The following is a 144,179-nucleotide window of genomic DNA, read 5'->3' on the forward strand; positions in this document are numbered from 1 at the left end:
TGCCCTATTGATGAGGGGAATTGTAACTTTAGTCATACATTTTCTGGAGGAATAACAGCAGAATACATCCTAAGAAAAGATGCTCCATTATGGTCATTGTATTGGGAATGCAAATATTTCGTAAAACAGACAGGAGAGCCGACAACCCTTTTTATTATTTTATACGGTTTAAGTGCTTATAAAACGTCTATAAATGTTACAAACATTATTTGCGAGACATGATGAGATGTGCGAGTAGAGGCAAGAAGAGGGGGTTCTGGAAAAGGTAGACAATGGAATAGAAAACAGGGGCATAAACATACATCTTATAAGATAAAAAAAACAAGACTATGGCCTCAATATTTATCAACTATTTTTCAGACATATAAATAAAAAGATTACAAATAACCGCCTGATAAAAGCGGCAAAACAATTACGTTAGCGGACATTAAAAAAAAAAAGTGTATACAAAAGTGTCACTCGAAACAATACAAAATGGCAAGCCTCAAATGGACTATAAGAAAAAGCAGTAGAGATAGAGAAATGATAATTACAGTGTATGTTCACCTATAACCTTCACCTAACAGTTTATGTATAATAAAGCCCAAAAGTTGAGTAACTTCGTAAATACAGCGCATGACTTATCTTACTCCAGAGCTGAAATTACAATTCTGCAATTCAGCTTCTATGTTTAGATCTCAGAGTAATCCCTCCTAGTGTAGTGTTTGTATAGAGCTTGCTCTGATGGTTTTCATTCTAACAAGTCTAGCCTGTACAGTAATCTAATAAAAAAGGTACAAAAACCTTTTTTTTTTTTCTTTTTTCAAACCAAAAAGCAGAGCATTTAGACAAGCTAATAGGGGGCTGTTTGCGGACAACCGGTTTCAAAAGTAAAAAGCAGATTTTTGAATGCAGCTCTAGGCTATATTATAGTCTGTACCTCAGGACCAGGGCATGATAAGTAACCAAAATTATCTACAAAGCGATATGGCTCTTGGGGCCCATGCAAATGGCTCAAAAGACGACGTTGCCAGCTAAAGATACTAAATAAAAAACAAACAGGGATTTTATCATAGCATTACTGAAACTTGTCACCAGGGACAGAACCATACATCTAGCAGTTAATCCTAGGTAAAGAACTCCTAAGTCAGGATGACATAACTAGCAAAGTATCACTGCCACTGAAGCGTTAAATTTGCTCTCACTAGGGATTGGTTGTAAATTGCTAATAAAAGTTAAAAAAAAAGGGGAAAGGTCAACTCCGAATGAAAAAGGAACAAATGTAACAAAAAAAAAAAAGGAACTTTTTTTTATTTTGGTAATTCTTTCATTCTCATTTGCCTCAGCACTTCCTCTTATCTTGACTTATGGCTCTTGAAGTAATGAATGTTATGGAGTTGAACATATGACCAATACAAAATGTCTAAAAAAATAATTGCTCCATAACACACATCAATCCTTAGAGAAAATATGGAAAAACTATTATAATAAAGGAGCACCATTTCCTAACAAAAATATTTGAAATTGCATTATTTTGAAACTTTTAGAAGAACCTAAATTGGCTTTCCAAAATTCTACATTAATGTTACACCAAAGGCTATAGGTCCTTAATGTGCGATCAGTGGTGGCCCCACCCCCGGGACATTCAGATCAGTAGAAAGGAGGGACAGTGGCTTTACTGCAATACCTAGAACAGTGACGTCCATATGCATCTGGCTGTGTCTGGTACTGCAGCTCAGCCCTTTCAAGTGAAAAGTGATCAGCTGCAGTACCAGACACAGCGGAATAGACACCTGCACATACTACAGCCAAGGGAGTGAAGCTTCAGCTAGTGCCACAGCCCGGGGTCCTGGAGGAGGTTACGGAATTGGGACCCCACCGATCACACATTGATGGCCTATGTTAAGCAATGTTTACTCCTGGAAAACCCCTTTAAAGCCAGTTGCATACTACCGAGTGCCACTCAGGCCGTTTTTTCACGGCATCAGAGTGGCACCCTATAGTTTTTACGGACCATTCACTTTAGCGGGTGAATCGGGTCCGTTAAAACTAACCAGGCTCTCCGATCCGTGGAAAGATAGGACATGTAATATCTCTCCACGGATTGCGGACAGGACTCAAGGTGGCACATATGGTCGTGTGCATTAGGCGTAAGTCATAACAACATCACATATCATTAGGAATTTCACAGTATTAAAACATTTCACTTATTTTCTTGGATGGCATGCTGCTTAAACATTCTTAATATAGTTTTTCACAGTAGTAAGGGAGTTCTGTAACTCAATTGAGACATTTTTGCTATTCCCCTATAGCCTATTCTTCTTCTATAGCAATATTCACAACACTGCAAGGCTTAACTTTTAAACACTACCGTGTACTTTACAAATGTGACACAGTCATCTGGTAATTCAGCAACAATTTATCATCAACAGCTATAATACTAGCAGAGTCTGCCATTGTGCGGGATATCTAGCTCCATCATTTTATTATGTACTAACTAACCAAAGTATGCGCCTTATGGGAAATCTATCTAAAAAATACAAATCTGATCAGTGTGAGAGGAGTTCAGACTCTCTACAAAGTTCCTCAAACTACTTTCTTTGGTAACTAATGCCATCACCCGGCACGACTAAACCACACGTAAGACGATTTATTTCATCTAAATTTCTTAGCTATTCTATCGGGTCTCGAGAGCTCGAGTTTCTAGTGACATTTACAGGGTCAGACCAGAGGGAACATCTCAAGTAGGAGCCCCTTATGTCTCTAGTGTAAGGTGCCTGTCTTATTACTTTTCTCAGAGTAGTTGTTCGGTCATTGTATTTACAGCTAAACCGCCTGTCCACTTGTGAAAGTCATTTTGCATTTAACTTATAGAAATAATCTACATTAAAAGTAGAGTCATTTTGTAAGTACTTTGCATTACCTATTCTTGTACTGATTCGCAGTTACAGCCTGTCATATAATACAGGGCTGAACTCACAATTCTGCAGGCTGCAGAGCTGAAGTCTCCCAGTATTCTATGCTAGCACATCTATGCAGTGTTTGCTTTGGTAAATTGCATTCTGGGTAGAGTAGACTTAACCCTACACAATTTCCATAATATATATACTAAACAATGATCTGATTGCGAAAAAACGGACTCTCACCATTGCAGTGTGAGTGCTCAGCTAAGCTTTTAGGCCCCATTGATGTGTGTCCGATTTGACTCGGATTTCACACAGAAATCTGCATCAAATCCAACAACAATACGCATGCCATTCTTGTGAATAGAATTTCTGTAATCTCCTTCACAGGCTGCGAAAAATTTCTTACGTGGATTTCAATCATTGCTATGCGAAAAGGAGAATCTGCAACGAAATCTGCATATAACACGTGGATATTATTGCAGATTTTTAGGCCGGTTCCATGGTGTAAATTTTACACTGTGTGAGAACCTAGCCTTAGACAAGTTCAGAACTCAGAATCACTGCCAAACAAGTAACGTAATGTATTTATAATTGCTGCACTATTTGTGGAGATTATTTCTGAATAAACTGTAAAGTTGAACATACCCTTTAAGCAAGAGGTCATTCAATGCAGTCATCAAAAGTCGTTCCTGGCAGTGTGTTCTGCTTTAACAATTGGTAAAATGCAAGGGCACAGGGATAACAGATGGGTATATGGGAGGCAAGAGAACCGAGTCAATTTTCTGAGATAAATATAGAATTTGTTTTTATTATTATTTAGTCCGAGACAAAGATATAAGGACCTATGAAAATGAGGTCAGATTGTACTCCGTAATTTCCTTAAGAGTAACTATATCCTGCCTAAGTGCTTATACGTTTGCTCAAACAGCAATTCCCGAATACACTCTTATTACTGAAATGCTTTGTATATAGAAATTATCTGGACAAAACGTACAAATTGAGTTTTTCCAACACTCAAGGCACTCACCTCACCCCTTAAAGGGGTTTTCTCCCAAAACACATGTATTCCCTATCCACAGGATAGGCTATACATGTGTGATCGCTGGGGGTCCAACCGCTGGTATCCCCAGTGAGGAGAATGGGGGACCGAAGTCCTTCAAAGTTCTCCATGAGAATGTATCGCTAGTGCGCATGCTCGACCAGCATTCAATTCATTTCTATGGAGCTGTTGGAGACAGCAGGCCCGGAAGTCCCATAGAAATGAATTGAGCTCTGGTCGTGCATGCGCACTAGCGCTACATTCTTATGGAGCATTTCTAGGGACTTCGGTCCCCCGTTCTCCTCATCCCTGGGGATCCCAGCGGTCGGACCCTCAGCGGTCACACGTGTATAACCTATCCTGTGGATAGGGAATACAGGTGTTTGTGGGAAAACCCCTGCCCGGGATTATACCGTGGATCAGATTTTCTTTAAGGTCTGCCACTGGTGCTGCTGAAGGAGGAATGTGAATAGGCTGTCCTGCCCTGGATCTCCTGAACAGAGTCACCTTGGCAATTCATTCTTCAGGGGTGGGATGAATACCTTGAGTCCTGGCAAATGATTTTTCCCAGAACTATTCTTTAAAAAAAACAAAGAAGTAAAGTGGCACTTACTTCTCAGCTCACATGACTGTCCGTCGACTATAGACTTATCTACTGCAGTTTGTAGTAGCCCATTGATAAACTAGACTGTTGTAGAATGAAGTAGCTCCGGTGTGAGAATTTTAGAATTCTTGCGTACAGAGGATCATACAGCACAAGTTCTTGAATCGAGGGCTTCTGGGAATTGGTGTTTAAGCAAATTACATACAGTTAAAGTTGTCCCATGAAATCAATTATTCCTTATAGAAAAAAAAAAATCCTTTATCAATTTAAACAGTTTGAATTTTTTTTATAGATCCCGAGATACAGCAATTATTACCTTAGATTGGCACCCCCTGCGGTTTCTATCGTATGGCTCTTTGCACGTTCTTCCAGCGATGATTTTGCTGGAGGACAAGCACGCGACGATAGACTGAGTGTGCGGACGGATCTACTAGCAAGCAGCAGGGCATTGATCCACAAAGTACAGGGACTATTATCTATGTGGTATTGAACACAGTAGGGCCGAAGGATAAGGCATCGATGCCGCACCTGGGGAGAGTCAATAAAGGAGAGACACATGCAAGGCATTATGGGGCTTGTAGTAATCAGCCTTTAGTGCCATTATGTGTGCATGCCCTTAAACCCTTCCATTCTGTGCAACAAGGAGGGGCAAAAGAAAACTGGAAAGTAACAAAAAAGGTATATTTTATGCACGTTGTATACTTTAAACAGTTTTTATAAACATTTATACCTCTTTGGGAGCTTTTGGGATCAAAGGGTGTCGAGGGACAACCCCTTTAAGGGAAACAAAAGTGGATTTTTTTTTTAGAGCGGAGAAGGATAAAGGAAAACATATATAAAGAAGAGGGAATCCTGTGCATATGGTGCCAAATTGTCAACCCTTGGCTTGAGTCTACTACTCTGTTTTGTATAGCAGTAACGTACTATTTCCTCATTGGCAAGACAAATGCATACAAAAGAATAACAGGATAGCAGAAAATGCAAGCGTAGCCATCATGGATTCTAAATTGAAGTACCAATATGAACCTGAGATACCAGAATTTGGATATAGACATATAAGTACTCTCCATCCAGCTGTCCTCTCCGCTCTCTTGATGAGCGTGTTAGTCATTGGATTGTTTAGTTGTGTTATATGCCGAACACTAAAAGGCAACTTTGGTTCAGTCAGAAGATACCTCTTGCAGGAATAGCATATTAAATTTTTTTTTTTTGGACAAATCACAAATTGTCCAGGGTTGAAAATGGATTATCTGCTGGTGTCCTTCAGCATATATACGGCGGCAGAGACTATGGCAACTAAAACAGACAATAAAAATGTTATTAAGTGCTGGTACCAGATGCAGTGTCCAATCTGTTCTTCCAGTCTTCGGTTTGTTTCTAGTAGTTGATTTATCTGCAGGAAGAAGCAGAAAAATCCATTCATTATTGTGTACATGGTTCAAGGCCAAAAGATAACCAATACTCATATGGAGTCAAAATCATCAAAGATGTGGATTAAAAAAAATAAAAATAAAATAAAAAAAGAAGAATTCACAAAAGTATTTCACGGTTGTTTACCACCAATGGAAATTGGAAGTCTGAATATGGTTTAGAAAAAAAAAAGATAATATAAAACAAAAAAACTTTTTTTGTATTGATAAAAGCGATTGATTAATGGCAGTTCTGTTCTATTGCACCATAGGATCTGTCTGCTCTACGGACATGTCTGTTATATTAAATACTTGTATTTCCCATGAAATAACATTCACCTTGTAAGCCTTTTGTGACACCAATATGGAGACGATCTACTGTGAGCACTAAAAGTTTGGAACAGTTTAGGAGTGTCATTGACGTCATTAGCACTGGACACTCAGGGAATACAGTATTTACAACCAAGTCCGTTTTGGAGGCGTGGCCAGGGTAAGGGTGGGGCTTACAGCTCAATACATATTTATGTATGTGAACATGCGCTTCTCTAAAGGTTCCTGAATGGCAGATAGCCATTACTAGGGCTTCTAAAGTTAGCTGGCCACCTCTAATTTATGTAATTTCTATAAAAACCACAGAAAATTATATTTCGCTTTGTAGAAAGAGAATGATTATTATATGGTACGTAATCTCATTACACATACTATATTCACCTTAAAATGCAGCTCCTCATTGCTTAATAATGGCCTGTTCAATGTGCTTTCTTTTATTCCTAATGTGGCTGGCTTGTTGACTTCAACAACGTGGCATCTTAATCTATATAAAAAAAAAACAAAAAAAACAGGATTATATTCATAAAACAAAAGACAAAAAATATTTACTGGAACATATTTTTGAGTTCATGGCACTTAAAGGGTAACTAAATGTTCAACAAACTTCTGACATGTCCTAGTGACATGTCAGAAGTTGAAATTGGTGGACAAGCGGACAAACGTGAGTACAGCAGGGACCGCGCATGCACGTTCCTGGCTGTATAACAGAACAGCCCACACACGGCATGTCACTAGTGACGTGTCGTATACCAGGAAAATAAATGGAATAATTTCACCGCGTAACAGGTATACGGCTGATAAAGACAGGGGGCAGAGAGTGACGTCACCAGTCATGTGCCCCACGGCAGCATCGGGAAACTGGGCTAATTTTTAAAATGTAAGTAAATTACAAATGTAAGCACATTCCCAAGTTAAAAACACTAACACATAAAAGTTTTAACTCGGAAAACCCCTTTAAAGGGAACCGGTTACCAGCATTTCACCTCTTGAACGCTCCTCATCCCTTGCTGGCCACTGCTGCAAAAGTTCATTCCCGTTCTCCCGTCTCCTAAACTCCTCCTCCGACTGTAAATAACGGCCTGCAAATATTTTGCGCCTTTTATGGTAATAATCCAGCAGTTTCAGTCGTTCCTCTTCTCATGCCTGCCCACCGCGGAAAACTGGCCTGCCTGGAATGCTGAAGTCTCGTCTGAGATAGTAGCTAGTACGGTTGAAAAATAAAGACAACTGCACTAACCATTGTGCACGCGCACCAGAGCATCGGTGCGCAAGCGCGAGATTTTGTGTGTGCTGGGGGGAGGCGAGAAGCTGTCAATCAAAAGTAAGGAGGCAGAGTTAACTCGGAAAGGATTGAGGAATGAAGATATGACTCTTATACTCATTAGCATACGGCACCGGTACACTAAAAAAAAACGGAATACTAAAAAGGTACAGAGCCGACTTAGAAGATAATTATAGGTTACATAAAAATGATTTTTCACCCACTTCCACCAGGTATTGCTGGTTTAATAGGTGAAATGATGGTGACCGGTTCCCTTTAAGGATATATGACACTGAAAAACGACACTACAATATTTATTACCACTGAAAATAAAGCATATAATCATTACATTGTAATATGCCGTGATAAACTGTAGAACATTTGTTTCAATTTGTAACATTTCAATTATTAAGCCCAAAAGCACAATAGTGAAATACGGTATATACCAACATAATTTATTTTAATTATTTATATAGCGCAGTCAAGTTCCGTAGGGTGTTACATTGCACAATATCGGGCAAACAATTACAATAGAGTGATACAGACCAGATACATTGAGTCCTGCCTGTACAAGCCTACAATGTATGAGGAATGTCAGGTGGAGGCGGTGTTGGAATATTAGTTTGGGGACTCTTTAGGCCAGGTTATACCTGGAAGCGGTACGTTTTCAGTAAGTGTTTGGAAGTGTCGGTTTGAGGGTGGGGAGACATGAGAGAATCTTGTATGCAAGACTGTGAAGGAGGTCTTAAAGAGTGACTGCACTTTTGCATAACTTTTGATATGTCATAGAGACATATCAGATGTTTTCACCGGTGGAGGTCTTGGTGCTGAGATACCCACTGTCCCCGAAAAGAAGGTGCAGAAGAACTCAGCTGAGCGCCCTGCATCTTCGGCTGTGATCTGTGTTCCTGGTCAGGCTGAAGACAGGTTCACACTGAACGTCTATAACATACCAAAATTTTTTGTAAGTGTATTAACTCTTTAATGAATTTCCATAGTCTATAGCCAGATGACCAGTTAGAATATGTTCTGTACATTAAGAAAGCCTAGAAGTGCTACTGACCACAGATTCGTTTGTCAGCATTGCTGAGATGATTGATTTTACTTTTTCATCCATTTCATGTGTCTTCTGATGGGCTACATTTTGCCTTCTCTCCTCTCTTTTGTGCAGTGCTCGACTATCTCTGGCAGTCCCACAGAAATGAATGGAGCGACACCACGCATGCCCTACAGCTGCTCCATTCAAACGGAGACATCGGACCCCTATTTTCGTGATCGTTGGGAGTAACTGCGATCAGACACTTATCACCTATTCTGTGGATAGGTAATAAGTGTTGTTCGTGGGAAAACCCATTAAGGGCAAATGAAAGCTTTAATGTAGGACATAATGTAGAGGGGCAAACTTTTTTTCTCTAAAAACAAATCAATAAGACTGCAAGTGTGTGGTTATTTTAGAAAACTAACTTAACAATTCAATAAAATCATATTATGGTCACCCATAAAGTGCACATCTTGGCCTAAAGGAATTCTACGCCTTGGACAATCCGTACTTTTTAGAAGGGTCCCTAGATAATAAGCAGATCACAAAGTGTCCCCCTGCTGAGACCCCCAGCAATCAGCTGTGGGGAAACCTGGCAGTAAGTGTTCAATTTCTTTGCAGCGCCACCACAGGGGAAATTAACCCTTTCAGGACCAAGCTCATTTTGGCCTTCAGGACCAGCTCCATTTTTTCAAATCTGACATGTGTCAATTTATGTGGTAATAACTCTGGAATGCTTTTGCCTATCCAAGCGATTCTGAGAATGTAAAGAAAATTTGCAAAAATTATGATTTTTCTAATTTTAAATGCACCTGCTCATAAAACAGATAGTAATACCACACAAAATAGTTACTATTTCACATATTCCATAGGTCTACTTTATATTTGCATTGTTTTATTTTTCTAGGACGTTACAAGGCTTAGAACTTTAGCAGCAATTCCTCACATTTTCAAGAGAATTTCAAAAGGCTATTTTTTCCAAGGACCAGTTCAGTTCTGAAGTGGCTTTGAGGGCCTTACGTACAAGATACACCCCATAAATCACCCCATATTAAAATCTGCACCCCTCAAAGTATTCAAAAACAGCATTCAGAAAGTTTCTTAACCCTTTAGGCGTTTCACAGGAATTAAAGCAAAGTAGAGGGGAAATTTACTAATTTTATTTTTTTTGCTGAAATTCATTTGTAATACATTTTTTTTCTGTAACACAGAAGGTTTTACCAGAGAAACGCAACTCAAAATGTTATTGCCCAGATTCTGCAGTTTTTAGATATATCCCACATGTGGCTCTAGTGTGATAATGGACTGAAACAAAGGCCTCAGAAACAAAGGAGCACCTAGAGGATTTTGGGGCCTCCTTTTTTAGAATATATTTTAGGCACCATGTCAGGTTTGAAGAGGTCTTGTGGGGCCAAAACAGTGGAAATCCCCCAAAAGTTTTTGGAAACTACACACCTCAAGGAATTTATCTAGGGGTATAGTTAGCATCTTGACCCCAAAGGTCTTTTGCTATATTTATTGGAGTTTGTCTGTGAAAGTGAAAATCTACTTTTTTTCTGAAAAAATATTAAAAAAAATAATAATTGCAAGGAAGAATAAAAAGCACCCCAAAACTTTTAAAGCTACTACTCCCGATTACGGCAATACCCCATATGTGGTACTAAACTGCTGTTTGGACCCACAGCAGGGCTCAGAAGGGAAGGAAGGAGCGCCATTTGGATTTTGGAGCGCAGATTTTGCTGGAATCGTTTTCAGTGCCATGTCGTGTTTGCAACACCCTGGAGTGTAATACAGCCTAGAACGACGATTAAAAGATGATCTTTATTGATATTTGATAGTTTGGATTACTGCATTAGTGGCAAGGGTCTTCGAGTTATCATCTACTATAAGGTAGAACCAGTGATTTGAGGGTGTATGCATAGTGATCACCTGCTGGCTCTTCTCATGCTCTGACCGCTTGCTTGTGCCTATATTTAGACACTATGGGCTTATTAGCCAATTTTATTATAAAATATCAATAAAGATCATCTTTTAATCGTTCTTCTAGGCTGTATTACACTCCTGATACTATTGAACGTAACAGTTTCATCAAACCTGATAGTGAATAATTTCAACACCCTGGAGGGACAAAATCATTGGAAACCCCCCAAAAGTGACCCCATTTTGGACACTACACCCCTCAAGGAATCTTTCTAGGGGTATAGTTAGCCTTTTGACCCCACAGTTTTTTTTGCTGAATTTAGTGGAATTAGACTGTGAAAAAAAATAAACATTTCTAGGTTTTACAATAAATAAAAGGAGAAAAAGCACACAAAAATTTGTAAAGCAATTTGTCCTGATTACAGCAATACGCCATATGTGGTAATAAACTGCTGTTTGGACCCACGGCAGGACTCAGAACGGAAGGAACAATATTTGGCTTTTGGAGCTCAAATTTAGCTGGAATCGTTTTTGGGTGTCATGTTGCATTTGCAAAGACCCTGAGAGGCCAAAACAGTGGAAACACCCCAAAACTAACCCCATTTGAGAAACTACACCCCTTAAGGAATCTATCTAGGGGTATAGTGAGCATTTAGACCCCACAGGTCTTTTGCAGAAATTATTAGAATTAGGCTGTGAAAATGAATATCAACATTTTTTCCACAAAAATGTTGCATTTTTTCATTTTCACAAAGGATAAAGGAGAAAAAGCCGCCCAACATTTGTAAAGCAATTTCTCCCAAGTACGGCTGTACCCCACGTGTGGTCATAAATGCTTTTTCAGTAGAAATTAATTAACCCTTTCAGGATTGATCAGTTTTATGCTTTTACATTTTAGTTTTTCCCTCCCCACTTTCCAAGAGCCATAACTTTTTTTATTTTTCCGTCAATAGAGCGGTGTGAGGGCTTATTTTTTTGCGGGAGTTGTAGTTTCTAGTGACACCATTTAATGTACTGGGAAACGGAAAATAAAATTCTTTGCAGGCTGAAATTGGAAACAGCTGCAATTCCTCCATTGTTTTTTGGGTTTCGTTTTTACGGCTTTCACCGTGCGGTAAAAACAACAACTTACATTTTTTCTGAGACTTAATACGATTACGGTGTTACCAAATTGACACTGTTTTTTTTTTTTTATATTTTACTACTTTTACAAAACGTTTTGTTTCACCACATTCCGGGAGGCATCAGTTTTTTTATTTTTTGGTCAATTGAGCGGTGTGAGGGCTTATTTTTTGCGGGATGAGCTGTAGTTGTTTTTATTGGTACCATTTTTTTTTTTTTTACTTACAACGTTTTGATCATTTTATGATTTTTTTTAAGAGCGAAGGTGACCAAAAAACAGCGATTTTGGCGTTTTAAAGTCTTTATTTTTTACGGCGTTCCCAGTGCGATTTAAATAATGGTATATTGTAATAGTTCGGACTCTTACGGATGCAGCGATACCAATCTTGTTTATTTTTTAATTTCTTACATTACTTTAGAGGAAACATGGGAAAGGGGGATTTTTTGGACTTTGAATATATTATATATTTTTTTCACTTATAACAACTTTTTTTTGTTACACATTTTATTAATCCCTCCCAGGGGACTGGAACGAGCGATCATTAGATAGCTGGTACAATACACTGTAATACTAATGTATTGCAGTATAATGTCATTTTTACAAGCTCCTGTAACAGCGTGATCGCTGTTCCTGTCCGTTAGTCCCGGGTGTCAGCTGTAATACACAGCTGACACCTGCAGAATATGGAGCGGGCGCAGCGCATGAGCCCGCTCCATATATAACCCCCCGCACCACGACATTAAGTCATGGTGCGCGAAGGCGTTAATGCGCAGCGGATGGTGCAAAGTGAAAATTACAGTTTTCCACTGATATGCCATGTTAATGCACAAGATGTTGTGCCCAGTTTGTGCCACTGAAGAAAAATACCTCAAACAATGTTGAGTGGGTTCTCCTGGATATAAAATATCATATATGTGGACGTAAGCTGGTGTTTGGGCACGCTGTAGGGCTCAGAAGGGATGGAGCGCCATTTGGATCGTAGATTTTGCTTGGTAATAGTTCTGTTTGGAATTTTGCTGGTATTTCAGTTTATAACGTAGGGGCATATGTCAGCTGTGCGGAGAAGATCAGGGTATATGTAATCTGTGCGGAGTACATCAGGGCATAATAAGAGGGTATAATCATGCGGTAAATAAATAATAATTCATAAATATGTGGCTGGTGTCGCACTGATAAATGGTGCCCAATCTTATCCGCTTTTGGACACTGCACAATTTCTGTCGCTAACTTTTTTATTTTTTTTCCCACCGGAGCTGTGTGAGGGCTTATTTGTTGCGGAACAATCTGTAGTTTCCATTGGTACAATTTTAGGGTACATGTGATTATTCTTTATCACTTTTTTTTTTTTACAGTGTTCACCGTTATAAATGACATTTTACTTTATTCTGCGGGTCGATACGATTACGGCGATACCAGATGTATATAGTTTTTTTAATGTTTTGTGGCGTTTGCGCAATAAAATCAGTTTTCGATAAAATTATTTATTTTTTGTGTCACCATATTCTGAGAGCCGTAACTTTTTTATTTGTCAGTCAAAAAAGCTGTGTAAGGGCTTGTTTTTTGCGGGGTGGGTTGTAGTTTTTATTGTTACTATTTTGGGGTACACGCAACTTTTTGATCACTTTTTATTCTATATTTTGGGAGGGGTGATGACCAAACAAAATAGTGATTCTGACATGGTTTTTCAATTAATTTTTTTGCGGTGTTCACCGTGCGGGAAAAATATTATTATAGTTTTATAATTTGGGTCGTTACGAACGCGGTGATACCAAATATGGGTACTTTTTTTTTTTTTTTAACATTTTCATTTTTCTCTTATAATAAAAGACTTTTACAAAAACAAAAAATGCTTTTTTTTTCCTATCTTATAACTTGTTTTTACACTTTAATAAAAATGTTTTATAACTTTTTTTTTTTTTACTTTTTACTTGAAGACCTGCAGCACTGATATCTGCTAGAATACATTACACTACCTAGGTAGTGTAATGTATTATAAACTGTCAGTGACCGTTTATAATATGAGGACCGGCCTCCGGCTGGTTCTCATGGGCTGCCGTGCATGGCAGACCCGGAGGCTGTTGTATGGCCTCCGGTTTTGCCATGCAACCGACTGCAGCACCCGCAATCGGTCCCCGGGAAATTTTGTTGTAGCAACAAACTTTCCAGTTTGTTGCTACAACACACTTTCCTTGCGATCACATGATCGGGGCCTGAACCAATTAGGTCCCGATCAGGTTTCCGGGACCAGAGGCAGGGGTTAACAGCGCGATCCGGGTGTCAGCGCTACTCTGAGACACCCGGATCGCGCTTTTAACACCCACAGTGAATTCACGTTGGCACTGCACAGAGCCCAGCAAGTGCTGTCGTGAATTTACTGTGATCGGTCGGGAAGCGGTTAAACATTACACAGTGTCCATTCATATTAATGTGTTGCCTGTGTAATGCAGGACAGGTCCTCCAGAGCGAGAGACGCTCTATGTGACCGCTCTCTACTCTGGCCAAGAGATGAGGATTCTGAACAGAAAACCCCCTAATAACTCAGAATTCCCTAATAGGGTGTATGAAAAATGGGTTTTCTAAACTAGACAACCCCTTTAACAAACCTTTATGGCATAAAAGAAGATTTTATATGAAAATTCTATTGATTTTGCAGCTTTGTACAGAAAGAAAACCTCCTGACACTATACTTTCTTGCTGTTCTGATAATATCAGTACTACTACTCTCCAATATAATATTTACATCAGCACCAAAGGTGGAGTGGTTTCACCTTTTGGCAAGATAAGGGAAGCACAGAGATGAATGACTCCAACAAAGTGGAAGAAATTGTAGCTTAAAGTCCACCTCCACTTTAGGTCTCCAGTCCGACCTGACCTTGGGCATGAAGAGACTCTCCTGCATGCTGGGCGGTTCAGTTGCTGCAGGAACCGTTTGAGGCCCGGAGAGAGTATTGTACACAGGTATAATTCTTAATAAGAGTGTGACTGTGTCTAGTACTGCAGCTTAACTCCGTGCACCTAATAAGCCGAGCTGCAGTACCAGGCATAGCCACACATATATGGACGTCGCTGTGTCAGGTACTGCAGTTAAGGCTATGTTCACATCTGCGTCTGGGTCTCAGCTTGGAGCCTCCATTGCCTATTCCGACAAATGCCTCAGCAGACCCCATTGCGAGTCAAAAGGGTCCGCTGGGCACCGCTGGTAACTGTAGTGTGATGGATCCGTCACTGTGTAGTAGCTTCTATTATAATCGGAAGCCACAATGCAGTTGTGAACAGAACCGGAGCACAGCTGCCCCTTCAGTCTGCTGACTGGTAAAGGTATCAGGAGTGGGACCCCCACCGATTACACATTGATGGCATATGAAGTAGTATGTGCTATGTAAAATCCCCAAAAAGCCCTTTAACTAATGGTCAAACAACAGCCAGGAATGGATTCTGGATATGTGGACGAGGACAAGCGATTAGCATTCTTCATCCACAATACTTTTTGTGATTTTAATTAAAACAGAAAGGTGCTTTAGGCATTGCTGGCAATAAGAGGACGATGTAAATAGAATGCTATTCTTACAAAGACGAGTTTAGATTATGAACACAAATTCTACAGCTCAGAAATCCGCCTCATCCAGCCCCGGCAGACTGTGCGAGGACATCCCTGGAATAAGTTAGTGGCGGTCATTCACATGGGATCCCAAAATGTAAAATCCAGCATCTTTGCGGTTTCTTTGAAACTCTGCAGTGTAAAAAATCTCATTGTGCTACCTGGAAAAGCAGGATAGCTGCGGCTGCTGTATCATATAACTTTCATTATGTCTCTGTGTTTTATATTTCGGGTGCACGGTTCTAAATGGCTGTGTGTATGATCGGTTTAGTACACATTTTTATCCATATAACCTAGATTATTAAAGTGAATAGAGGTCATTACCCATAATGCAGGTATTCCTAGTAACGCTATTCAGCTGGTGTCAGGCTGGGTTCACACTGCGTTTTTTTACACTTAAACCACGCCGCAAAACTCTCCAAAAACCGGCCGAAAATGGCTCCCATTGATTTCACATGCCCTATCTTCGCGCGGTTACGCCTCTCACCTCCCATTGACATCAATGGGAGGCAGGGAAAGCGTACTTCGCGGCGTTTTATGCCCGCGGCGCTCAATGGCCGCGGGCGAAAAACGCCACAATAATAACGCGGCGTGAAGCAGAGGAAAATCTGCCTCAAACTTACAAACGGAATTTTGAGGCAGATTTTCCGCCTGCAAAAAACTCTGTGTGAACCCAGCCTTAGGGTTAAAGGCTTTGCCTGTAAGTGACACTCGGCCAAAAACTGCATAGAAAAAACCCAAAAAGTAACTAGTGTTAATTCCGCAGCCTTTTTTTTTTTTACCATGCGGCACTCTACCGAAAAGATTTTCCAGTTTTATGCACGTAAAGCCTCATTACTGTATAATAAAAAGTTCCGCAACTCTCTAACCTACTTTGTGTTTCAACTGTTTAATGTCTTGAAGATCTCGGTTTGCCATTAGTGGATGAAAACATTCACATCCAGAGAGGTGGATACAATTGCAGACAATCCTCTCAATCATCATCAGTAAGTCTGGATTTCAGGCTGGCAGTTTTGTAGCAAATGTCTAGCACAGGAGAGAGATTTGTGCTGCTGTTGATATATGCAGCTTACAGTGGGTTACATAGACTGGATACATTGGTATTTGCAAAGGTATTTGGTCTGTGCAGGTTTATAACATCCTAACGTCTTCATCCACAGACAGCATACAGATGTAGGCACCTGCGCCCCAAGAGACCTTCTTAAACAACTTGATACATGACGCCTTCTGTCTGAAACGTTGCTGCTATGGGTTTTAAGGACGTGCACCTACTTCTAACACAGTATTGGTGAGAATGGTGCTTTAATTTAGAATAGAATACAGATGAAGAAATTGGTGAGGGACTAAGGCCTCATTTACACGAGCGTGTGCGTTTTGCGTGCGCAAAAGGCACTTGACAGCTCCGTGTGTCATCAGTGTATGACATGTCATGAGGCTAGTCGACGTCAGTCACTGTCCAGGGTGCTGAAAGAGTTAACTGATCGGCAGTAACTCTTTCAGCACCCTCGACAGTGAATGCCGATCACCATATCGAGTAACCGGTTTAAAAAAAAAAAAAAAAAAAAAGAGGTTCGTACTTACCGAGAACTTCCCGGCCGTTGCCTTGGTGACGCGTCCTTGGTGACGTGTCTCTCGACATCTGGCCCCACCTCCCTGGATGACGCGGCAGTCCATGTGACCGCTGCAGCCTGTGCTTGGCTTGTGATTGGCTGCAGCTGTCACTTGGACTGAATTGTCATCCCGGGAGGTCAGACTGGAGGAAGAAGCCGGGAGTTATCGGTAAGTCAGAACTTTTTTTTTTTTTTTTTTACACGTTCATGTATATTGTGATCGGAAGTCACTGTCCAGGGTGCTGAACCAGTTTAACTCCTTAACGCCGAAGGACGGATATATCCGTCCTCGGCAGCTGCTAGTTCGCGCAGGAGGACGGATATATCCGTCCTGTGATGGCGCGGGTACTGAGACTGTACCCACGCGATCAGCGGCAGGAGCACGGCTGTTATACACAGCCTGGCTCCTGCTGCAACTGCCGGAATCGAAGCGCGTGCCGATTCCGGCAGTTTAACCCATTAAATGCCGCTGTCAATAGTGACAGCGGCATTTAATGTGTTTGACAGAGGGGGGAGCTCCCTCTGTCACCCGATCGGCGCCCCCGCAAACAAATCGCGGGTCGCCGTCGGTTTTCCATGACAGCCGGGGGTCTAACAAAGACCCCCAGGTCTGCCTTCAGCATCTGCCTGTTAGGTCATGCCTCCGGCATCGCCTAACAGGTTGCCTGTCAGTTTTACACTGACAGGCAATAATGCTTCGGTATACTAAGTATACCAAAGCATTATATATGCGATCAGCAGATCGCATAGTGAAGTCCCCTGGTGGGACTTTTAAAAAAAAATGTAAAACAGTTAAATAAAGTTTGTGAAAAAAATAAATAAATAATTACAGTCAAAGTCAAATAAAACTACTTTTTTGGCCCAAAAAGTGGTTTTATTTAGTAAAACTGTCAAAACAAATCACACATACACATATATGGTATCCCCGCGTTCGTAACAACTTGACCAATAAAATGAACATATTAATTAAACCGCCGGATGAACGGCGTCCAAAGAAAACGCAAAAAACAACGTCAAAATTCTCTCTTTTCTCCCATTCCCCCCATAAAAAATAAAATAAAAGTTAATCTATAAGTCCTATGTACCCCAAAATAGTACTAATAAAAACGACACATTGTCCCGCAAAAATCAAGCCCACGTACGGCCACATCGACGGAAAAATAAAAACGTTACGCCTCTTGGAACGCGGCGATGCAAAAACAAGTAATTTTTTTCTAAAAGGGTTTTTATTGTGCAAACGTAGAAAAAACATATAAAACCTTTACATATTTGGTATCCCCGTAATCGTGCCGACCCATAGAATAACGTTAACATGTTATTTACGCTGCATAGTAAACGGCGTAAATTTATAACGTGAAAATTAATGCTGGAATAGCTGCTTATTTTCAATTCTCTCCTAAAATAAAGTTAATAAAAGTTAAATCAATATATTGTAAGCATCTAAAAATGGTACAATTACAAAATACAACTCGTCCCGCAAAAAACAAGCCCTTATACGGCTATGTCGACGGAATAAAAAAAGAGTTACGACTCTTGGAATGCGATCGTGAAAAAACAAAAAATAATCCTTGGTCATTAACGTGCAAAATGGCCCGGTCATTAAGGGGTTAACTCTTTCAGCACCCTGGACAGTGACCGTCTCCTGACGTCGCGTACCGGAACATTTTTTGCCGGGTTCGGTCAAAACGAGTTCGGCCGAACCCGGTGAAGTTCGGTGCGCTCATCTCTAAATTCTGACACTCCGTTTGGATGTTTGTAAACAGAAAAGCACGTGGTGCTTTTCTGTTTACATTCAGTTTGACAGCTCTTGCGCGATTCACGCAGTTCGCAAGGAAGTGCTTCCGTGCGGCATGCGTGGTTTTCACGCACCCATTGACTTCAATGGGTGCATGATGCGCGAAAAACGCACGATTATAGAACATGTCGTGAGTTTTACGCAACGCACTCGCGCTGCGCAAAATTCACGCATTGTCTGCACTGCCCCATAGAGTAATATAGGTGCGTACGACACGCGTGAAAAGCACGCGCGTATATTACGCTCGTCTAAATGAGGCCTAAAAACAAAGTATTTGTGATGTTTAATAGCTATTACGCTTTATTTATAGAAGACGTAAAAACCCCTAAAAAGGTGATCATGAACCATTAAAAATGAACAGTGCACCAAGGTGCACTCAAAGCACTGAATAGGGACATATATAATTTATAGTAAGATGCCAACTGCAGCACTCTGCCTACTGATGGCTGCTGATGTACTGAAAAATAAGTTAACAAAAAAATAAAATATATAAGAGTAATAAAGATATATTACAAATCTGGCAGATTTGATGTTTGACGATTATATAGTCAATGTTAATCTAAAGATAGAGCAACAGATGTAAAAGTTCCCAGACTGGTGCACGATTACCGTTCCCATCACCACTGGTTAGATCAGTATGAGGACATCCTGGAGAGCAAATAAATGTAGGCATTTGGTAAATATGGAGAGAGGGGGTGACAAGAAGCTGATATAGTCAGTCAGTTCCTCCCATGAACAGATGCCTATTGCTTGCAGCATTGGCAGTGCTGATTTTCATTACGATTTGCCATATTGATCGAATTATTATCAATCATGATAATTGCCATAGTAGTTTGTAAGGACTAGTGGGGACTTAACAATAGCAGGGATTTATTTGACTATGATGTTCTCATCCACCAACATACAGATAATAAGTTTTCAGTATTCAAACATCCGTCTTATTGTGGGTAAAGTAAGAAATTTATATAGAAATATCACTCCACTTTTTCGGAGTGACTATATTCTTGTCCATAGCGGGCAGTATTATTCTAGTAGCAATTATCTTGTACATAGGTGGCAGTATTATAGTAGTTATATTCTTGTACATTTGGGGCAGTATTATAGTAGTTATATTCTTGTATATAGGGGGCAGTATTACAGTAGTTATATTCTTGTACATTTGGGGCAGTATTATAGTAGTTATATTCTTGTATATAGGGAGCAGTATTATAGCAGTTATATTCTTGTACATAGGGGGCAGTATTATAGTAGTTATATTCTTGTACATAGGGAGCAGTATTATAGTAGTTCTATTCTTGTACATAGGGAGCAGTATTATAGTAGTTATATTCTTGTATATAGGGGGCAGTATTATAGTAGTTATATTCTTGTATATAGGAGGCAGTATTATAGCAGTTATATTCTTGTACATAGGGGGCAGTATTATAGTAGTTATATTCTTGTACATAGGGAGCAGTATTATAGTAGTTCTATTCTTGTACATAGGGAGCAGTATTATAGTAGTTATATTCTTGTATATAGGGGGCAGTATTATCGTAGTTATATTCTTGTATATAGGAGGCAGTATTATAGTAGTTATATTCTTGTATATAGGGGGCAGTATTATAGTAGTTCTATTCTTGTACATAGGGAGCAGTATTATAGTAGTTCTATTCTTGTACATAGGGAGCAGTATTATAGTAGTTATATCCTTGTACATAGGGAGCAGTATTATAGTAGTTCTATTCTTGTACATAGGGAGCAGTATTATAGTAGTTCTATTCTTGTACATAGGGAGCAGTATTATAGTAGTTATATTCTTGTACATTTGGGGCAGTATTATAGTAGTTATATTCTTGTATATAGGAGGCAGTATTATAGTAGTTATATTCTTGTATATAGGGGGCAGTATTATAGTAGTTATATTCTTGTACATAGGGAGCAGTATTATAGTAGTTCTATTCTTGTACATAGGGAGCAGTATTATAGTAGTTCTATTCTTGTACATAGGGAGCAGTATTATAGTAGTTATATTCTTGTACATTTGGGGCAGTATTATAGTAGTTATATTCTTGTATATAGGAGGCAGTATTATAGTAGTTATATTCTTGTATATAGGGGGCAGTATTATAGTAGTTATATTCTTGTACATAGGGAGCAGTATTATAGTAGTTCTATTCTTGTACATAGGGAGCAGTATTATAGTAGTTATATTCTTGTACATTTGGGGCAGTATTATAGTAGTTATATTCTTGTATATAGGAGGCAGTATTATAGTAGTTATATTCTTGTATATAGGGGGCAGTATTATAGTAGTTATATTCTTGTACATAGGGAGCAGTATTATAGTAGTTCTATTCTTGTACATAGGGAGCAGTATTATAGTAGTTATATTCTTGTACATTGGAGGCAGTATTTTAGTAGTTATATTTTTGTACATAGGGGCAGTAATATAGTAGCAATTTTCTTGTACAAAAGGCGGAATTATAATAGTAGTTATATACTTGTACTTGGTGGGGCAATGCACACACTAAGTCTTTTTTTATTGTAACATTATATATATGTTTTTATTTTTGGCGACTCAAAAATGTATTTGGCCCCTACATTTTTCATTTTAAAAGCCAGAGGCCCCTAGATTATATATAATCAGCCTGTAGCACCGCATCTACTTCAAATTCTCAAGTGCAACCATTAACGCCTGACTGCATGTAATCAAAAGCGGCATCTTGAATAGCAACAAAAACAATAATACTTCAAACAGACTTTAGAACAATTATTAATTACCAGAAAACATTGGATTCCATGTAATAAACAACTACTCCATGTTACCACTCTAATCATTATAATAAAATAAGAACCAATTCTGAGCAAGAACTTAATTAACGACTATTCAGCTGCAAAGTCGGTGGTTCATTAACTTCTGAAGTCTCTCTGCTTTCTGTAGAGGAAACCTTTTGAACCTACAATATTCATAAGATTTAAATGCCAAAGTAATTACAGATAATAAGACTTGCTATATATTTTTTCTGTCAATAGATTTTTATGCTTTTTGTAGATTTGGTTACTAACGAATAGCCACTGCTTTTATAAAAGTAGTGAGACTTCTTTGCAAACATACAATATAAAAAGACTATTGACTATTTCCTGTGCATGAACCTGGTGATTAAAAGCTTATTATGGTGTATTTATAGAAGACTTTTAACGCATTTTCATGTTTTTCCTGCTGCTAAACCGCTACATTTTTGTAAAATTTGCTGTGGTTTTCCGTGATTACGAAAATTGTGGCAGAAACTGGGACAAAAATTACTCGATGAATCCAAACTGCTGTATAGCATTAGCAGAGATTCACGCTCGCCCACTTAGGTCAACATATTTGTATGTGTTTGAAAAACCGGCTCAGGGGCTTTAGGGTATGTTCACACGGCAATGCCAATTACGTCTGAAATTACGGAGCTGTCTTCAGGCGAAAACAGCTCCTGAATTGCAGACGTTTTAAGTGCACGCGTTTTTTGCTGCGTCTCTTACGGACGTAATTGGAACTTGTTTTCATTGGAGACAATGAAAAACGGCTCCAATTACGTCCCAAGAAGTGACATGCACTTCTTTGAGGCGGGCGTCTTTTTACGCACCGTCTTTGAAAAGAGGCGCGTAAAAAAAAAGCCCGTCTGCACAGAACATCGTATGACCCATTGAATTCAATGGGCAGATGTTTGCAGCAGTTTTTTCGGCCGTAATTCGAGGCGTAAAACGCCTGAATTACGTCCGTAAATAGGGCGTGTGAACATACCCTTATAACGATGGCGTTTGACCAGAACATATTGTACATATATGTAAATCAGGAAATCTGTTCTACAGAGCTCCAAATCCCCGGCTTACCTTCACACATTGACTGATTAAATTCGAAGTCCCTGCCGCCACCACAAGGGGGAGTTCAGTGCATATGGATTTATACGGTTACTATTTAGTGATATAGCCAGTGATCTTCCCTTAGTGGCGATGGCAGGAAGCCACAATGACTACGTGTCCGGAAGTAGAAGAAGCGGTTCAGTTCTTGGCTACCCTCTCAGTCAAGTGCTCTGCCTCTACAGAAGATGTGCTAGCATTTAGAAGGGTAAAAACATATTGGCTAACTATATGGGTATTTCCTGAGCAGCGCTGTAGTGAACAAATGCTAGCATTCTATAGCAGATTTATTGCAGAAAAACAGCAGAATGTGTTACCAGATCGTATCTGTTCTACTGTGACAACAAAAGTACAGGTGAATACATTGTGCATTAATACTGAGTCTATCTGTGCCAAAATCCTAATGGTGGCAGCCATTCATAAGCATACAAACTTATTATCAATCAGTAACAAGTTAGCTGAAGAAATACAAAAAATTGTGTGCGCTGGTGTTGAGAAAGCATATCACCAATCTTCAGTGGAACATTATTATTGTACTGCATAAAAATATGTGCCACTTTGGGTCGGGGTTTAATGGGGTTATCCCATGATTCAGGCGGTTAACAGCGATTTTAAAGTTCTTTCCAGTGTTTCTAGCATAAAAAGTAAAAATTTTTGCTTGCTTGTGCTGCTGCAAATCTGTGCTGCTTGGGGAAGGGATTCAAACAGATTCAGTCTCCTGCCCCCAGGGGCAGCTGACAATATAGTCCCGTTTTACTTACCTGCACATAGGTAACATGTGATAAACAGTAGTGAAGATGTATACGGTGTAACATCTACAGTTTAACACCCCCTTAAAAAAAAAAACTGTGAAAATATAATGAAATAAAACAATAATGCCTTAGTAGGCACGTACAGGGTTCATATCAGCTGTGAGGACGCAGAGCTCTACAATCCTAACAAGCTAAGAATAAACTATATTGCCATGCTACTGTAGAGGCTCTGCTCCTTCCCTGACAAGCAGGACAGAAATCTTTTTGTATTGGTTTCTCTGAAGTGAACAGAGGATCACTACTTGGAGAACTGGTTGTTGGGAGAGGGACTGAGCATGCATATTCACTTAGCTCATTAGGAGGAAGTACATGTTGCTATACACGTTGAACCCCAGGTGGCACCATACTATGTAAGTAAAATGTCATAACCCTTCAACGGATAATTTTTTTTACCTTTTTTTTTTTTTTAACAGCATGTAAATGGCAAACATTGTTCATTTTGTATGATCTATAACAATGAATATGATATTGCATGGTCGGACAACCCCTTTAAAATTAAGAAGTGAACACTACCTGTGTTCCATGACCTTATTCCTGGGAACTTCCTTCCAAAACTGAGCTAGTTCTTGTGCTCCTGTTCCCGGTGATTGCTCCATCTCTGCAGCCATCACTAAGAAGCGGTCTTGAAGTGATGCGGTGGATGCTTTGAAACATAAAAGAAATAAACATGAGAAAAAAAAAAAGGAAAAAAAGCAATTTAGGGAAAAGTTTAACATAAGGAGATTAAGAGGCAAATACATTTTCTAGTAGATATTGATGCCAATTCATTATGAATGTGGAGCATGTGTCTACCTGAAGAGAAGCTCTTTGTAGTGTAATCAATCACAGACTTGGCTTGTCATGACAAGGTCTTGAACTTTCCTTAGAATATCAAACTTATGAGATGAGAATCACACATCTAAAATTTCCTCTAATAGAAAATATCTTAAATGCAAAGGGTTTGTATGTAACATTGGAAATTGAAAATTCCTTATTTATACTGCTCTTGTAGAACAATGTTTTTCTAATATAACACATTCCTCTAAATGCAAACCCTCAAATTGTCTTCTAATAACAAGTTATGCTTTTGGTTACAAGGAGTTACCTGCATGAAGAGAGACCACAATGTCGACCGTAGAGCCGGGTTCACAACTGCTGTTGCTTGGTTTTACCCGAAATTTATCAGGGGCTGTTGTCCTCACCTAAGAACAGAATGTACAGTTAATAGGATCAAAAGTTTTATTACCTAGCCAAAGGAGTCCAATTGCAGAGACCTCTTTAGTTCACTAAAATGGGGGACCCCCTGTCCTCTAATCTGGTCAGGCTTTATATGAGCAGGGCCTGCTCCATTATATTCTAAAAAAAAGCTGTGATGGTCCTAATTTTTATTACATCAAAGACAATCCTGTTAGTCTAGTGTAATAAAGCACATCTAGAATAGGATGCAATAGTTTTATCCTATTACAACCAAAATAATCCAATGCATTTTAACCTTTCATTTTCGGCAAAAGTAAACTCAAAAGAAATATATAGAACCTACAAAACATGGGAGTCACAGAACATTCCAATAAAACAGCAATGCTTTATTATACATATTAAAAATGATCAAACACCACATAATTGACCGTGGAGGAATGATCCACAAAAACACTGAGCTACGTATGAGCACCCTGTGCAAACAATAGAACCCCAGTCCTCTGGCATGTAATATTATATCAGTCATAGTACATCACTCAAATTGATTTGTGCCAATGGGGCAGATAAAAACCATACAGTCTAAAAAAGTAAATGCAAAAGATATACCAGGTCTATTGGTACTCACTGTTTTTGAGGATCATTCCTCCACGGCGAATCGTGCATTTGTTGATTTTTAATACAAATAATGAAGAATTTGTATTTTATTCGAATGGTCCTTAACTTTATTTTTTTGTAGGTCCTATAGTTTTAGTCTATCAAAACCGAAGAGGGGGACATCTTGAAGGGTTTGTCTCAAAGACCACCTTTTTTTCTGATTGGAGCCGCCTCTTACATTCCCGACAAACAGCTGATTTTGCTAGGGGAATTAGTCGAAGCCTATGCATTTGCCCTGCAGTGGCCACTGCACGTCAAATGTAGTATTACATGTGGCCGTTTAAATGAATACCCTAATAGGGCATATGGACAGATCCGTCATGATATGTTTTACATACCTTAAATGCCACTGTATTTTTGGTGACATTATTGAGGATGATAATACATTTCCTTTCTCCACTTTCCTTAGATCCAAAATGCAATTCATCTGCAGGACTAGCAAGAAACACGTCATTAATGCGACGTTCACAAATTAAAAGATAACTTTTTCTAATGAGGACAGATGCTGCATAATAGTTTATTACTGAACTTTCCAAAGTCTCATTTGCAAGGACAGAAAATGAAACCGCGTCAACCTTTTGGGAGTTCTCCTTTAGAAGAAAACATCAACAGAAAAACGTGACTTTGGTGCTCAAATGAGACAAATCAGCAAAACGTCAGCCGTCGTGAGACATACTTCTGAAGGCGAAACATGCTTGATGTCAGCACTTTAAGAGACGCATTTCGCAATCTTCACAGCCATAAAGTTATAAAAGTGAACCTTGGAAGTTGTAATCTTCTAACATACCTAACATGTAGTAAAGGTCCTTTAAAAATGGTTGACGTCCTCCTGTTGTTTTTTGGCTTCACATCGGTCTTTTCACTGTCGTCATGTTTGAAATTATCTTCTATGCTATGTAACTGCAATAGAAAAAAAATGAAGGTGAAATCTATTGTTTTATGCTGGATCGGTCAAGCTACTGTGTCCCTTTTACCACCCCACTCCATTACAGAGACAAATTGCATCATGTGTAGCCAGCGTAATTATGGGATACAAAAAGAAGAGCAATTTAGGTTTGTAAAATCCGGTCTAGGAAATGATACAACAAAGGACACATAAAAGGCTTTGCTTTAGCTGAAGTTGCAACAAACATATGATTTGTCCGAAGGCATTTTTACTAGAATATACTAGAGACTTTGAGGCATTGAAATTAAAAGGCAAAAATGTTGTAAATATGTGCACCTATGCATAGATACACATAGGTCTGCAAAGGAGCTGTATACACAAAATAGGAGATTTTAAAATAAAGATTATTTGAGAACTTTGCTTCATTTTTGGTCACTCTTGGTCACCGATGGCAGATGTCAGGGGAAAGAATGATCTGCATGTTTGGAATGAGCGTTCAGTACAGGCGTTCAGCTGACCGCTTTCTAGATTGTATAGGCGCCTTTAATAGAGATTGTCTACATTGTCATACTGCTTGTATAGAAACTGAACTAGTAAATAAAGCATTTTCAAATTTTGTAAAGAATCAATTGTACTTAAAAGGGGTTTTCCAGAGAGAAAATTGATGGCCAATCCTCTATCAATTTACTGGTAAAATCAGTCTTCAGTGATGAAGAGGGATTATGAGCCTCACTGAGAAATCAGGTTACAGCTGCTGCCCATAGAGTTCTAGGGAGAGGGAGCAGAGAGACAGAAGCAGAGACACAAAAGTTAGACCGCTCAGGATTGAACATGGAATTTGAAGGGCATTCAACGCTGAAATCCGTGTCAAATACGCATCGTAAACACCGTTCACATACAGTGGTAAAAAAAAATAAATCTGTGAAGTAGCATGCTACTTATTCCCATGGATACCGCAAGGAGAAAAGCAGCAGATTAGCCCCATGCAATGGGGCTAATCATTGATCGGATCCACAGCACATCAAACTGCACATCCGCAACAGAAATCCGAGTGTCAGCGGATCCTGTAGTAAATGGGTCGCATTTGAGTCTTAAGCTATATTCACATGTTAAGAACTTGATGAGGATTTAGGAGCGGATTCCGCGTCTAAATCTTTGTCAAGTTCACTCACATTCCTCACCCGATGCCAATGAATGAGATATTTTATACCCTATTCACATTCAGCAGAAGGAAATCTGTGCAGATTTATGTCAAGGATTACACATGGAAAAACCGTGGATTCGCTGGCACAGCCGTGGCAGCAATCAGTGTATCAGCCTCTAATTTCTGCCGCATAGTCTTTGTAAAATAGGTCAGGATTTGCCACGGACGTGTGAACATAGCCTTACCCTCTGCTCTACTACCTCACCCCAGTGTCAAATTCACAGCAACACTGCTCCTTTCTTCTCTATAATGTTCTCTGAGCTGCTGCTAATGTGTATACAGTTGCAAGACAGGGTAAGTGAAACCTTTGGAATTACCTGGATTTCTACATTGAATAAAATGTGATCTGATTGTTAACCAAGTCAAAATTATAGACAAACACAATCTAACTAAACTAATAAAACACAGATCAGATAGTTGTACTGTTCATGTTTTTTGTTGAGCAAATTGAGTAAACATCCACCGTGCACGGAGAAAAAGTAAGTGAAGCCTTGAATTTAATAACCTGTAGCTAGAACAACGTTGAGGATGAATTTAGACCATTCCTCTGTTCAAATGTGTTTCAGTTCATCAATATTTCTGGGATTCCTTGTGAGCAGAGCCCTCTTCAAGTCATGCCACAGCATCTCGATACAGGGTTAAGATCTGGACTTGGCAATTCCAAAACAGCAATGTTCTTTTTCAGCCACTCTGGTGTTGTTGCATCACCCAACATCTCTACAGCTTTTTAACACCTTTGTATTCATTGTTTCCTCAATGATCACAAGACGTCCAGGCCCTGAGGCAGCCCCAAACCATGATGCTCCCGCCACCATGCTTCACAGCTGGGAAGAGGTTTTGTGCACTGTTCTTTTTTTTCTTTCCAAACATAGTATTGTGCATTTGTACTAAAAAGTTCCACTTTCTACTTATCCACTTTATGGTCTCATTTGACCATAAACCTTTATCACAGAAGTTTTGTTGAACAACCAGGTGGTCTTAGGCAAACTGGAGACAGGTAGCAATATGTTTTTTTGGATAGCAGTGGCTTCATTATGTGACGTTTATTGTTTTTCTAATAGTGGACACATGAACAGAGGTTTATGAGTCTTCAGCAGGTCTTTTGCTGTAACCCTTGGGTTCTTTCTCACCTTTCAGGATTGTCCATTGTGCCTACAGAGAGTAGATATAGTCCTTAATGTTCTCCATTCGTAGACAGCTTGTCCAACCATGAATTGATGTACACCAGGGTCTTTATCAAAGCTTTTGCAGTCTTTTCCAACTCCATGCGTCTCTATAACATGTCTTCTGAAAGTAACTTGCCTCGAGGAACGGTTCACGCTAACAAATCTTTCTTGAGAAGAACGGATTAGTCAGTAACCAGGCTGCGTGTACCTTTATTTAATGGGCAAAGCACATGTGAAACCCACATTTCCAATCTCATCTCCTCAATTAAAACACCTTTTGCCAATTCGCTCTTGGAGAAGTCATTAACACAGAGGTTCACTTACTTTGTCTCCCTGCACTGTGGATGTTTACTTAATGTGAATTTTCAGAACTGATGTAAAGTGAAGGAGTTGCTCATAGCAAAGAATCAGATTGCTTCTTTAACTTTCAAAAGCTTTAGGCTGCAAAACCTACGGACAAATGAAACCAGTGATAACGTCACATCAAATTTTGTATGACTACATTTTCCCTTAATCAAATGGTATTGTATGAAATGGGAAGAGTCCAAGAATAGAGTGTACCACAACTTCCAGCATATAAAGTACGGCAAGCAATAATTTTAAAAGGACAAAGAACTATTGAGCTTTTACCTGCTGATAATACTTTGCTTCAATATATATATATATATACGGTATATATATATATATCTCAATCTATGCATTGTCATCTATGTTCTTTATTAAGCATTAGAGAACAGAAAGTATCATTGTATGTGCAACTGCTTGAATAACATGGACTGAACTGTAACGAATATTGTGATCTTATAGTCACTCTCAGGACTGGGCAGACCTCTTACACCCTGCTTTCAACCCAACCACATCATGGAATGTTTTGTTATAAGAAAGTTACTGATTCTCGGAGCAGAAAATCCAGCTGAAGATCTTTAGGGCAATGCTCCCTGGGAAATATATACAAAACAGCTGTTCTCTTTAGAAAGAAGAAAATGGTATCTCAAGCACCACCTATAGGTAGTTACCCTGTGTCAATGTAGGACTCCTTATTGAAGCCCCCACGGTGATTGGCAAACAGATTTGGTCAGGGGAAGCTTTCTCTGGCCATGCATTTCCCTGCAAAAACAAACTGATTTTGCTAGAAGATGTAGCAGCTGCTCATTTCCCCTGCAGTGCCTGCTGTAGGGGAAAAGTAGTATTACATGGCGGCTCTGTGTTGTGGCTAACAGAAGGTTTTTGAGCAGGGGACCCCCTTCTATGAGTAACTTATGTCCTAATGGGGCATATTGACATGGGTTGTCTCCTTGACTACCCCTTTAAAAAGAGCCTAGTTACGTGACGGGATATTAGACAAATCAGAGACACTCATCTGTAGACATAACTGCTACACAGCATTTCTAATTTCCTGTATCCCATCTCTTTTTAAAACTTAAAGTCTGCCTAAAGCTAAATCTGATCCCACCATTAAGAAAAGTGCACAGGGAACGGCTCTACAAATACATTTTACAACTATATTTATTAGGACCAAAAAGAAAAAAACCAGTTAAAAAAAACAACTAACCAAGGTAGAGAAATAAATAAAAACAGAATACAACAACAGTTAAAATACATTTTTATTTGATACACAGGTAAAATACAATAACCGTGTAACAGACTATGAAGTAGTTATTAGTACAAGAATTAAGAGGTAGAAAATCAACCTAAGGTTATTGCCACTTGTGCGTATAATACCGGATAAATAACTGGAATTGGAGATCATCAATTCCTAGATGGCTACGTCTGTCCATTGTAAACTAGTGTCACTGTCTATGGGTAAAGCGCTATTTATTATTATTAGAAGATCATATCACTGGGGATCCCAGCTGGGAAAAGCCATTAGCTTTAAAAGCCAAGTAAACCTTTGGTGACATTTTTTTTATTGCAATGTATTTATAAAGTGATTATAAGCACTTTAGTTATATATCCGCTTTACATAGAGGCAACAGCACACCACTATAATCTGAAACAGTCAGTGAGCTGGAGCACACTCCTGTGTGCCTCTGGCATACATCGAACCCGAATACTGATCAAATCTAAGATCAATATTAGGGTCCATTCAGACAACGTGGTTGAGGTATAGTTAAAGCCACACCGAAAAACCGAATGCGTTTGTACCACGATTTAATTTGTTTTTTCGATGCGGTTACGGTTTTTACACAACCGCATCGAAAAAAAATAAATGTACCAAACCGCTTTAAAAGCTCATGCGGTTTTTGGATGTGGTTATTACCGCACCTCAATTGCAAAATCTAAATAGACCCTTAGGGTTAATATTGTGCTTCGGGGGCACACAGAAGCCACGGTCACCAAGTCACAACTCCAGCTCACCGACTGTTTCAGCTTACTGCAGCGTCTATGTAAAGTGGATACATAGAAGCTGCAGCGCTGAAACAGTACACAATTTTTTATAAATGTATATTGCAAAAATTCTTCTAATTACAATATTCATACATTACAATAATGATTAAAAAAAAATGTCAAAAGGTTTTTAAAGCCTTTAAAACGCTTTTAAAATGGGACAAAGATCAGGCTCGAACAAACACTCGTTCCCAATCACTGACGAACGAGCAAACACTTGTTCATTGGCTGATAGCATCTTTTATGTGGCCAAAAAGATGGTCGCCGGTCAGAAGCACAGCTCCCTGTGTAAACAGGGGTTGAGCTGTCGTCAAGATGCAAATATATGGGGACGAACGACTGCATTATCAATTCTTCGTCCCCATACATTCCAACCTTTGCTCCATGTAAATCGTCAATCGGTGCTGGTTACCGGCCAGAAAGTCTGGCCCTGTAAAACCACCCTTCGTTGTACTTTATTGAACCTTTCAATTAAATCAGTAACTTTTTTGATCCTATCTGTTGGATACCTGAGCAAGGACTCCAAGTTGTATGGAGTACATGATGCTCTGTGCAGCTCTCCCAAGGGCATGCGGCTTTATAGAAATTTCTGGCAGTGTCAAAGGTGTTCATGTTCATTACCAAATGTCACAGTCTCTGTTCCTGCTCACAAACACAGAGCACTACTATATAAAACGACTGTCTGCTCGGTATACTGATATTTTTTCACCCACAGTTTAAAAAATAAAATAAAATCTTAGCAGTATAGAAGGTAATACATGAAGACAGAACAACCATAATTTCCAAAGTATTTGCAGAATCACCTGCAGGATAATCTGCAATAATACTATCAATCACATTAGTCTGATAAAAACAAATTCTTTGATTATTAAGCTGTGATTTAAATGCCGCTCTTAATCCTTCGACCTGCAAAGACAAAAAATAAATAAAAATCAGTATTTAGTACAACATGGACTAACAATTGTGGCATCATGCTTTGTAATACATGAGAAGGGCACTGATACTAAATAGGAATGAAGACATGGCTTTCAGCCTTCCAATGCAGTCAATGAGCCATTAATTAGGAGGGACAGCAGCGGTTTAACATTTCAGTTGACATATTATAAACTTTGGCGCACTTCGAACGCGCCTTAAGACCAGAAAGCAGTTTCCAGTGTATTTGGAGTCTTCAATGTCACAATAGTAACAAAAAAAAAAGCAATTGTTTCTGGGACTCTGAGCAAACCATTCAAGTAGAAAAATGCAATTTAAGACATGAATAAGCATGACACATTATATTTCCAAAAGCCACAACAGAAGCGACATTATAAAATTAGGGTTCTAAATGCAATTAAACTTCTTGAAAGATCACTGGGCTGAAATATAGCCTTCGAATAAGATGGCCAAACCAGATGAGCCATCACGTTCACCCAGATATCTCTGCTGAGAAAAGCCACTCATCTCTAATAGCCAGAGAGATGCCTTAACAACAACAAGGATTGGTACCTTAGACTGCAGGCAGAAGCATGATGTCTAAGGCTGCGTTCACATGGCACAATAATGGTTGGGTAGAGAGCTGCACTATGAATGCGTGGTGGCAAAACATGCAGATTTCGGTTTACAGATTAGAGCCTGCAGCATAACGGCACGTGAATAACCGCACGCATTTACGTAGGATTTTGCTGCAATATGGTTATGGTGATAATGAGTCACTGCTTCATTCCCACTCATTGTTCGTATACTATATACACCAGCGCTAGTGGGGGAGGCCTTTATGCCTCCAAAACGCTACACATCTAGATGGATCCAAGTGACAAGAGATCGACTTCACTGAGCCTGTAGCCGTTGGGACCAAACAAATCTAAACATATGATATTGTGTTGTACCGATAATAATGAACACAAAAATTTTAAGCATTTCGTCTTGAATTTAAAAAAAAGCAAAAATTATTTTAGAGGAGTGGCTCTCTCTTTTTATTGCAATATGGTGGGTTAGAGATTTGATTTTGTCCACTTGACGGACTGCACACTACAGTTTTGAAGGGTGGGTGGGGGGTTTAGTTGAGCTTTCCAGACTTTAAGAGTGGCATAGTATGCAGCACTATTCTTGCCGTCAAAATTGGTCTAATACCAGCAGAACCCATAAAGTCAACAGAGTCCATCAGGATTCATCTGTATCAGTTTGAAAACAGATCCAGCCTAGCCATCACGGCTAAAAGCCAGGACGCTAGTGTGAATAGCCTTAAAGAGGTATTCCCATCTTATAAAGTGAAGGCCCGTTGCTGCTATATGCCATCACTTTATGATCACTGGGGGTTCGACCTCTTGGTCCCCCACCTAATGAAGGGGCTGCAGTCCCCATCACGGTTTTTCTCTGCATAGCGTCATCCCGCCTGTGATGGGAAATACAGCACTATCCAATTCAAGTGAATGGAGTCAGTTGAAGTTCCATGCACAGCAGGTTGGCCAGGAGCGCCGCTGTGCAGGAAAAACTTAAAAGGAGATGCAGCGCTAAATTAGCGCTGTGGGGGGGGGGGGGGGGGTCTTTATTTTCAGGATCAGTAGAGGTCCCAGAGGTCTGACACCCACTGATAAGTGATCCTAGCAATATGCCATCACTTTGAAAGATAAAAATATCGATTTAAAAAGCGTTTTCTGGTTTCTGCAAACAAAGTCATAAAACATTTTTTAATATACTTTGTGTATAAATTCTTCATGGTTTTAATATCTCTGACTGTTGTCATTAAATTGGAACCTTCACAATTTATTTGCAGACTGAAAATCTGTCCTGGTCGAGTGAAGGTCACATAGGCGAACGACTCAGCATCACATGACCAGAACCACTTTTCAACATCTGGAATGGGGTCTCCCGACTGTATCCTGGTGGCAGATGTTGGGAAAAACGAGGATCTAGCATTTCCACATGCCCAATCCTTTGCACTGCTAGGAGAGCTGCTGCTGCCAGAAGTGTCTTGTCTCCCTCTCCCCATTTGAATAAACATGTACATTCGGCTTAAATGAGTTTCAGTCCCTAAAAATTGACGGCCTGGACTCAGGATAGGCCATCAATAGTAGATGGGTCGGGGTCCAACTCCCGTACCCCCGCCGATCAGCTGGACCCCCGCCGATCAGCTGAACCCCCCTTCAAAACGGCTACTCGGTGGGGTCCTGGGAGTCAGACCCTGACCCTTCAGCTATTGGTGGCCTATCCTGAGTATAGGCGATCGATTTTTAGAGACTGGAATACTTGTTTAAGGTCCTTTTAGACGCCCAATACTGCCCGTGAAAACGAGCACCGATCGACGATACAGCACATCGATCGGCGCTTATTAGATCTATTCTCAAGAAGCAATCATCAGTGACGTATGGGGATGAACCATTATTACTACAATCATTCGTCCCCATGCATTTGCATCATCAGCAGTACATTTCCACGTTTACACGGGGAGATGTGCTACGGACTAGCGATCATTTTTTGGCACGAACAAAAAATTAGATCACCCGATAAACGACTGTTTGCTCGTTTATTACAGGGCAATAATCGATCATTCGCCCGTGTAAAAGGGTATTTAGCTGAGCGTACATGATTATGGAGAGGTCGAGAGAGATATTGGTCAGTCGAAAAACACAACAGCTATCTTAGGTATATGGCCAGTTTTACAGATGACTTCGTGACATTCTCAAAAATATTCCTTAGTAAAGGTCGGTAAAATATCTTAAAAAATAACACGTTATCTATACTACTGGCATGAAATAATGTCTTCCCAAAATTCTATTTTAGCTATCAGCGATGTGTCAAGTCATAACTCAGCAAATCCGGAAAACTTCCTCATAGACGTATGCTTGTGAATATATTGTCAAGTTGAGTGATTACCATGTCATTTTCTCCTCACTCGCTGGCCTTGAGGCACTTCCCACTGTGCAGTTCCTCATCTTCCAGACCGTCGGACGCACCATGGACAAGTCTGACATCCTGTAACTCATAGAAAAAAATACTTTGAAATGTATAAAAATCAGGGTAGGTTATTTTAGTAAAAGTTTAGTAATAAAAATGCAATTTGCTGGAGACTTACAGTTTGATGCACAGAAGAGCAACGTCCCACGCTCCAGGGCTGGTTAACGAATAGATACGAAGAGTCAGATACAGAGCAGAGACAGGGCAGCACAGGGTCAGGGTTAGATGTAGCAGTTTGCGCCAGGAATTAAAGATGAAATGAAGCAGGTACGGCCATCTTTATCCTCTCATCCCTTTAGCAGGAGTCTTTACATACTGAAGGCCTCTCTTCAGGCCTTCAGTAGAAGCTTCACCTTAGTGTAGCTACACTTCCTCTTCGCAAGAGTGGAAACAGATTATCCAGAGTCAATTGAATAATTTTAAACAATTTCGTCATGTTCCACACAGGCACACATGCAATATTAATGGTAATTAAACAGTTAGTCCAACAAATGCCGATCTGTATTACCGTGTTAGCACATAAATGAAAATCCTGCTTATTGAGCTAGGTTGCTGCTGGATATTGTGCGTGCGACGCGTTTCATGAATGATAATAAGTTTGGCTGAGGAGGCCAAAGGCACAATTGAAAGTGATCAGACTTTAATAAGGGCAAAAACTATGCATTAGTTCATCTATGAAATCCACAAAAGCAGAGCAGACATGTTAATGAAATAAATAAGGAACATTTTAATGGCTTTTACTCCGAGAGGCTCGGAGGACAAAACAAGAAAATCCTGTGCGTGCTTTATGCTTATTCTAACCATGACACACTTGTTGCACATAAAATATGGTTGTTCTTTTTTCTTTTATAGCTATACAATAGCTGTCAATGTTCCCAGAAAATGAAGTATTTAATGTCTTTGCATGTATAGACGCTTGAAAAGCTGGTGTCTTATGCAACAATTAATAGATCTGCCACTTACAAGGAGCAGAACAATCTCTTAGCGTAGTGCAAACTACTCTTTAAAAATGACAGCTGTTTTCAGCCTGAACGGAAGATCATTCATGTATAATTGCTTTCCCCAGTTAGCACCGTGAAATACTGCCATATACAACGAGAATATTAGCATGCAAATCCTCTTTTAGGGACCCGAAAAAGACCCGAGTTACAGATACTGCACTTCCAAGACCCCCGACACGTTTGACGTATGCAAAACATAGTATAGAATTTTACAACACCCCTTCCCATACACCTTCTTACAGTGTAATGATGGAATAAAGGGCTCAGGGCCCCCCTTTATTGGCCAGTTCGGAGGGCTGCCTTAAATAGTGGTTCTCCAACGGAAACAGGGGGCATGTGCCCTACACAAAGGACCTATTGATTTAAATATGCGCCACGTAATGCTTCATTTCTCCTGTAAATTAAGACTACCTAGATGATTTCCCCGGTGATCATATCCGATTCGTTGAAGTCCTGACAATCAGCAAAGATGGAGGAGGCCAGGAAGTGACGGAGCCCTGTTTTCTCTAGATTTCTACAACAACAAATTAATCTTTTCTACATCTTCTCTTTCATTTTTTGTGTTTAGTGTTTGTTTCAAAAACATACATTTGGCTGCATTAACCTAAAGTGATACATGAACATATGAATGTTACAGGAGCATTCCCAGAATCAATAATTATCACCTATCCAGAAAATAGATGATAATTGACTGATCGCAAGAATGGGGATCCCAAACCCACTGCTCCTGCTCGACCTCGGTGAGGATATCCAATGTAGCGGCGATAGATCACGCGAGCTGACGCTTCATTCAAAGACTGGGAATGCTGGGAACAGCCAAGTACAGAGCTCAGACATTGAATGGAGCGGCAGACACATGCTTGACCACCGCTCTATTCAAGCTCCTTCCCACTGCGGCAGGTTCAGTGAGGAGGATCTGGAGGTTCGAGACCCCGTTCCCCCACTCGTCCCAGTGGTGGGGCCTTCAACGATCAGACGATAATCACCTATCCTGTGAATAGGCGATAATTGTCTATTCTGGAACAACCCCTTTAAGTTGAGAAAAATGTAACAAAATATATGCTGTATGTAACATTAAATACCTCTAATAAAAGGTAAAACATTTTTGAATAACAAAACGACAGTATTAACAATATACAATTTTAATACAGATTTATTTTAAGAGACTTTAAGAAGTACAAGCCTTTTACCAATATCTAGCCAAAGCCAAATACAACCCAGGATCTAAACCCCTTCATACATGGGGAGACATCTGACCAACAACTAGGTTTGGCGAGACATCTTCCCATCCTAAAAGCCTTGGTCTTTCGATGGAAGGTCACCGAGGGTGGTTTGATCCTTTCCTTTTCTATGAGAAAAAACTGCAAAACTGAACGCAGATATTCCAAAAAACTGGGAAATCCGTGCTGGTTTATTATATATTATCAATACATAATGAAGTTATGTTTCTTATTATTCAGTGTCCCACTGTACTGGTGTTAAGACAATTTTGGTTAGGTACAAACACGTACAAGGGGTTTGCTAATTCATGAATAAAGTGGAGCTTGTAGACATGTTTCGAGGCCTTTCACAGCTGAACAAAAGGGAAAGTGATTGGTCAACGTACGGCATCACATAAAGCTAGATGAAATGAATGGAGTATATAGGCAAAAGACACATAGGCTGTAATGCATTCATTTCTGCTCTTGTTCAATTCTTGTAGTAAAATGTATAACTCGGGGAGGAGGAAATATGTTCTACCAAATCAAATGACGGTACCTTTTTCGGCTTCAGTGCACTCTCCTCTGTTGCAAATGAATCCACAGTGTCCCTGGTGTCCACCTCGCTCTCGTCTTTGCTTTCTAACTCATCCTCACAAGATGCTGGCCCATTTTCACAAATTGGAGTTTGGAAATCATCATCGGGTAATGGAGGATAACTATATTTAAAAGGATCCTAAAAACATAAAAAATATGATGGCTCAGCAGTCTTGTATGGTTCTATACAATATGTGCTTACAGTGCATTTCACTTTAAACGGACATGAACTACATAAGAAAAACAATTCTTAGAATTAAAATCCTAATAGACCGACATAATCGGATTTGTAAACTATTCCTATTTTAAATGAAAATTCCAATAAAAATAACCCAGAAAACAATTTATACACACACACACACACACTTTTTGGGAGGAGACAGAACCCCCACAGCTGTCCTCTGCATTGTACTGTTCCTCTAACTCCTCCTTGAAATTTATTAACAAATTGACAACTGGGTATTACCATTCCCCCTTAAAAGGCAAGTCCTCACACACTGACACTGTCAGGGCAAGAGGAATAATAATTGTTTTATGGGGAATTAATCTATATACCAAAACAGACATGTCAGGAGAGCTAGCAAAAAATTGTTCTTCCCTTTTATTTCCACGACCCTACAAAAAATTTACTAAAGGGACTAAAAACATTTAAAAAAGGGATAATCTGTAAGGACGTGCAAAAATTTTTTGGAGACAATCAACTAAGGCTTCGTTCACCTCTGCGTTGGGGTCCCGTTCAGACGTTCCGTCGGATGTTTCCGTCAGAACGGGACCCTGAGCAGACACAAACTGACACCGACAGAAATCACCATTGATTTCAATACTGACGGATCCGGTGCCCATCGTCTCCGTTTGTATCTGTTGTGCACCAGACCCGGCAAAACTACGGGTCCGGTGCACAAAAGAGACAAACGGAAACCACGCGCACCGGCTCCGTTACCATTGAAATCAATGGTGATGGAAACGGAAACCTCTGGTTTCCGTCAGTGTCAGTTGGTCTCTGCTCAGGGTCCCGTTTTGACGGAAACCTCCGACGGAACGTCAGAACGGGACCCCAACGCAGATATGAACGAAGCCTAATCCAACATTAGTTTAGATTAGTCTGGATGATAGGTACAAGTCATGCTTGTATGGTAATTATGGGATTTGGCTTTTCACTTTTTGTTTTAACAAAAACATAAAAATAAAATAAAAAATACAGATTACAATTTTCATACACATACAGTATAAATCGGCTATTCCACATTTTTTGTTCTGAGATTTCACGCCAACAAACAACATAAGCAATAGGTCTGTAGTCTTACACAATAAGAAGGCTTTTAATCTGTGATTATTACATTTTAAAAGTTTATTTAGTGTGGATGACAAAAGTTATTTTAGGAAGCTTGTAAATCCTGACAGATAAGAAAGTAAAACTAAAAAATGTGGTTGTGTGAGAAGTCTTCAGGGACATCAATGTCTTACATACTAGAAGGGGGAAGGAATTAACCTTCTTCAAATCGTCTTACAACAAAACAAGCAAGCGACATGTGCACAACTTACAGTCCCTCCCATGTGTGGCGGTAAGTACTCAGTACTGATGTAGTCTTGAACTTCACTCCGGTTCACAAATTTCAGCATGTTTATAGCCTCTGGACCAAGCCAGCCCTTCACAATCTTAAAAGCAGCTAAAAGAAAAAAAAATGAAGGAACAGTTCATGCATTTTTTTTTTTTTAGTAGAGATTTAATAAAAAAAATACAAAAAATTACTCTTAAAGATTAACTGTCCTTTCAATTTTTCCTCATAAATCAATAGTACACGCGGTACTAATAAACGTTGTATTATATCCCATTACAGAAAAAGGTCTTTCTCCACTTATCAGACTCCTTTCCCTCTGCCTCCTGCACTGATCATTCACTCTCAATTCACTGGTAAAATTTGTATTCAGTGAGGCAGAGAGGAAGACGGAATATCACCTCACTGAGGGGTTAGGTTACAGATGCTTCCCTTAGAAGTCTATGGAGAGGGGAGTGGAAGGAGGGAGCAGCTGCAGAGAGAGACACAAACACTGCTGCAGCTTCTAGTAAGTATTTTACGGTCTTACTCCAGTGCTGAATTCTCAGTTACACTGCTCATTACTGCTGTATAATGTCCTCCATGCCGCTGCAGCTTCTTCTTCTACTACTATGTGTTTTAGCCTCACCCCAGTGCTGGGCTCCAGTAAAAAACAAAAACGGAGAGGCCGTTCACATCACATTCTTGGCCTACATTTAACATATACTCAGGGAAGAAACGCCCAACATAGTCTGTGACGAATTGCTGATAGTGGCATCCATCTCCATAGACACATCAAACATATACGTCATGAACTCTTATAACCCTGTTCATGATGTATACGTTAATCAGATACCATTATAGGAGAATGGATGAATGACTGATGCCACTGTCACCCATCCATTCAACGCACCTGTCACCCATAGACTACTGTGTCATAAATCTCCCATGTTAAAAAAAGTATACCGCATATATGTTTTTTTGCGGGATCCGGCAGGATGGAAAAGCATAATGTTCTACGCTATTCACCCTTTAAAAAAAAAAGAAAAAGAAAAAAAGTATACTGATGCATGCCAGCCCAACAGAGGCCTAAGGGAGACCTATGTATACGTTTAGCGTGTATTTTTAAGACGTACATGCTAAACAAGCATGATGTGAACATGGCCTTCCAAGAAGCAGCGTCTGTCAGTGTCTCTCTCTACTGTTCCACTTCCATACACACTCTATTTAAAATTCTTAGTAAATAGAGGGGGGGTCACTTGTTCAGGATCCTAATTTCTTGGCCAGAGTGGAGAGCGGTAACAGAGCGTTTCTTACTCTGGGGGACCTGTCCTGCCTGCATTACACAGACAACACATTAATATGAATTCGGCATTATGTAATTTTTAGTTTCGCCTGTGAAGTCGCTGCAGGGAAATTGAAAACTTACTGCCAGGTTTCCCCAAAGATTATAGCAGATTGCTGGGGGTCCCAGCACGGGAACACTGATCTGCTTATTGCAAAGGGACCCTACTGAACAAGTAGGAATTGTCCAAAGCAGTAACCCCTTTAAAGTCTAGATGAGTATTAATATTATTATGATGGGCCTCTACATGGATCGGAGGTGATAAGGAAGTTCATCTATTCTAGAGGACATTATTCAGTTGCATCCTCCCTTCAGGAACAGTTATAATAGGATGACAACTATTCACATCCATGTATTCCTGCAGGGCAGACAAGGTGCACTATAATCAGCTGTCTATGGCCGAGTGGAATATCAATGTAACGTCTGATTTGTACGCGTTAGTCAGTGTTGTGCCCAATCAGAGAGAACTGTGACACGGTTGATAGCCGCACCGTCCTCTCGCCCTCTCCTTGCCTGGCAAGGGAAGCTAAATACTAAGTGCACATCACATTTAGCTTCCGGTCAGAGACAGCACATGCATGATGGGAGCCTGCCAACCAGGTCTAAACCCCGTCTACTACAGGGAATCAAATATGAATTCCTTCTTCTTTCCAAGACCAACGCAGAAGGGGATATTACCTAGTCCAGCAGAAAAAGGCTCATCTAACAACAAGGAATTAAGAAAATATTACTCACCATTCATTATCCATGGCATTTCGAATATCACAATTTTTGCTGGAAAGATACATACAAAGGTGATGAATAAGTCATTGTACAGTATACATGAATACAGTATTTGGTTAGTCAGATGGTTTAGGTTAGCTGGATATTACTGTACACCACCATGGAACGTATTCATGATCCAACTGTAAATGACGTTTGTAAATCATAAGATTTAGAGGGGTATTCCCACAATAAGATTCACATTTCATATAAAAGTGCTTTAAAAAATAAGCCATTGAATGTAGTTAGCTAAGGTGTACAGGTCACCAGCAAAAGCCCAATAAAACCCTCTTTTCCTAGCATTGTTTGAGCACTGTTGCCACTAGATACGTCCCCCTCTAGCTCATCTTCGTCCAGGACGAGCATGCGCAGTCCTGCTTTTTTACATTCTATAAAGGCGTCTGGACTCTGCTATAAAAGTGTCTTGTATGCCCTGTGAGAATGTCTGGGACTCTACCCTGATATCCACAAACTGAGCCGTCACCGCTGCCGGACCGCTCTCCTGCCCTGGCTGTGCGAGCTCCTTATGCTGAATTACGGCGTCTTGTGAGCCCCAGTCTCCAATCCCCGTAGGAGCTGGAGGAATAGCCGGTCAGCTAGTGACAAGATAAGTTCTGGTGAGTTGTGGCATAGGAGGGTAATTCCCATACAGCTTGGTATGAAGTTTACAGTTTTTAGTGGGTGTGCAGGAATCACAGCTCTGCTCGGACGGTCCACCAGTATAACCGTACCGGAGCCTGTATTTTAATACAACCTGCAGGACTGTTAAACACTGCATAGTAAACTATCCGAGCAGAGCTGCGACTCCTGTACACACAACATCCACCTTCGTACATTACACGTTATTATGTAGTGTTCACTAGGATAGTGGCCGGTCACGTGTTGTGCATTGCTGGACCGCCCAATTCAGCAAGTTGAAAAGGTAATGGAGTTGTGTGGGTGCCGATCTTGAAACAGAGGGCACATAGAAGGTGGGTAAGGGCACAGTTAGTGTATCTGGATGGATATTTAGGTTTTAACAAAAAAATAAAAAGTATTTTGGGAAAACCCCTTTGAGGCCTCATGCACACGGCCATGCCCGTAATCATGGCCCGTAATTGAGGGCACGACTGCATTTTAGCAGACTACGGGATACGTTCCAATCATGGCAAATATATTTGCCGGTACTGTATGTCCTTTTAATGACAATCATAATGAAAACTAAGGGGTACTGGAATGCAGATTGGATTGGGAACAAATCAGTCTATTGAATTTATTCATTTACAGAAACACTGCACCTTTTTTATTCCTTCTAATTTTTACAATTGAAAGAGTCGGCCATAAATGTTTTACATATAGTATGTAACAAGCTAAGAGCGGATTTAAGGTTTTTCATATATATATATATATATATATATATATAGCAACACAACTCATAAGAGGGATTAGGGTTTATGGACGTCCTGAGAAGCTGTAAAGCCTCTCTTTAATATCCAGAGGACCCCGACATACCCGGGCCCATCCATGAGTTACATACATGGTCAGCCATATATTTGAAGTTGTAGTACAGAGGCCAGATATGATGCCTTAAGACTTGGTGGGACGCCGCAACCCCTTCAATGCTGCATATCATAGGACGGACATGAGTAAAGAAGCATTCATTCCCTCTTTGGGGTCAACGACCAGTTTTAGCCATGATAATCGTCTATACCACGACTGTGAAATGGTGACCATATCGTAGGTTGAGTCATTGGTGAAAAATCTCACATGTTGGGAAAACTCCTTATAATAAATCCCCCATATACTCATGTGTTATTTATCTACATATATCTATGCATTTGTATACTACTTACACAGGTATCTGGGATAGTAGATCTTAAAACAGTTGATTACAAAGCGAACAAAATCCATATCCTAAAAGTAAAAAATTATACTTTTGTTAGAATGGTTTATATTAAAAGATTAAATCTGACAAGAGAAACGGTTCTGGAAGGCAACAAACATTTATAAATTGGTCACCCAACTCTATTTTCCCTGATTGGAATTTAAAACAAATTGATTATATTTTCTCGCCAACTTTGTGCCTGGTCCTTGCTGTATTGTTCAACAGGGTGGTCCAGTGAACCGGACCGCAAAATAGGTGGGGTTTATGCTAATGAGCATTAAAAGGACATTTCAAGTTAATTAAGGGGGTATTGCCGGGTAAGAAGGAGGGCAGGGATTAAATGTCCTGTCATTTTTAATCGAATATTGATAAGCAGACAATAACCAAACCATAAAATCCACAAAAATAAAAAGTACAAAAAACAAAACTAGTAATCCTAAAACTACTAGACTTTGAAGTGGATCTGTCGCCTTACAAATACTGCCTTAAGGGCAGCATAATATAGGGACAGATCCGCACAACTCTTAGCACAAATGGTATAAAAAAAATATTGTGCCATTTGGATAATTGCAGCTATCAAAGCACACCGTGTGTATCTCCATGTATACACACCACAACCATCAAGCACTGGTGAGAGGAGCATGGGGAGAGGCGGGGGGAGAGCTCCTCTCATAGTCTGCTTTATTCTTTGCTAGCTCCTATTAGCCAAGCAATTCCGCTCTTAAAAAGGGGTTATCCGGGGACCAAAAACTGCTTTGGATTTATATTTTTATGTGAAAAGAAGCCACTTACTAATGAACTTTAATTTTTAATTCAGTACTGAATCATGCAGCTCAGACCTGGTGAATTGGTGCCAGAAGTCCTGTAGTTTTCCTAATATCGATGACAAGCCGTCACGGCCCCACGTGACTGAGGGCCTGCTTAGTGTGCTGTTCGCGTCTGCGTTTTATTAAGCACGTGACCACAAGGGGCTGGCACATTGCCTATGGCTATACTCCCCGAGCAGATCAGCTAGCGCTCTCCCGGGACTGCCGCACTGCTCCCGACGTCACTGTCCATATAGATAAGCGCTGGGTTTGAACTACACAATTCAGTAAAGAATTAAAAATTAAAGTACGTTAGTAAGTGACTTCTTTTCACATAAACGTAAACCCAAAGCAATGTTTGGTCCCCTGGATAACCCCTTTTAGCTCCTGCTTTCTATTTAGTCTCATATTGCAAATACTACTAAGAAAAAAATAATTTATTTATACTTGTTCCAGGAGATCAGTCATTTCCCCCTCTCCTTCTCCTTACAATCCTGCGTGTGGCTGTTAGACAACTGGCTGCAGCAAGAACCTCCCCCCTTTGCCCTGTCTGCAGTAGGACACACTGATTGTTAGGCCCTACCCCATTGCAAAGCACAAGCCCCCTAGCCGTTTACCTGCCAAAAATCGAACAGATGAGCAGGAAACTAACCCCTGTGTTCTTTGCAGGAATTCTACAGGACTGTTTATTTCAGGAGCATGCAGAAGAGCCTACGGACTGACTATCTTCCCATAGTTATTTTTAGATGTTTTTATCAAATCCCTGATCAGTAGTTGTAATAAATGGGCCTTTTCCTCATGGTGTCCCTTCAGTTCTTGCCTCATGCTGTATTACATAACAAGGCTGAACTACAAGAGCTGTCTGATAATAATGCATCACCATACACATACACACACACACACACACGCATCACCACACACACACACACACACACACACACTATATACAGTAAACATTTCCCCAACTCTACAAGATGAATGTCCTTGAGGCACTGTTCTCTTATAAATATATTACTTCCACTTCAAAATGCAGAAGCAGGAAAAAAAAAAAGACAACACTTTATCTCCGCAAACTAAAAACCCAGGAGGATTACATATGCAAATTCATATTATCTGAAGAATAACCTTTTCTAATGAAGCCACTTGCAATGAGAACCATGTTTTATCTGTTTTTTTACAAGTGATATGGATTTGCTTATTACTATGCGGAAGATATCACAGGCATGGATAGAGCGAGCGCTGCTGCAGATTACAAATATAATCATTGCAAAGGCTCTGCCAGAAGATAATTCAGAATGGCAATAAATTCTACAACATGGAATAACATTCCTTAAAGATCATTCCGCCTAAAATAAGAAAGAAATCACCAGCAAATACGGCTCGTCCTATCGTGTGTGAGCTCTTTCCTAATTAGGACTATCTGGGTAGTCAGCAATATGGCAGAATATATATATATATATATATATATATATATATATATATATATATATATATATAAAAAAAGGAGGATGGATTACTGCATATCAAGGTCGATTTGCAATGCTATTCAGGAGACTCGGAAAGCAGAGTGACAACCCCACAGGAGCGGTAATAGCAGCCACATTGATTGCTAACAAACTTTCCCAGAAACTTGATATAAAACTAAAACGAAAAAATAATCTAGGATATATTTCCAATTATTACTGGTGCTAGAATATTTAACATTGAATTCAAAATTATTATAAAAGCTGGCGTGTCCATTAGAATACTGATCTGCCAAAACAAAGGGGCAGGAAATGTTTGGGACACAGGCAGAGAAGATCTTATTAAAGACAATATGCCCAGTTTGGGTCTAAAAGAGCACCTGCCAGCTTTCCTAATATGTCGGTTATAGGTTTTACTAAATATGTATACTCCACATGAAATAACATTTCTAGAACGCAGAATTGTTCCATTCCTCTGTTATTCCTCCTGGAAACATTAACAAACGTCCCATTGTCAATAGGATGCCTCTTGACAGCCTGACATGCGCCACTGACGAGAGATGCCAACACCTAGTAGTCGATTAATTTAATTACCAGGAGGAATAATAGAGGGACATCTCAATGCAAAGTTCTAGTTAAAGGTGCTCCAGAACTGGTATTTAATGGGGAATGCAAGTATGAACTAAAACAGAGTGCCGACAAGTCCTCTTTAATAAATGTATGTAAAGCAGTACCTCTGGGTTGGTCTGTTTTTTCTGCATTAAAGAATTGCTATGCTCAGTGCTGCAAGCTTAGTGGCATCGTCTAATGGGTGTTTGAGATATTCTGACATTAACCGGCTTAGGCATCTGCTCTGCTTATCCCTCATGCTTTACACTGCCTATTGAGATTGGTTGCTGTGTAGAATAACAACCTCAGAAAGACATCAGAACGGGGAAGATTACTGATGTGTAAATGTAAAAACTCTGATAAAGTTTTGAAATGGTTCCAAATCTTGATTTCTGTGACACTGGTGCAAAGAAGTCTATGGGGCCAGGTAATACGCCGCCATCACTGGAATGTACCCCGAGTGACAGCCGTGTCTTCCGTCGCTCTCGCTCTCCTCCTCACAGAGCGAAGTGCATGTGAGGAGGAGGGTATTTTTTTTCTCCCTGTATGAGCGGAATCCCCAATCCCCGGCCATAGCTTCAGAAATGATGTGGCCGGGGATTCCGCTTCAGAAGTGCCTGACGTGGCCCTGTGGCACTACCTACGGGGGGGCCCTGTGGCACTACCTACGGGGGGGCCCTGTGGCACTACCTACGGGGGGCCCTGTGGCACTACCTACGGGGGGGCCCTGTGGCACTACCTACGGGGGGGCCGTGTGGCATTACCTACAGGGGGCCGTGTGGCATTACCTACAGGGGGCCGTGTGGCATTACCTACAGGGGGCCGTGTGGCATTACCTACAGGGGGCCGTGTGGCACTATCTACAGAGGTGTGTGGCATAAAATTTACAAATGAAATTCATCCGATTTTAAAACGGACAGGAAAAAACGAATACAAAACGGGTAAAAACGGCAATGCGGCCCGGAACAAAATCGGAACAGATGCAAAACGGCCGGGAAAAACGGTCCAAAACGGCCGACTCAAGCCCTGTCGTGTGAATAGAGCCTTAGCCCTTATACACAACGACAGGGTTAATCCCGGCCGTGTTACGGCCGTTCAAAAAACGTCCGTCACACGGCTGCAGTAAGAACAATAGACCCCTAATGGGGCTATTCACACGACCGATTTTTTTTGACTGCCCGGGAAACCCGACCTTCAAAAAAATGGGGCATGCCCTATTTTTGGCCGCCCGGCTCCCATAAAAGTCTATGGGGCTGGGTAATACACCGCCATCACTTGAATGTGCTCCAAGTGACGGCCGTGTCTTCCGTCGCTCGCTCTCTCTCCTCCTCACAGTGCAAAGTGCATGTGAGGAGGAGGAGGGTATGTTTTTTGCTCCCTGTAGGAGTTGAATCCCCAATCCCCAGCCACAGCGTTGCTGTGGCCGGGGATTGGGGATTCCGCTTCAGCAAAATTCCCTGATTTCAAGGTGTCCGTATATGGACACCGTGACGTCAAGGAGTTCTGAAGCGGAATCCCCGGCGTTGTGGCCGGGGATTCTGCTCCAGGAGAAGTCTGGTCTTTTGTGCACCGGATCCATCGTTTTGCCGGAAGCAATAGCGTAGTCATCGGTGTCCGTTTGTGTCTGCTCAGGGTCCCGTTCTGACGGAAAGCTCAGACAGAGCATCAGAACGGAACCCCAACGCAGATGTAAACAGAGCCTTCGCTATTAGAAAGCTTGTAATTCTCGGTTTGGGTAAGAGATTGATGTAATTTTAGTTATATTTCTCTCAGCAGGGAGGAAGTAAAGGGCTGCAGTAATTCAAGTCTCCTCCTACCCTGCCCATATAGAAATTAATGGAGTTTGTAGCCGGCATATGCATTAAGCTAATAAACATAACATATCTCTCATTTAATAATTCTAAATTACAAACTTGAAAATATACACAGACGTGCTCATTCTAAGAGGGTTTAAGTGGATCACTGGGGGAGGGGTATGCTTTAACCCCTTAGTGACCAGCCCATTTTAAGCCCTAATGACCAAGCTATTTTATTCGTTTTTCTATAGTCGCATTCAAAGAGCTATAACGTTTTTATTTTTTCGTCTACATAGCTGTATGAGGACTTGTTTTTTGCGGGATTAGTTGTGCTTTTTAATAGCACCATTTTTGGGTACATATAATTTTTATATTAAATTTTATTAACCCTTTTGGGGGGGGGATTATAAAAAAAACCTGAAATTCCGCCATTGTTCTATGCGTTTTTAAATTGACGCCGTTCACTATGCGACGTAAATAACATGTTACCTTTATTCTATGGGTCGGTACGATTACGGCGATACCACATATGTAGAGATTTTTTTATGTTTTACGACTTTTGCACAATAAAAACACTTTTGAACTAAAATTATTTGTTTTTGCATCGTTGCTTTCCAAGAGCCGTAATTTTTTCATTTTTCCATCAATTTAGTGATTTTTTGGGCTTGTTTTCTGCGGGACAAGACGTAGTTTTGAATGGTACTGTTTTGGGGTGCATGGGACTTATTGATTCATTTTTATTATGACTTTTTTGGGGGGCAATGGGAAAAAATTGCAATTTCGCCATGTTTTTTTTTTTACGGTGTTCACTTTGCGGTTTAAATTACATATTAACTTTATTAATGGAGTCATTACGGTCGCGGCGATACCACATATGTGTACTTTTTTTTTTTTTTTACACTTTTACTAAATAAAACCACTTTTTATGGGAAAAAATGGATTTATTTTTTTACTGTACTTTTAATTAATAATCTTTATTTCACTTTGATGACTGATTTTATTAGTCCCACTAGGGGACTTTACTGTGCGATGTTCCGATCGCTGCTATAATGCTCTGGTATACTTCGTATACCAGAGCATTATTGCCTGTCAGTGTAAATCTGACAGGCAATCTGTTAGGACGTGCCTCCGGCGCGTCCTAACAGGCATATGTCCAGGGCAGACCTGGGGGCTTTTATCAAGCCCCCGGCTGCCATGACACCCCATCGGAGACCCGCGATTTCATTCGCGGGCCGCCGATGGGTGACAGAGGGAGCGCACTTCCTCTGTAAACAAAGTTAAATGCCGCGGTCGCTATGGACGGCGGCATTTAACGGGTTAAACGGCCGCGATCGAAGTAAACTTCGATCGCGGGCGTTGGAGCAGGAGCTCAGCTGTCATCAGACAGCTGAGCCCCGGCTCCAGCCTGCACGGGAGACCCGTGCAGGACTTAGACTAGGCTGACGTGAAAAGGCGTCAGCCTAGCCTAAAGCCCATTAGTGACCGACGTAAAAAGGCGTATTAGTGGTCACTAAGGGGTTAAAGAGGATTTTCACCCAAAACATAAAATCACCATACATTAGATAAATCAGCACCAAGTGTAAAATTCACGCATTTAATACATAGTAAACGTAGATAACTTACCACGTTACTAATTCCACAATCAGTCATATCAAAGACAACAGTTAGTAGTTTTCCTGGCTCCCTTTTGACATAACGCTCCAACCAAAACGCAACACATTTCTTCTTGTCCTCATTTGTTTTGTTATCACGTACATGAAGCTTAACTCTGAGCCAAACTAAATAAATACATAAAATATAAAAGTTAACTAGTACATATTAATTTTACTAAATCATCATGGAGCTCAAGTGGCAAGACAGTTTTATACAGTATATCCTATAAGCGAATTCTGAGTTTAGAGGGAGCCCTCTGTTCCGGATCCTTATCACTTGGCCAGCATATAAAGAGTCTTTCGCTCTGGCGGACCAATCCTGTATTACATAGTGCCCATTCAGTGGGTGGATTGTCTGTGTAATGCTTATTTTCTCCCGTGGTGGCGCTGCAGGGAAATACCTGCTGCAAGGATTTCTCCACAGATTACGGGTGATCACTGGGGGTTCAAGCATGGGGACAATTTGTGATCAGTTTATTATCAATGGACCCTTCTAGTAGGGATTATCTAAAGTGGAGAACCCCTTTAGAGAATTAAAAACTGCCCGGCTGCTACCGGAAACAAGTCATGAAGAGTACAGAGCTTCACCATTTGTACATTTACATCGAACAAGAACATTCATATGATCACGTCCATAAGAAATCTACCCTGGAATAAAGGAATACCCCCAAATTAACCTTTTTGAAGAAAACAAATTCTGTTTTCACATGTGTACACTTAAGTACAGTAAATCTCCCTAATTCCTAAACTTGAGATCTAGATGTCCCACCTATCTGGCATGTAAGATAGTCCAAAACTTAATTTTAAATCCAGATCCAACCAAAGTTCCATATGCAAGAATAAATATGGCAAAAAAGTCAGGTCAATGTTAAAAATAAATTGATGACTCTTCGTGGACATGTCAGGTGGTCAGAACTGCACATTACCTATTCCACCTTGTGTGAACATGGCCTGAAACTAAAAGGCTATTTGCAAATCAAACACAGAATTAGATACTATGAACAATTAGTTCCAACAAATGGCAAGACATACTTTGTCACTGACAAGTACATATTCAGCAAATTTTCATATGACTAACTGCTCCGAAACAAAGAAGCCAGTCATCTTGGAGAACAAGGTCTGACCTCAGCCTCGGTCACAAGACTATTGTGTATTCCAAGATAAAACAAAGCAGTAATGAAATATCACTCAGATTTACTGGAACATTTGTAATCGTATAAAAGATTTAACATGCTATTTAAGCAACACGGTGGTATTGATGTAGGACCGTGGAGTCCTAAAAACCTCAGATGAAACACAAAGCTTCACATTACTGTGCCAATACTTCACTCATCTGACTTGTTCTAAACTCTTCATTATACCAATTACTAGATTGCGATAAAAACACATGTATGACCTCTGCTATCTTACAATCTGGTCAATCACCTACCTGGCCCGGCCTTCCTTTCATACAAGACTAGTATTGGTGGGAAGCAAAAGAAAACGCATTGACTTATATTTTGTTTAGAGACATTCAATATTTTCAATTTTAACTATGGAGAGGGTTGTAGCAGAGGGTCCACCACCACAGATATTCTTTTTGGCATCCAGAGAATAAAAGATCATGGAAAAGAATGGGCATGCTTTGTGTTTCAATTGAGCGTGTACTACACATAGACTTCCTCATGGGCTGTGCTCCGCTTTGGGAAGTCAGAGTAGTAGGCTCCAACGCATTACTTTCCTGATGGCTTTTCCAGTCCTACCTATTGGAAAGCCTAGAGATGGTCTGCAGAATGTATAGATTCATCTCTTAGTTAGATCGCATGATGTCTCACAATTAGCGCCAAGAGTCAGTGTAAAAATATTACAGTATAACGCCATAGTGTACAACAACCAACTGCTGCCTTTGTAGGGATATGTCAATTTCATAAGAGGGTGGAATGGGACAAATTTTATGGTTTTGGAAAATACGTTCCCTGAAACATCAGTCACTAGTTGCTACAATGGTGAAACTACACTAACAGTGAAACAGTCGACTGCGCTATAGTTTCCGCCAAAAAAACTAAATCTTTACGGAACGGAGACAAACGGAAACCATTAGCATTGGAAGCATTACCATTGAAATCAATGGTAACGCAAACGGAACCTAAGGTTTCCGTTTGCCTTTCCGTTGATGGGTTCCTCTGATGGAAACCGAACGCTGATGTGAACAGGCCCGTTACAATGGACATTTAAGGCCATATGAATGTGACGGTGTGTGTCAAGTACGTCAATGGAGGGAAAAAAGTGTATCATGAAATGATGAAACGAAAGCAATATGCTTCATACACACTCTGATCGGTTTTATACTTACATAGTTTGTTGCCTTCTTTATCATAGCCATGTAGATACGTGGCTCCAACTTCAAAACACCACCTGGGTATAACAGATTCACTCAGATCTAACAAAAAAAAAAAGAAACAACGTAAGTCAACAAAACAGTGATCAACTCCAACAGAGAAAAGCGACAGGCATACAAGTAAACATCACAAAGTTAACCCCCAATTACAGAGGTTTCTGGATTTTTCTACACTGGGGGGGGGAGACAACTTTCACAACCTATTATAGAATTTGTTTTCAAATATAACTCACAGATCTTGAGATGAACACATGCTCATTGTCTACGTAGAAGACCATTACCTAGACCAATAGTAAAAATAAGATTTTTATGACCAACAGTAGGGTCTGATGATCTGCTAAAGCAGCGGTCCCCAACCTTTCTTGCACCAAGGACCAGTTTCATGCAAGAAATATTTTCCAGGGACCAGCTGGGGCGGGGGGTTTAGATTCAGTCCACACATTGCGTAAATACTGCAGATTTTCCACATCGGAATCCGTTGCAGAAAATCTGCAGCATAGTACAGCAGCAGCAAAGTGGATGAGAGAAACAAATCTCATCCACACGTTGCGTAATTAGTGAGCGGCAGAACCGCTCAGAAATTGAAATGCGGTGAGGAGTTTTGTTCCGCAGCATGTCAATTGTATTTGCATAAACGCTGCTTATTTGTTGCGGGTTTTCCCCATTGAATTCAATGGGACGTAAAACCCACAACAAATATCAGATTTTGCACTTATCGCAAAAACACAACTCAAAAAGAAAATCAACAACAACTTACACTTACCCAGAAGTCTGTGTTTCTTCCTCCAGGCCGGCCTCCTGGGAGGACATTTCTTCCCATGTGACCGCTGCAGCCAATCACAGGCTGTAGGGACGGTCACACGGGATGAAACATCGTATAGCCATAGATTACTGTAGACCACATACAGTAGATCCCCCCCATAATAAAACCTTCTGGAATATAAACTATAACAGAAATGTCCTGAAAATATAAGAAGTATTTTTTCCGGTCACATTGTGCAGCCTACATTAAGGGCGAAGACCTAGTAAGGGTCAATATTTACAAGGGCCTACATCATATAAGTTCTTGATGAAAGGGACTAAAGGCCTACATGGTAAAGGAATTTTAAAAATTAGACTCTCACTCTGCAGAACCACTATATAATCAGAGAACAATATCCAACTGCAACCTGCGGTGTCTGATTTCTAAGCGCGGTGCAGCAGATCTTCTCACGGTCTTTGGGACTCCGTTCCCAATTACCCATTCCAATTCGATTTTGGGGCATAAATTACCAAACCGTCAAAACAAGATCCATAAGCCATCCCAATACATCCGATAGGCTGCTCTCCTATACTCCCTCTCAGTGGAAATCCCCCCATCTTTCACCACAGATGGTAATAAACAGGGTATTCCTTTATGATTTTATTAAAAAAAAGTAAATGCCACTAGAGTGGACACAATGGACTCTACTTGGCAACAATGGATAACTTATTTGGACACCCCAGGACTGACTACTTACGCTTTAGTAACCTTATTTTACTATTACGTTGTGGCCATTGACACTCTAGTTCTTGTTCCCCTTCTTTTTTCTTTTCCCCTTGAAACTAATTATTCATATATGATTCTTCCAGAATGTATAATAAGGGTTGAGCGATATGGCCTAAAAATTAAATCTCGATTTCTTTCACTTTGAGGATAGAGATGAATCTGTACATGAGACAGTGAGAGAGAAAAGAGACTGTCTGATATGCAAAGAGTGTGTCTCATATAGGGTGTCTCTCTATTTACATTAGACAGCTTCTGTCTCTCAGTGTCCTGGATGCGGGGTCTTTCTCCTTGTCCTTCATACTTACCTGGCCGCAGTGTCATCCTCCTATCTCGGTTGCTCCTCTTTCCCTCGGAGACTGCAGGATCCAGTGTGTCTCATCCGTTCGTCTACCTCTCACGACATGTCGGGCGAGGCAGCAACGGGGTTGCTGCACAGTGATGTGGCCTGGCAGGTGTGCAAAGGAGGGTGAAAATGTTGGGGGAAGTGGAGCTGCATGGAAGCGGATACTAGGCAGGTGAGGGGTATGGGGATGTAGGAGTATGGCTAGCCTGATGGACGTCCCGCTCTGCCGTGGGGATAGGGGCGAATATCAATTTCACGATTCCAATCAAAATCAGAATCGTGCTTCACTGAAATGGCAAATGCATTTGATTTATCGTCCAACCCAATGTACAAGGTTTTGCTTTTATACTTGATATAATGTTATGTTCTTTTTATTTTGCTTCTTACCCCCAGTGTGGATAATGTAACGGTTTGTGCATACACATTATCACGCTTTATAATAAAGGCTTTTTGAAACTAAAGGAATAGCAAAACTAAAATAGTTGCCGGCCTAAGCCCCCAGAAGTAAAGATTTTAAGCCGTGGTACAATGTATGCCTTGTAAGACTGTACATTCATATTCTTACCAACCGGATTCCTAAACCTGGCACTAATGCTAATCTAATACCTTCAACATTCATTTCATTTGGAAAAATTCCAGGAAACAATTAAAAACACATGACCGTCAAGCTACAAAAACATCCTGGAGAGTCCGGCATCGCATTCACTTTATTAGCACCGGAGCTTATTAGTAAACTGCAATAATCCGCTCTTGGTGACGCTACTTTCTGTAAGAGTAAAGTGTTTCAAAAAAACATATTGGTCCTTGAACATCAACATTTTCCTCACTCTAAGGCCTCATTTACACGAGCGTAATATACGCGCGTACGTCGCGCGTGCTTTTCACGCGTGTCGTACGCACCTATATTAGTCTATGGGGCAGTGCAGACAGTGCGTGAGTTTTGCGCAGCGCGAGTGCGTTGCGTAAAACTCACGAGATGTCCTTTCTTTGTGCGCTGTTCGGGCATCACGCATCCATTGAAGTCAATGGGTGCGTGAAAACCACGCAGGTCGCACGGAAGCACTTCCGTGCGAACTGAATGGTTCGCGCAACAGCTGTCAAACTCTGAATGTAAACAGAAAAGCGCCACGTGCTTTTCTGTTTACAAACATCCAAATGGAGTGTCATAATGATGGCGGCTGCGCGAAAATCACACAGCCGCGCATCATACACTGATAACACACGCAGCTGTTAAGTGCCTTTAGTGCACGCAAAATGCCGCGTTTTTTGCGTGCGCAAGACGCACACGCTCGTATAAATCAGGCCTAAAACTTTGCAGCATGAACCTTCACAAAAACTATACACCTAAGATTAAGTAGTGCATACGAAGCGGTTCTAACCCTTTCTATATATATAATTCTAAACAACATACTTGAATAATTTAACAATAAATGTGCCCACTACCAGGGCTGCCATGAGAAACGTCTAGGCCCCATACAGCGAGATTGGTCATGACCCCCTCCCACATATCTTTATGTAGCCTTTAATACCTATACCATATGTTTGCTAGATTTGAGGTAGACCTAAAATAAATCGGATAACATAGGCACACAGTTTAAACATCCAGGGGGCGCAGTAATAGAGAACTAGCAAGGGTGACAAGGAGTTTAAGTGAACACAAATCCTGGCACTGACACAAGGAGTTTAAGCACCCCAGTCAGAAATGGGAAATAGCACTTTGGGACGTGGATCCATCAACAGCAGCAAATATCGCCTTGGAACCTAGATCCATTAACAGCAGCGAATAGCGCCTTGGAATGTGGATCCTTCAACAGCAGCAGGAGTACACTAGAGTGATCTGCAGGGTTATAACTTGCTCACAAATGACCATTCATTCTCCTGTGAAAATGTTAGGCCCTGTTCACACAGAGTTTTTTTGGCGCCGACTTTGACGGTCGAAATCGCCTGCCTATTGATTTCAATGGGAGACAGAGGCTATTTTCCAGAGCGGCTTATTGCTGCTCGCAGAAATAAAAACAGCAAGTTCTTTCTTGCCGCAGTTCAGCCTCTGACCTCCCATTGAAATCAATGGGAGGCAGAGAGAGCCCGCGGCGCTCGTTTACGAATGTTTCTGGTGGCATTTTTTGTCCGCGGTCCTTGGATTAGCCTCAATGGCCACTGGACAGCACCAGCTGTACTCATGATGGCAGCCCTGCTCCCCACACATAAAAACACCCATTCCACCATTATGTTTAATTAGGAATTTCGAAAGGTCTAAAAAACAAAAACAATTAAAATTAAAACATTCAAAAAAAATACAAAAAAATTCATATGTAACGCATACAGATTACAAAATTGCCTAAGAAGCGGGTGAAGAGGGAACATGGATATATTATTTTTGTTGTGTAATTTTGTAAATCCCCAGCACATATTTTTTTGAAACACAATATGCAGCAGTAAGGGGACTTTTCTATGCAAGGATATCTAAAGGTTATGAAAATGACTAATATAACAAAGGAAAGGTAAAATCCCAGCTTGTCTTTAGAATGAAAAATGTGCGTTTAATGATTAATGTCAACAGGGAATTCGGCTTTCTCCGGTGAATAGCGAAGCACAGGAGGCACGAATCAGAAGGCTTTAATGTTAGAACTCAGCCATTGTCTCCTTGCTGTCTGCTGAAATATTGAATTTCTATTACAGGCACGGCACACATGAAATCCCACTTCACATCACCCATAAATCAGGTGTGATAACATGAAACAATAGGAATGCTGAAGTCCATGCGCTTCTGGTAGTTGTATATAAAAAAAGGTAATTAAAAATCAATACTGTATCTATAATACCTGTATATTTCTATACTGTATGTTCCCACGTGCTGTGGTGCAGCAAGACACTATACCCTTACTGCAGGGGTCAGAAACCTTAAGCACTCCAGCTGTTGTGAAACTACAACTCCCAGCATGCCCTGACAGCCTTTGGCTGGAATAAAAAAAAGCCTTTGACTGTCAGTGCATGCTGGGAGGTGTGGTTTCTCAACAGCTGGAGTGGCAGAAGTTGCTGACCCCTGCGGCCTACTGCAAAGTAAAAAAGGTGTATGGGTAATTCCACTCATAGCAAACTCTTTCAGCCGTGGATTAGCCACAGATTCCACCCTATGACCTGCAAAGTGTGAAATCTTTGCACGAAACAATGAACATGCTACAGATTTGAAAGTCCACAGAATCCTTGGATTTTTCCTGCTACCCGTGGATAAGGTTTATACTGTGAATTGCCATGGATCTTCGTTGCAGAATCCGCACTGAAAATCTGCTGCAATTCTGCTACATCTAAACAAGACCGAACAACATGAAAAGAGGGAGATTTATCATTATTACTATAGTGACATTTCTTTTCTCAGGTATCTGATAATCCAGCACTTGTGTCCAGCAGAGTACTGCAATTTAACGTGTAATGATACAAAATTATAAAACTTCATTTTAGTTTTTATTCTCTACTTGCTTCCAGAAGGTTTTCTACCCTTATAAGTGAGTTCTATATACTTTCTATTGCAGTGAATCCCAACCGGGGTGCTGTGAGAACCGTCCAGGGGTGCAGCGACACTCCGTTTATCCTCTGCCATAAAAAAAAAAAATGCTTTTGCTTGTAGCAGACGTAACGCACGCGCGCTACAAGTACCACCCACCACTTGCCACCAGAAGAGCCTGACTGAAAGGAGCCATAAACGCTGCAGTCCTGGCCAGTGTAAGTATTCATTCTGCCATTCATGTCTGTGATGGTCACTCTACTGGGGGAGGCCGATGGTCACTCTACTGGGGGAGGCCGATGGTCACTCTACTGGGGGAGGCCGATGGCCACTCTACTGGGGGAGGCCGATGGCCACTCTACTGGGGGAGGCCGATGGCCACTCTACTGGGGGAGGCCGATGGCCACTCTACTGGGGGAGGCCGATGGCCACTCTACTGGGGGAGGCCGATGGCCACTCTACTGGGGGAGGCCGATGGCCACTCTACTGGGGGAGGCCGATGGCCACTCTACTGGGGGAGGCCGATGGCCACTCTACTGGGGGAGGCCGATGGCCACTCTACTGGGGGAGGCCGATGGCCACTCTACTGGGGGAGGCCGATGGCCACTCTACTGGGGGAGGCCGATGGCCACTCTACTGGGGGAGGCCGATGGCCACTCTACTGGGGGAGGCCGATGGCCACTCTACTGGGGGAGGCCGATGGCCACTCTACTGGGGGAGGCCGATGGCCACTCTACTGGGGGAGGCCGATGGCCACTCTACTGGGGGAGGCCGATGGCCACTCTACTGGGGGAGGCCGATGGTCACTCTACTGGGGGAGGCCGATGGTCACTCTACTGGGGGAGGCCGATGGTCACTCTACTGGGGGAGGCCGATGGTCACTCTACTGGGGGAGGCCGATGGTCACTCTACTGGGGGAGGCCGATGGTCACTACTGGGGGAGGCCGATGGTCACTACTGGGGGAGGCCGATGGTCACTCTACTGGGGGAGGCGGGCTGATGGTCTTCGAGTGGTTTCCATCTCTGACCTCCCATTGAAATTAATAGGAGGCAGATAAAACCAAACCTGCGACACTCGATTGGAGTGATTTTTGCCCTAGCTCTAACGGCTTAAAAAAAAAAACAGGGGAAAAAACACAAAACAAACCTGCATCAATAAAACATCGCTGTCAATTCAAAATCTGCCTAAAATATTCTGTAGGCATTTTGAGACAGATTTTTTTCTGCCTTAAAAAAAAGGCAGTGTGAACATACCCTAAGAGTGCAGTGCTTGTTATTATAAGGAAGTTTTTTTTTCCTCCAGGGGTGCCTCGAGCCTGAAAAGGTTGGGAAACTCTGTTATATAGAAATACAATAGTCCAGAATATTTCATATATTAGGTCCCACTGATGACGGATAAAGCAAAAAAAGCAAATAGAGCAGTTGTCCATAACATTCATAAAGTCACTGCTTCAATATCCAAAGAGCCTTAGAAAAATAAAAGCTGGAATCCAATTGGTTGGTATAGGCAACTGCTTCATCTTTTATTTTTATTCGTTTTCATAAATGCCCCCAGAGTGTTTCATTAGTTTCTTAAACGGTTCTAGAAAACGTTCCATATTTGGAAAAAAAGGGAAAATCTTTTTAATTTATTCACACAGTGCCAGGAGGAATAACAGAACCACGGCCTAAGAAAAGATGCTCCAGAACTGTTATTTTAAAGGAATTAAGTTTTTAAGAAAACAAACATGTCAAGAAAGCGGATGTGCCGAGGTCCTTCTTAATGTCAATTTTCTTTTTTTGAAGTCCTGTTCACTATAGTGCGAGATCAGAGTGCTGCTGTAAAATACTGGAGCGGACAAAATACAGCAAGAAATAAATAAAAAATGATAAAATGCATCTTCTTACCTAGACCAATATTTTAGTTGTAAAAAAGCGGTAAAACATTTGTGGCAAACGTATAAATTGTTGTGCGGCTAATGGGCCAAATCAGAAAGGAGACACGGCCGACTCAGACAGCAGGGAGAATCTTTTGGGAGTAAAGACCGTTATCATCCATTTGCACCTTTGGAGCGGTTTCGGCTCTGTTCCCGCAGTTCGAGTATTATGTGTTATGTGGTCGGAGTACAGTGTACGGTTTGTATGACTGAGATTGATCATTTGAGTAATTACTAGTGTTTGTTAATGACTGACTCCGTGAGAGACCAGAAGTGACAGAGGGAAAGTCGTGTAAACAGCAAGAGGGAAAACAAGCAGCAAATAACCTTGCAGCACGCTTTCTGGAGTCTTTTTCTCCTTGTACTCGCCTCTTATCATGCAGCGCATCTATAGTTGTAGACATTAGATAGAAGTTGGACCACACAAATTATATTTATTTGTAAAATAGAAACAGTATTTCAGCACTTCAGGCAACTTAGGCCTCGTTCACAGGAGCGTAAATCTCGTCCGTGTGCTGTGCATCGAGACAACGCACAGCACACGGACCCATGGATTTCAACGGGGCCATTCACACATGCGTGATTTTTCACGCATCGAGAGTCCGCTGCGTGAAACTCACTGCATGTCCTATATTGGTGCGCGCGCCCATTGAAGTCAATGGGTGCGTGAAAACCACGCACCGCACACGGATGTTCATGCGTGTGAGGTGCGTGATTTGCCCATCAATTCAGATGAAAATAATAAGAAAAAAGGAAACAAGATATGCTTTGCGAGTGCGTGAATGACGCACGCCCCTCGCAAAAAACACTGATGCAAACCGCAACACGCACGGACCCGATTCACGCGCGTGAATCGGATACGCTCATGTAAATGAGGCCTGACGTGGGCCGTGTAAATGAGCGCCGATCAACGAGACAGCTATGTATGGGGATGAGCGCTCATTACTACGATCGCTCTTCCCCATACAGTTTTATCATGTCGGCAGCATGTCTCCCTGTTTACACATGACGACGTGCTGCCGACAACTATAAGGGTATGTTCACACGGCTTATTTTCGAACCGTAAACGGACGAAAAATCTGAAGCAGAACGCCTCCAAACATCTGCCCATTGATTTCAATGGGAAAAACGGCGTTCTGTTCCGACGGGCCGTTTTTTTTACGCGGCCCTTTTGAAAAACGGCCACGTAAAAAAATGGCTGCGAAAAAGAAGAAGTGCATGCCACTTGTTGAGCCATTTTTCATTGACTATAGAAAAATAGCTCCAAAAACGCCCGTAAAAAACGCAGCTAAATACGTGAGTTGCTAAAATAAACGGCTGAAAATCAGGAGCCGTTTTCCCTTGAAAACAGCTCTGTATTTTCAGATGTTTTTTAGTAAGCGTGTAAACATACCCTAATGTTTACACAGGGCAAAAATCGGGAACGAGCAATCTGTGAATCGTTTGCCGGATAATTGGCCCGTGTAATCTGTGCAAAATTGGGTCTGTCATTTTGGAATTTTTTTGATCTTTAATTGGATGTACAGACGTCTCCTACCCTATAAATCCAACATAACCCATGGTGTATGGCGCGAGATGTTAAACTATATATATATATAAATAAAAAAAACTAAAAAAACGTATACCTTCAAAACATGTACAATTCTACAAATCCAATCCATCACTCAGAGACTCCCATGTTAAAAAAATAGATGGCATTCATCACCCATAAACTTCCATCTTAAGAAAAGGTGTACTTTTTTTTTTTACTGGACGGTGGTGACGGATGCCATCCGTCGGCTATAGACTCCCATGCTAAAGACGTATACATTAAATGTCTACATCTATTTACTGGATAACTTCCCGCAATCCAAGATGGCCGCATCTGTACAGAATGTTTCATCGGATGCAGTATGAATAGGTGTTCTCACCTAGAAATGAATAACCTGCCCCTCTTATTCTCTACATATAGCGGAGTCCGTATGGCAGCACACGCAGTCTGTACTAGGGAGCCATATGGCCCCAATGCACGGCCAAACAGACTCTGCCGTGTGTACGAGCCGGAACTGTAAAAGGTCTCTTAGAAAAACACATTTATTTGCGTGCACACATTTACTCGGTCCCTGCTCAGTTCCACTGTTCAGGCACAGGCTGAAAACCATTGAGACATTAATGTTACGTTTCAAGGTGATCCCCCATACATCTCTATATGGAGCTGCAGTTGTAAATCATACCATCCCAAATCACTATTACTTTAGGAGTGGAGCAAGTACCAATTAGGATCTTAGGTTTTATAATTGTAGCGTTTATTAGATACGAACAAAAACATTTTTAAGAATCAGACATAATCTACCATTACGGTCATTCTTTATGGTCAGGTTGTTAAAGGGGTTTCCAGGATTATAAACATGGCCTCTCCTAAGACCATCAGCATCAGATGGCTGGGGGTCCGCTACCCTTGTCATACCACTTACTTATTTACCAAACACAGCGCCATATATTTCGTAGTGGCAGTGCCTGGTACTGCAGCTCAGTCCCATTCAAGAGAAAAGGACTGAGCTGCAATACCACAGTTTTTTGGTAAACAGTGTGCCGTTGCTAATTCATATAGTTGATCTGATCGTCAGGGATGCCGGGAGTCAGACCCCCACTCGTCTCACATTGATAGATTTTCCTAAGGATTGACCATCAATATTATAGTCTGGAAAAACCACTTTAATGGGTTTCGTTAAGTCTATGGTCTGCTTATTTAGTAGAATACAGATTACCGTCTATGGACGCTTACCGTTAATGTTTATTTCGTTTCTCCATCTGAAGCTTTCATCGATCATCTTTAATGTGTCCTCTAGCACATTATGCCTCCACAGAAGATAGCTTTCCACCCAAGCATCATCCGTCTGTAGTCTTTCCACATCACGGGAATCATATTTACTGAGGTTGTCTGGAAGCGAAACAAGTTTATAAATAAATGTACATCATTTCTTTACGTGCTATACACTATGAATATATATATATGGTATGTCAACTGCTGGTGTATGAAACAGGTCTGTCTACAGGTCTCACGCACGACACTTGTGCAGACAAAATGTGGAGAAATTGCCATTAGGAACCAATGTCAATTAAGATATCGTTCTTCCAAAGTGGACTAAAAAATTAAAGCAGAGATCAGATTGGTTGCGATGGGGTTCTGCCATTTTAAATATATTAAACTTAGCGTACATGGTTATGGTGGCGTCGTGAGAAGTAAACTAGTGTTCAGCCGATAGCCATTTGGCGTGTATGGCCGGCTGAACACCTATTTTCTTGCAAAATTTCTAAAAAGACGGTCAGTCTGCAGAATTTTCAGCATGTTTTTGAAAAAAACAGCGTGGGACGTTTATTGCCTATTTACTTTATCATTAAAATGGGGTTGACTCAGGACAACATCCATATACCCTATTAAAAGCAATAGAGCACATGAATGTCATTGAAGGGGGTCCCACACTATGCACCAGAATGGACCTAGCACTTCCACGAATTAGACCGCCAGAAATTTGAAGGACTACCATTTAATGGTGGTTTACAAGCAGCCGCTGCTGAGGAAACCTATGCCAAGATGTGCATTAACCCAGGAATAACAGGAGTGATGCGGGAGGGGGAGGGGGTAGAGATGCCAGATCCGAGGTGATCAGTCGATCGCCACTACGGCTTCTTTCTGTAAAGGGATTGTCTTAGTCAGGCAACCAGTTTTATTTTTAGGTTTGATGTTCCTTGAAAGAAAGCGAGAAGGGCTGCTGACTCTTATTTATGTCAGAGGTGAAAAATTACTGCACCTCTTAGAAAACCTTCGAACATTTTACCCACAATAGAGGTTAGGCTGGGTTCACATCAGCGTTGCTTTCCGTTGAGGCGTTCTGTCAGAGATTTCCGTCGGAACAACCGCTCAGCGGAAAGGCAAATGGAAACCATAGCTTCTGTTTGCATCACCGTTGATCTCAATGGTGACGGACACTTTGCTAATGGGCTCAGTTTTCTTTATGGAATCAATAGCGCAGTCGACTGCGCTATCGATTCCGTCAGATCAATGGTGATGCAGACGGAAGCTATGGTTTCTGTTTGCCTTTCCGCTGAGCGGTTCTTCCGACGGAAAGCTCTGACAGAACCCCTCAACGGAAAGCAACGCTGATGTGAACCCAGCCTAACCTCCATCGTGGGTAAAATGTTTGAAGGTTTTCTGAGAGACGCTATCCCGGAGTAGCTCAATGAGAATAAAGGGGTTACTTCACATCAGCAAGAGTTTATGAGGCATCGGTCCTGTGAAACTAATCTGATCATCTTCTATGAGGAGGTAAGTTCTAGACAGGACTGGACGGCACTTCATATTCTATCACATTGTACATAAAATGAGAATTCTGTGACTGGGGATAAACGTGTGTAAGTGGGTAAATAACTGGCTCAGTGATAAAAAAAACAGAGGGTGGTTAACAGTACATACTCCGATTGAGTCACCATTACTAGTGGGGTACCACAGGGGTCAGGGGTATCGCACCCTATGCCGTTTAAAATATTTATTAATGACCTTGTAGAGGGAATATCCATTTTTGTATAGAGGATACTAAACTGTGTAAAGTAATTAACACAAAGCAGGACAGTATTCTGTTCTGAATAGATCTGGATTAGTTAGAGGCTTGGGCAGAGAAGTAGCAAAGCAGGTTTACACGGATTAAATGTTAGGCAGATGCAACCAGGGCAAATAAGATTATGGGGTGCATCAAAAGAGGCATGGATGCATTGGATGCATTTGACGAGAACAGAGAGTTTAAAAGGGAACCTGTCACCAGCATTTCACCTATTAAACCAGCAATATCTGATGGTAGTGGGTGAAAAATCATTTTTATGTAACCTGTAATTATCTAGTAACTCTGTACCTTTAGTATTCCATTTTTTAGTGTTCCTGTGCCGTATGCTAATGAGTATAAAAGAGTCATATCTTCATTCCTCAAGACCTTCAGAGTTAACCCCGCCTCCTTACTTTTGATTGACAGCTCCTCGCCTTCCCTCAGCACACACCAAAATCCCGCCCTTGCGCATCGACGTCCTATTCTGGTGCATGCGCACAACTGGATAGCATAGCGGCACATGCGCAGTAACTAGGTTTGAGGCCTGCATGTGCGCTACCTCAGATGAAACTTCAGCATTCAGGGTGGGCCAGTTTTCGGTGGTGGACGGGCATAAGAAGAGGAACGAACGAGACTGCCGGTTTATTACCATAAAAGGCGCAAAATGTTTGCAGACCGTTATATACGGTCACAGGAGGAGTTTAGGAGAGGGGGTAACGGCAAAAAACTTTTGATAGCAGCGGCCAGCGAGGGGCCAGTAGAGTTCAATAAGTGAAATGCTGCTGACAGGTTCCCTTTAAACCACTTCTATAAATCACAAGTCAGCCAGCACGTGGATTATTATGTGGTTTTGGGCACAAGGAAGACATAGTAGAGCTTGAGCGGGTTAAAAGGCAGGCCGCTAAAGTAATAAATGGAATAGGTGGACGAGACATCAAAATTACTGTTACTTAGTTTAGAAAATAAAACTACTGAGGAGGTGACCTAATAACTATGTATAAATATATCAAAAGTCAATACAGAGATCTCTCTCATGATCTATTTATACCCAGGACTGTAAGTAAAACAAGAGCAGGGTTAGGCAACCTTTTTTCGTATGGCGTGCCGATGAAAAAAAATTACAATTAATGATGAAGTACTCCGTGTGCCATGTAAAGTCAAACTTTTACCACGCATGTAACATAAATCAAGTAATCAGTTAATTAAACGTAAATTTCAGTGTGACCATTGTCCCTGAATTTCTTTGCAAAGATGATATATTTATAGTGCATATGAGGTAACTGAGCACCAGCCTGGGGGGTGCACATAGTACAGACCACGGCTACTGAACACAAGTTAAGGGGGAACTGCGCACATGAGAGACTGCGGCTACTGAATACCATCCCGGGGGTGCTGCACACAGAAGAGATAGCGACTAATAAACGACAGATTTGGGGGGTGCACATAGGTGAGGCCATGGCTACTGAACACCAGCTAGGGAGAACGGTACACAGAAGAGACCGTGGCAAATTAATACCAGCTTGGGGGGCTGCACACAGAAGAGAGAGCGACTACCGAGCTGGGGGGGGGGGGGGGTGCACATAGGAGAGAGCGACTACTGATCAACTTGTGGGCTGCACACAGGCAAGAAAGTGACTACTGGACACCTGGACACCTGCTTGGTGGGCTGCACACAGAAGAGAGAGCGACTACCGAGCTGGGGGGGGGGGGGTGCACATAGGAGAGAGTGCTGCCAACTTTTGCTATTTTTTTTCTTTTACAGAGTGGTTACTGAACTCAGTCCTTGTGGTGCTGATCACTAAGAGAGAGCAGCGCTTCATTATGCACTCGGCGACGCTTAACACCAAGAGAGAGAGCAGTGTAGCATTGTCTGCTTGCCAAGTGTTCAGCAGGACACCGGGAGAGGGAATTGTGCCAGCAAACCATGCCCCACATGCCGGCTGGGGCACCAGTGCCATAGGTTGCGGACCCCTGGTCTAGAGGAAAGAAGGTTTCTACACAAACATAGAAGAGGATTCTTTAATGTCAGGGCAGTGACACTATGGAAATTCTCTGCCAGAGGAAGTGGTCATGGTGAATTCTCTAAAAAGGTTCAAAAACGGCCTTGATGCCTTGAATGTAATAACCCTGTACTACAAGTTACGGGTACTAGATTACTGTAGAGGTCGTTGATCCAGGGATTTATTCCAATTGCCAGATTTGGAGTCAGGAAGGAATCTTTTTTCTAAAATGAGGAAATTTTGCTTTTACCTGAAGTAGATGTTAGACGCCTTCTGGGTCAACTTTGCAGAATAATAGGCTGAACTGGATGGACTTCTGTCTTTTTTGCAGCCTTACAAACTATGCTACCATGTAAATAAAAGACCACCACCATACATACTTCATTCTATTTCTATAAAGAGAAGATATCCCTTCACTGATTCTATGTAGGGCTCATGCACACATCCGTGACCTTTTATACAGCCGCAAAACACGGACCTCACACGGATGGCTTCCTTGTGCGGTCCATGTTTTTAATGGACCAATGAATAGAACGGCCGAGACTGATCTGCAAAAACTGACAGGAATAGGACATGTTGTACAATTTGCGGAACGGACATACGGATCCACAAAAAAAAACGTGTGTGCATAGCCCCAAAGAAGTAAACAGGTCAGTGTGCGATTAAAAAAAAAAATCGGATAGCGCACTGAAGAATTTTACTGAAGTGCGTATGAGCTCTTAATCTATAGAGTTGTGTAATATAGAAGGGCTTTTGCTTTGTAAACATGCCGCACACACTATATGGCAGTATTATATGGACACCGCTGTATAGAATTGTTGTTCGGCACGGTATGGTGGTATTATTTAACCACTATTAGAATTTTTACCCTTCTACAAACAATTAAAAATGAAGATCGATATGGGACCCTCACATGTTTATCCTGGGGGTCTCCACAGGACATGTTCCAGGTCTAGTTACAATGATAACGTTCAAATAATATTCTGGAAATTGAGGATGATGAAAACCACTAAAGTCTTTATAACAATAGGGTAGATTTCTTGAAATTGGTGCACAACGTATTTTGGAGTAGATGTGGAGATGCCACATGCACCATGTTTATACAGCATCTGGTCTTCACTCTATGCCACGTTTTCTTGGGGCTGACAGCTGAGCGGTGTAGCAGGGCACCTATACACTGGCTACATAGAAATGTGACATTACATTTATTATGCAAAAACTAAGTACACTGGGTGTATTGTGCTCTGGCGGGAATATGTGAAAGAACGGTTAGCACATTCTCGTCATCTGTACTGGAGCATTTGTGTGAAAGTCTGGTCTGTCACCTTTGCCCTTCACTGAAACACTCTATGCCTTATACGTCAATTATTAATACTTGCCCCACATTTCAATATATAGTACTTGTGCTAAATTCTGTCTGTGGACCCCTTCCATGAGTATTTTCATTGAATATTGCAAAATGAGGAACATTCTATACGGTTACATGTGGCTGAAATAAGAAGGAAGCGTTCTAAATTTTCTACATAGTCTAAGGCTGGGTTCACACAACCTATTTTCAGGCGGAAACGAGGCGTATTATGCCTCGATTTACGTCTGAAAATAGGGCTACAATACGTCGGCAAACATCTGCCCATTCATTTGAATGGGTTTGCCAACGTACTGTGCAGACGACCTGTCATTTACGCGTCGTCGTTTGACAGCTGTCAAACGACGACGCGTAAATTGACTGCCTCGGCAAAGAAGTGCAGGACACTTCTTTGCAACGTAATTTGAGCCGTTCTTCATTGAACTCAATGAAGCACAGCTCAAGATTTACGAGCGTCACAGACGCCTCGCATAATGCGAGGAGGAGATTGTACGTCTGAAACGAGGCAGCTGTTTTCTCCTGAAAACAGTCTGTCTTTTCAGACGTAAAAGACAGTTCACGTGTGCACATACCCAAAGTTAAAATGCTGTCTGTGTGTGCTCTTAGGGCCTGCGGCTGAAGAGGGGGGTGTTAGTTGACATACACAAAGATTGCTATATGGATGCGATTTGTATGGATTTCTATAGATGTCTATGTAAGAAAAGTGGCCATATAGTGTATGCACAATCACACAGTCTCTAGAAGGTCAGTTATTGGGACACACCTCTTATTCATTGAATTCAGGTGTTTCATTCAGTGCCATTGCCGCAGGTGTAAAAAAAAATAAAAAAAATTCCAGGGAAATCTTAATGCTTCAGCATACGAAGAAATTTTGGATAATTGTAGCTTTCAACTTTGTGGGAAACGTTTGGGGTTTGCCCCTTTTCTGTTCCAGAATAACTGTGCCCGAGAGCACAAAGCAAAGTCCATAAAGACATGGTTGGGGGAGTTCGGTGTAGAAGAACTTGACTGGTCCGCACAGAGAAACTACATATTAATACCCACAGATTTAGAATGGGATATCATAAAAACTTCCTGTAGTTGTAATGTGTAGGTGTCCCAATACTTCTGTCTATATAGTGTATGTCAAACACCCCCCCCCCCCCCCCCCCTGCAGCCATGGGGTCCCAGATCAGCAGTTCGTTATATTAGTGTAACTTCTATGGCCGCGGTCTGTCGTTCTAACTTACCCCTTTGATGACTGCGGCCATGCAAGTCCTGCTGCTGTGCTGCGTCACCCCCCCCTGTGAGGCGCCGGCACTCACTTCCGGGTATCGAGCCTGTCTCTCGGAGGGTGCACCTGAAAATCATCATCATCTACTCATGAACTCCTAGACTATAAGAGGGTCACCGCCCTTCTTATCCTCGTCTGAGCATTGTTGTTGTTTCCCTTAGTCTGTCTTGCAAATGGTCTCCTAAGTGTCTTCCAGCTTCCCAGTGTTTCCCGTTCCTGTATTCTGTTTCCCGTGCTATCTGTACCATCCTGGTCTACTGCCGTGCCGTGCTGTTGTCGTGTTGTGCTTCATCTCCACGCCTGTTGTCTACCTGCTGCCTGGTCCCAGCCGAGCCTGCCTTGCTACTCTCTACACTGCCTCAGGTACCCTTTTCTGGACTATAGACTCTGTACCATACCTGTTTGGCCAGCAGCCATCTCGCTACGCGGTACAGCCCAGTGGGTCCACACCCTGCCTCGTGACAATTCGTCCACATACTCCTTTATTTTGACTACATTTCTATAAAGCTATAGCACCCGTCATTCCATGGTTTCTGCTTGTATTGTACGGAGTTCACTTGCAAATATTAGCAGAAAGAACAACAACTCTTTCTATGAAGGGCAGACGCCAATAACCAGTCTGGGTAGTGTCACTTGTCACTTTGTTAATATGACAGATAGTTCCAAGCCTCAGACCAACATGTGACACCCTGGTAGTGGTGCCAGACACATCATATTATATCAGATAAACTACGCCATGCATATTCATACTGAATCGTGCTTGGTACATATATTTATTTCTCTTGGAAATTAATTCCCGTCTTTTTTTTAAAATGTAGCTAAACGTTTGACAAACTTCTGACATGTCATAGTGACATGTCAGAAGTTTGGATTTGTGGGGGTCCGAGCACTAAGACCCCCACCAATCGCTAGAATGAAACAGCTGAAGCGCTCGTGTGAGCGATCAGCTGCTTCGGGTCTGTTCGGCTTTTTCCAGAAAGTCGATGTATCGGAGAACGGGCTCATAGACTTTCTATGGAGTCCGTACTTCGATATATTTATTTCCGGAAAAAGCCGAACAGACTCGAAGCAGCTGAGCACTCACACGAGTGCTTTAGCTGCTTCGTTTTAGAGATTGTTGGGGGTCTCCGTGCTCGGACCCCCACAAATCCAAACTTCTGACATGTCACTATGACATGTCAGAAGTTTAGCTACATTTTAAAGGTTAACTAAACTTTCAGGAACCTTCTGACAAGTCATAGGGACATGTCAGAAGTTCTGATCGGTGGAGGTCCGAGTACTAAGACCCCCACTGATCACTAAAACGAAGGGGCAGAAGTGCTCAGGTGAGCGCTGAGCCACTCTGTTTCTGATCGGCTTTTCTCGGAAAGCCGATGTAATGGTGTATGGACTCAATAGAAAGTCTTATTCACCACTACACCGGCTTTCCAAAAAAAATCTGATCATAAACTAAGCAGGTGAGCGCCCACGCGAGTTCCTCTGCCGCTTCGTTTTAGCAATCAGTGGGGGTCTCAGTGCTCAGACCCCAACAATCAAAACTTCTGACATATCACTAGGACATGTCAGAGGTTTGTTGAAAGTTTAGTTACCCTTTAATTTTTTCACTAAGCCTTACACATTACCAACAATAGAGAACATCTGTTCACTGTAGATCATTGCATTCATTCTACACATTATTCAGTTGTATTGTGATGCAGTTGGCGCGGTGATCCCAGTTTGCTTTCCATCAGCAAACGGGTCAGGAGATCAGTCTGATAGATAGGGGGCTCCAGAGGTGTGATGACAACCTAACAGGCAGATATATCATATCCTGTGAATATGCCAGAAAACCTTCCAGGCGAGAGAACTGCTTTAAAGGCAGTCAGTCACTGAGGCAGACCTCCTAGAACTTTAGGATGCTGAAAGGGAAAAAAGCCAGTGGTTGGACCTACAGCCACTAAGCAGCCCCTCGATCGCTCCTTTAGCAAGACAAAGGGAGGATTTATTAATATAAAGAAAGTTGTAGTCAAATGCACCTTATTTATTAGGGAGCGCAAGCTGCTTAATAAATTAGGCAGACCTCTGGCCGTCCGTGCCCCAGAACGTGAAATGTATGCCAGCCATGAGCTGTTTTGTGGGGTTATATATATATATGCCAGTTTCTGGCGTAAATTATGATCAATTTAACTTGTCATTTGCAACTTTTCTACACCAGAAAACTGGCCTAGAAAAGTTAATGAATTCCGCTGGATTCCCACTGAAGAAGGAAAATCACACATCAAAGTTTTACAAGAACTACTTGAAGACCAAAAAAAGGACAAGGAAGTTCTGACTGTCATGGACTGCACTCCACAGTTTGGACCTCAACCCCTTTACATTTACAGAAGAAAACCAACAGTATCATCAAAATATATTTTTTAGATCATTCTAAATCATCCTGGGATAACAGGGGTGATCTTCTATAATTTTCTGGAAGTAGTAATTTTTTTATCCCCCTCCTGCAATTGACTACTGTAAGATCAATAAATTTGGGAAAAGTAGCATTTCTTAGGTGACTGGGAGGTAGTAAAACCCCCACCATGACCGCCTGCTCGAACTGTAATTGACACCAAAACTAATACCTGCCCAAATCTAAGGGCCCTTTTACATGGGCCAATGATTTCCGACGGAACCTCCAACGGAAACCCCTCAACGGAAGGGCAACGCTGATGTGAACACAGCCTTACTGCAGCATATCGAGCCGGGAGAACAGTTTTTCTCATTATTTACAAACAGCACCAAAGATAAAAAGCTTAGCCTCGAATCCAGTATTGTGGAAGGAATAGACAGAAAACAATGGCAGGTAGAGATAAAAGGGAGCTTCTGATTTCAGACAACATTATCTATCCAGGCCGCACTACAATAGATCTGTTGCGTAGCTACAATTGTATATAAAATATTTTTCCCGATCTGGTCAATAAATTAAATACCACCACAAATAACACATCACAAGTAAAGCAAAGTAGCGGCATGAGACAAACCCAGCACCAAGCTAAAAACACGGAGCAAAGGTGATCGAATGAGAAAGGGGGAAATGTGAAAACAAACAGCATGGGAAAAAATATAAATAAATAAGAGAAAAAGAATGGCGGGGGGGGGGGGGGCGGATGACAGAAAAAAAGAAAAACGTAGAGGAAAAGAAGGAAAACAAAAAGGAGAGAAAAAAAATAGCAGAGTTGAAATAATAAAAAAGACAAAGAAAGAAGAGAGAAACACGGGGTGAGGGAGGATTTACACGAGCGTGTGCGTTTTGCGCACGCAAAATGCACTTAACAGCTCCGTGTGTCAGCAGCGTATGATGCGCGCCTGTGTGATTTTCGCGCAGCCGCCATAATTATGACACTATGTTTGTAAACAGAAAAGCTTGTGGTGCTTTTCTGTTTTCATTCATACTTCTTACTGCTGTTGCGCGAATCACGCACGTCACACAGAAGTGCTTCCATGTGGTGTGCGTGATTTTCACGTACCCATTGACTTCAATGGGTGCGTGATGCGCGAAAAACGCAGAAACGTAGGGCATGTCGTGAGTTTCCGCTGCGTGAAAATCACGGACTGTCTGCACGGCCCCATAGGCTAACGTAGGTCCGTGCGACCCGCGTGAAAATCACGTGCGTTGCACAGACGTATTACACGCTTGTGTAAATACTCCCTAAGGCCTCGTTTACACGAGCGTGATATACGTGCGTGCGACGTATATGCACCTATGTAAGTCTATGGGGGCATGCAGACAGTCCGTGAGTTTTGCGCAGCGTGAGTCCGCTGAAAACAACTCACGACATGTCCGCTCTTTGTGCGCTGTTCGCGCATCACGCACCCATTGAAGTCAATGGGTGCGTGAAAACCACGCATGCTGCACGGAAGCACTTCCGTGCGAACTGCGTGATTCGCGCATCAGCGGTCAAATTCTGAATGTAAACAGAAAAGCACCACGTGATATTACACCAGGGTGATATTACATGGCCCAACGTGGGCCGTGTAAATGAGCGCCGATCAACGAGACGTTGAAAGTTCGTTGATCGGCACTCATTTGCTCCTTTCACAAGGCGCTAGCATGGGTACGAGCCCTCGTTACTCCCATCGATCTGCCGACAACGATAATAGTTTTGTTAATTAAAACGATGCAATCAGCAGATGAACGAGCGTTTGCTCGTTCGTCTGCTGATCGCTGCCCTGTTTCTATGAATGAGCGTTTGCCTGATAATTGGCCCGTGTAAAGTGGCCTTAAGGGATGATGCAAATGAGACTGTGAGCCTGCATGGCATAACAGGGAATCCCTACAACTCTGTAATATAACGTCATAGGCTCTGTGTGTGCTGCCATATGGCACTGTATCACAGGGGTACTCTCCCCTAGAGGCAATGCATTAATCTGACAGAGAACAAAAAAACTCAACGTCTCTATATGAAATCAGAGGCATATAGAAGTACAGTATGGGCCCAAAGACTTCCGTAGGTGCCATTTTACGGAGCTGTATGAAACCATAATATGGCCGTGTGCACCTCAGAGATAAATAAGGGGAGAAAGAGGCTGTGTAAACAGTACAGAGTGACATGTCATTTTATATATATATATATATATATATATATATATATATATATATATATATACACACACACACACACACACACGTTTTGTCTACACACCTTGCATATACTCTTGTGTAAATCTCTTCCGGGTCTCTTGAATTAACTTCTCTTTCTCCTGTAAAGACAACACATGCATAAAAGGTCACAAAGAATACTACTAATATGTTGAGGAAAGAAGTAAAACATAAAGCTACGCAAATCATTTTCCAGTAATTTTGTGCCATATCTAGTAAGATCTATATTATGTTGTATAGGGTGTAGAAATTGTAACAAATTCAAAGCATTGTATTATTGAAGGTTTCAGGCAGACATCCTTTGAAGAGGTTTACTATAGTTTGACGTAAGGTCCCTTTAACACTGTTTTCCCTGTACGTTCGACGCTCCCGATGCATATACATCAAACTCGCCCATAGGCTTCTATTATACCGAAAAAGGCCAAAAGATTGTCTTTTTGCCCTCCGTTGGGCGCTATACGTGGGTTTCTATATTTTTTTTTTTGCTGGACAGATTAGCATAGTAGACTACGCTATTCTATCCAGAGACTATCAGTAAAAAAATGTATACGTTAAAATTATTTTTAACATGGTAGCCTATGAAATATGTATGCCACTGTACAGCATCCGTCACAGGCGGAGGATTTCAACAGCGTTTCATGAAATTGATGCTATTACAGTCTACGGGTGTTGGATCTGTTAAACGGATGATTAACAATTTGCTTCCATCACCCATAGACTACAATGGTTTATACTAGGGCTGGCCAATTAAAAAAAATAAACCGAGATTCAGCGCAATTAACCAACGTTATCTTGCATTTATTTTTTTTTTCAGGTTTCAACTGTGTCTGGACACCGATACAGTTGAATCCAATGAGATGAAAGGTCCCTGCTCTACCATTCACTATGTATCACCAGACGCTCAAGGCTTGGCGAAGACAGGCGCGAGGCAGTGATGTCAGACGCTTGTCTGCGCCAAGCCACACAGACCAAAAGGAGCAGAGGGATCTCCTCCACTTGTCGTTGGAACGAGGTTAGGGGAGTATATATTTTATTAGGCACTATTGGGGCTGTGTGGGGGTATTATACTGTGTGGAGGGCAGCTATGGGGGCATTATATTGTGTGGAGGGCAGTTATTGGGGAATTATACTGTGTGGAGGGCAGTGATAGGGGATTATACTGTGTAGGGCACTATATTGTGTGGGGAGCACTATGGGGGCATTATATTGTGTGGAGAGCAGTTATTGGGGAATTATACTGTGTGAAGGGCAGTGATAGGGGATTATACTGTGTAGGGCACTATATTGTGTGGGGAGCACTATGGGGGCATTATATTGTGTGGAGGGCAGTTATTGGGGAATTATACTGTGTGGAGGGCAGTGATAGGGGATTATACTGTGTAGGGCACTATATTGTGTGGGGAGCACTATGGGGGCATTATATTGTGTGGAGGGCAGTTATTGGGGAATTATACTGTGTGGAGGGCAGTGATAGGGGATTATACTGTGTAGGGCAGTATATTGTGTGGGGAGCACTATGGGGGCATTATATTGTGTGGAGGGCAGTTATTGGGGAATTATACTGTGTGGAGGGCAGTGATAGGGGATTATACTGTGTAGGGCACTATATTGTGTGGGGAGCACTATGGGGGCATTATATTGTGTGGAGGGCAGTTATTGGGGAATTATACTGTGTGGAGGGCAGTGATAGGGGATTATACTGTGTAGGGCACTATATTGTGTGGGGAGCACTATGGGGGCATTACATTGTGTGGAGGGCAGTTATTGGGGAATTCTACTGTGTGGAGGGCAGTGATAGGGGATTATACTGTGTAGGGCACTATATTGTGTGGAGGGCACTATGGGGGCATTATATTGTGTGGAGGGCAGTTATTGGGGAATTATACTGTGTGGAGGGCAGTGATAGGGGATTATACTGTGTAGGGAACTATATTGTGTGGGGAGCACTATGGGGGCATTATATTGTGTGGGGGCAGTGCCAGGGGGTATATTATATACAGTAGGGCACAGCAGGCTCAGGGAATAAATATGAATTCAATAGCGTAACATGCATATAGGGGGAGTGGTATGCAAAGAGGGTGTGGCCTAAATAATAGTTATCGATGTTACGATTTAACATATACATCATGAAAAGTGTCATGAGAGTTGATGACGCATTCGTTGCCATTATAGTCTATGGATGACTTTGTAAGGCTCTGCTCACATCAGCGACAGAGGCTCAATTAGGGGCCCCTGTTGTAGTTCCAGTGAGAAATGCTGGAAGAAATATCCCAGAATGCTACGCTATTTCTTGCAGTAAAACTAAGGACACCCTCACGGAAACCCAACGCAACTCAATTCAGTCAATGGGTTCCATCAATTTCTGTGCTGCAATAGCTCCGGCACGTCCGTTTTTTCGTTCTTCTGTTCCTATGACGGAACAGAGAATGGATAAACTTAGCGGAGATGTGAACAGAGCCTAAAGCTTCCATCACAGCCTCCAGCAGCTTTTCCCATCACATACATCAGAGAATACTAAACGCAGTGTGCAAAGAAATTTTGCAGGGCTTATATAACACGTACTATACTGCCCAACTTTCCAGAATTGAAAAAGAAGATCAGGCATCAAGCTGTTTGCACTGCTGTAAATGTTTCCTGCACTTCACATGGGGGAGTAGTGTGTAAAAAATGAATCCCCTCCCCCAGCCTGCAGTTAGTGACCACTGCATTAAGCTTTTAGAGACCAATTTTATCACAGTGAATAATAGTACGCTAAGTGCAAGTATTGTATGTGCTCTGAGGTTTTGTAATCCACACAACCCTAATGGACTTCGTGAATGATACACAATCTGGATTTCATTATGAAGACATCTCGGGGGGTTCTCCTGGCCTCCTCTTAGCGAAGTATATATATATATATATAAAGAAATATTATGGTTCTTGAATCTCTGCATAAGGCCTTATTCACACGGTTGTATTTCTCGTCCGTGTGCGGTATGTTTCACCCCTTCCCGAATTCCACGGCGGGGGTCGAGTCGGAGTGTATGGAGCAGACTCACAGGCTGAGCCCCCTCCATAGAACGAGCATGTCAGCTGTATCTTACAGCCGACGCTTCAGTGTAATCGACTGTGGCATCTAAGTGGTTAAAATGAGGAGAGCAGCCCACTCTGATGTGCCATTGCCCCCCCCCCCCCCCCCGAGATGCGATCTTGGGGTGCCGATGGTCATTGTGGTATAAAGGCCCCCAGCAGGGGCACAACAATGAAAATAAAAATGCCCAAATAATCTCAATCACATTTCTGATCCACTATCGACTACGCTATTGCTTCCGGCAAAACGACAGGTCCGGTGCACAACAGAGACAAACAGAAACAATGGGCACCGGATCCCTCACCATTGGAGCCTCTGGTTTAAGTTTGTGTCTGTTCAGGATCCCGTTCTGACGGAAAGCTCTGACGGAACGTCGGAACGTCAGAACGGGACCCGAACGCAGATGTGAATGAAGCCTAACTTGCATGCATGGCAGAAGTCTAGCAAGCAAAATGGGGGAGGCCTTCGTACTGGAGGAACATATTGATATAGTTGGTGCTGCTAAAACATGGCTAGACTCTTCACATGACTGGGCTGTAAATCTACAGGGTTTTACACTGTTTCGGAAAGACAGGACAAATAAGAAAGGCGGTGGTGTATGTCTGTATGTGAGAAGTGACATGAAGGTGGTGGTGTATGTCTGTATGTGAGAAGTGATATGATGGCGGTGGTGTATGTCTGTATGTGAGAAGTGATATGATGGCGGTGGTGTATGTCTGTATGTGAGAAGTGATATGAAGGTCGAGTGCGAAAGAGACAATAGTGGGTGAAGTTTGTGAGGAGGTTGAAACCTTGTGGGTGGAATTACAAAGGGAGGTAAACACTGAAAAAAACTTTTGGTGTAATCTATAGACCCCCCCAATATAACTGAGGAGATGGAAGTTCAGCTATATAAACAGATGGAGCAGGCTGCACAGGGGGTACTGTAGTAATAATGGGGGATTTTAATTACCGGGATATTAATTTGCGTCATGGTTTGGCTTCAACTGCAAAGGGGAGAAAGATCCTCAACTTCTTGCAGAAAATTTTATGGGCCAGTTTGTGGAAGATCCAACTAGAAGTGACGCTCTGTTGTATCTGGTCATTTCTAATAATGCAGAGCTTGTTGGGAATGTCAATGTTCGTGAAAACCCCGGTAATAGTGATCACAATATAGTTACATTTTACCTATACTGTAAAAAACAAACACAGGCTGGGAGGTCAAAAACACTTAAGGGGGTTTTACACATGATGATATCGGGCATACGAGCATCATATAACGCTCGTTGCTGATAATTGCCCTGTGTAAACAGGGCAGCGATCAGCAGATGAACAAGCAAATGCTCGATCATCTGCTGGTCGTATAGTTTTAAAAAAGTAAAAGATTATCGTTGTCGGCAGCACAACTTTCTGTATAAATAGGGAGACGCGCTGTCGACATGATAATAATGTATGGGGACAAGTGATCGGAGTAACGACCACTCGTCCCCATCCATAGCTCAGTCTGACATGAGGAAGCGTGCGTCAATCAAGGATGTCTCGTTGATCGGCGCTCGCTGCACCGGCCAAGTGTTGGCCGGTGTAAAACGCACTTTAATTTTAAGAAGGCCAATTTCCCCAGGATGAGTGCTGCAATTCAGGATATAGACTGGGGAAAACTAATGTCAAATAATGGTACAAATGATAAATGGGAGATTTTAAAATCCACTTTGTATAATTATAGTGCAAAATTTATTCCTACAGGTAACAAGTATAAACGACTAAAATGAAACCCCACGTGTAAAAAGGGCAATACATGACAAAAAAAAGGCATTTGAAAAATACTAATTTGAGGGTACAGCTGTAGCCTTTGTAAACTATAAAGAGCTTAATAAAATCTGTAAAAAGGTAATAAAATTAGCAAAAATACAAAATGAAAGGCGGGTGGCCAAGGACAGTAAAATAAATCCCCAAAAATTCCTCAAGTATATAAATGAAAAAAAAGGTCTGAACATGTAGGACCCCTAAATAGCAGTAATGGGGAGTTGGTCACAGGGGATCAAGAGAAGGCAGAGTTACTAAATGGGTTCTTTAGCTCTGTATATACAACAGAAGAAAGAGCAGCTGATGTAGCCGGTGCCAGTGCTGTTAATATATCAGTTGATATACTGAATTGGATGAATGTAGATATGGTGCAAGCTAAATTAAATAAAATAAATACACACAAGGCCCCGGGACCAGATGGGTCTCACCCTAGAGTTCTTAAAGAGCTTAGTTCAGATATTTCTGTTCCCCGCTTCATAATATTCAGAGATTCTCTAGTGACTGGTATAGTGCCAAGGAATTGGCGCAGGGCAAATCTGGTGCCTATTTTCAAAAAGGGCTCTAGGTCTTCCCCGGGTAATTATAGACCAGTAAACTTAAAGAGGCTCTGTCACCACATTATAAGTGCCCTATCTCCTACATAAGGAGATCGGCGCTATAATGTAGGTGACAGCAGTGCTTTTTATAAAATAAAAAAAAACGATCTATTTACACCACTTTTTTTTTAGCGATTTTAGCTTTATTCTAATGACAAGTGGGCGTTGTACAGGGGAGTGTATGATGCTGACCAATCAGCATCATACACTTCTCTTCATTCATTCATTCATTTCCTCAGCACATAGGGATCCTGTTAGATCAGTATGTGCTGTCTTATACTAACACATTAACGATACTGAAGTGTTTAGACAGTGAATAGACATTCCACGGGATGCCTATTCACAATCTCTGCACTTCGTTAATGTTTCTGTGGTAGTTACAGCAGAGCAAGCGTAATCCCGCGAGATTATTGCTGTAAGTACCACAGAAACATTAACGAAGGATCCCTATGTGCTGAGGAAATGAATGGAGAGAAGTGTATGACGCTGATTGGTCAGCGTCATACACTCATCTGTACAACGCCCACTTGGTCAATAGTAAAACACGCCCAGTTGTCCATTGAGAAACTCATTAGCATAAAGCTAAAATCGCTAATAAAGTGGTGAAAATAGATTGTTTTTTTTAAATAAAAAGCACTGCTATCACCTACATTACAGTGCCAATCTCCTTATGTAGGAGATAGGATACTTATAATGTGGTGACAGAGTCTCTAACATCCATTGTGGGAAAAATGTTTGAGGGGCTATTGAGGGACTATATACAGGATGTGACAAAAAATGTTTATTATAAGTGACAGCCAGCACAGATTTACTAAGGACAGAAGCTGTCAAACCAACCTGATCTGTTTTTATGAAGAGGTGAGCAGAAGCCTAGACAGAGGGGCCGCTGTGGGTATAGTGTTTTTGGACTTTGGAAAGGCATTTGACACTGTCCCTCATAGACGTCTAATGGGTAAATTAAGGACTATAGGTTTAGAAAGTATAGTTTGTAATTGGATTGAGAATTGGCTCAAGGACCGTATCCAGAGAGTTGTGGTCAATGATTCCTACTCTGAATGGTCCCCGGTTATAAGTGGAGTACCCCAGGGTTCAGTGCTGGGACCACTAACATTCAACTTATTTATTAATGATATAGAGGATGGGATTAATAGCACTATTTCTATTTTTGCAGATGACACCAAGCTATGTAGTATAGTTCAGTCTATGGAAGATGTTGGTAAATTGCAAGCTGATTTGGAGGCACTGAGTGTTTGAGAATCCACTTGGCAATTGAGATTTAATGTAGATAAATGTAAAGTTATGCATCTGGGTACGAACAACCTGCATGCATCATATGTCCTAGGGGGCGCTACACTGGCGGATTCACTTGTTGAGAAGGATCTGGGTGTTCTTGTAAATCATAAACTCAATAACAGCATGCAGTGTCAATCAGCTGCTTCAAAGGCCTGCAGGATATTGTCGTGTATTAAAAGAGGCATGGACTCGAGGGATAGGGATGTAATATTGCCACTTTACAAAGCATTAGTGAGGCCTCATCTAGAATATGCAGTTCAGTTCTGGGCTCCAGTTCATAGAAAGGATGCCCTGGAGTTGGAAAAAATACAAAGAAGAGCAACGAAGCTAATAAGGGGCATGGAGAATCTAAGTTATGAGGAAAGATTAAAATAATTAAACCTATTTAGTCTTGAAAAGAGACGACTAAGGGGGGGGCATGATTAACTTACATAAATATATGAATGGCACATACAAAAAATATGGTGAAATCCTGTTCCATATAAAACCCCCTCAAAAAACAAGGGGCACTCCCTCCGTCTAGAGTAAAAAAAGGTTCAATCTGCGGAGGCGACAAGGCTTCTTTACTGTAAGAACTGTGAATCTATGGAATAGACACCGCAGGAGCTGTCACAGCAGGGACAGGAGATGGCTTTAACCCCTTCCCGCTCCTGGACGTACTATTAGGTCATAGTAGCTGTATCGTTCGCGCTCCATGACCTAATAGTACGTCTCGGGAGTAACGGCCGTTTCGGCCGTCCTCCCGACACATACAGGAGCTGTGAAAGCTTCTGTCTCGTACAGCAGCTGTCACAACTCCTACAGCGGGGACCGATCTGTGTGAGGTCTTTTCTTCACACATCAGTTGCTTAAGAATTGCAGAGAGAAAAAAAAAAAGGAAAACCTGGAAAGTTTGAAGAGAAACAGATGACACGCAGAAGTCACACAGCACCCTAGATAAGATTTGTAAGAGAGAACAAGCCAAACCTTCACCTAACCTGCAAACGCTGATGCTGCTGCAGAATCAACTGTAGCCTCTGCTGCCGATGTGGCCGTCACGATGCAGGACCTGTGAGTGACGTCACAGATCTGCACTGTCACAAGCTGGGCGTTCTGAAGAGAAGAGGATGTTACTTCTCATCAGAGCGCCCAGCTAGTAAAAGTAGTAAACACACCCCGATGTACGCACATAATACACGCCCACTTGGACTTTTACTTTTAAACACACCCACTTGGACTTTTGCAAGCCTCATTTGCATAATTACAAAAATGGTCATAACTTGGCCAAAAATGCTCGTTTTTTAAAAATAAAAACGTTACTGTAATCTACATTGCAGCGCCTATCTGCTGCAATAGCAGATAGGGGTTGCAAAATCTGGTGACAGAGCCTCTTTAAGACTAGTGTTTCATGCGCCATTCTTAATAGGAAACAAACTGTAGTAACATGCAACAAATTTATTAAGAGGCGCAGGCCACTTAAAGGGGTGTTCCCAGAATAAAAAAGATATTACCTACCCACCGGATAGGTGATCATTTTCTGATGGCTGGGGCTCCACAAACGAGATTAAATCCTCCTCACTGCATACGTCGCATTGAGGAGTTTAAAAGAAGTGGCGGTCGATCATGCACCTGCCGCTGCATTCAAGGTCTATAAGAATGACGGAAACAGCCAATTCATCTGTTTCCCTCATTCCTGTTGACTTTGAATGGAGCGGAAGCGCGCATGCTCTAGGAGGAAAAGGGGGTTCAGGACCCTGTTCTCACGATCGGTGAGGAACTCCGCACTGGGGCCCACAGCGATCAGAAAATGATCACCTATCCTGTGAATAGGCAATATTTTTTTTTTATTCTGGTACAACCCCTTTAATAAATTTGTTGCATCTTCGGCTTTCTGTACACCACTGAAATCTATGCCAGCTCCTGGCGTAAATTATAGTAAAATCGTAGGGCCGTAGGTGGCCTGGCCCTTCCACTAAGCTCTGCGCACTTTATATAAAGTTCCAAAAAGTAGAAACGTCTGAAAAGTCTAAACTTTTTGTGACTTTTGAGCTGTTTGCAATTTTTCTATGCCAATTTTAGTTAATACATTCCTCCGATGTGCTCTATGCTCTGGTTGCCTGCATGCAGGAGATAATTTAGGATTCTGGGAAAACCCTTTTAATAAGGGTATGTTCACACGCCTTAGCAAAATAAGTCTGAAAATACGGAGCTGTTTTTGTAACTACTCACGTTTTTCGCAGCGTATTTTGCGGACGTTATTGTAGCGGTTTTTCAGTGGAAAAACTGCTCCAAAAATGTCCCAAGAAGTGACATGCACTTCTTTGACAGCGACACGTAAAATTACACCTCGTGGGAACAGAACATCGTAAAACCCATTGAAAGCAATGGGCAGATGTTTGTAGGCGTAATGGAGCAGTTTTTTCAGGCGTAATTCGAGGCGTAAAACGCCCGAATTACATCTGAAAACAGTGCGTGTGAACCTACCCTAACACAGTATGCAGGAAATTGTTATGCTCCCTGGGAGTCGAATTATGTTTTTGGGCCCATTTGTGAGCATTTTGGTCACATCTGTATCATGGCCATGTGATCTGTAACTTCTGGAATCACAGCGTTTAGGATGAATAATGTGACCCTATTTATGGCGTGTATATTATGTCAATAGTGGTGTATAGTGTAGGTATATCCAGCACTCAAGATAAAAGTTATACGGTTTATTAGGTCATGTTTAAAACAACAAATCCCGGGACCACGCTTACGCGTTTCAGACCAGTGGGGTCCTTAATCACAAGCTATGATTAAGGATCCCACTGGTCTGAAACGTGTAAGCATGGCCCTGGGATTTTTTGTTTTAACCTCGTTGTTTTAAACATGACCTAATAAACCTTATAACTTATCTTGAGTGCTGGATATACCTACACTACATACCACTATTGCCTTGATTACCTGCTGGTGACACAGGACCAGCTTGGGAATATCTACGAGCACCTGCAGTATCTGGATTCATTTATACTAACTTGCATGATTCAAACGCAACGGAAACGCAGTGGAAACGCAATGGATATGTGGTGAGCAAACTTTTTGTAACACTTCTCTAATTTTTTTACTGTGTATATTATGTGGCAAATATAAGTACCATGCAACCTCTAATAACATTAATGAACCAGCTGAAACTGGCAAAATAATGTGGGCAACGCTTCATTTGCACTGCAGAACTACAAGTACAATGGTGCTGTCACAGGATATACAATAACTGAAGGACATTTACATTTAGAGTCGAATCCATTGAACCGTGAAAAACCAATTTGTTGCCTCTCCAGGTCCTGCCTAAATAATGTAACTCATCTCCCTCTCTAAATACAGGCAGACAGGATATGTACGCTTTCACACTGCGTTTATGGTCTCCGTTTGGCGTATACGCCAGGATAGGATCCCAACGTATATGTTAGACGGAGGTTGTGATGGATGCCTAACATAGTGGCATCCGTGTCCCATAGACTATTATGGGATTGTTAAACAGATAGGCCTTGAACTCTCATGACCTTTTCATGGCGTATAAGTTAAACAGATGCATGTGATGTATGCCATGCAATTACAAACATCACATATAGGCTCCCATGTTAAAAAAAAATAAATAAATAAATTGTACAGTATACAGTTTTTGTTTTGCCTCTGGATAGAGTAGCGTAGTCAACTATTCTGTTCTACCCAGCAAGAAAACATATCCCCAACATATACCACCCAAAGGAGGCCAAAAGGACACTCTTTTGGCGTCAATCGGTATAATGGGAACTTTTGATGTTTGCAACGGCTTTCCCGGCGCATTCGTCAAACATGCAGGGGAAACGCAGTGTGAAAGGGACCTAACATTCATTTCATGGGGCACTATCATACATGGAAGGGAGAAAGGCCCAATCATTTTTAATACACAATCGTTCAATTTATGATGTATAGCAAATTACAAATTATTATTAAGAAGGGGATGCGAGCTATGTTCAGATCCTTGACGTGATTCTCCCCGACCATTGAGGAGCCTGCAAATGGAATATTCTCAGCTGTTTTTTCAGGTCACAAATGTTCAATGGGTGCTGCTATTTTAGAAACAGGCTACATTCACACGTCAGTGAAAAAAAGCGGATCAACTGTCAGTGTTTCATGGCCGTTTTACATCAGTGTCTCCAAAATTTTCATCCATTTCCAGTCCGTCTGTCAATTTTTAATGGCCGTTTGCCATACGTTTTTCATGGACGTTAAAAAGACCTGATGGATTTAATTTGTTCGTTTTATTGTCCAAACCGTCTGAAAACACCAGTTCCCATGTAGATAGTGCTGCAATGACCGTGTAGATAATGCCACAATGCCCACTGTAGATAGTGCCCACAGTGCCACAGTGCCAACCGCAGATCGTGCCACAGTGCCCACATGTAAGGTGACAGTGCCATAGTGCCCACATATAAAGTGGCAGTGCCGTCATAGTGCCACAGTGCCCATGTAGAAAGCACAACAGTGTCCCCTGTAGATAGTCACACCACCATATAGTGCCACAGTGCCCATGTAGATAGCGCCACATCCCTGTAGATAGCACCAACCCCCTCTTTGTAGATAGCACCACTCCCCACTGTAGATAGCACCACCCATTGCAGAAAAGTACCCCCCATGTAGATAGCGGCACCCCCACATGTAGATATCGGTAGATAGTATCGGCTGGATTTCGCGGCCCGACCGCAGTACAGGTGAACGGGACTCCTGCCATCATAGACATTTTATGATGCTAGGAGTCTCTGCCTCCCCAGAACTGCTGTTCTGTATAATTTTGTGCAGTATGAAAGAGCAGTTCTGTGGGGAGGCAGAGACTCCTAGCATTATAAAATATGTCTATGATGGCAGGAGTCCCGTTCACCTGTACCGTGGTTGGGCTGGGAAATCCAGCCGACACACCGTTTTCCACAGTCCGAACTCGGTCGTGTGCAAGAAACAGAACATGCTAGCAATCTCGCCGTCAATCAATAACAAAGTAACAGAATTTGAGAAGCCAAATCAAAACGGACAACCAATAAGGCTGCACTTCTTGTTGTCATTGTTGCAAAAATGGCCGTCGTAACAAAACATTACCAAACTTTGGCTACGGTTTTAAATTTTGGTTTACTATAGGACCATTCTTCATTTTTGGGTGACATCCTTAGCAACATCTGTGCTCTATAACAGTATGGCGAGGGCTCAGAAGCGGAGGGGAATACAAATTGATTGTTTTTTTAGGACGTTTGCAGCAGTTTGTAAAAAATTTTAAGAACCTGGATAACCGCTTTAAAATAAGAACACTGAGGCCTTATTCACACCAGCGAGATTAGCATCTGCAAAAAACGGCCATTTTTCATGCATATGAATGAACGTCCTTGTTGAGGCCATGTGTGTCATCCGTTTTTATCGTCCAGGTTTCTCCTCTGCCAGCACTTCCTGCTTTCACTTTTTTTTTCTCTGCATTTCTTCAGCAACGGATGCATGAAAAACGGACAGCGCACAGATGTTGTCCGTGAGCGGACTGTTTTCTTCATCACACACTTATCGACTTTATCGGGAGAGTCTGGTTTGCAAAAACAGACAAGAATAGGATATGTTGAGTTTTGCGCAACAGGCACACGTTCCATGAAAAAACACAATGTGTCAATAGCCTGATTGAATTGTATGGGTCATTGTGATGTCCGTTGTTAAAATGGATGAGAAACACGCTCGTGTGAATAAGGGTATGTGCACACACAAAATAAAAAACGTCTGAAAATAGTGAGCGGTTTAACAGCGCCTAATTTTCAGACGTTTTTTTAAGCAACTTGCATTTTTCACTGTATTTGTTACGGCTGTTTTTGGAGCGGTTTATCTATAGTCAATGAAAAACAGCTCCAAAAACTGCTCAAGAAGTGACTTGCACTTCTTTTTCGCGGGCGTTTTTTTAACGCAGCCGTTTTTCAAAACGGCCGCGTAAAAAAATGCCCCTTCGGAACAGAACGCGCTTTTTCCCACTGAAATCAATGGGCAGATGTGTGGAGGCGTTCTGCTTCCGATTTTTCCGCCGTTTACGGCCCGAAAATACGCCGTGTGAACATACCCTAAGGCCTGAAGTATTTCTAGCAGATTGGTATACACAGATAATTTCTGCCCACTCAAATGCCAGCACAGTGATAAAAAAGGCATCTTGTGGAACCAGCCGCAGGTGTTACAGGGTCACACGATTGCTGTAAGCGGTCCCAGCTACTCTTGCTTTTTCCAGCAGGAATAAACAGCAGCACATGGAGTCATTTCAAGAGGGGCCTGCTGGCACATTCTGATCAAATGAAAATGGGTCAAATCATCAGAGCATGTAGGAAAACCTTTCAAGAAGGAGACACTCCGTATGCTGCGATCTACTTGCATCTCTTGGAAATGTCAATTTCTCCTTGTGTATAACTGATCAGAGGAACGTTTCTATGTGTTTACAGCCAAAAACTAGGAAAAGCACCAAAGGTCAAGTCATCACACGGCTTAGAAGCACTGGATGTCGACCAAGACAAAACATAAAAATTGTGTGAGTTTATTTTTTGTAAAATATATTTTTTTTAGAAGATGACACTGAAGGAAATATACCAATAAAATGTGCTACATCCGGTTCCAGATGGTCTGGATATCTACATGACCCATATTCTGTCAAAAATATCCCAAATAGCTCTTTTCCAGAAGGAATAAAACTGACTCTAGTGCCACCTACAGGTGGCTATCCTGTAAGTTAATGGCCCTCCCTTTAAAAAGGATCTGTCAGTTTTCCTGACCTGTCCATTTGTTAAATACTTGTATTCCCCATAACATAACCATTCCTATGTAGCTTTTCTAAGAACTCTGCGTTGTACCATTCCTCTGTTATTCCTCAAGGAAATGTATTAACAACTGGGTGTTACCAGTCGGTGGTGTGTTCCAACATAGTCTGACAGTCATTCTAGTTATGTGAGAATATGTAGGGACACGCTTCTTTGACAAGGAGATTGGCAACAACCAGATGTCAATTTATTCATAAATTTCTAGGAAAAATAACAGAAGAACAGCGTAACCCAAAGTTCTAAGTAAAGATGCCCCATCATTGTTGTTTTTTATTGGGAATACAAGTATTTACTGAAACAAACAATGTCAGGAGAGCGGAGAGGTCCCCTTTAAAAGAAAACTAAACATAGAAAATGCACAAAAAACTTCCCAGAAATTCCTCCCTTAATCTTCTACTTTCCTTAGATTTTTTTTTTGGGTCCAATATTGCAAAAAAAATACCCAGGAATATACAAATAATTATTCTATGTGTTCCAGATGATCAGCCACCCCCATTTTCTTACAATTCCGTGTCTGCCTGTAAGACAACTGGCTGCAGCAGGATCATCCACCCTGTGCCCTGTCTGCACATAGATTATTCATCCCCTTCAATAAGCCCCACCCCCTCAGCCTTTCATCAGCCAAAAATGGAAGAGATTAGCAGGAAATTAACTTGTGGTCTCTGCAGGATTTCTACAAGATTGTCTCCAAAATGGCAATAAGTGTAAGCAACTTTATCTCCGGTTACTTTTATCATTCATTTCTAGGTCTAGTGTTCCTTTAAAGTGAACCGCCCACATTACCCTATTAGTTTCAGTGCCCTGTAAGTATAGAATGTCGAATGGGCGGTCCCCAGTTCTCAATGTCTATGGCACCAAAACTAACAGGGCGAATTGCAGGGTAACATGGGCGGCTAGCAGGAAAATAAAATGAGTGCTGAACTCAGCGCTGCAGCAGCTGCTAAGCTATCGAGCTTGTTTTATATGTTTGAGGACGGGACAGGTCCTCTTTAAAGAGGCTCCGTCACCAGATTATAAGTGCCATATCTCCTACATAATGTGATTGGCGCTGTAATGTAGATAACAGCAGTGGTTTTTATTTTGACAAATTATCATTTTTGAGCAAGTTATGAGCTAGTTTAGACTTATGCAAATTAGTTTCTTAATGACCAACTGGGCGTGTTTTTAGTTTTTACCAACTGGGCGTTGTACAGTGGAGTGTCTGACGCTGACCAATCAGTGACCAATCAGCGTCCTACACTTCATTGTTCCAGCCCAGCATGATCCACAGCACAGTGTGATTGTGCAGTGAAAGAAGCTGGGCTGGAACAATGAGAAGTGTAGGACGCTGATTGGTCATTGTCATCCTCTTCTCATTGTTCCAGCCCAGCTTCTTCCACTGCACAATCACACTGTAACAATGGACTGGAACAATGAAGTGTATGACGCTGATTAGCCACTGATTGGTCAGCATCAGACACTCCTCTGTACAACACCCAGTTGGTAAAAAGTAAAAAAAAAATGCCCAGTTGTCTATTAAGAAACTAATTTTCATAAATCTAAAATTGTTCATAACTTGCTCAAAAATGATCGTTTGACAAAATAAAAACCACTGTTATCTACATTACAGCGCCAATCAGATTATGTAGGAGATAGGACACTTATAATCTGGTGACAGAGCCTCTTTAAGGAGCCTTCTGCAGGAGAGCGATCAGTGATGTTCATCTGTCATTATTCCCTACCATTACCTTAGATCAGTGATATGTATGGGTAATATTTTATTTCGTGGGCTCCTGCTGCGGGAATGAGGTCAGACAGAGGAGAGTATGATTGCAAGACCAACCTACACATAGGTCTGCATAGGAGCTGTAGACACAAAACAGTAGGGTATTCTTAATCAAACTATTAGAAAAAAGTTTCTTCACTATAAGATAGAGCTTGACGTTTATTTATCTGCAATTTTTATATATTATATTATATATATATATATATATATATATATATATATATACACATATATACATATACACACATACATACACACAGTATTGGTGGTTGACTAGAGGAGTTTAGCAAGGTCATAAGTTGATCTCTATGCAAGATCTCCAATTAAGGCCAAATCAAAACTTTTCTCAGAAGCAAAAAAAACTCTTAACAGCGGGGTTCCCAAAAATGGACTGAAATCACATGCCCGTGTAGGTCAGAGAACAGGAACTGAGAGTCCGGCCAAAAATCAGAGTTGTGAACTTATCCAGGAGACCGGGTGACATGTGGTTTCTGTAGTTTATCATGCAGTAAATATTCTCACAACATTTACAGACCTTGCTCTGTGCGGACGCTGATGATTATTTTATATGTTTATCTATTGCCATAACATCAGTCCCTACAGGTCAATGCAACACAATACGAAATATTCCTCTGTGCCTGTAAATAGACAGCAGTCATACACGAAGAATAAGAAAAAGAAAGAAATTGGGGGTCATCAGCGCAGAAAGATACTTTAGGGGCCATTATGGTTTAGATTAAAGCTGGCTGTAGAAATTAGATTTTTTTCCCCCATAGACCCCTCCAATTTTGATCCAGAAGGTCCCTCAAACCAAATGTGCATGTTTATGGGGGCTAAATAATTGTTCAGCTATCTCCCCTTACTCCACTAGGACCGTATGTCATTTCTATGGTGTGGACGATAAGTTACCATCAGAAGCTCCTGGCGCCACTTATCTTTGGTGAAACAATGCCGTCACAGGTATAAAATTTTCATTGTCAAAATGGTGTGCTCTGCGACTTGCAATTTGTTATCTGCAAGATCTCCGTTTGCATTCAGTGAATGTAAGTCACCAGTTGTTAAATGAAACTGAGAAAAATGGAGACATTGCCTTGGTCTCCACCGTAGTGTTGAGTTGCGTTCTCACAGTCGAAGGATCGTCCACTGGCGGTCTGGCAGCTCTTCTACTGTTTTTAGGAGTCCAGTTTTCTCCATGTCCTCATTAACCGACAGTCTTATTTAACAAATTGTTTTTATTTTGCATTAGAAGTAAAACATAGAAAACCAGATAAATTTGCTACGGCCGTGTTCGCATTGACCCGCAGAATAACATGTCTTTTCTAACGCAGGGTGAACGCCGTAAAAAGGAAAACCAAAAAACAGATTGAGGAATTGCTGGGGTTTATTTTCCATTCCATCCCACAAGATACTTTTATGTTTTTCCTTACATTATATGGTACAATAAATGGTCAGTGATCCGTGGAAAGAAAGGACATGGATTGGAAAGTGGGGTCCGTTTTCACAGACCCGATTCATGGGTCCATGAAAACTATCGGGTGCCATTCGGATGCCGCGAAAAACGGCCCAAATGGCACTCGGTCGAGTGCCCAGACTGTGATAACATGAGAGGGACATTAGAAGTTCCTGTAATGTATCAGCAGTCGTAGTTTGATTGACAGCCATAAAAATAAATCATATGACCGTTTTCTTTCTTCCCTAAAGTGTACTGTGGCTTATGTGGCAAGGCTTGATATCACTTCCAGAAATAAAACCGGCTTCCCACCGGGACCACATACACCACAGCCAGACACTGAAAAAGAGGATTCTGATGTATGACTAGAGTATGGACTATAAAGAGCTAAAATGAAAAAGGAATATCTAGAAAAATAAAAGACCCGAGTCGCCGTCTAAGGGAATGTTCACACGGCCTTTTTTCGGGCCATAAACGCCCGAAAAATCGGAAGTACGCCTCCAAACATCTGCCCATTGATTTCAATGGGAAAAACGGCGCTCTTTTCCGACGGGCCGTTTTTTTACGCGGTCGTTTTGGAAAACGGCCGTGTAAAAAAACAGCCGCGAAAAAAAAAGCACTCCCTTCACGAATACAACAACCCATAACTAGGACTCCACCGGATTTTTCAGGAGTGATCCTATTAACCATTTGTTTTGTGTCGTTTTGACTACTAGGAGTGCGGACCTGTAGTTGTAATGATATAAGGCAGCATATTTCGCGGACAGATCCACCTCCAGTGACATGTCCGTTTTAGTTACCACCTGTAATGTCCATAAAGCAAAGATTCTTAGAAATCTGTGTCGTGCTCCTGGAAATGTATGGATAAATTTACACCTTGTTGTCACTAGTTGCGGGGGGGGGGGGGGCGGTTCATACACAGTCTGACCAACTCACAGTCTTAGGGCTTAACTCCAAAAACGGCCGTAAAAAACGCTTGATTCTTTAAAAACGGCTGTTTTCCCGTGAAGCGTGTGAACATACCCTGAATTACTGCACTCTTCATTGCAGTGGTCTCCCACTGTTACCAAACTACAACTCCCATCATTCCATGACAGCCTGCTACAGCGGCAGAGCCACAGGTCAGAGAACACCGGTATTGTGTCCCGTAAAGTAACTTCAGAACAATCACATAATCCGAAATGTACATCTGATGTTGGTACAAATGATCCTCATGGCACCCTTTATTTATATGATGACATCCGCACTCCTTCACCTGATAATGACACCACAGTCCCCACCGCACACCTGATGACACTACATAGTCCCCACCGCACACCTGATGACACTACATAGTCCCCACCACACACCTGATAATGACACCACATACCTGATAATGACACCACACAGTCCCCACCGCACACCTGATAATGACACCACACACCTGATAATGACACCACATAGTCCCCACCGCACACCTGATAATGACACCAGTCCCCACCACACACCTGATAATGACACCAGTCCCCACCACACACCTGATAATGACACCACACAGTCCCCACCGCACACCTGATGACACCACAGTCCCCACCGCACACCTGATAATGACACCACATAGTCCCCACCGGACACCTGATAATGACACCACAGTCCCCACCGCACACCTGATAATGACACCACAGTCCCCACCGCACACCTGATAATGACACCAGTCCCCACCACACACCTGATAATGACATCACATAGTCCCCACCGCACACCTGATAATGACACCAGTCCCCACCACACACCTGATGACACCACAGTCCCCACCGCACACCTGATAATGACATCACATAGTCCCCACCGCACACCTGATGACACCAGTCCCCACCGCACACCTGATAATGACATCACATAGTCCCCACCGCACACCTGATAATGACACCACATAGTCCCCACCGCACACCTGATAATGACACCACATAGTCCCCACCGCACACCTGATAATGACACCACATAGTCCCCACCGCACACCTGATAATGACACCACATAGTCCCCACCGCACACCTGATAAGGACACCAGTCCCCACCGCACACCTGATAATGACACCAGTCCCCACCGTACACCTGATAATGACACCATAGTCCCCACCGCACACCTGATAATGACACCACATAGTCCCCACCGCACACCTGATAATGACACCACATAGTCCCCACCGCACACCTGATAATGACACCACATAGTCCCCACCGCACACCTGATAATGACACCACATAGTCCCCACCGCACACCTGATAATGACACCCCAGTCCCCACCGTACACCTGATAATGACACCACATAGTCCCCACCGCCCACCTGATAATGACACCAGTCCCCACCGCACACCTGATAATGACACCACACAGTCCGCACCGCACACCTGATAATGACACCAGTCCCCACCGCACACCTGATAATGACACCACACAGTCCGCACCGCACACCTGATAATGACACCAGTCCCCACCACACACCTGATAATGACACCACACAGTCCGCACCGCACACCTGATAATGACACCAGTCCCCACCACACACCTGATAATGACACCCCAGTCCCCACCGTACACCTGATAATGACACCACACAGTCCGCACCGCACACCTGATAATGACACCAGTCCCCACCGCCCACCTGATAATGACACCAGTCCCCACCGCACACCTGATAATGACACCAGTCCCCACCACACACCTGATAATGACACCACACAGTCCGCACCGCACACCTGATAATGACACCACACAGTCCGCACCGCACACCTGATAATGACACCAGTCCCCACCACACACCTGATAATGACACCACACAGTCCCCACCGCACACCTGATAATGACACCACACAGTCCCCACCGCACACCTGATAATGACACCACACAGTCCGCACCGCACACCTGATAATGACACCACATGGTCCCCACTCCACCTAAAGATGACATCACATGATAATCACCGCAGCCATCCAGTCCCATTGTATGACACTGAGCGGCTCTTCACTGTAGCCTCGGGACAAGAAACACCCTTCCTCCTACTCCTGCCCAGGATCACATTACTCACATCTGCCATGATCTCTGCTGTTGTAGCCGCTGCTCTCAGCACACTGCACTACCCGGTGTCTTCCAGTCCTTCCGGCCTTACTGACGTCACCGGCTACGTCACGGCTCGGCCTGCCCACTCCTGGGCGGCTGTCTCCTCCGCTATCTCCTGCATGACGTCAGCGGGTGTACAGCTGCGACTATGCCCGGGTGACGGCGCTCCTGCCCGCGGGGTTGTGTATGCGGGTGAGATTAGCAGGGTCGGGGGGCTCTGTGTGGTTATGTGGCGCTATTACCCATAGTGCCTTGCGGTGGACATGGCGGGACATTTATGTATATCTGGCAGTAGTGTTATTAGTCCGCAAAGTAAAGTTTAAGTGACGTAACGAAGTGTAGCGTGACCCGCTGTCTTGTCCGTGTGTGAGCACAAGAAGATGGGATGTATAGGGGTTGTGTATAAATGTAAGAAATACGTCACAATTACCTCGGAAAATGAGACATAATATATATTTTTTTAATGTTTATTGCGCCATTATGCACCAAAATTCATGTCTCTGCAAATTTTTTTTGGAGGGCATAGTTTTATATAAATCAGTTATGCCAGTGCTTTCAAAAATATGGCGCACCAGCGCACATTGGCGTGGTAGTATAGTGAACGCCATTTTCATACGATATATTAACATAAATTTGTGGCAAAGGCACTCCCCCCCCCCCCCCCCTTTTCGGACGCAAACTCTATTCTTTGACATCAGGAAAGTGAGCGGGGCCATCATAAATATCATATGAAAGCTGAACGTCTTTCACTTTACTGCAGTTACGCCAGAAAGCCGCATTGATACATTTCTATAGTGTAATGACAACGTTGCATGTGCACATGGACCATCTATAGAAGCGTGCTCATACATGAACCACATAGACTGGCAGGCTGTTCAACTAAATGCATTAAAGGGGTTGATAATTTTTCCAAAAACAGCGCTCCAACTGTCCACAGGTTGTGTGTGGTATTGCATCTTAGCCCCATTCACTTCAAAGGATCTGAGCTGCAATACCTGACACATCCCAGGGACAGGTGTGGCGCTGTTTTTGGACAAATCAGCCACGATTTTCTAATCCTGGACACCCCCTTTAAGTCCCGGCTGGCTGCAGCTTTTGTTCTATCTGATACTATTCAGCAAAAGTCGAAGAGGAGGCCCCATAACACAGATCAAAATGAGACCCATTCTTGGTACTGGGTCACTCGTGTCACCCACGGACCAGAGGAACCAGTACTTGTTCAATTGTAGTGAAGGGTGGCATAACCATGAGACTGGTTTCTTTCTCCTTTACTGTGGTGCATGTGGCATAGGAGAGCTTCATCATTCACACCATCCATTATTAAGGGGGCTAGACGCCGGAACCCCTGTCCTCCATATCCCCAATCCCCCATAGCGGGTGCATGAGCTCTGTCTATGGTATGTCTGCCCTTGTGCGTGATCATGACGCTGACTACACGTTTCCATTGACTTATGCTGGAAGACGTAAATGATAAAACATTCTAGAATCAGGTAGAACACAACATAATAATCCTATTTCTCTAGTCTGTGACTCTGTTCACATTTGCGTTCCGAGCATCTGTTGCCCTTTCCAGTGTTTTTTGACAGCAATAGTAGTGCATTCTGCTGCTCGATTCTTGCTTTCAAAAATACTGTAAGTCCAGGTTCACACATAGCGTAAATACTGCGGATTTTCCAAAACAGATTTCGTTGAGATTTCCGCAGCATAATACAGTGGCCACAGAGTTGAACAAATCTCATCCACACGATTTGCGTAAATGATAAGCGGAAAAAACGCTCAGAAATTGACCTGCGGTGCGGTTTTTTAATCCGCAGCAAATCAATATTATTTGGGTAATCACTGCTTTCTTGTTGCGGGTTTTCTCCATTCCATGGGAGGTAAAACCCGCAACAAATCGCAGATGCTGTGATTTTTGTGTCGGCAAAGCTGAGATTCCACCGCAAAAATTCGCAAATCAGAAAAAAAAAATCTTATACTTACCCAGAATTCTTTCCTTCTTCATCCAGGCTGGCCTCCCAGGGTTAATGTTTAATCCCATGTAACCGCTGCAGCCAATCACAGGCTTCAGCGGTCACATGGAATGAAACGTCATCCCAGAAGGCTGGGCTGCAGGATGGCAGAGGGCGGGTCGCCATGGCTACGGGTAAGTATGATACTTTATTACGTGCAGTTTTCCACAGCGGACATTCCGCCTGAAAAACTGCGCCACAATAAGGTGTGGTTTTTCGTCCGGAATTCCCTGCGGCGCCCAGGGCGGATACTCTGTATGCTTTTACGCAGCGTATCTGCCCTGTGTGAACATACCCTTAGGGGTATAATTGGTATCGTCGCATCAGTAACGACCCAAACTAAAATGATCACGTTATTTATCCTGCTCAGTGAACGCCGTTAAAAATAAAATAAAAAACAATGCCAGAATTGCCACTTTATGATCACATCGCCTCCCAAAAAATGTAATAATAAGTGATCAAAAAGTTGCACGTGTCCCAAAATTACACCAATAAAAATCGACAGACCCCTGGTCCTCCTCACTGCACAATTGCAGTGAGAAAGACTTTTCATGGTGCGTCAGTCGTTCATGTGCGCTGCCGCTCCATTCAAAGCCTATGGGAATAACGAACACAGCCGAGCACTATACTCAGCTGTCTCTGTTGGCCCCATAGGCATTGAATGGTGCGGCAGATGAGAACCTCCCCTGACTACTACAGGATTAAATCCAATATCTTTTTGTTTTTCAGATGAACATTTTAAAATTCCCACTTATAAAGTTAAAGAATGGAGATCATTTGTAACAACGGACAAGTTGTCGCCTACAATGGACAAATCATTACATGTCAAGTTCTGAAAAGAACTGCTGAAAGAAATGTTCTTGTTTTCTCCAGGAAGGGTTTCCTTGCTGAGACCGGACAGTTCATTGAAACCTTTGGTGGTGAGTACAACATCCCATCTAATAAATCTACCCTGGAACTTGCTTGTGTTCGCTGTGTGGCAGATGCAAGAACTGGTATTCGGCTTCCATGCATTTTACTAAGGACTTGTAAGAAAAAGTCTAGCGGTTCATCACGGATGATTTTACTGCTGCTCCACTCTTCTAATGAACTGGAACCACACTTGAAGTTCAAAGTGGACTCGGAAACCATAGAAGATCTAAACATAACTGACGGTCCTACTGTTGTGTGGAGACAACATGAAAAACTCCTTTACATTTCATCTTTAACGTCAGAGGTTTTAACAGCTCCAATCAACATTTCCGCTGTTCTTTGGGCTGGTACTATTGAAGAAGGAGCTTGTATTTTGGGCATAACAACCATGAGATTGGATGGCGAGCATTTAACAAGTTCTCCTCTTCCTAATAGAACTCTTCAAGAAAAGGAGTTTATTTTGTACTGCATTGAAAATCAGAAAGTCCTACCGGGATCCTGTCTGGTTCCGCATTCATACTCGAGTGTGCTGCGATGCCTTGAAGTTTGCATGATACAAAATGTTAATGGCAGATATGAGACGTCAGCAATAGCGGCGAGCAGTAAGCAACTGATCTGGTTCCAGAATGGAGTCCCTAAGCAGGTTTACCAACTTCCATCTGAAAACCCTTCAAAGTTACAGGTTGCATACACAAGCCAAGCAGATATATTATGTGTTCTCTCCTTCTCCTCTGGGGACGCCTGTGGAATATGGAAAGACGGCTGGAAGGTAATTGTTGTGTTTTTTTTAATGTATTTAATTATGTTGTCTGCTAAGCTGCATCTAAGTCAGGTACATTATGGGATATGTAAACCTTTGAAAACTTTGTTTTAGTAAAAAAAAAATTTGATTATAGTGTGTAGTTCAACTTTGTCATTTGCTTTAATTTGAGATACAGCTTTTTTTGTATCTGATGCATAGAAGCTGTATCTTGCACTAAAACCCGAATCCGTCAGGTCAGCGGGACTAACGGCTTTGGTGACATCAGGTCCAATCCACCTATTATCGATCACATTTAAGTTCATAACTCATCTACATTCATATTATTTTTGAAAGGCAAGTCCATTTTACTAATAATGAAACTTCACCTGGAGTTTTATTCAATCCCAATAACGACCACCCATAGTGCAGGTGTCAGCTGTATATTACAGATAAAACTCTGCTTTAACTGCTGTGGATCAGAGGTAGCTCCATTTTTTTAGCTGTTTAACCACCTAGATGCCGTGGTTGAAAACGACCGCGACTCTTAAGCTGTTAAAAAGTGGGGTGTGGCCCCCTCCGAAGGCCCATCGGCCACCCTGTGACGCAATTGCGGGTTGCCGTTTGTTGTCATGGAGCATTGTGTGACAAACCCCCAGGTCTGTCAGCTTTTTGTTCCTATTAAGCCCCGCATCTAGCATCTAAAAAAAACACATACTGCAACACATAAGTATTGCAACATATTGTTCAAGCAATGCAACGATCGCTGGTTCAAGTCCCCTAGACTAATAAAAGAATAGCATATATATATCTATATATATATATATACACACACAAAAAATATTAAAAGTTAAAAAAAACACCCTTTTGTCATTTTCCCCAAAAGTAATGTAAAAAGAAAATTATTACATTATAACATTAATTACTCACGGTGAACGGTGTAAAAAAAAATTAAAAAGAAAGGCAACTGATTTGCTGTTTTTTGGTCACCTCGTCTCCAGCAAAAATCAAATAAAAGGTGATCAAACAGTCATGTGTACCTAAACTATAGATTGCCCCTCAAAAAACAAGCCCTCACACTGCTGCATTGATGGAAAAAGTCCTGGATCTCAGAATATGGCGACACAAAACATTCTTTTTTTTTAACAAAATGTTTTAATTTTGTAAAAGTAGCAAAACATAAAAACTACTTTATAAATGTGGCATCGTCGTAATCGTATTGACCCGCAGAATATAGTTAACATGTCATTTCATTTTTACCGCAGGGTGAACGCTGTAAAAATCAAACCCAAAAAACAATGGGGGACTTGTACCCCACAAAATAATTGTTTAAAGTTTCCCAATACATTGTATTATACATTAAATGGTGCCATTAGAAAATACAACTGGTCCTGAAAAAAAAAAGAAAACCACTCATACAGCTATGTCAAAGAAAAAAAAGTTATAGCTTATGGAATGTAAAGAGGGAAAAACAAAAGTAAAAAATGGCCGTGTCATTAAAGGGTCTTTCCTATAAACAACATCTGCTGGGACCCCCACCGATCACGAGAACGAGTGACCTGGAGTTACATAGTTACATAGTTTGTACGGTTGAAAAAAGACACATGTTCATCAAGTTCAACCAAGGGATGGGAAAGGGGAAGTAAAACATTTCTACACATAGGAGCTAATATTTTTTTGTTCTAGGAAATTATCTAAGCCTTTTTTTTAAAGCCATCTCCTGTCCCTGCTGTGACCAGCTCCTGCGGTGACTATTCCATAGATTCACAGTTCTCACAGTAAAGAAGGCTTGTCGCCTCTGCAGGTTGAACCTTTTTTTCTCCAGACGGAGGGAGTGCCCCCTTGTTTTACATGGAACAGGATTTCACCATATTTTTTGTATGTGCCATTAATATATTTATATAAGTTAATCATGTCCCCCCTTAGTCGTCTTTTCTCAAGGCTAAATAGGTTTAGTTCTTTTAATCTTTTCCTCATAACTTAAATTCTCCATGCCCCTAATTAGCTTTGTTGCTCTTCTTTGTATTTTTTCCAACTCCAGGGCATCCTTTCTATGAACTGGAGCCCAGAACTGAACTGCATATTCTAGATGAGGCCTCACTAATGCTTTGTAAAGTGGTAATATTACATCCCTGTCCCGCGAGTCCATGCCTCTTTTAATACACGACAATATCCTGCTGGCCTTTGAAGCAGCTGATTGACATTGCATGCTGTTATTGAGTTTGATTTACAAGTACACCCAGATCCTTCTCAACAAGTGACTCCCCCAGTGTAGCTCCCCCTAGGACATATGATGCATGCAGGTTGTTCGTACCCAGATGCATAACTTTACATTTATCTACATTAAACTTCATTTGCCAACTGGATGCCCAAACACTTAGTTTGTTTAAATCTGCCTGCAATTCACAAACATCTTCCATAGACTGAACTATATTACATAGCTTGGTGTCATCTGCAAAAATAGAAATAGTGCTATTAATCCCATCCTCTATATCATTAATAAATAAGTTGAATAATAGTGGTCCCAGCACTGAACCCTGGGGTACACCACTTATAACCGGTGACCATTCAGAGTAGGAATCATGACCACAACCCTCTGGATACGGTCCTTGAGCCAATTCTCAATCCAATTACAAACGATATTTTCTAAACCTATAGTCCTTAATTTACCCATTAGGCGTCTATGGGGGACAGTGTCAAATGCCTTTGCAAAGTCCAAAAATACTATATCCACAGCGGCCCCTCTGTCTAGGCTTCTGCTTACCTCTTCATAAAAACAAATCAGGTTGGTTTGACAACTTCTGTCCTTTGTAAAACCGTGCTGGCTGTCACTTATAATGCTATTTATTGTCACATAATCCTGTATATAGTCCCTCAATAGCCCCTCAAACATTTTCCCCACAATGGATGTTAAGCTTACTGGTCTATAATTACCTGGCGAAGACCTAGAGCCCTTTTTGAAAATAGGCACCACATTTGCCCTGCGCCAGTCCCTTGGCACTATACCAGTCATGAGAGACTCTAAATATTATGAAGAGGGGGACAGAAATAACTGAACTAAGCTCCTTAAGAACTCTAGGGTGTAACCCATCTGGTCCCGGGGCCTTGTGTACATTTATTTTATTTAATTTAGCTTGCACCATATCTACATTCATCCAATTCAGTATATCAACTGATATATTAACAGCACTGGCACCGGCTACATCAGCTGCTCTTTCTTCTGTTGTATATACAGAGCTAAAGAACCCATTTAGTAACTCTGCCTTCTCTTGATCCCCTGTGACCAACTCCCCATTACCACTATCTAGGGGTCCTACATGTTCAGACCTTGGCTTTTTTGCATTTATATACTTGAAGAATTTTTTGGGATTTGTTTTACTATCCTTGGCCACCTGCCTTTCATTTTGTATTTTTGCTGATTTTATTATCTTTTTACAGATTTTGTTAAGCTCTTTATATTTTACAAAGGCTACAGCTGTACCCTCAGATTTGTATATTTTAAATGCCCTTTTTTTGTCACGTATTGCCCTTTTTACAGAAGGTGTAAGCCATGTGGGGTTTAATTTTAGTCGTTTATACTTGTTACCTGTAGGAATAAATTTTGCACTATAATTACCCAAAGTAGATTTGAAAATCTCCCATTTATCATTTGTACCATTATTTAACATTAGTTTTTCCCAGTCTATATCCTGAATTGCAGCCCTCATCCTGGGGAAATTGGCCCCTGTGTGAACGGAGCGGTGGCCGAGAATGCACTGTACTGCTCCTTCACTGTCTGTGGGGCTGCTAGACATAGCCAAGTACAGCGCTCGGTAATCTCCGGCAGTCCCATAGACAGTAAATGAAGCGGCACTGCGCAAGCTCAGCTCCAGCTCCATTTACGTAGGGGACTTGGAATCTCTCATGATCCAGGAGGGTCTCAGCTGCCAGACCCCCACCAATCAGACATTGATGGGAAAGACTCTTTAATTTATAAGAGCACCGGATTATAATATACTATGTTATTACACAGGCAGACGGGTCTCTTCTACTCATTTGCTCGTCATTGACAATTCAACCACATGAAACTTATTAAAGGGGTTGTCCAGTCCCTAAAAATTGATGGCCTATCTTCAGGATATGCCATTAATAGCTGATTGCTCGGGGTCGACTTCCGGGACCCCCACGATCAGCTGTTTTGAAGGGAGTGCAGCTCTCATACAAGCACTGCTTCTCCTCCATTTCTTCTTGCTCACTGTTAATCGTTGACACGGATGTAGTGGCGATTCACAGGTATTGCATCCTTCTCCCAGTGAGATGAATGGGAGAAGAAGGCTGCAATACTGTGAATCACCGCTACATGTGTGTCGACGATTCACAGAGAGCAAGTAGAAATGAAGGGGACGCAGCACACCCCCTTCAAAACAGCTGATCGGCGGGGGTCCCGGGAGTCGGACCCCGACCCATCAGCTATTGATGGTCTATCCGGAGGATAGTCCATCAATTTTTAGGGACTGGACAACCCCTTCAACAATAAGGCTTCATTCACACGAGCGTATCCGATTCACGCGGGTGAAAAACGCATGTGAATCGGGTCCGTGTCTGTTGCATTATGCATCTGTGTGCTTTGCGAGGGGCATGCGGTTTTATTTTTTTATTATTATTTTCAACTGAATTAATGCGCGAATCACACACCGCACAAGCATGTGCATCCGTGTGCGGTGCGTGGTTTTCACGCACCCATTGACTACAATGGGCACGTAGATGCGTGATATCGCACCAATATAGGACTCCGCTGCGTGAAATATCACAAATTTGTGAACGGCCCCATTGAAATCAATGGGTCCATGTGCTGTGCTTTGTTTCAATGGGGCCTTAGAGGGAAAGTGACATGTGGATGGCCACTTGTAGGCTTATTACCAGTCACCCCCTGGCAGCATGTAGAGGTGCTATAGCGAGGAGGAGGTGAACCTTTTTTCATCTGCCGCTATTATTGGGGGTGCTCTGACTTTCGTTATGGGGTCATTGCCGATTATAGATGAGGTTTGCGTTCACTGAATCTTTCTGCCTCACTCTTTGTGTGCCACGTCTAAATACTTCCTGAAAACAGTTCTTAAAGGGATCGTCCAGTTTTTATTTGTTTAATTAATTTATTTGTAGAATAGGAAATCATACGCTTTTCTAATATACATGTATTCGGAATTCTACTCACTTGTCTTTCGTATAACGAGGTTATAGGCCCCTGTCTAAAACAAAAACAAATGTTCTAGCCCACAGATGAGTCCATAGTCATTTATCCATAGAATAACTGAATGGACTATAATTTATGAAACATGTATATTACAAAACTGATTGATTTCCTCTTCTATAAATAGACAAATTAAAAAAACAAAAAGCGGACAACCCCTTTGATAACTTGGCAACTTGTACAGTGACATCTGTGTTTGGAGCACATCATTTGTGAGTAATGTGTGCATGTGGATTAGGACCATGTTACAACTTACTATATAAGGCCTCATGCACACAACCGTTGTGGTGCTCAAAACCACGGATCCTTTGCGGTCCGTTTGACTGCAAAAAAACTTTTTTGTGTGTCATCGAGATTCACAGATCTACAACACAAAAAAATGATTTCACAAGTTTAGTGAAGCCACAAATCCAGACCATAAAATGACTTGTCCTGAGATTTTGCGGTCCCCAGCACGAATCCGTGAAAACCAAGGTCGTGTGCATGGAGCCATAGAAATTAATGGGTCGCAAAAATGCAGATAAATTGCAGACCCAAATGTACGGTCGTGTTCATGAGGCCTCAGAGTGCGGGAAGGTCCTGTGCGCTGACTTACTGGGCGATGAGTGTTAGGGGGCTCCACAAGGGTAGTATTATAAACTGATCTATAACGGAAACACTATGTTATGCCTAGTGCAGAGCATAAAAAGGAGGTGTATGATAACAAACTCTTTGAATCCCTCCGTCATGCCCCCTTCCTCCATTAGGTCCTGCACTAGGCACAACACAGTGTATCGGTTTAGCCTGGAGTGTTCCTTTAAGGGAGGGCAGGACTACCCAGTGACTCCCAGGCTTGACAGGAAGGATAAAAAGTGTGACATCGTGTTTAATGCATATATTTATATCTACAGACAGCTGCAACCTGGCAGCAAGTTAGAAATATACTAGTGGACGATTTTGTTGGCAGGGGCTCTGATCAAGTGCTTTTGCTGTTCAATGATGATCCAAGCAACCCTTCTACACACAAGGCATTCAGACTCACCGATTGTGGAGACATTCATTACCCAGTAAGTATACAGGACAGCAGTAAAAACCCTTTCACACGGGGCAAAGATTCGGCAAACGAGTGTTCATATGTACGCTCGTTCCCGATCATTGCCCTGTGTAAATAGGGCAACGATCGGCCGATGAATGAGCTCGTTCATCAGTTGATCTCCTCGTTTATGCAGCAATAAATATTATCATTGTCGACAGCACGTCTCCCTGATGGAAATGTATGGGGACGAACGCTCGTAGTACCGATCGCTCGTCCCCATGCATAACCAATCATTGCTCCTTGTGAAAGGTGCAAATGAGCGCCGATCAATGAGCTGCCTCGTTAATCGGCGCTCGTTTTCATGACCCATATGGGGCCGTGTAATAAGTTCCCACAGTGCAGCTTTGCTGCAGATTTTGCATGCGTCTTTTTTTTTTTGCCAAAACCAGGAACGGAACCTGAACGGAAAAAAAATATATAAAGAAAGGTCTTATGGGTCTCCTGTCCTGGACCAAAATCTTGTTTTAGCTTAAAAAAAAAATGCATGCAACATCTGCAGCAGATCTGCACTGTGGGAAACCAACCTAAGGGCTTATCCACACGTAACGGAATTGTTGCGTATTTTCCGTCCGGAGTTGCGGATAGAAAATATGCAGCGGAATACAGTAGCAGCAAAGTGGGTGAGATTTAAGAAATGTCATCCACACTGCGGAAAAATTCAGTCCAGAAATTCACCTGCGGTGCGTAATTTTTACTGCAGCATGCCAATTATTGCTGCGGAAAGTGGACTGATTTCCTGCGTTTTTCTGATGTATTGTGTTATCTGCTGCGGAAACACTGAAGAGTTTTACAGGGGTGGAAATGACATCACAAGAAGAAGAAATATTCCCATCACACACCCCTGGAAAAAAACGCATAAAAAACCTCCGCAAAAATATGCAGCAAAAATTGTCTGCTAGTTGATGCGTCAATGCTGGGGAAATTTTCTGCAGCAAATCCGTTACGTGTGGACAAGCCCTAAGTCTCCTCTTATATTGGTTAAGATTTTGTGTTTCACGTTCATACGTCTCAGTTCCTTGTCTGGTCAGCCTGACATATTCATCCTGTCCTAAGAGACCCAAAACTACAGAAAATCAAATCTTGTATGAGCTGTGTAAGCCCCTCCATCCGTGCATGAGCAAGCAGCATGACATACAGTATTTACTTGTGAATCTATACGTTCTCTTCTGTCGTGTTTTAAATGTATTGTTCCTGAAGCATATGTTGTCATAAAAAGAAAATGAAGAGACACATTAAAGAGGAGCTGTCCCCTGCCCTGATATGTCTGTTTTAGTAAATAATTGTATTCCCCATGAATTAACAAATCTGAAACATATTTCCTACGTTGTGCCGTTCCTCTGTCATTCCTCCTAGAAATGTTTGATTAAACTGACAACTGGGTGTTAACAGTTGGGATGTGTCTCTATACTGACTGACATTGTCCAATCAGTGCTGACTGAGTGACACTGTGCAGGGACATGCCCTTTGACAAGGGGAATGGTAACACCCAGTTGTCAAATTATATATAAATTTTAGGTAGATTAACAGAGGAACAGTACAATGCAGCGTTCTAAGAAGAGATGCCCCAGAATTATTATTTCATGGAGTATACACGTATTCCTTAAATTGACATGTCAGGAAAGGTAACAAGTCCTCTTTAACCCTTTCATGACCAAGGGTTATTGATGCCCCTGTGTCCAAGTCAAATTTTCCATCTCTGATAAGCACTTCTTTAAACGATAATATCTTTGCAACCGCTTTGAATATTCTAACTATTTTTACTTTGGTTTTTTATAAGACTTATGAGGCTTTCTTTTCCTAGATTAGTTTAAATAATTCCATGTTTTTAATTTTTATTGTGAGCAGACAAATCACAAAAAATATGAAAAATTTATATATTTCTCTATATTATATATATATAAGAAGTAAAAACGCCCCGATGTACGCACATAATACACGCCCAGTTGGACTTTTACTTTAAACACGCCCAGTTGTACTTTTGCAAGCCTCATTTGCATAAATAAAAAAATGGTCATAACTTGGCCAAAAATGCTCTTTTTTTAAAAATAAAAACGTTACTCTTATCTATATTGCAGCGCCGATCTGCTGCAATAGCAGATAGGGGCTGCAAAATCTGGTGACAGAGCCTCTTTAAGATGTTCCTGGTAAGTTGCTAGGATTCTTTCGCTTGAACATTTTCTCAGCCCACAACCCGGCTGCCTGTGCTGTACGTAGGTGACAGAAGGTATACATACATCTGTTTCTGCAGACACTTTCACTTTTTAACTACATTATTGTCTCCTGAGCTTCCCCTCCTCCACTCAGTATAACAGATCTGCCCGTGGGCTGGTGGAAATGAATAACCTGGTATAGAAACTGTAGTTGACTTTCACAGCAACCATTAAAACTGTTCCGTGTGTCATTACTGTAATGCGGCTAGTGTAGTGTGAAAGACAAACAGAGGATACACAGGTAAGATTTGCATGTTCCCTTTAATTTATTAGGGTTTGGGTAATAGAGTCATCTCCAGATGGTGACTTAGGTTGCTCCTTTCTGGTCTCAAGTCATGTTTGGTGCCTTGATCACATTGAGTCACTAAAATTTTGTGACCGCGCCCGACTGAAGTCACAATTTAAAAAAAACAAAACATCTTTCAAATGACCAGATTATTACTAATTTCATTTCAAGAATTATTCTATTATATTCTTGCCATATAGTTTTGCTATTTTTTTGTTTTCTTTGTTTAGTTAGAGCAGCTGCCCGAAATTTACGATGTATTTTTTGCCAATTTTCTAAAAACTTACACAACCAACATTTCAATAGACTAAAACGGTGTCAGACAGGTTTGGAATGGTTTTGTTGTATGTGAGTCTTTTGAATGCATGTGTCTAGTGCTTGTGGTTATTATTAAGACAGAAATGAAACCTATGACCGCTATGTTTCTATGTTTACTGAATACACCTGTTGTGCTTTCTTTCAGGCTGACCACATAGATGATGTAGTAATGGGATTTCAGGAAAATCATGTTCTGATGCTACAGACGCTCGAAGCCAGATTGCAGGTGAGCCTTTAATAAACACTATTGTGATAGTGTAATGTAAAACATTAAAGGGGATGTCCAGTTTAAAAAAAACTATCGAGCAATACTAATTAAATATTTATTAAAGTATTTTTTAAATATATTCAGCGTTTTAAAGTTGCAGATATCTTCTAATTCCGTCTAGTGTCATGTGACTCCGCCACCGTCTGAACTTTTCTCTTCCACTGACGTCTCGTTCGGTCTTCTTCAATCTTGCCTTCCGGACGAGCTCCTGTTCCGGTCTTCTTGCGTCTTCCCCTTGCGCCTGCACGTTCCGACCTAGTTATATTAATTTCATTCCGCATGTGCGTTAACAGTAAGTTCACTGCGAATGCGCTTTTAAATACTATTAATTGCGCCTGCACAAAAAAAAATATTATTTTAGCTATTTTGATTCCGCTTGACTTCGGCCATACACCCGGGTTCGAGGCATGGTATTGGTTCAATGCCTCCTCAATGCCAATGTTCTTTCTTTGATTACGTCTCAATGCAAGCACTATTTTATTTTCGTTCATGTTATCCCTCAGTGCCTTGCACGTTGTTCCTCAGTACCATTATCACTGTAGCTACCATCTTTGTGGGGCACGCGGGCACTAAAGCAACATCTGTGAAAGGAGAGGAATCATAGGAACTGTAGTCCTTTACATGGTAATCCCGCCCACAGAAAACGTTGCCAGCCTCAAAACAGCAGTACTGCACAGAGCTGGGCAAGATAATGAAAATGAAAAATCATTGCTTTAGAGCTATGGTGGCATCACTTGGTGAGCATTCAGCCTTGAAGGCTATGTACACATTTGAAATATTTTTTTTTGTTTCTTTATAAAAATGCCTAACAGGCTGAATTCACACAGGCGGATACACTGCGTAATAGCACGCAGCGTATCCGCCCTGTGCGCCGCAGGGAATTCCGGGGGAAAAACGACACCAAACTGGCGCAGTTTTTCGCCCGGAATGTCCGCTGCGGAAAACTGCAGCACTTAACCGGCCTGCAGGGATGATGTTTCATTCCAGGAGACCGCTGCAGCCTGTGATTGGCTGCAACGGCGGTCACATGGGATGAAGCCTCATCTCAGGAGGCCATCCCTCTGATGTCATCTAGGCCGGCCCCCTTGGATGATGTTTTATCCCATTTGACCGCTGCTACAGCCTGTGATTGGCTACAGTGGTCACATGGGATGAAACGTCATCCCAGCATGCTGGCCTTAGGAAAGAAACACAAACTCCTGGGTAAGTATAAGATTTTATTAATTTTTTTGCAGAGTTTCATTTTTTGCGGCGGAATCACTGCAAAAAACACAACATTATTTGTTGCGGATTGTACCTCCCATTGAATTCAATGGGGAAAACCCGCAACAAATAAGCAGCATTTACACAAATACAATTGACACGCTCCGGAATAAGTTTCTGCGCTGCAGGTCAATTTCTGAGCGTTTTTTATCCGGCGTGTGAATGATATTTGTTTTATCTCATCCACTCCTCTGCTACTGTATTTTCTGCTGAAATCTGCAGTATTTACACACTGTGTGAACTGACCCTCAATGTGTTTTGTGCAACTTTCTAAATACTTTTTTTTTTTTAATTATTATTTTTACTTTTTGAGATACAGCTGCTTAGTATTCTGTACACAGAGTAGCTGTTTAGTTCGCTGAGACCTGAATCTGTCAGGTCAGTGGCACTGACAGGTTCAGCGACAGCAGTCCTGCGTTTCAATCCACCTGTTTTCGATCACATCTAAGTTATGAACTTAGAAGTGATCGATAGCAGCTTGATCCTGCATGTCAGAGACACAAAGGACCTACTGACACTGAGCCCGTTAGTCCCACTGACCTGACGGATACAGGTTAAAATTATTTCAAAGGTGAACATAGACTTTAAAGGGGTCTCTCTGAGATTATAAAAAAACTAAAGAAAAGTAGCTGCACATGTCACACAGGTACTATTAGTTTCTGGTGGTTTTGAGTCAATTTTATGGTCAGTGGATTTTTTTTATTCCAAACGCAGCATGCTTTGGATACAGCGTTTTTTCAGGCGTTCGAAGTGCCATAAAAAATGCATGTACTAAATGAAAAACCTCATAAAAAACGCATGTTACATATTAATAACGCTGGTGTTTTTAAAAGCGTTTTTTTAATGCAGTTTAAATTGTCCGAATAAATCTGTGTGTGAAGGAGGCCCTAAAGGGGATTTCCGGGTTAAAAAAAATCGGGCCTAAAATAAAAAAAGTTACAATATACTGACTAAAATCTGTAGCGTTCCCCAGTTCTGGCTGTTTACATGGAGCATGTGGTAACCCGTTATGTCACCTGACTGTGATGGCCAGTTATTACTCGCTGTGGTGATGTTTATTCCATAGTGATGGATGTTGTTGGATCAACTTCACACTTTAGTAGGTTATGTCTTATACATTTTCCCCGGTATATCCGTCTGTAGAAAATCCTGGCTGGACGTGGACATTTTTAAGCCAACTATTAACTCTTAGCTATGGAGCGGTGGCAAGAATGTAATTAAACGTCTTAAGTCAGGCTGACACCATAATCTGGTATTAGTCATGAACATTCAGAACCTTAACTTTTTTTAAATCTGAAAAGGAATTTATAATTCATAAATGTAATTGAAATGGGAAGACCCAATCAATGAAGTGAATTGTGATGCAGAGTAATAGTGGAGTTCACCTCTTTATTTTGTGTCACTTGCAGGCAAATTTACTTTCACTTGAAGAACTGCAGCGCCACATACAGGTCCAAGATCGAGTACTCGAATCATCATGCCGGGCATTATTCCACATGTCCCTTGGCATGGAAACATCTATTCGTTCTGCCGAGAAGGTAATATGATGCTATCAAAATAAAAGCTGCCCTGGTTGCTATGGGTAAAAAGACCAGTTTTTCGGTTAGACAGTTTTGATAAATGAGACACACCTTCTTGATTTTTTTCGAGGTACCTAAAGTTTTGTTTGAAGTGAAATTGTAATATGTAAAGAATATATATAATTGTTCCACCTGTAACACAAAATTCAAGTTTAGAACTTTTTACTTTTGTGCCACGTTATGTGTATGTATTCTCATCTCTCCTGCTATGTTGTACCTGGCTCAGAGAGGTTGCCCCAAAATTATGTGTCTGTATCTAAAAGATCGGCGATCATTATTGATCTTGGCCCCTTCGTTCTGATGATCGATGAGAGGTCCAGGGCCGGACCGCCACTGCTCATACATTGATGGCCAATCCTAAGTATAAATTGAAAGTCACAGGCAATCCCTTTTATATGTATAGTTCCGATAGTAGCGCAAAATCTCTGAGTAAACATTGTTCTCATGTTTTAGAATAATTGTTCTCAGGGGACGAAAAGTAGAGAAAAATATTTCGGTATGTTGGTAACATTAGTGGGAATGCATCATTTTTCTGTCAGATCAGATTGTGGTAATGCCAAACTATTGTCAACATTTTTTTGTAGTATTGATATGAATGGTGAGGGAAACTGGAGCTTAGGTTTCCGTTTGCCTTTCCGTTAAACAGGTTAACCCGACGAAAATCTCTTGACGGAACGCCTCAACGGAAGGGCAACGGTGATGTGAACAGGCCCTAAACCACCAGTCCTCATTTGCATATCAGGCACCAAAACTTTCGGCACCGATATCTCAGATAACAGTAGGGGCTGGAAGGAAAAAAAAGCACCAGAATCTGTGAGGCGCCGATAATCTAAGTTAGGCCCTGTTCACACTGAGTTTTGTGACGCGGTTTATGGCAAAAAAAGTTTGTGGGTTTTTCCTTTGCCTGTGGAAGAGGTAAAAAAAAACGCGACAAAAAAAACGCTGCAAAATTTGTGGCAAAAAACAGGTAAAAAACCGCCTGTGGTGCAAAACCACTTAAAAAAAACAAGAGCTTATTTTTCTAGACCGAATTATCTGCCTGCAACAAAAACTCAGTGTGAACAGGGCCTTAGATGTTAGGTGCAGTTTTTTTTTTAAGGCTGGGGCTAGACCCAGACTTTTTTTGGTAGTCAGTGATTTAATCGCTGTCCATAGGAATGCATTAAAAGCTTTAAAATCTCTTCAATATCGCTACAGGCAACTGATTTGCTAGCGTTTTTTGTTTGTTTGTTCTTTTATTCGCTTCATGCGAGGAGTTTTGAGCTACACACTTGTCAAGAGCGATTTTGAAGAGATTTTCAATCTACTCAATGCATTTCTATGGACAGCTATTTATCACAGCGATATTACAGCGATTTTTTTTGCTAGTGAGATAAATAGCCCTGGCCTAATGCATTTCTATGGTCAGCGCTTAAATCGCTCACTACAAAAAAAAAAAGTCTAAATCTAACCCAAGCCCAAAGCTTATTTACAACTTTCCAGCCATTTTTTAATTTTGTTTGTCGTCTGTATCAGGTATAGGATACTTTTAATTAAACTATCTTCAAAATTGCGTCATTTTTTTTATTGTAGATACATTGGATCAATAAATCATTGGTTACAAAGGTGTACATAGCCCTTAATGGTAGCAGAAAAAAATAACACCAGCTTTTATTATCCATTACAAAAGTTAATCCTAAATACCATTAACACAGTATGACTTTTTTGTTAAAGGAAGGCCTGGTGTCTCTGTGGGATGAAGTAGGACATTGTCCTTCTCCTTCTGCTACAGATAACTCTCCCCTTGTCGGCTCTGATCAGCTTGTTGAGACAATATGGCATCGTATAATTGATGATTTACTAGTGGTGGGTCTGAAGCTGAAAACGACAGTTCCAGAGTAAGTAAGCATTATACCTATATATACCCATTATACCATTATATGCCAGGTCGCATTCAAGGAAATGATGTATTAAATATTTTTTTTTACAAAAGATTATTCCACAAGTTTTACATTAAGTCCATCATTTATGATGCATATTTCTTAGCATGTACTTACATATACAAAAACTGTAAAAAGTATTCAATTCTACAGGTGATGGATTAGCATTCTCGATTGTTACAGAAACCAAGATTGATCGATCTGTCTGTCCATCTATCATCTGTCTTTTGAGAGTTAGGGTTAGGCACATGTACATAAAGTGGTTGCATGAGGTTGCAAAAAATTCAGCTTTTATTTTTTTTCTTCTAGAAACTGCACCTTTCTTGTTCACTGGTAATATCTGGTACTGCAGCTGTGATACCGGACACAGTTAATGCACAAGAGTGACGCTTTTTTTAGAAAGAAAAGAAAAATAGTTTTTTCCCCTAATTGGATGCAACCCATTTAAGCGTTACATTATTAATAATTGATTTTCCTAGGTGACAGAATGTCTGACATGTCTGCACCAAATCCTCTGCTTTTTTTTAATCATTTTGTGACTTCTTTGCAAATTCCTTCCTGGGAGGATTTTAAAGTGGTTTTCCGGGACTTTAATATTGATGGTTATTCATAGGATAAGCCATCAATAATTGATGAGTGAGGGTCCTGCTCCTGCCACCCTGCCAATCAGTTGAATAAAAATTAAAAGGCCATTCAATTGTGATCGGTGGGGCAGTGGCCCCTTCTCAGCAGTACCAGACACAGCAGCGTCAAATCGAGTGTGGCTGTTCCTGGTACTGCAGCTCAGCCCCTCTTTTTATTTTTGTAATGGCACACGTGTGCAACAAGTTAGAACAATCCTATATTAGCACCAGCGCAAAACAAATCTACATGACCATACTATGTTATGAAAGAATGGGAATGGTATAAAGTTAGTTTATATAAGTTAGACATTATTTGACAGTCCCTTTGCAATGCTAACAAATTTTAGAATTCAAAGTAAAAAATATAATGTTTAGATAAAATCTAATATACAGAAATATATAATAGTTTAATGCCGATAAGCCAGCATTCTTGTTATGCTGGATAAAATTCTTGTGTCAGAGACTTCATCCAGATCTTTGGCAGCCACTGAGAAGTGGCCAAAGACCCACCAAGGTAATGTACATTTTCTGTTAATCCGACATTGGACTGTGTTCCAGAATTTTAAAGAAATTAGAAATGCATTGGACACTTATGCCCGTAATTCTTAATGCCCAATTTAGTTTGACAACACTTGCTGCTTGTTGACTTCTTCGCTTTTTTTTCCTAATATTTATTCCATTGTTTTGCGCGCTTGTTTACATCGTTGTTCTGCTGTTTTTTACAGAATGCTGAGTGACATTGGCTTATCCCTTGTAATGGATCAAGAAGTAGCTTCTCCATCCCCAGTTACCAAGTGTCAAACTAATGTGCTAAAATTGGCCATCCGTTTTTCCCAAGATTCAAGTCCTATCTGCCATGCAGAACCCACAGCAAAAAAACAAAGGCTGAACTACCATAGCAAGGACAATCTTTCAGGGAATTGCTCACAGAAACCATGCCCTACATCCTATCAAAGTGATCTGGAGCACACAGTAACTGCTGTCACTGAGCTGTCGTCACTGTTGGCACTTAATAACACCGCTTGTGCGTTACTGCTGCACGCCAGGAGGAAAACTCAACCTGACTGTTTACTTAGAAGCGAGAAACTGATTGTACCATGTGGGAGCGTTTCCTTAAGCCTTGAAGATGTTTTAAAAGGAAAACATACAATAAATGTATTTGAACACTGTCAAGGTAAATTTATAAGATTCAAGAGAAAACATCTCTAAATTATTCAGAAGCGCTAAGGTACAAAGGCTTCCTGTTTTTATTATTCACAAGTTTCAACTAGAACTGTTAAAAGTTTTAACTTGTGAATTTAAACTGGGTTTCCAGGGATTTAAAATTGATGACCTATCCTTAGAATAGGTCATCAATATTAGGTCGGTGGGGGTCCAACTCCCGGCACCCCCATCAATCAGCTGATTTCAGGGGCTGCGATGCCTCAGTTAGCGCTTTTTGCAATTATGGAAATAGGCAACTCTCACCTTTGGAGTCGGCTCGTGCCTCCTCTCTAACCGTTCCCTTCATACCCAGCACCGCCAATATCACATTCCCGCAAACCGCCGCAACAGTACCAAAACCTGCGCAATCTTGCTAGTTATTGCGAGATCTCGTGTCTGTGACTAAAGGAGTGTTGATAAATTTAAGACGAGAGTCGCCTATTTGCATAATAGGTGCACACCTTTAAAAACACTTTTTTTTTTTTCCTTTTATAACTTAATTTTTTGGGCGGGGACTATTTATCAATTAAAAACAGGCGGCCTTTCCTGGTGATAGGTATTCTTTAACACCAAAATTGCATTGGTTCCTAAGGGGTTAATGATAAAGAATACACTAATCTAAGGGGTTGTTCTTTTTTGTGTTTCTGGATAATAGGATCTTGGAATCTAGAAGATATTTTTGCTATTCTCTCAGCATTTCAGAAATGTTCTCTCCACATCATCTCACATGATATCACGTTAACATCAGTAACTGCATGGATGAGGGCTCATATGCAGGGAGAGCCCCTGAAGCTCATGCCTGAAATTATGGTGTGTAAGAAAGGAGGATCTCTTCATGGGACTCTCTTAACTTGGAATCCTAAGACACCGTGTGAAGGAAACCTCACTGTATTTTACAGGTAATCTTAAAAGAAAGCTAAAACTAGATGTGCCACATATAGGCCCAGCATCTATGTGGTATTTCCTGAAAGAAGAGCTCACCTATAATTGCACTTTGGCACCAGATGAAAAGCTCAAGTATAGGACATGCAGTGAGATTCACGCAGCGGACACGCGCTGCGTGAAAAACACGGAATGTCTGAATGGCCCTATTGAATTGCATAGGTCTTTGCGACGTGCGTGATTTTCACTCGCGTATCACGGACATGAAATACGCTCGTGTAAATAAGGCGTTAATGTGCCCTTTGTATTGTTTTTGTGTAGGGTCTCTGTTAACATAGGCTTAGATGTAAATGTCCTTGAGGGGGATCGTAGTGTGCTGGAGGTTTGGTGTAGGGTTGCTTGCAAGGTATCTTCCTTAGAAATGTGCTGTGTAGAGTCCAGGTCAACATGTTTGGCCGCTGGAATGTATTTTAAAAACATGGCATTAGAAGAAAGAAACTTGGCCTTTAAACCCTAGGCACACCAGGACGCAACTGTACGTCCCTGCTGCCAGTGTCTTAGCGCACAAGGACGTACAGTTACTGAGTTTTTCCCGGTGCACACTGTCGGCGACAGTGTGCACCGGGAACCGGGAGGTCAGCTGTCGCCGACAGCTGACACTCCACTCTTGCCGACCAGAGGTCCTTTGCCGCTGGTTTCGGCGAATTAACCCCTTAAATTCGGCGATCAGGTGCAATCGCCAAATTTTGGGGGTTTCTAACATATCGGCAGACCCCGGTCCGAAATCGCGGGGTTTGCCCGATAGTTACTATGGCAAACGGAAGCCAAACAATGGCTTCTGGGTCTGCCATGGACGGAAGCCCATCAGGACCAACCTTCGGCTGGACCTGATAGGCTTCCTGTCAGAGTGACAGGAAGTCACTGTGTCGTTCCCGATGGCACACTGTCGGCGACAGTGTGCATCGGGAACTTGGAGATCAGCTGTCCCCGACAGCTGACACTCCAGTGTTGCTGATCAGCGGCTCATCGCCGCTGATTTCGGCAATTAACCCGTTACATGCGGGGCTCGATTGCGATCGCCGCATGTAGCGGGTTTGTAGCGCATCCGCAGCCCCCATGCAATCGTGGGGGCTTCTGATGCTTGTGATGGCACCCGGGGGCCAGACAACGGCCCCCAAGTCTGCCATGTATGTCAGCCTATGAGGATCAGCCTCTGCTGATCCTCGTAGACCAACTGTCTGAGTGACTGTGACGTCACACTGACAGTTGGAATACATTACACTACCTAGGTAGTGTAATGTATTCTAGCAGCGATCAGAGCTGCAGGTAAAAAAAGAAATGTAAAAAGTAAAAAAAAGTTAATAAAAATGTTTTATAAAAGTTTAAAAATAAGTTGTTTTTTTCCTATAATAACTAATTTATTATAGGGAAAAATGAAAACGTTAAAAAAAAGTACACATATTTGGTATCACCGTGTTCGTAACGACCCAAACTATGAAACTATAATGTTAATTTTTCCGCACGGTGAACGCCGCAAACAAAATAAACGCAAAACTATGTCAGCATCGCTATTTCTTGGTCACCACCCCTCCCAAGATATAGAATAAAAAGTGATCAAAAAGTCGCATTTACCCCAAAATCGTACCAATAAAAACTACAATCCGTCCCGCAAAACGAGACCTCCCACAGCTTTTTTGACGAAAAAATTAAAAAGTTACGGCTCAGAATAGCGTGTCTCAGAAAATAAATTATTTTATAGAAACGTAATTTTATTGTGCAAACGCTGCAAAACTTTAAAATAACTATACACATATGGTATTGGCGTAATCGTACCGACCCGCAGAATAAAGTAAAACGTAATTTATTGCGCACGGTGAACGCTGTAAGAAATAAAGAATTGAAAGTGCCAAAATCGTTGTTTTTTGGTCACCTTAGCTCTAAAAAAGATCCTGTGGGGTCAAAATGCTCACTATACCCCTAGAAAAATTCCTTGAGGGGTGTAGTTTCCAAAATGGGGTCACTTTTGGGGGGTTTCCACTGTTTTGGTCCCTCGGTGGCGTTGCAAACCTGACATGGCACTAAAAACCAATCCAGCAAAATCTGCGCTCCAAAATCCAAAAGGCGCTCCCTCCCTTCTGAGCCCTGCTGTGGATCCAAACATCAGTTTACGACCACATATGGGGTATTGCCGTAATCGGGAGAAATTGCTTTACAAATTTTGGGGTGCTTTTTCTCCTTTATTCCTTGTAAAAATGAAAAAATTCTATGTTTCCACAGAAAAATAGGTGATTTTCATCTTCACAGACTAATTCCACTAAATTCTGCAAAAAAACTGTGGGGTCAAAATGTTAACTATACCCCTAGAAAAATGCCTTGAGGGGTGTAGTTTCCAAAATGGGGTCACTTTTGGGGGGTTTCGACTGTTTAGGTACCACAAGACCTCCTCAAACCTGACATGGTGCCTAAAATATATTCCTAAAAAAAGGAGGCCCCAAAATCCTCTAGGTGCTCCTTTGCTTCTGAGGCCGGTGTTTCGGTCCATTAGGACACTAGGGCCACATGTGGGGTATTTCTAAAATCTGCAGAATCTGGGCAATAAATATTGAGTTGCGTTTTTCTGGTAAAACCTTCTGTGTTACAGATTTGTTTTTTTATTACAAATGAATTGCGCCAAAAAAAATTACATTTGTACATTTCACCTCTACTTTGCCTTAATTCCTGTGAAACGCCTAAAGGGTTAAAATACTTTCTGAATGTGGTTTTGAATACATTGAGGGGTGAAGTTTTCAAAATGGGGTGATTTATTGGGGGATTCTAATATATAAGTCCCACAAAACCACTTCAGAACTGAACTGGTCCGTGAAAAAATGGCCTATTGACATTTTCTTGAAAATATGAGAAATTGCTGCTAAAGTTCTAAGCCTCGTAACGTCCTAGAAAAATAAAAGTACGTAAAAAAAAAATGATGCAAACATAAAGTAGACATATGGGGGATGCTAACTAGTAACTATTTTGTGTGGTATAACTATCTATTTTACAAGCAAACACATTTAAATGTAGAAAAATGGTAATTTTTGCAAATTTTTGCTAAAATTTGAGGTTTTTCACGAATTAATATTGAATTTATCGACCAAATTTTTTCACTAACATAAAGTACAATATGTCACGAGAAAACAATCTCAGAATCGCTTGGATAGGTAAAAGCGTTCCGGAGTTATTACCACATAAAGTGACACATGTCAGATTTGAAAAAATCGGCTGTGCCACATGGCCAAAACAGGCTGTGTCCTAAAGGGGTTAAAAAAGTAATCAAAATATCTTTGGTCCTGATGCAACTCAGAATATACATTTGTGAAGCAGCTTGTAGTCTGTTTAGTGATTTGTGGATACTGTCGCTGTAATCTCTAGAGGTAGCTGCATCGCTGAATCATTTTCATTAGTATGAACGGCTTGTTTATTTCCTGTAATCCCTAAAAAAAATTAAAAAATCTTAAACTTCAGATGAGTTTGGTGACAAAAAAGTCTTTATAGTTTGGTAAAAAAAAACTTCTGTTGGCCACCTGCCATGTGGAGGCCGGTGGGAGTCACCAGCAGGGGAGGTCCTCACTCCGTGCACTATCTGCTTCTAAACCAAATAAGAACTGGCTAGACATACTTACTTTTTTATTTTTGAAATAATACATCTTCGGTGGCGGAATATTATTTAGAATGTAAAAGACAAATATGCACAGGGCTAATATGACATGTTGAGCTGACAGAAGGAGGTCTGGACTTATTTGTTACAAATACGATTCTTTTCTCTGGGGGACCAAAAGAGTTCATTGAAATCCAAGAATACTCATTGATTTCAATGATCACCATGAATTGCATAATTTTCCGTGCAGCAGAGAGAAACACTTTTTTTTTAAAATGGGGAGTCAAGGGGATTGTCCAAACTGCATTGTCCACCAGGCACTTATGCCGCCATTATCAACCACTTGACAAACTGTCTTCTACACTTCCTTTTAACTGACATCTCCATTGCAACCATGGGGGACTTCAATATTCCTATAGACACATGCCATTTAGCTGCCACCCAACTTCTATCTCTTGCTTCCTCCTTTGGTCCTCCACAGCCACCCACAAGGACGGCGACATGCTAGACCTCCTCTTCACCCACCCATTCTCCTTATCTAACCTCTCAAACTCCTCGACACTCCCTCTATCTGACCACAATTAGCTTTCTCTAAACTCATATCTTCAACTGCCCCCATACCGCAGTCCAGAAACTAGCAGACCCATGTAGCAACGTCACATATCTTGATAATTTATCATGCACTCCCAGATTGTCTTTACCACTTTCTACCATATCCACACCTCATGACACAGAAGCAGCCACTGTTTTATGCAACACCACAATAACTTCAGGTCTCAATTTAATGGCCCCTCTTCTAAACAGGCCTATTTTTCTACTGCCATAGCTTCTCTATCCCACAACCCCAAACAATCATTTAACAATTTTAGCTTTACTGCCCCTGTCCCTCCTCCCACATGTCTCATCTCAGCGGAGAACTTTGACACATATTTCAAACTAAAGATATTCTTCCGCCATAACCTCCTTCCCCACCTGTACTGGTGGAAGTGTTTCCACCCTACTCCACATCCCACCTCACCACCTGCACTCTCAACCCACTCCTACCCCATCCCTAACCATAGAACTGCATTCATCTCAGTCCTCACTCATTTCTTCAATCTTTCACTCACTGCTGGCATCTTCCCTTCTTAATTTAGATATACAACCATCACACAAGCTATTCCTTCACCCATCTTCTTTGTCTCCAAACTCCTTAAAAAACATGTCCACCCGGAACTGTCCAACATCTAATCCAACTTACTTTCTGACCACATAGAATTTGGTCTCCGATCCCACCATTTCTCTGAAATGGCCTTAAAGCAGTTTTCCCATCTTAGACTGTGTGTATAAAGTGCTGAGTGGCATTTTAACAATGTGTCAGGTGTCTACTATCAGAAAATACACTATATGGACAAAAGTGTTGGGACACACCTCTTAATCATTGAATTAAGGTGTTCATTCAGTCCCATTGCCACTGTTTTTACAAACATTTGTGAAAGAATGGGTCTTTCTAAAAAGCTCACTGAAATCCAACGTGGTCCTGTAATAGGATGTCACCATTTAAGTCAGTTTGTATAATTTCTTCCCTCCTAGATATTCCACAATTAACTGTATGTGGTATTATTTAGGAACCACAGTAACTCATCGACGAAGTGGCAGACTGCGTAAAGTTACAGAGCGGGGTCACCAAATGCTTGAGCACATAGTGCATGAAAGTCGCTACCGCCACTGGCATTAACATCAGCACAAAAACTGTGCGCCGGGAGCTTCATGGCATGGGTGGCCAAGCAGTTGCATTCAAGTCTTACATCGCCAAGAACAATTCAAAGCTTATAACTTTGAGGGAACATATTGGGGAAGACCCTTTTGTTTTCCAGCATGACTGTACCCCAGTGCACTACTTGCGATTACACACATGGGGCTTATGTGAAATGTTATGCATAGGATATAGGACTGAAATGGGAATCCAGCACAATGTAAACAATACGGCTGTGCTGTGTAAGAACCACTGCATTCTGGGTAACTCGGCCAATTATTTTTTTTAAGGAAAAAGTGGACTATACATTGTAATATTATTTATATGTAATTTGTGTGTATGTATATATATATATATATATATATATATATATATATATATATATATATATATATATATAATTTATGTTCTTGTCTTGCAGAAATAATTCAGTTCTTCTCCAGTGTCTCTATAGCCTGAAATGTGTTCTCCCGCCAACCTGTGTGGTAAATGTGATGAGACAGGTTGACATGAATAGTATGACCATGAACTTGGCTCAGTCTGTAGAAGAAGAACTGTTCGCCTTAAGAAACTTGGTGTCTGCTGCAGCAAGTGAAGTTGAAAAAGATTTGCCCATGAACGACAAAGCAGGGAAAAAAGTTACAAGCACAACTGACTGTATTTCTGATACAAAAGAACAGGTACAAACGTACAGGGAGGATCTGAGAGCGGAGCAGATGCAGATCAGGCTGGGGGCACATTTATCTGTTAGCAGCGAGATGTATAGACAGCATGGGCTCCGTATAGCACAGATACAAATGAAGTCGGATGCGTTTGCATGTAAAGTAGCTACTATTTGACCAGGTTTAATTTGTGTTTTTTTTTATACATTTATTAATGCACGTAATTCTTACATTTGAATGGCACTATATGTACTTTTGTTGGTTGTGCATATTAAATGCAATAGTAACTCAAATTTGTCTTTTATTGATTTAATGCACACATAGTTACACTCCATTTTGGATTACTCTTCAGTTATTCTCTGCTCTGTACAATCTGCTCATCATCAAGCTGTGGCTAGTGAATATTTGTATTTTTTATTATCTAGCTTTTAGTATTTTTAGTACACAATAGTGCGGTACTATGAATGTACTATTCGTTTTTGTGTTTTTTTTTGTTTTTTTTTTCCAATTCAATTTTTTTTATTGGTTTTAATACAAACATTTACAGAAACATTCAGAGAACTGTTTGACAGGTTAATTACCACCTTAAAGTCCCCTGTAACCATACTTAGAGGAACACCAAACCTAGAAATGAATGATAAAAGTAAACTGATAAAAGTGTCTATGCTTCTATTCTGTTTGCCAGTCTGGGATCACTGCATGGTTCTGAAACTTGTAGAAATCCTGCAGAGATGTAATTTCCTGCTGATCTGTTCCATTTTTGTCTGTAAATAACTGAGAAGGTGGGGCTTAACCAAGGGGTGGGGCTTAACAACAATTGTGTCCTATTGTAGACAGGGCAAAGGTGGGGGAGGCTTCTGCTGCAGCCAGTTGTCATACAGATAGGTAGACACAGATCTGTGAGAAAAAAGAGGGAAATGGCTGTTATCCTGTGGTGCTTAGAGAGGGGTTCTTTATATATTTCTCAGCTTTAATTGTAATATGAGACAAAAATTTCAAAGGAGACGAGGAGATTAAGGAAGGAATTGCTGGGATTTTTGTTGTGTATGTTCTATTTTTACTGTTCCTTTAATACCACATATCTATCCCATGCAAATATTCATATGGAAATCAGCCTATTTAGATATCCATATGTCAATGAGCCAAGCTTTCCTAGGTTAGTTACACAAGCTATACCTGGAATAACATCATGTCATTATGGCATCTGCAGCAGTTACTCTACTTGTTGATGGGTTTTTTCTTCTACAACACACAGTAAGGTCTCATTCAGACGAGTGTAAAACTCAACCGTGTGCTGTGCATGGAAATCACACACAGCACACGGACCCATTGATTTCAGTGGGGCCGTTCACACATGCAGGAGTTTTCATGCAGCGAGAGTCTGCAGCGTGAAACTCACTGCATGTCCTATATTAGTGCCTTTTCACGCACCTACGCACCCATTGAAGTCAAAGGGTGCGTGAAAACCACGGACCGCACACGGATGCACATCCATGTGCTGTGTGTGATTTGCGCATCATTTCTATTTTAAAAAAATGTGCTTTGCGAGTGCGTGCCTAGGTACATTACACGTTTTCGTGCTCGGCTTCTCACTTATCTGAAAGACTGACTTAACTTTCCATCTATCCTTATATCTACATATAATTGTTGATGTCCAGCTCACTAGCCTACATTCAAATACGTAGTACATACATAGTAAATATTCCAATAATTGGTTATATCAGTAGGGATTGTTCAGAATTTTGGTATTATGTCCAGAGCAGGAAATTACAAACGTTTTAATTTTTAAAAAAAAATCCGGACTGTACAACATGTCCTTATAGAGGTGGACTAGTGTGGTCACTTGCACTCACTAATTGGGAGGCTAAAATGTTCGCACTCACTGTATGCAATTGTAGCTCGCTGAGCCCTTTAAAGAGGAGGTGTCTGCTCTCCTGACATGTCTGTTTTAGTGAACATTTGTATTCCCCATAAAGTAACATTAATCGATCATCTTTTCTTAGAACTTTGCATTGTGCTGTTCTTCTCTTATTCCTCCTGGAAATGTATGAATAAACTGGGCGTTACCAATAGTGGGTCCTTAAACAACCTCACCTGGTCAGCACTCATTGGTTCATGCTACAGTCTGTAGGGACATAGGGTGGTCTTACACGGCCCGACGTGCAGTGGAAACGAGCGCCGAGCTAGTTGATTAGCACTCATTTTCTCCTTTCAGAAGGAGCTATGTATGGGGATGAGCGCTTGTTACTCCGATCACTCGTCCCCATACATTTCTATCATGTCTTTGCAGGAAGAAAAAATTGGTGGACCATAAACGGCGCTGCTGGTAAAAAAAAAAGGTAGAAGCCGTTCCAGTGTTTTGAAATGCAAAAATAAAAAATTAGAATTTGATTTATTTTTGTATTTCAAAACACTGGAACGGCTTCTACCTTTATTACCAGCAGCGCCGTTTATGGTCCACCAATTTTTTCTTCCTGCAAATACTTCACAGTGGTAACCACCTCCAGTTACCGGATGGGACCTGGCTGCAGCGGTCTAATGATACCTATTTCATTATAAGTTTACAACGGCGTTGTGCCTGTGCTAGCACAACGCCAAAAGCTGAGCTCAATTGACTTTCCTCTGTTTTATTCCATTATTTTTGGTGATCTGCACTATGTGGCGCCGTGCGTTTTTTGCTTTCTTCTCCAATTTCTATCATGTCGGTAGCACGTCTCCCTGTTTACACAGGGAGATGTGCTGCCGACATGATAATATTTTCAGCATTTAAAATGATACGATCAGCAGATGAACGGGCATTTGTTCACTCATCGGCTGATTGTTGCCCTGTTTACACAGGGCGATTATCGGGAACAAGCGTTCTGTGAACACTTGTTTGCCCGATAATTGGTCGGTTTAAAAGGGCTCATACTCCATTGACAAGGGAGATATCTTGGCTTCTCCAACTTGTTGTCGGGGTTCATTGAGTGTGCCGTAGGCTATTTGCAGATAGTTTGCATTCGATTTCGATCAGTGGCGGGGGGTATTTTAGCTTCCTGTTATTATATTATGGATGCCTTTATTTAAAGGCTTGTCCTAGTGATAGATTCCTTTTACCCCAATCTCCCACAAGTGCTGTCATTCCAACTTGGAGTCCTTACTGTTAAGAAAATTTTGCGGTAGTGCAAAAATAAACTGAATATCTGTTCATTGCGTCATTCTCTTTCTCCAGCATTCACATGGCACGAGCAGTGGAGGTCGCTGCTGAAAGTAAATTCTGGACTCAACGCTGTCGGGAACCCAAGACAGCAAATACCTCTATAGATTATTAGCTAGGAAAAGGGAGATAAAATGAATGGCTGCCCAATATATATGTTTACAACATTTCAATATATCATTAATGTTTATGTCTGCTGGTAGGTGAATAATGAATGATGTATTGCTACAGTGCCATTCGTCCCACCTTTACACTGCGAAATTAAAATGTGATAAAAAATCTATCACAATCTTTAAACATCGCTTTCATTTCAACATCTCAAGTCACAGCTGGGAAGCCAAGCGCACATGTTCAGTGTCTATGAAATATTTTGCTAAAAGCAATTATAAACCCATGTCTCTAATGTCTGCATATTCTTCAAGCAAAATAACTTGATTGATTTTTTGCATTGCATGCAGAGTGTATCTTATGTATTTTACTGTGTACAAGTGATAGATGATTCCGTCTGATATCCCGAGGGTTGAATCCTCTAAGCAAATAATTTTGAAACAGCATAAATTCAATAGACAGGAAAGATTAAAATCTAAACAGATGTAGTCCCTCATATATTATTTTTTTCCTGTAAGCGACCTTAATCTTTTAGATACTAGAGAGGTCTTTAATCTGCTACAAATACAGACTAACCTGTGATGGTTAAGACAGGGAATGTGTTGGAGTTACACTCACTCTGCGTGTTCATTGTCTGCTTTCTATTTACAGTTTGATCTTCTTTTAGCAATTATACAAAATTTTACATTTACGATGGTCATACATATAGCAACATTCCGATTCTGCAATTATTTCCTTAGGTTAAAGGGAACCTGTCAACAGTTTTGTGCCTTCAAAACTTATGACAGTGTCATATAGGGAAGGGGAAGGGCATTTGAATCTTACCTCTTTGAATTCCCCCAGTGCGGTGGTCGCACTCTCTTCTCGGAGTGATGGCTCTAGCGGGCACTTGCAATCGCGTGCCGGAGGAATTAAACATCATTTTCTTAGTCATGCAAGCTGCATGACCGAGAAAAAAAGGTATGTATAAAATCCCTCCCCCCCCCCCCTTCCCTATATCGCTCTGTCAGCATTTTTGAGACCTCAGAATTGCTGACAGGTTCCCTTTAAAATACAATGTGGGCAGGTTAGTTATGTTGCGAAAGCTATGACACCAAGTATGTCACAGCTTAGATGCTATGGGTTTCCACTCCAGCATAACATCTTTCTTAACACAATCTTTCCCTTAGTAATGGAGTAAGACTCTGAACTTAAAATTATATATTTTCTATGTCCTAGTTTCAATTCCTTTGTTTGATGAAATGATTCATTTAGGTGCACCTTTGAACGCCAGTTTACAGTTTACTTCTAGGTGTAATATACATAAAACTAGAGCATATGAAAGTATACAGCATAAAGTGCATTCCTGTCCAGAGCTTGATAAAGTGTATCATCCAATAGTCCAGAAATTCCGATAGAAGCAGGCTGAAACATAATCTTCAATCCAAGGAACAACGTACTTACGAAGTTGTTCCTGTATCTTCCATCCACTTTAATGTAGAGTGTCTGTGTCCGTGTGTGTGTGCGTGTGCGTATGTATGTGTGTGTGCGCGCAGCTACTTCTCTACCAGGAATGAGGACCAGTCACCCTTGTTCTTGGGATCCCATCAGACCTCCAGCGATGACGGTCTTATGGCATATCCAGTCCTTGAGTTGTATTTCTAAATCTAGTGAGGTGCAAGTATCACAATTGCGCCAATTTGTGCCAGAATTTGGTGCATTTTTTGACACTTTCTGGACCCAGACACAGTAGTACATCTGCCCCATTTTGTTGGTTTTTAGTTTTATGTGTATTGCTTATTTCAAGGGTTCACCTGCCTATGCATAGAGTGATAAATGGGCAGGGAATGTATCGCTGCATAACTAGGTACATTTGCCATTTAGGAGCCTGGTAATAGATTACAGTTGTTCAAGCTGCAGTGGCCATATAGTTTGTCACCCAGCTTTAAAAAAAAAGTAATATATCTAAGAAACATCAGAATGACTAAAGAGGACAACTCAATGAGGGGAGTTTAACAAGCATTGTATGCCAGTTTTCTGTCCCAATTTGCGCGAAAAGTTAGCGACTTTTGCATTTTTACACAGTTTCCGCCACTTTTCAAAAAGTGGATGGGGCTTAGCAGAAGGGGCGGGGCCACTCACAGCCGAACAAGTTTATTATAATTACTCCAGAAACTGGCATAAATTATAGCGGAAATCTACTCCAGTTCATAGCTGGCATAGATTTCCGTTTCTGGTGCATGGATAGCAAGAGATGCGCCTAATTTATTCCTCTTAATAAATTAGATGCATTTTACTCCAGTTCTCTTTATATTAATTATTTTTATAAATATGCCCCAATAACTTGTATTTCAAAGTAATTTTCTAGGAATAAACTGCTGCAGGGAAAATGGAGCATTCCATGGTTGTCACTGACATCTATACGTGGGCATTGGCTTTAGGGGATACCAGCAGTCCTCCAGAGACAAAGGGGGAATTTATTAAGACTGGCGTTTCATATACCAGTCTCAAAGAGAATCTGTCACTAGTTTAGTAATGCCCAATCTCCTAGCTAATCTAATAGGCGCTGTCACACTGATAATACTAGTGAAAATTGTGTCCCAAAACATTTATTATTCTGAGCTTTTTTTGAAATATGCAAATGAGGATATACTAGCCAAGTGGGTGTCAACACCAGCAATTGTACTGAGGTGCAGCCCCCTCACAGCCTTTGACGCTGTCCTATCAGCATGAAGCTGCTTCACACAGTGTGAGAGACTGAGGCTGGAGGGAATGTGGATCACTTCAAATAGCCATATCAGCGGTTCTGGTGGCATATGAAAGATGAGATTCTAATCTTTCATATGACACAAGGATCGCAGTTCTAGCTGTGAAACAACTAGTTGAAAACACAGTCGGGAATGGGAGCTGTATACTATAAGATCACACCGTATTGTTGGGCTGGAAAGAGGAGAACTGTATGACCTGATTGGACAGCGTCATACAGAAAACATTACACCGCCCAGAGTGAAAAGAGTCACCTCCTATTTGGCTATTAGAGACACATTAGCATATTTAGAAAAATACTCATAACTTTGCAAATAATAAAAGTTTTTGAAAACAAATGATACTGTAGTTATCAGCATCATAGTGCATATTAGATTAGTTAGGAGATAGTGAATTAATAAAGTAGTGACAGATCCCCTTTAAGAGAAAGAAAGGTATAGTAAGATGTGGTACATGTATTAAGAGGCGAACGTCTCTAAATAAATGTGTTGAATTTTACGGTTGGCCATGCACTACCCATTCCACCCTTGTCATTGGCCATAAAAAAAAAAAATATACTAACCTCACGGTTCTTCTATCCCCACAGCACAGGCTCCCTCAGCATGCTGCATGGCTCATACAAGGTCCTCACACTGAGAAGCATCAGAGCCGTATATGCGATGCAGCGCTCAATGTCATCAGTCCCGTGTCACATACGTTTTGATCTTGCCCAGCGTCAGGATGCTGTATGAGCCACAACATGCTGCGGGAACTCGTAGGGGAGCGGTGAGGTGAGCATTAATGTTTTATTTTATTTTCCGATGGGGGCAGGGGGAAGTCTGATGGGAGTATTGGTGTAAATTGTAATAAATGTGTTGGGCTGTTGTAGCCTTTCTCCATCTGAAAAGCCAAGCCCCATTCCACACAAGGGGCGAGAACTGCGTAAAAAGTCCAAAAAACATGAATTGCTACTTTTGGACCCTTTTGCGACTTTTTTGTTGGTTTCTAAAAATCTGAGTTTAAAGTTGCTGCATTCAGCCGGTGAAAGCCCAGTTATAAAGTTATTCAGGAGAATGGTTAAAGTTGTGTTACCAATTGTTTGTTTTCCGGCATATTCAGACATTTCTATGTTTAGCCTCTTGTGTTTTTGCTTTGTGTCTCATCTGCTTCTTGGCTGCTAGTGCTACATACTGCATATCCCGTGGACATTGTGCTGTTCTTTGTTCTGGGCCTCAGGGAAGGCGAATTTGAATTGTTAGATTTTTTTAGGCTGGCGATCTTGATGTTTTATATATTGCTTTTTTTCGTTTCCCTAAGGGATCATGCAGCACACAGTGTTTGTCCCCGAAAGTTTCTAATTCAGCCTCAGGAGTGGCTTTATTTTTAACAAGGTTGACACTATTTTATGTAAATGCTAATGTACAGTTTATATTTATTGTCTGTGTCATTTTTTTAAGCTATATGTTTGCAGTATGGCATCCATAATAGCAATTCTAGATGTTGTCACTTTTCCCAGACTCCTTGATGGATTTGTCTAACTAGGCAAATTTGGAGCAAAAGGTATATGTTAGATTGGCGGTGGTCACTAGGCTGTTTCCGCAGTTTTCATAAACTTGTATGGAGTAGCCTGCGCACATGCTTTGCCATCACTCTAAATATATCCCCCCCGCCGGCCACTTATAAAAGGAGAAATGGGGGTCAGAAATGGGGGCACTGATCTAACTTTTATCACCTATCCTTTGGATACTTTTTAATAGTGGGAATCCTCATTGATATTATGGATGACAACACTAGAAGAATCTGTAATTTTGGTTATATTGGATGTCACCAGGGTTTCACAGATGTAACTAAGAAATGTCTGAATGCAATATTGAACAACTTGACGAGAACAACGCAAACATTTATATTCCATGGGATTTGGATTTTATTCATTTTTTCGTATTGGGAAATCTTCAAATCTTCAAAACCAAATGAACAGCCTGTGGCTTATTCTTCTATACACAGAAGTGTATAAAACATATTCAATAAAAAGGTAAGGAGAACATATGGAACTGTCTGCAGATTTCTAGTGAAAGGCCGGGTTCACATGTAGCGCAAATACTGCAGATTTTCCGCAAAGGATTTAGGCCTCATGCACACGAACGTATTTTTTTCCTCCCGTAAATACGGGTCCTTGGTAACACCTATTCGACCCGTATTGCACCAGTATTTACGGACCCGTTCCCGTAAATACGGGTCCGGTGTCACCAGTATTCCACCCGTATTTACGGGCACGTTTTGGCTGCAAAATTTCACTGCACTAATCGGCAGCCCCTTCTCTCTATCAGTGCAGGATAGAGAGAAGGGGCAGCAATTTCCGCAGTAAAAGAAATTCATACTTACCCGGCCATTGTCTTGGTGACGCGTCCCTCTCTTGTCATCCAGCCCGACCTCCCTGGATGAAGCGTCAGTCTATGTGACCGGTGCAGCCTGTGATTGGCTGCAGTGGTCACATGGGCTGTGACGTCATCCCAGGAGGTCGGACTGGAGGAAGAAGCAGGGAGTTCTAGGTAAGTATGAACGTCTTTTTTTTTTTTTTTTTTTTTTTGCAGGTTGATCTATGTTGTGATCGGTAGTCACTGTCCCGGGTGCTGAAAGAGTTACTGCCGATCGTTTAACTCTTTCAGCACCCTGGACAGTGACTATCCCCTGACATCGCCTAGCAATGCTCCCGTAATTACGGGTGCGCACACGTAGACACCCGTAATTACGGGAGCCCCATAGACTTCTATGGGCCTGCCCGTGCCGTTATTACGGCCTGAAATAGGACATGTTCTATATTTTTCAACGGCACGGGCACCTTCCCGTAAGCATACGGGGAGGTACCCGTTGCCAATAGAAGTCTATGGGCCCGTAATTACGGACGTTTTTACATTCGTGTGCATGAGGCCTCAGTTGCGGAAAATCCGACACATAATACAGTAGCAACAAAGAGGATGAGATTTGAACAAATCTCATCCACACACTGCGTAAATAATAAGCGTAAAAATGGCTAAATTTTTTTTTAATCTGCAGCATGTCAATTGTATTGTGAAACTTAATCCCAGGAATCCGGGCTGCAAGATGGGACGCATCGCCATGACTATGGGTAAGTATGATACAATTTTATTTTTACCTGCAGTTCCTGTCTTAGGACCAGTTGCAATTTTTTTTTAAGCCAAAAAGCTATGAAGAAATCCAAAAAAGAGCAGAAATATAATGCTTTTAATTAGATTCCTCTTCCCTGTAAATTTTACTCCTGTTCTTGGCAAATAAAAAAAAAAGGGTATAAATAAGCCTGCAAAATGTGAACTGGGCCTTAGGGCTTGTCCACACATAACAGAATTGCGTATGTTCCATCCAGAATTGCGGATGTAAAATACGCAGCGGAATACATGAGCAGTAAAGCAAGCGTGATTTAACAAATGTCATCCACATTCTACGAAAAATTCAGTAGATAAATTGACCTGCGGTGTGTCATTTTATTTCTTGCGTTTTTCCCCTTAGAAATCAATGAGGGACAATAATTCTACAGCAAACTGCGATGTACTGCGTAATTTTCTGCAGAAACACTGCGGAAATTCTTACAGGGGGTGCAAATGTCATCACAGGAAGAAGAGATATCACCATCACACAGCCCTAAAAAAAAAAAAAAAAAAAAAAAACGGCAACAAAAATCGGCACTATTCTCCACAGTAAGGGCGGATTTACACGAACGTGATATACATCCGTGCAACGCGTGTGATTTTCACGCGCCTCGCATGGCCCTATATTAGTCTATGGGGCAGTGCAGACTGTCAGTGATTTTTGCGCAGCGAGAGTCCGCTGCGTAAAACTCACGACATGTCCTATATTTCTGCGTTGTTCGCGTATCACGCACCCATTGAAGTCAATGGGTGCGTGAAAATCACGCGCACCACACGGAAGCACTTCTGTGGGATGCGCGTGATTCGCGCAACAGCATTGAAAAGTATGTTTGCAAACAGAAAAGCACCACGTGCTTTTCTGTTTACAAACATCCAAACGGAGTGTCATAATGATGGCGGCTGCGCGAAAATCACGCTGCCGCACATCCTAAGTGATGACACACGGAGCTGTTAAGTGCCTTTTGCGCACGCATAAAACGCACACGCTCGTGTAAATCCCCCCTAAGGGGAAGGCCATTGCATTTGAAAACCGCAATCGGTCAACTGCATGCATTTTTAGTCTCTGTAATGCTGCAGTTCTGTTGCGTTTTTAAACGAAATAATTGATGGACATAGTATTCACCCGTGTTGAAGTTTGTTAGGTGCTGCCTGTATATAGTTCATGACGAGGAATAATAGAGTGCGGTCTTGTTTTACCTTACCTCCCCCTGCATTCCCCACTTACCATAACGCTAACTAGCCCAATAGCACACAGAGACTTTTGTTTGGAATGAATTTGGCCACAGCAGCCATTTTATTAACCCCTTCCCGCACCTTGCCGTTAATGCACATCAAGGTGAGCAGTAACTTCGCGCACCTCGACATGCAGTTATGTCAGTGCTTTGACAGTTAACCGCCGCGCGGCGCTACACCGCAGTGGCGGTTAACTGTGCAGGGTGTCTGCCCTGCATTCCCTGTTGCCGATCAGCGGCCCATCACCGCTGATTTCGGCAGTTAACCCCTTCGATGCAGCGGTCGATTCCGATCGCCACATCTAAGGATTTTAGCGGAGATCGGCAGCCCCAACGTGAAATCACGGGGGCTGCGATGGTACCCATGGCAACCGGACGCCAGACAATGGCTTCCGGGCTGCCATGTACAGAAGCCTATGAGGACCAGCCGGAGGGTGGTCGTCGTAGGCTTCCTGTGAGTGTGACTGTTACGTCACAATGACAGTTGGAGTGCATTACACTACGTGTGTAGTGTAATGTATTCCAGCAGCGATCAGAGCTGCAAGTCTAAGTGTCCCCTAGTGGGACAAGTAAAGATAGTAAAAAAAAAAAGAATAAAAATATTTTTAAAAAAGTGTAAAAATAAAAGTTATAAGTGACATAAACAAGAACTGCTTTTTTCCCTATAGTAAGTATTTTATTATAGGAAAAAACTGAACACGTAAAAAAAAAGTACACATATTTGGTATCATCGCGTTCATAACAACCCCAACTATAAAACGATAATATTATTTAAAATAAACGAAAAACAATGCCAGAATCACTATTTTTTGGTCACCAACCCTCCCAAAATATACAATAAAAAGTGATCAAAAAGTCGCATGTACGCCAAAATAGTACCAATACAAACTACATCCCGTCCCGCAAAAAAACAAGCCCTTACACAGCTTTTTTGACTGAAAAATAAAAAGTTATGGCTCAGAATATCGTGACACAAAAAATAATTTATTTTATAAATAAGTTATTTTATTGCGCAAACGCTGCAAAATGTAAAAATACCGATATACATATGGTATCGCCGTAATCATACCGACCCGCAGAATAAAATATAATGGTCATTTATAGCCCAGGGTGAAAGCCGTAAAAAATAAATAAAAAACATTGTCAGAATTGATGGTTTTTGGTCACCTTGCTTGAAGAAAAATGGAATAAAAAGTGATTTAACCCCTTAATGACCAGCCTATTTTAAACCTTAATGACCAAGCCATTTTTTACGTTTTTCCATCGTCACATTCCAAGAGCTATAACCTTTTTATTTTTGCGTCGACATGGCTGTATAAGGTCTTGTTTTTTGCGGGACAAGTTGTATTTTTAATACCACCATTTTGGGGGACATATTATTTATTGATTAACTTTTATAAACTTTTTTTTGGGGGGGAATAGAAAAAAACCTGAAATTTCGCCACTCTTTTTCGCGTCTTAAATCTACGCCGTTTACCGTGTGATATAAATAACACAATAACTTTATTCAACGGGTTGTTATGATTGCAACGATACCAAATTTGTATAGTTTTTGTATGTTTTACTACTTTTACACAGTAAAAACGCTTTTTTTTCAAAATTATTTGTTTTTGTGTCTCCATATTTGAAGAGCCGTAAAGTTTTTATTTTTTCGCCGATGCGGTTGTTTGAGCTCTTGTTTTTTGCGGGAAGACTTGTAGTTTTTATTGGTACCATATTGGAGTAGATGCGACTTTTTGATCACTTTTTATCACATTTTTTTTAAGTCAGGATTCACAGAAAACAGCAATTTTTCCATAGTTTTTAATTAATTTTTTTACAACGTTCACCGTGCGGGTTAAATAATTTTATAGATTTATAGTCGGGGTCGTTACGGACGCGGCGATACCAAATATGTGTAACTTTTTTACTTTATTTTTTTTAATAGTAAAGCATTTTGTAAGGGGAAAAGCTGGGTTTTTCATTTTTTTTTCAAATTTTTTTTAAATTAACTTTATTAAACTTTTTTTTTACTTTTTTACTAGTCCCACTAGGGGACTTTAATATGCGATTCTCAGATCGCTATTATAATACACTGCAATACTTTTGTATTGCAGTGTATTACTGCCTGTCCGTTTAAAACGGACAGGCATCTGCTAGGCCATGCCTGCGGCATGATCTAGCAGGCATTCGCTCCAGGCAGACCTGGGGGCCTTTATTAGGCCCCCGGCTGCCATCGGAGAAACAGACACTCGGCGATCTTATCGCCGGGTGTCGGTGGGAGAGAGAGGGAGCTTCCTCCCTCTCTCCAAAACCACTCAGATGCGGTGCACGCTATTGTGCACCGCATCTGAGGGGTTAAACGGGTGAGATCGATACGAATATCGATCTCACCCGGCAGAGCAGGGATGCCTCTGGCAGCTGAGAGCAGGGAGATTTGACGTCTCCTGCTCTGTTTACTTTATCCTGATTCAGTGCCGTAAAAAGGCATATGCATCAGAATAAAGCCCGTTAGTGGCCGCCGTGAAAAGGCGTATTGGCGGTCACTAACGGGTTAAAAAAAATCGCATGTATCCCAAAATGGTACCAATGAAAACTACTGATTGTCCCGCAACAAATAAGCCCTCACACGGCTCCGGTGGTGAAAAAAAAAAAAAAAGTTCTGACTCCCAGAATATAGCGATGCAAAATGTGCAGAGTGTTCCAAAAGCGGATAAGATCGGGCGCCATTTATCAGTGCGACACTGGCCACATATCTGCAGATAATTATTTATTTACCCCATTATTATACCCTCTAATTTTGCCCCTGATGTACTCTGCCGAGCCTACATGTACCCCCACATTATAAACTGAAATACCAGCAAAACGCCAGAGCTACTACCAAGCTAAATCTGTGCTCCAAAAGCCAAATGGCGCTCCCTCCCTTCTGAGCCCTACAGCGTGCCCAAACAGCCGTGTACGTCCACCGATATGGCATCGCCATACCCGGGAGAACCCTGTTAATATTTTATTTGTGGCACAAACTGGGCACAACATATAGTGCACTAAAATGGCACATCAGTCGAAAATTGTAATATTCACTTTGCACCATCCGCTGCGCATGAATGCTTTCATACATGAAACCTTTCGCGCACCATGACTTAATAGCATGTTGTGGTGGGGGGGTGATGTATGGAGCGTCTCACTCACTGAGCCCGTGCCATAGGCTGCGGGTGTCAGCTGTGTATTACAGCTGACACCCGGGACTAACGGTGTAAAGGATCTGCCAGGCACTACGTCTGTGGATACTCCCAGGATTAATCAATCGACACCTGAGGCCGGACCTCTTAGACTGACTCCGGCTCCCACCAATCAGGGTGGCAGGCTCAGGAGTGGGAGAGCCTATCGCGGCTTGGTCAGTCGGAGTTAGCTCCGCCCCCTGTCCATTTATACCTGCCGTTTTCTCTTCCTCATTGCTTGTGATTCTTCCTGGTTTCCTGGCCCTGCTACAGCCTTGCTCCAGCCTGCTACTGCCTTGCTTCAGCCTTGCTACAGCTTTCGCTCTGACCCCGGCTTGCTTCCTGCTCCTTGCTCTGCGTTCGTATACTTCGTGACATCCTGATTCTTACTGGCTCGTTGACCACTCTGGTTTCCTCACGGTGTTCCGTGGGCTACTGACCCTTCCCTTGCTTGTTCCCTGTTTGTATTCCCTTGCACTTAGTCAGCGTAGGGACCGCCGCCCAGTTGTACCCCGTCGCCTAGGGCGGGTCGTTGCAAGTAGGCAGGGACAGGGCGGTGGGTAGATTAGGGCTCACTTATCCCCTTCTTCCTGCCATAACAAACGGACAGAAACAGCGATCGCGCTGTTACTGGAGCATGTAAAAGTGACAATATACTGCAATACATTAGTATTGCAGTGTATTCTACCAGTGTTTTAACGATCGCTGGTTCAAGTCTCCTATGGGGATTAATAAAATTTGTAAAAACAAAAGTAAATAGTTATTATTAGTGGAAAAAATTAAATAAATATTTAAAGTCCAAAAAAAACAACCTTTTCAAATTTTTTCTCTAAAGTAATGTAAAAAAATACACAAAATTGGTATCTCTGCGTCCATAAAAGTCCAAACTATTACAATATACCATTATTTAACTCGCACCGTGAACACCGTGAAAAATAAAGAATTTAAAACGGCAAATCCGCTGTTTTTTGGTCACCTTGGCTCTACCAAAAAATGTAATAAAAAGTGCTAAAAAAGTTGTATGTACCAAAAAATGGTACCAATAAAAACTACAACTCGTCCCACAAAATATAAGCCCTCACACCGCTCTATTGACAGAAAAATAAAAAAGTTATGGAAAGCGGGGAGGGAAAAATTAAAAAGAAAAAGCAAAACATGGATCAGTCCGGAAATTACTTTCTAATGAAAAAGCATCTATGACCACATGTGCGGTATAGCCGTACTCGGGAGAAATTGCTTTACAAATGTTGGGCGGCTTTTTCTCCTTTATCCTTTGTAAAATTGAAAAAATTCGACATTTTAGTGGAAATAATGTTGATATAAATTTTTACGACCTAATTCTAATAAATTCTGCAAAAGACGTGTGGGGTCTAAATGGTCACTATACCCCTAGATAGATTCCTTAAGTGGTGTAGTTTTCCAAATGGGGTTACTTTTGGTGGGCGTCCACTGTTTTGGTCCCTCGGGGGCTTTGCAAATTCGACTTGACACCCAAAAACTATTCCAGCTAAATTTGAGCTCCAAAAGCCAAATAGCGCTCCTTGCCTTCTAAGCCCCGCTGTGGATCCAAACAGCACTTTATTTTTACGTAATCGGGAGAAATTGTTTTACAAATGTTGGGGTGCTTTTTCTCCTTTATTCCTTGTAAAAATTAAAAATGTCTACGTTTTTTTGCAAAAAAGTAGATTTTTACAGACTAATTCCAATGAATTCAGCAAAACAACTGTTTGGTCAAAATGCCAACTTTACCTCTAACAAAAAATACCTTGAGGGGTGTAGTTTCCAAAATGGTGTCACTTTTGGGGGGTTTCCACTATTTTGGTTCCTCCAGTGCATTGTAAACGCGACACGGCACTGAAATCTATTCCAGCAAAATCAGAAATCCAAAATCCAAATGGCGCTCCTTCCCTTCTGAGCCCTGCTGTGGATCCAAACAGCAGTTTATTACCATATATGGGGTATTGCTATAATCGAAAGAAATTGCTTTAAATATATTGGGGTGTTTTTTCTACTTTATTCCTTGTAAAAATTCCTATGTTTTTTCAGAAAAAAAGTAGATTTTCATCTTTACATACTAATTCAAATAAATTTAGCAAAAAAACTATGGCTTCAAAATGCTAACTATACCCATGGATAAATTCCTTGAGGGGTGTAGTTTCCAAAATGGGGTCACTTTTGGGGGTCTTTACTGTTTTCGTATCACAAGACCTATTCACACCTAACATGGTGCCTAAAATATATTCTAAAAAAAGGAGGCCCCAAAATCCACTAGGTGCTCCTTTTCTTCTTAGGCCTGTGTTTCAGTCCATTACCGCACTAGGACCACATGTGGGATATTTCTAAAAACTGCAGAATCTGGGCAATAAATATTGAGTTGCATTTCTTGGATAAAACCTTCTGTGGTACAGAAAAAATGTATTACAAATGAATAAAAAAAAAAAAAAAAAAATGAAATTTGTAAATTTCACCTCTACTTTGCTTTAATTCCTGAGAAACGCCTAAAGGGTTAAAACACTTTCTGAATGCTGTTTTGAATACTTTGAGGGGTGCAGTTTTAAAAATGGGGTGATCCATGGGGATTTTCTAATATATAAGGCCCTCAAAGCCACTTCAGAACTGAACTGGTCCCTGAAAAAATAGGCTTTTGAAATTTTCTAGAAAATATGAGAAATTGCTGCTAAAGTTCTACGCCTTGTAATGTCCTATAAAAATAAGAGTGTTCAAAAAATGATGCAAACATAAAGTAGACATATGGGAAATGTAAACTAGTAAGTATTTTGTGTGGTATTACTATCTGTTTCACAAGTAGATACATTTAAATTTAGAAAAATGCTAATTTTTGCTAATTTTCTCTAAATCTTGGTGTTTTTTACAAATAAATATTGAATTTATCGACAAAATGTTTTCCCTTACATAAAGTACAATATGTCACGAGAAAACAGTCTCAGAATCACTTGGATAGGTAAAAGCATTCCGGAGTTATTACCACATAAAGTGACATGTCAGATTTGAAAAATCGGCTTCGTCCTGAAAGACAAAACAGGCTCAGTCCTGAGGGGGTTAACAAACAAAACAATTCTACACATCAATACATAGGAAATAAATAATCACAATTTGCATAACATTGGGGAGGGAGGTCCTTGAAGCTCAGGAAGGAGGATCTGGCGCTAATCTTCCCATACAGTTGTAATTTTACCCCCAGCCGTCCAAAACACAGGCCCAGTGGCATCGTGACCAACCGCAGATGGCTAAAAACGTCACATGTACTTACTCCTCGGGACACCACCCAGCAGGAGCCCAAATCCACCAGATCCCCCCAGAACATAATTTTGGGAGGGACCATCCCTACTATTAGTCCCTCCCCCACCAAATTTGACCAACTCCAATTACCCCCAACACCGCCACACTGCCGTGACACCATGCCAATAGTAAAGTATAATGAACAGCAAAGAATGCAACAACAATAACCTCCCCCCCCCCCCCCCCAACTGAACGTAAAACCACTCCAAAAAGACAAAAATACTTCCGGGTTAGACTGGTGCTCAGTACGGAGCGCCGTCTAACCCACCCTCGTGTCCCTCGGCTCCTCCCCTTCCTCGTCCCCTCGTCATGGGGCCTCCCCCTAGCCTGCGGCTTTGTCCGGCTGTTCTTTACAATTCATTGCAGAACTGTTAGCAAAAACGCAAGCAGTTCAGCAACAACATTGGCAGCGCGGTCATTAACTGCATACGGTCGGACATTATGAAGATGCAGTTAATTGCACAAAAAACACATTGTAATATAATAGCAGCAGTCTGTCCATAACACAAATTTCACCATTGACTTCTATTGAAAAATGACTTGCTGCAGTTTAAAAACGCAACATAAAAGCACCGTGGGCTTACCCTAAAAAGCACATGAAATTTTCTGCAGCGGGTTGTCTGCTAGTTGATGCGGAAATGTTGCGTAAATTTTACGCAGCAAATCCGTTACTTGTGGACAAGCCCTTTAGCTTTTATTCACACAACAGGGTTTCCCGGCCGGGTGACGGCCGTTCATAAATTGGCCGTCACACGTCTGCATTAGGAACAATAGAACCCCTAATGGGGCTATTCACATGACCGATTTTTTGACGGCCCGGGAAACCTGGCCGTCAAAAAAATGGGACATGCCCTATTTTCGGCCGTTTACCCCGCCGCCCGTCTCCCATAGAAGTCTATGGGGCCGGGTAATACACGGCCATCACCGGAATGTGTCCCGAGTGATGGCCATGTATTCCGTCGCTCGTGCTCTCTCTCTCCTCCTCCTCCTCCTCACAGTGCAGAGTGCATGTGAGGAGGAGGAGGAGGGTCTTTTTTTGCTCCCTGTAGAAGTCGGAATCCCCAATCCCCGGAGAAGTGAGTGACTACACTGTCCATATATGGACACAGCGACGTCACTCACTTCTGAAGCGGAATCCCCGACCCCGTGGCCGGGGATTCCGCTACAGAAGAAGTGAGTGACTACACTGTCCATATATGGACACAGCGACGTCACTCACTTCTGAAGCGGAATCCCCGACCCCGTGGCCGGGGATTCCGCTACAGGAGAAGTGAGTGACTACACTGTCCATATATGGACACAGCGACATCACTCACTTCTGAAGCGGAATCCCCGACCCCTGTGGCCGGGGATTCCGCTACAGGAGAAGTGAGTGACTACACTGTCCATCTATGGGCAGAGCGACGTCACTCACTTCTGAAGCGGAATCCCCGACCCCACGGCCGGGGATTCCGCTACAGGAGAAGTGAGTGACCAAACTGTCCATATATGGACACAGTGACGTCACTCACTTCCGAAGCGGAATTCCCGACCTGTGGCAGGGAATTCCTCTCCAGGAGAAGTCAGCGACTACACTGTCCATATATGGACATTGAAGTCAGTGACTTCTCCTGGAAGGGGGGGACGGGTGCAACCTACAGGGGGCTTTGTGGCATTGCCTACAGGGGACTTGATGGCATTGCATACAGGGAGCTGGGTGGCATTACATACAGGGGGCTTGGTGTCATTACATACAGGGGGCTGGGTGGCATTACCTGCCGGGGGCTGGGTGGCATTACCTGCAGAGGGCTGAGTGGCATTACCTGCAGAGGACTGGGTGGCATTACATACAGGGGGCTGGGTGGCATTACCTGCAGGGGGCTGGGTGGCATTACCTGCCGGGGGCTGGGTGGCATTACCTGCAGAGGGCTGAGTGGCATTACCTGCAGAGGACTGGGTGGCATTACATACAGGGGGCTGGGTGGCATTACCTGCAGGGGGCTGGGTGGCATTACCTGCAGGGGCTGGGTGGCATTACCTGCAGAGCGCTGGGTGGCATTACCTGCAGAGGGCTTGGTGGCATTACCTGCCGGGGGCTTGGTGGAATTACCTGCCGGGGGCTGGGTGGCAGTACCTGCAGAGGGCTGGGTGGCAGTACCTGCAGAGGGCTGGGTGGCATTACATATAGGGTGCTGGGTGGCATTACCTGCAAGGGGCTGGGTGGCATTACCTGCTGGGGGCTGGGTGGCATTACCTGCCGGGGCTGGGTGGCATTACCTGCAGAGGGCTGGGTGGCATTACCTGCAGAGGGCTGGGTGGCATTACATACAAGGGGCTTGGTGGCATTACCTGCCGAGGGCTGGGTGGCATTACCTGCAGAGGGCTGGGTGGCATTACCTGCAGAGGGCTGGGTGGCATTACATGCAGGGGGCTGGGTGGCATTACCTGCAGGGGGCTGGGTGGCATTACCTGCAGGGGGCTGGGTGGCATTACCTGCTGGGGGCTGGGTGGCATTACCTGCCGGGGCTGGGTGGCATTACCTGCAGAGAGCTGGGTGGCATTACCTGCAGAGGGCTGGGTGGCATTACATACAAGGGGCTTGGTGGCATTACCTGCCGAGGGCTGGGTGGCATTACCTGCAGAGGGCTGGGTGGCATTACCTGCAGAGGGCTGGGTGGCATTACATGCAGGGGGCTGGGTGGCATTACCTGCAGGGGGCTGGGTGGCATTACCTGCAGGGGGCTGGGTGGCATTACCTGCAGGGGGCTGGGTGGCATTACCTACCAGGGGGGCTGTGGCATTATCTACAGAGGGCTGTGTGTGGCAACAAATTTAAATGAAATTCATCCGATTTTAAAATGGACAGGGAAAAAAACGGATGCAAAACGGGTCAAAATCGGCCGTTAAAAATGGCAACACGGAACGGATGCAAACCGGCCGGGAAAACCGTTTTTATCGGCCGACACTCGGACCCTGTCGTGTGAATGAGGCCTTAGTGTTAGGTCAGTTTCACACAAGCGTAATACCAGCACATTTCTGGACGACAAGTCCCTTTCTGACTGTGGGTCTGATCACCCAATAGTTCCCTATGATGCTGTTAGTTCGGATCATTCGACCTGCGATCGGAACAGGATTTTTGACTGTAATATGACTCTAATAGCTCCGGTATTGCGCTTGTGTGAAACTGGCCTTTGTCAGGTCCTAAATTGAGGCTTTGCTGTGCAATGAGTTTTAATACATTCAGGCAGATTTACTATTCAGAATGTCAGAATTCAGGCTTACATGATGTGCACCACATGTATTATCATTTTGTGTGCCGTGCTGTTCAAGCGAGTGTGGCTTAGCAGGAAATGGGTGCGGTCTAGTGGAAACATGACATGGATTAAAATGAGAATTTTGGCGCAAAACAACTGCCATGACCTATGCCAACCAAAAGGTGGCATAAGGAAGATGACATGTCTAACATGTCTAGCTAGATGTGCAAAATCTATCGTACAGGATGTATCACTGTGATAAATTTGGCGCATCTTCTGACTGTCCGGTTGAAGTTCACGCTGTCTAAATGTTAGACAACATTAGTAAATCTGCCACGTTGTCTGGAATATGTGCACATAATAGACAAGTAAAATATTTCTTATCACACTGGTACTGGGAGACGTCTGATAAATGCCATCCATGTCCTTCAGAAATTCTGACCTTTTAAGTGTTCCCAATAGCAAAAGCATTAGAGGAGTGGGCTGCTATTCCGAGTCCAGGGGAATGTGCTGTACAAAACGAAACTTGTATACAATCACAATATGGCATATGTCCATAAAGTAAAACTACCACAAAAATATGTAAGATCTCCTTGTAGTGCGTATCTTATTCGTGAGACTCATTAACAGACATTGAAGTTGCAGGTCTCCCGTGAGAACAGCTTCTCGGCCTGCGTTCCCATGACAACACCTCTTCCCTGTGCTCTCGAAGCGTGGCGTATTAAAGGGACACTGCTCCTCATAGCACCTGTTGCATTTTCCTACCTATTTTGTTTCTTATTGTTTGTTATGAGGCTCCCAGTGGACCCACGATAACACTGAACTGCCAGAGCATAGGGATATTAAGGGGGGAATTTAATAAATTAATATAAAACACGCTGGAGTAAGATACTCCTAATTTATTAAGATGCGTACTCTTTTTAATAAATTAGGCATTTCCCTGGCCATCCGTGCTCCAGAAAGTCAAATCTACGCCACTTTCTTGCGTCAATTCTATGAAAAATGTCGGGCCACTTGTGGCTGTTAAATGAAGTCGCCAAATCAGAAAACTGGACAACGTACATGAGTAGTCAGCAAAGTAAAAATGGCCATCGCTACAGCCCTCAGGAATAAGAACTGCCCTGTAAATGTGTAAAAAATTAACCTTTTGTTAGAGCAGTTTGTATACATGAAGTCTTATGACTCTAAAGTTCAATTTTGAATGAGACCTCGACTAAGACCTTCTCAAAACAGAAGTTATTTACATGCTCAGTCACTTCCATCACAGATCCACACAACAAAGAAATTAATCCTCATTCTGGGATAGGGTGCGGAGACATAAAAACATTCCTGCAGCAATTCCGCAGCCTTTCCACAGCAAAATACTCACGTTTTATGAGTGTATTTTGCTGCGGGTGTCGCCTCTTCTACATTTAAAAGGCTGAAATCCACAGTAAACATCCAGAACAGAATGAGCATTATGCGGATTTGAAAATACACGGCATGCTCTTATTTTAGTCCCGAAAATGTTTAGCAGCATGTGGATGAAATTTGTTCAAATCTCATTCACATGGCTAGGGCTGTGATACACTGTGGATTTTCCGCACGGAAAATCTGTAGCATTTCCGTCCCGTGTGAATCCAGCCAAAGTCCGTTCCATTCATCTGAATGGGGCTTGCTGAAATCCATTCACATGAATGAAACCAATGAATGGAACAGATTTTCAGTTACATAAATTTCTGTAACAAATCAGCCACATGTGTGTATATCCTAAAAGAAACCGGCACATGCCAGCTGGTCGGTGCTCGGCCTGTAAGTGATCACCTCTGATTATATAAAGCTTCTACTTCTACACTTTGCCTGAGCAACAAGTTTCCATGGTTTTTGTCCACTTGTGAAGGTGTTCGCTATTTTGAATTTGACCCGGTCCGTTTTCTGAGTCTGCCTTATGATCGCTGCCCGCCCTGACCTCTACCTGTCTATCATATCATTTGTACTCTTTCCGCCATGACCTCGTCTTTGTATGACCACACTTCTCTTTATTGATTCTGGAACCATTCTTTGGAAATACCATCTGCAATTTGGAAAAAATAATAGCAAAATCGATTGGATTCAGCCGCTGGTTTAGCTTTAAGCAAATTTTAGCAGTGATACAGTGGGTTCATTTTCCTATTCCGAGGACTGACGTGACATAAAAAGACCGGTACATGTGGAGATCTACGAAATTGTCATTTAAATCAGTAAATCAAATGTTACTGTTTCATAATACCATTTCTTAAAGTCTATACTTAGCATGTGCAGAGTGTTCCATAACATCCATATCTATATTTACCTGTTATACATATAATTTTCTAGACGTTTCAGAGCAGTAATCAAATGGGAAGAAATGGTTTGCAATCTAATTCAGTTCCCATTAGAATATCTTCATCATGACTCATCTCTGTAATGACTTAAGTTCTCAACACGCTTCATGGGTTCTAGTGACACCCAAGACACTAGTGCTTTCTAAATCATGAAATAATCACCATACATGGTGGAGAGACGTAATCCTGAAAATATACTGTAATTAGACTGAATATGTATTTGTACATGTCATTCAAAAATACATATTGTTCCCATTCTTTGCCTCGGCTTATATGACAAAAAGAGAAGAACGATTGCTGAAATATTTGCAGAGATTCTATTAGCACATGAGAGGAGTTAGGGCCTGTTCACATCCTTGTTGACCTCCCGTTCATGGGTTCCGTTAGACCTTGTCGTTGGCGGAACCCATGAACGGAAAGCCAAACAGAAACTATCGCTTCCATTTGCATTACCATTGATTTCAATGGTAATGCTTCTGTTGCAATTGGTTTCCGTTTGTCTCTGTTCCGTAAGGTTTCCATTTTTTTATCGGAAAAAATAGCGCAGTCGTCTACGCTATTGTTTCCACTAAAGAAAAAACGGAAACATTACGTAACAGAAACAAACAGAAACCAATTGCAATGGAAGCATTACCATTGAAATCAATGGTAATGCAAACGGAACCTATGGTTTTCGTTTGGCTTTGCTTTCTTGGGTTCCTCCAACGAAAAAGTTTAACGGAACCCATGAACGGAAGCCCAAAGTTGATGTGAACACAGCCTAATTTGTGTAGAAGTTTTTACCAAATATTTAAATTTAAAACTAGACAGGCAGATAAAAGATGTGCCACGCTGTATGATAAATTTGCGCATCTTTGTTAGACACTTTTCTATTCCTTACACCACCTCCTGGTTGGCTTACTTTAGACCGATATTGTGCACCAAAAAAAGTGGCACATTTTAAGGCACAACCCCTTTTTGATAAGCCACACCCCTTTTCTAGACACTTTTCAAAACTGTCTAGTTATGCAAAAAAAAGTGTCTAAAACACATAATAAATCTGGCACAAGGGATGTACACCAGTTTTCTGATGCAAATGTAAACAGATTTCTGGCGTATTTAGCTTAGTAAATCTCCCCAATGTCTCCTTGACCCAAGTTAATATAATAATATAGAGCCTTTCTAAGAATGTAATACAGCGTGAAAGGAGAAGCGATGGATCAATTCATGCCTTAGGAAGCATGGAAACTTTGTAAAAATTCTCGTGTAACATATAGTGGTGCTACATAGTTTGTGAATTAGAATGATTGAATTATTTATTAAAAATTATTATTTTGGAATGATTATTGCATTTTGATTTTATGCATACATTTGAGCTAAATGTTTAAAAGGAGTTGTCCGGTGACAAAAACCCATTTTCAAATACCCTCTTAGGTCACTCTGTGTTAATACAGGGGGTTTCTATGTTCAAAGGCGAGGAGTGCGGATACAAAGGGTGCTTCTGTCCAGAACACTCGGCACATCCATGTGTTACATACATGACCCACTGATCACTGATGATCCCAGCACCCTGTGTCAACTTTGATTTTCAATGGACCTTTCTAACAAAAGGAATTGTCCACAGCAGACACCACTTTTAAATCATAAAATAGATACAAAGTACTTAATGAAGACACAAAATAATATATACTTTTCCATTCTGATATTTTCAAAGTATCCAACCTTCAGGGGGTTGTCTGTAATTAGGGAAGAAAGGTCTGTTTATTTTCCAGAACCAGCACCACTCTTGTTCGTAGCTTATGTCTGAGCCGCAATACCAGGCACAGCCTATGTACATAGTGGCGCTAATCTCAAACAGCCCTTATAAAATAGGACTTTTTCATTTAAATGAGAAAAGTTATATTTGGGGAAAAAAAACAAAATGCATTTTTAACATAAGAGCCCTTTTCCAACTGTGAAACACGGTTGTGCAGTAACTTTGTTTAGGAGTGAAAGTATGAGTTCTGGATTGGAGTAGCAAATACCAGTGATACCCTCCTGCCCTCATGACTCTGATGTGCAGCTCTGGAAGAGAACTTCATAGGCTGGAGCTGCCTTCCTAGGATATGACTGACTGCTCTCGCCAGCAATAAAAACAGATAAGCTGTCATGTCCTCTGTTATAGAGCCACTTGTGGCATCTTTCCCATATTTCCACATGGTTATGAGGAGTGAGGCGCCCATAAAGTGTCAGGTTAAGCCACCAAAAATGGTTTACTATGTCATTTTTAACAGCAGCTCATATGGTCATTCCTCGACATTAACGGTCCATCCCCCCAAGTGCCTACTATTCTGGCATGGTCAGTCCAATAAGGGGAATTCTTTTATGCGAATAAAAGAATTTATAGCAGAAATCTAATTTTTTCACCTATTGCACCTACACAGAACTTGAAACCATTCTTTCG

General features: G+C 41.7%; 2 protein-coding genes across 4 annotated transcripts; one reads left to right on the forward strand and one right to left on the reverse strand.

Annotated features, from left to right (window-relative positions):
* Positions 1-4,255: 4,255 nt before the first annotated feature.
* MOSPD2 (motile sperm domain containing 2) lies at positions 4,256-92,946 on the reverse strand. The gene is made up of 15 exons (XM_075854431.1): positions 92,685-92,946; positions 72,887-72,944; positions 61,774-61,929; positions 51,676-51,762; positions 49,315-49,469; positions 42,986-43,046; positions 41,127-41,165; positions 39,054-39,178; positions 37,474-37,650; positions 25,925-26,037; positions 25,476-25,572; positions 24,392-24,488; positions 23,821-23,950; positions 6,649-6,751; positions 4,256-5,921 (listed from the first exon to the last, which is right to left on the reverse strand). The coding sequence occupies exons 1-15, from the start codon at positions 92,691-92,693 to the stop codon at positions 5,775-5,777; spliced, it is 1,554 nt and encodes a 517-aa protein (XP_075710546.1). The 5' UTR covers positions 92,694-92,946; the 3' UTR covers positions 4,256-5,774.
* FANCB (FA complementation group B) lies at positions 92,714-119,891 on the forward strand. 3 transcript variants are annotated; one of them, XM_075854428.1, is made up of 9 exons: positions 92,714-92,908; positions 95,455-96,406; positions 102,494-102,649; positions 105,638-105,718; positions 108,433-108,561; positions 110,317-110,480; positions 111,871-112,319; positions 113,004-113,247; positions 119,021-119,891. In XM_075854428.1, exons 2-9 carry the CDS (start codon positions 95,492-95,494, stop codon positions 119,436-119,438), a joined length of 2,556 nt encoding a protein of 851 aa, XP_075710543.1. In that variant the 5' UTR covers positions 92,714-92,908; positions 95,455-95,491; the 3' UTR covers positions 119,439-119,891. The 3 variants fall into 3 exon arrangements, with proteins under 3 accessions (XP_075710543.1, XP_075710545.1, XP_075710544.1); XM_075854429.1 differs by lacking the exon at positions 92,714-92,908 and adding an exon at positions 92,941-93,124; XM_075854430.1 differs by lacking the exon at positions 102,494-102,649.
* The last annotated feature ends 24,288 nt before the right edge of the window (positions 119,892-144,179 follow it).

This window comes from Rhinoderma darwinii, chromosome 2, assembly GCF_050947455.1.
Source record: "Rhinoderma darwinii isolate aRhiDar2 chromosome 2, aRhiDar2.hap1, whole genome shotgun sequence".
Taxonomy (NCBI): domain Eukaryota; kingdom Metazoa; phylum Chordata; class Amphibia; order Anura; family Rhinodermatidae; genus Rhinoderma; species Rhinoderma darwinii.

Excerpts from the sequence above, each read along its gene's own strand:
- MOSPD2 (XM_075854431.1), bottom strand. Across the intron at positions 37,651-39,053 it reads CGCCACACATGGGAGGGACT|GATCCTTTTAAATATAGTTA; the intron begins GTAAGTTGTGCA and ends TTATGTTTTTAG. Across the intron at positions 25,573-25,924 it reads GGACCTTTACTACATGTTAG|TCCTGCAGATGAATTGCATT; the intron begins GTATGTTAGAAG and ends GTTTCTTGCTAG.
- FANCB (XM_075854428.1), top strand. The coding sequence starts at position 95,492 with ATGGAGATCATTTGTAACAACGGACAAGTTGTCGCCTACAATGGACAA. Across the intron at positions 108,562-110,316 it reads CTATTCGTTCTGCCGAGAAG|GAAGGCCTGGTGTCTCTGTG; the intron begins GTAATATGATGC and ends TTTTTGTTAAAG. Across the intron at positions 110,481-111,870 it reads CTGAAAACGACAGTTCCAGA|AATGCTGAGTGACATTGGCT; the intron begins GTAAGTAAGCAT and ends TGTTTTTTACAG.